General features: G+C 35.9%; 1 protein-coding gene and 1 non-coding gene across 6 annotated transcripts; one reads left to right on the forward strand and one right to left on the reverse strand.

Annotated features, from left to right (window-relative positions):
• Nucleotides 1-12,040: 12,040 nt before the first annotated feature.
• PTBP2 (polypyrimidine tract binding protein 2) lies at nt 12,041-94,502 on the forward strand. Of its 5 annotated transcripts, none has more exons than XM_060090167.1 (14): nt 12,041-12,406; nt 14,083-14,113; nt 33,692-33,767; nt 52,791-52,963; nt 53,920-54,063; nt 60,007-60,171; nt 60,263-60,373; nt 68,405-68,600; nt 82,828-82,982; nt 84,446-84,479; nt 84,898-84,990; nt 92,199-92,415; nt 92,521-92,598; nt 92,769-94,502. In XM_060090167.1, exons 1-14 carry the CDS (start codon nt 12,399-12,401, stop codon nt 92,899-92,901), a joined length of 1,614 nt encoding a protein of 537 aa, XP_059946150.1. In that variant the 5' UTR covers nt 12,041-12,398; the 3' UTR covers nt 92,902-94,502. The 5 variants fall into 5 exon arrangements, with proteins under 5 accessions (XP_059946150.1, XP_059946146.1, XP_059946147.1 ...); XM_060090163.1 differs by having other exon boundaries at nt 12,324-12,406; nt 92,772-94,502; XM_060090164.1 differs by having other exon boundaries at nt 12,324-12,406; nt 82,843-82,982.
• LOC132484735 (U6 spliceosomal RNA) lies at nt 58,865-58,966 on the reverse strand. Its single transcript, XR_009531291.1, has one exon. It is a non-coding gene; the product is annotated as a U6 spliceosomal RNA (small nuclear RNA).
• Nucleotides 94,503-144,179: the final 49,677 nt, after the last annotated feature.

Here is a 144,179-nt window from a genome sequence, read left to right on the forward strand (position 1 = left end):
CAGTTATGTTAAATAACTTAATTTTCATCAAGGCAGGAGGTTGGGTTCTGATCATTCTCCATTGAGTGCAGACTGGGTGACTCTCTCTTCAGATGTTATCTTGTCTGAGTTATCTGCCTGCAGGATTCCTTAGGGAGCTGTTGGGAGTAGAGAGCTAATCATTCTTTAACTACTTAATTCTTCATTCTTCTTTTTATCAACAGGTTAGATAAGGCATGGTGTGCATCAGGAGAGCATAAGTCAGGAGTTAGTTTCAATTGCTTAGTGATCTCATTCCTATAATTAGGTTCTTTTAAGGTCAGAGAGGAATAGAAATGGGCAAACAGGAAAGGGGCAAAGGAGCTGCTTTCAATATCAGTGGGAAAATATCCAATTGGCCGATTATAGAAGCTTCAAATCAAAGACAGTTTCCAGGCTATACCAAGTGTCATGAAAGACCTACTGACATAAATATCTTGAAGCTTTATGTATTTCAGTATTAAAGAGAAACAATGAATTCATTATATTGGCTTTTCCACCCTCTTCTGAGATATCAAGAGTCTCAAGCGGGCAACAGTTTTATGAAACAGTCTTGTAACTTCCAAAAAGTTAAAATTGTAAAAGTCTACCCTGAGTTTCTGCCCAAACATTTTGTAGGACCCTCATGTCCTCTGCTGCTTAAAACCTTCCAGCAGTTTCCTGTTGCATTGCCTTTGGGATAAAGGTTCAAACTCCTTAGCTTGGCATATACAGACATTTCAGTAACAGGTTCCCTATTTACTCTCTATTCCTTACAACAAAATCTTCAACACCATTGTTACCTCTCTGTGTACAGGTTCCAAGCACTTCATGTTCTCTCCTGAGGCCCTGTTTTGCACGTGCTGTTTCCTCTATCTGTAATGCCCTTCCCTGTCTCATCTATTGGCAACCTGAGGATCAAAGCTTCAACCACTCAGAGACCCTGATCACCAACCTCTCCAACTCACATTTCCCCCAAAAATGTGTAGGGGGCCTCCTTTATGTTTCTCATTATACTAGAGCTGCACTGAATTTTATTTTATTTTTTTGCACTGAATTTTAATAATTGATTTTCCCATCTCTTCCCTCTACCAGAAGTCAAATTATTTGAGGTTGAGGACAGTTTGGTTGTGTTGTTTCTTTGCTTGCTTTCATTCTTATGGCTTCAATACCTCACACAGAGATTGAGACATGGTAAATTTTTGATAAGTTATATGTTAAATAACTTAATTTTCAAAAATTTTGAACAGCCACAATCAACATATTTCCATATATTTACATATGGGGTATTATACCTGCAGTTGCATACTGTTTTATCTTCTTTAAGTCTCTGCTTAAACCTTACTTTATCAGAATGGCCTTCCCTAACCTCCCTTTTGAAATATATCACTCAATTCTCATTTATTACCCTCTTTGTACCCTGTCTTGCTATTTTTCTATATAGCAGTTATCATCTCCTGACATGTATATGTATGTATACATGTGTATGCATACATGTATATATGTGTATGTGTATATATATGTATATATATATATATATATATATATATATATTTTTTTTACTGTCACTTCCTCTGGAATGTAAGTTCCTTGAGAGTAGTCTCTGTTTTGTTCTCTACTCTATTCCCAGTCCCTAAAACAGTGTCTGAAACATAGAAAGTGTAAATTCATTCATTTAACAAATATTTATTGTTAATAAGATTAATATTTTATAGAGCCAGGTACTGTCCTAAATGCTTGGGATATATTGATGAGCAAAGTAAGAGCTTCCCCTTGTGAGTGTCCAGGGTGAGAGACTGTTGAGGGAGGAAGAAAGACAATAAAAAATAAACATAATACATAAGGAAATCGTTTACTATATTGGAAGATGTTATGAAAAATGAAAGTAGGGTGAAAAGGATCAGGTGTGCTTAGGGGACAATTTACAATAGTAAATAGGATGGTCAAACAAATATTTATGAATAAATAAATATGTGTTGTGTGAATACATACTTGTTTAACGAATGAATGAATATCTCTTATTCCATGTGGTCAGCTATTTTATTTATATTTAAACTTGCATTAGTTAAATAACTTTGGCTCACCACCAGCAACATGAATGGTAACTTCTAGAATCGAAACTTATTTTTGTTTGAGCTGGATAGTTCACCTCATGCAAACATGAACTGAAAACTCTATATTCTTAAATAAAGTAACCTGATTAGAATCTTTGAGTTGGATCATAGAATCTGTACACCTCTAGTTATGTCATTTCGCAACATTTCTTTTAGTGAAAAGAAGTTAAGTGATACCCAGTTTAGGCAACTGACACAAGAGCCAGCTCTCCTGAACTACAGATCCAGTATTCTTTCCATTATCTCAGCCTGGTTCAAATCCAAATGTTCATTCTGGATCGAACTACTAGCCTGTAAAAATGCAACACACTTTATATCGGTAGGTAAAGTCAAATTGTTTTTCTGTATTTCAGTCTTCTAAACTATGAAACAGGATAAGGAAGAAAAGATTTGCCTTCTGTTGTGCAGGCAGATCACTAGAAATAATAATGTTCCTAAGTAAACTTTCTTCTAACTTCCCACTTTAGCTCATTTGTCTTATATATCTAATCACTTATTCATATATTCAAACATTTTTATTGAGTGTCAATTCTGGTCCAGGCACTGTGCTAAGCACGTACAATAGAGAGATGATTACAATTTGATTTAACAAAATCTATTCATTAATTCATTCCATAATGATTTATTGACTATTTGCTTTGTGCCAGGTATTGTTCTAAGTGTTGGGAGAGAAGCGAAGGACAAAAAAAATGCAAATTTATTACCCTCATATAGTTTGCATTTTGAGAGATGAGACAAATAATAACCAATTAAACATTTAGATATACAATATAATGTTACACTGTTAATTCCTAAGAAGAAAAAAAGAAGTAAGAAAGGGAATAGAGTGATGGGAGAGAGTTGCTATTTTGTCTTTCTGAGGGAGGGGGTCACTTCTGAGCAAGATTTGAAGGGAGAAAACCATGCAAAGGTGCAAGAGAAGAATGTTCAAAGCAGTGAGCCCAGCCTGAGGTTGATGTGCTTGGCAGTGTAGTCTAGATACAGCAAGGTGGCCTGTATCAGTGGTGTGTTGGAGACACTTGTACACACTCTCAACAGCCAACTCTGCTCACCTCTTCCCAAATCCATGTTTAGTCATGCTTGTAGCTTGAAATCAGCCATGGAGGAAGAATTTAAGTCATGCAAATCAACAAACATGACCAGTGAGAGCTTTTCTCCCAGTTGTGAAACATTTGCCAGTATTCTCCCTCTGTTCCCATGCACTGAGGCAGGGGAGAATAGTAGTGGTGAGATCATCTCAGGGGGCAGATCTGACATCTATGAGACTGGTTCACATGGTGGAGACCTGGCAAAAAAGTTATGCTTGTTTTCTTATGTAGCCCTACAATTTCCCCCAACCTCAGCCCCTGAGGTGGAGGGAGTATCCTTTGTAGTTACTGCTCCTTGTAATTGGCAGGCGGTGTCAATGAAAATACCCTTTGTCCCACCCTTGCCCTTAGGTGCACTTATGTGCCTGCCTGCTTTTAAAAAATGTTTAGTCTTTAACACCTATTTTATCATTTTCACAGTACCACCAACAACTAAATCTGAAAGAATAAAAAAGCTAAGTTGAGGACAGGAACAGAAAATGCTATTGATAATACCACCCAAAGTAAGTAGGACATAAGAATGGCTTAAAGGTTCCCAAATTGAAATACATAATACATTTGTAAAGTTCCAAAATACTCATTCTAGAACTGTTATCACATTTTTAAGAACTTTATGTCAAGCACTAATATGATGGTGATAAAGGTAAAGCAACTAATGCATTGCAAAAAATGTCATACAACTTTTTTTTTGACAGTGTATGTTGTTCTAATTAATGTGTAGAAAGAATATTATCTTTACCCTTTATATATAAATGGTAGATTTCCTTTATTACCCCAGAACCTATAAATGCAGATAAACAGTGGTTAAAAGAAAAATAAATGTTTATTGGGTGTAAGTAACAGAAAGAACTTGACTAGCTTATTAGCTTAAGGAGGGAGAGAGAGAGGGAAGGAGAGAGGCTCAAGAGTAGGAAAACCACTGGGCCTTAGGAATGACTGGAATAGAAACTGGAAAGCCTGATAGCCAGGCAGTATAGACTCTCATTAAGTTTTGCTCTCTTTTTGCATCAGCTTCATTCTTTTACTCCCTCTACAGACCAGTTATCTCCGCTCATTAGCTCATATGGTAGAATATGGTTGTCCATTACTTCTGGGTTCAGATGTTACCTTTCTAATCACATAAGAAGACCAGCTGAGAGTCTTTTCTCCTATCTCTAAATTTCTAGATGGAAGGATCCAATTGATACAGTTTGCTAAGCTGCCCATTCCTGGTCTAATCAGCTATGGCCAAAGGGACTGGGCTCTCACAATACAAATATGGCACATCAGAATACTTCAGACCTGATTCTAGAGTAGAAAAGAACTCAAAAAATCACTGAATTCAATCCACTGCCAAATGCAGTGATCTCTTCTGTCTGCTCTCTGACTGATGGCTATATTCAGCCTCTGCTGAAACACTCATAATAACAGAGAGCTGACTAAAGCATGAGGCAGCTCATTCATGGGTGAGGCAATTTTATTGTTAGAAGGTCCATTCTTACATTGAGCTGAAATCTCTGTAACTTCAATCCATTATACTTTGTGGAACAATAAATAATATGCCTAATTCCTCTTTTTACTTGAAAGCCCTTTATTTATTAGAAGATAACTCACATGTTCTTCACTGGTTTTCCCCAGTGTAAACATCTCCAACTCCTTCAAACGTTCTTTCTCTGGTAAGAATCCCCCATCCTTCACTATTTTAATAATTAGTTTGCTTTCAGTTGTCTAAAAAAGATATTTTTACTCCAAAGCATAAAGCAGTAAAGGAACCACCTTTGCTCACATCACTGGCAAGTCCAAAGTCAGTCTTCAGCAAGTGGGTGGTCCAGCAGCTCAGTTACACATTCATCCCTGAACAAACGATTAGGGAGCACCCACTATGTGCCAGACATTTGTACTAGGCATTCGAGGTATGTCAGGACCCAAACAAACTGCCATTCTAGAGCTTATATTCCAATGGAGAGAGACAGATGGTAAACAATAAATGTTAAAATATATATATATATAGAAGGTTAGAACGTGGTAAGTGTTTTTAATAAAAAAAAAAAAGTAGAACAAGGAGAGGGGGTTGAGATTGGGGGTGGGGTAGCAGGTCGCTGTATCAGGGTAACTTTCACTGAGATTTCAATAAAGACTTAAAGATGAAGACTTTATTGGGGGTGTACATAGGAAGTGGGAAAGGGGATATTGGAGGGAAGAGCCGAGAAACAGCTAAAGAGAAGACCCTAAGGCGAGACAGTGCCTGGAATATTCTAGGAACATCAAAGGCCAGTATGTCGGCAAGAAATGAATATAAAAAAAGAGAGCTATCTCAGATGAGGACAGAGAGAGGGCAGGGGACCAGATCATGTAGGATTTATAAACCTTTGTAAGGACCTTGCCTTTTACTCAAAATGAAATCAAGCTCCATTTCAGGTTTCTGAGCAGAGGTGTGACATGGTTTTGCTTACATTTTAAAGGAATCTCCCTGGCTCCTATTAAAAATAGATTGTTGGGAGGCAAGAGTTTCCTTCTGTCTTTCTGTAGGCTTTATGTTTAGGTAGGCTTCTGTTGTGATTTTAGTGTGGTTTCCAGCAATGATCAGAACTACATGCTTCCATGTTTGTGTCCATCAAGAGAGAGATGATGATTACTACCATTATCAAATGATGGTAAATTTCATGCTGACAGACCACCCTTGAACCAACCCCTGGTTTCAAGGGAGTGCCATGCTCTGATTGGCCTTAGGTCTGGATTACCTGAAATTATCACTATGGAAGGGGGGGGGGAAGATTACTTTGGTTGGTTTACCCCTGACCAAATTGCATGGCTACCCGACAAGAGAATAGAGCTGCTAACGATATTGCTCTCCACAATTATCCTGGTATAACTGCTATTTTTTTTAGCATATTCTAACTAAATATAATCTGTGGGGAAAATTTGAGTAGGACACAATGGAACTATTATATGGTTAATTGAATACTTTTATTTCATTAACAAATCCTAATACTGTAACTGCTTTGGGTCAATGCTTCATGATTTCTTTATAAGGTGTATCATCAAACCCTGTATCCCTTAATATGTAGAGCATTTTGCAGCTGATCTTTAAAAACCTAAATAGGAGACTTTACATTTATATTCCTGCTGCATTCCTTTCAGTATCATTTTGAATGCTGATTCTATCTTCCTAATATAAGTTATCTGTCATTTGCAAATTTGGTAAAAATACTTCATCATAAATATTAAATAAGGACAAAATCATATTCATTTCCCCTTTCTTAAAAAGATACTTTATTTCTCTAGTAGAAAATGGGTATGGGGGTGAGGGAATTATAGACTGAAGTGACGATGCTCCAACAGAAATATCTATTTGCAAAATAATTAAGAAAATTAACCAAACCTGAATGATTTTCAGCTCTCATTTCTCAGTTTTTCATTCCCGGTGTTAAGGAGCAAATGTATTCAAATTACTTTGAATACTCTAGAAATATTAAAATATATTTTGAAAATGCTGATGGGTTCCATTTTTTATTTGGTTTCTTTCTGTGTGAAGTTATCAAAGAAGAATTTAGTTTGGAAGAGTTACTTATTCCAAGAATGAGCTTAAAAGCTGTATTTTTATTTGCAGAACACTTGTCAGTTATCATTTGTGTGGTTATTTGCATAAAGTCAAATAAATTATAATGTGGATTTTATAATACATTTATAGCATTTCATAATTTATGATATTATAAAGCAAAATGATGTTTGTTTCTTTTGTATTTAGCATATTTTTCATCTTTTACTTTTCTCTTTACTTTTCTCCATTCATTATCCTAGTTTAGTTCTTTATGCATGATCATTCTAAAAACTGCTGATCCACTCAAACTATTGTGTTCTCTTCCAAGAATAATCTTTATTAAATGCACAGTATAGGAAGGACAGCCAGCTATGCTGAACTTTTTTCAGTGAACAAGTAGATAAGCAGTCGCTTTTGCAGAATACAAAAGAGCAATATTTGTGCTAAAACAGTCCTTTGTTTGCTGCCATCTAATCCTTTCTTTTTTAATGTAAAATTTATTTTTACCAAAGTAACACATGCACAAAGCTTAAAAAATAAATAGTTCTGGAAGATTTATCATGAAATAAACAAACCCAAACTACACTCTTCTGTCTCACCCTTTTCTTTTCCCTAAGTATTATATTCCAGAAACAACAACTTCAAGCTCTTTTTCCTGATTTTCCTGGTATTTACCTCCATGCTTCTGATTAATATGTTCATCTGCCATTTTCCCACCTATCAATTCTAGACATTATCTATTGGCTTCCTACTTAGGAATAGGAGAATTTGTATTCCCATCACACAGACATATGCACACATTCCTGCTTTTTTTTCCATCCTCCCATGAAATTGTTTCACATCTTAATTTTATTAATATTCAGTGCTTACATTTTTATGAAGATGCAACTATTTTTATAACTGATCCACAGAGTGTACATGGTTATATCTCCTTAAAACTTTATTTATCTTGAAGTTAATTTTTTTAAAGTTTCCATGTATCTTTTATTATTTTTTTCCCTTAAGTTTGCCAACAGTACTATAAAACTCTGCTCAATATATTCAGACATTTTTGGTCTATAAGTTCCATGTTTTTCCTTGGAGACATGTTTCCTGGAGCCCTCTGGTCTCATATTGCATTGGAACCCAAAGACTGATATATGGCTGTATAGCTGTTGGCCTAGGCCTTAATTCATTGATATCTAATTTACTTCTCTTATATGTTTGATCTCCGGTTTCCTGGGTACCACATCTTCTTTACTGATGTATTCCTTCATTGGGACAAATATCTTCCAGAAGATTTCAAAGAAAAAGTACATAGGGAACAAACTTTTCTACATTTAGAGTATCTAGAAGTATCTTTATTCTATTTTTGCACATTGATAATTTGGAAAGGAATCCTTCTTCTCAGTACTCAGGAAGATTTGTGCAAGGTTTGCCTAAGGTGGAGGGGGGAGGTGGGCATTGACAGGTGAAAAAGAGAATCTTAGTACAGTTTTACTTTGGATGTCTCTTATTATAAGTGAGGCTGAACATTTTTGTTTTTACTTTTCTATAATGTTTGTTCATATTTTATTCATATGTTTTACCCATTATTTAAAATTTGGTTGTTGGCCTTTGACTTTTTTATTTTTTGGAACTCCTTGTATATTAAAGAAATCAGTGCTTTTTTATGATAAGAATTGGTAATATTTTCCTGCAAGGACTCAAGGACCTGGAGGGTAATTTGATAGCATCTTTTAAAATAAAAAATGCATTCTACCCAGAAATTTAATTTATAGTATCTATCCAGCAGATATATTCACACATGTGAAAAATGACTTAGAAACAGGGATATTCATCAAAGATTTGTTTGTAAATAGCAAGATTGGAGGCAACCTAAGTGTCCATCAATAAGATCTAGTTAAATAAATCATGACTCTTATTTGGTGGAATATTTTACAGCTATATATAAAGAATAAGATATTTCTAAGGGCAGATAAGGGCAGATCTCTAAGATATATTTTTAAGTTAAAAAAATAAGTTACAGGACAGTGTGTACTGTGGTTACTACTTTGTACTAAAAACTATGTATGTATGTAACCAATTTATGCATTAGAATATATGTGGAAGAATATACAGTAAATTGGTCCTCAGTAGCTGGAGAGCAGGAGTTAAAAATATGTGCTGCTTCTTTTTGAAACAGCTTTATTGATATACAAGTTACATACTATGAAAATCATCAGTATTAAGTGTATAATTCAATGAATTTATCATATTTAGCATATTTACAACTATCACCACAATTTAGTTTTAGAACATTTCCATTAGCCTAAAAAGAAAATTATGTCTATTTAGTTATTCCCCATCCCCACTCCCAGCCCTAGGCAACCACTTATCTACTTTCTGTCTCTCTATGTTTGCCATTTCCAGGCATATTATATATGCTTTTATACTTTTTGAGTTTATATTTTCCATTGTGAATTTATACCTATTATTCAAAAATATATACCCCTCAGAATTATCTAATTGATCCTATGATTATTTCCTCTTCTCATAAGAAGAAAATGCAGCATAAAAAAGTTAAAGGAAGTCTTTAGTAATATAAACAGACAAGAAGTGAGGCTAGGAATAAAATCAGAACATTATGAAAACGATCCTATCTCCTATTTTTATTGCATCAGTATTAGAGCTCATTTTGGCTTAGCATACACTGAAATTTAGGTTTAATCATTGTTCACATAAGTGTAAATCTCTGTAAAAGGTCAAAACATTTACCACTCAGAAGGGAAAGAACAAATCATTATACTGAAAAACGATATGGGTATGAAAATAATGCTGTACAGGCACTTCACTTTTTATTGCCTTATTTTGTTAGAAAGCCATAAACACTAATATAATCTTGTCATATATTACAAAGGTTGACCATCTGCTAATGTTGAGATTAATAATCTACCCCATGGTTAACTCATAAAATCATACAAATTTAGATTTGGATGAGGTTTTAGAAATTTATCTATGACATTTTCCCAGATTTATTCCACTAGATACCAGCCAATCTAATTATGTTAGTGGTGACATGTTTAACCTTTGTGAAAGTCTCTGTATAGATTTATTTATATGAATATTGTTGCAGTTAAAAAATCCAAGTGCCAAATTTGTGACCTGTTCCTTCTCAACTGAATAATAATAATAACAAAAATAATAAGGTTGATGATAGCAGCCTTTATTGAGTATTTACGGTAACCCATCACTGAGCTAGAGAAGTGCTTTATGTACATTATGGCTTTTAGGTTTCACAGTCACCTAGGATGAAGGCCCTATTTTTAATCCGATTTTCATTTTCAGGAAAGGAAATCCCATTATTTTCAGTAAATGAAATTTATTCCTGGAGGTTAATGAACATGTCTAGTGTCACACAGCTACTAAATGAAAAGAGCTCAAATTTGAACCCAGTCTTTAATCAGCATGCTTTTGTGATATACATTGTTGCATTAGCCTCACTCCTGACTCCATGTTGTATTTTGTCCTTTTGTTTTATTTCTTATTTCACTTTTTATATTTCACTTTTTGTGTCTTGACTTGTAAAGAACCTTAAATCTTTTCTAGAAAGTGGTGGGGTTTAAATAAGCAAGCATATTGACTATTGTTTGTTTGTAGTCTTGTGCTTTATTAAGAGAAAAAAAAAGAAAAAATATGTTTTTGTGAGTATTATATTTTCTTTTGCCTCCTAAGGCCAGGTTTCCCCCCATGGAACAGTTTGTTTTTGCCAGGATAAAGCAAGAGCTAATCAATCAACAATGATTGAGTCAATGTGGGGAATACAAAGAATTATGCTAGAGTTCCTGCCCTTTGGGAGCTTACATATTTAATTGTTGAGTGAAAATACATGTACAAAACCACAAACATGTGAAAAGTGATTATTAATGGCACTGATAATGGGCCCTTTATGTATCATAAGTCAATGATTAAGGCAAAGAAGGCATTGTAGGGAATAGGTGTTTTTGGTTTTTTTAAGGAATCCCAATCCCTGAACCAAATCAAGAATTTTTAACATTTGAGTGCTTTGAATAGTTCTGTTTGGACAAGATGCTCTATAAGGTTTGCCCAAGTTAAAAATAATATAATTTTATGAATCATACAGAAAGTACCATTTAGTACAGTGAAATTCCAAATAGTAAAAGGATAAGAGGTTTGTATGCAGGAGATACAGGAAAGCCCATAATAGGCATTGAGAGTAACTGGAGAGACAAGGGATATTTGTGTGTGTGTGTGTGTGTGTGTGTGTGTGTGTGTGTGTGTGTGTTGTGGTTGGGGGGGAAGGGTGGAGGAAAGAGAAAATTGCTGGCAAAGCAGTTACCCGCTGAAAAAATTTTTCCAAAATGGATGCCTTTTCAAACGTTGTAGAGCCTCTGATAAAAACATTTTAAAGGAAATTTCCAATATGCTATTAAAAATAAAACGGAGACCGTGAGAGATACTGTATAGAAAAGGGGGGCCTCCCTGGTGGCGCAAGTGGTTGGGAGTCCGCCTGCCGATGCAGGGGATACGGGTTCGTGCCCCGGTCTGGGAGGATCCCATGTGCCGCGGAGCGGCTGGGCCCGTGAGCCATGGCCGCTGAGCCTGCGCGTCCGGAGCCTGCGCGTCCGGAGCCTGTGCTCCGCAACGGGGGAGGCCACAACAGTGAGGGGCCCGCATACCGCAAAAAAAAAAAAAAAAGAAAAAAAAAAAAAAGAAAAGGGAGTCAATTTGAGTAGACTTTCTTAATGCTTCTTCCATCTCTAATCAGTGGTGAAGATGGAACTACCACTCCCATCCCCACTTGCTCTTTCAAGCCCCCAAATGGTAGATCCTACCCTTGGTACCAGTTTTTGTACCAACTCTTTAATTTATCGCTCAACCTGTGTTCTTTTCCATCCAGGTATTGTGAATATTTCCTACGGGTCCCCACTAATCATCAACTGAGTGAGGTGAGAATCACATCCTTCTTCACTTGAACTTCAAGTGTCTGGAAGCAAAAGAGTATGTTTCAATCTGATGATGTCTACTTGCTTTGGAAATACTGTTTTTACTAAGCAGTGGTCTTGGTTAATGGGGTAAAGTGTTTTTTTTTTTTTTTTTTAAAAGAGGATGGATTGGTCTGCAAATAAAAGATGGCATAGAAAAAAAAAAAGCTATAAAACAGTTTTTCCTTGGCCCCCCTAGGTCGAGGGGAGCCAACTTGCAGCCTGATTTGGAGGGAAAAGTGGAGGCTGCCTGGGGGCAGTCCTGCGGTCCAGTGACCACGCTCCCGAGGTCCAAGGCAGTGGGTGTGGAAGATTGGGCGGTGTCGCACCCACAGCGCCCTAGGAGGGCAACAGGGACTTCGGAGAGGAACGTACAAAAGAAACGGAGCACGCCACGCTGCACGGCAGCAGGCCCCGGCCCACGGCGCTGAGGGCGGAGGACGGAGGGCGGAGGGCCTCATGCGCGCGGCAGCACGTAGGAGGCGACGGCGGCGGCGCCCACTCCCCCTCGTCCCCGCGCCCCGTCGCTCGCCGCCCGCAGCCGGGCGCCGGCGCGATCGGCTCTTTCCGCCGCCGCCGCTGCCGCGCGCTGCCCCGTGCGCTCCGGCACCTTCGGCAATTTCCGTCGGGACCTGGCCGCCATTTTCTCTCCGCTTGTGTGTCTCGCCGGCTGCGTGGCTCGGTTCTTGTGAGCGAAGCTTTGTCCGGTTCGGCAATGGACGGGTAGGTAACGAGGCCGGCGAGGAGGTGTGCGAGAGGGGAGTGGGGCCCGCCTTCGGCCCGGTCCGGGGTCGGGCCGAAACCCCCCGGCGGTCCCTCCCCAGGGCTGGGCTGCAGTTACCCAACCCCCGCCCCATCGCACACACCCCTCCTTGGGCTTCCCCCTGGCGGGCTCTGGTCGAGAAAACGGGAAGAAAGCGGGCTCGTGGACACGGCAGGCGTTGGGGAGACGGCGGGGCGACGACCCCGGAGAGGCAGCGGGCCCCGGCGGGGCAGCGGGGGATGGGCTCTGGGGGTCCCAGGACGTCTCGCCCGGCCCTGCCCCCTCTAGGAGCCATTTCGATCCGTAACCTGGGACCCGGACCGCGGGCGAGCGGCGCGGCTGGGAGCGGGTATAGCGGCCGGAGAGCGAGGCCTGCGTGGGAGGCTCCCCGCGGAGAGGAGAGAGGCCCCCCCACCTAGGCCCCCCCAAGCCGTCCCAAGCCTCCCCGGTTTCGCCCGGCCCGCCCCGGCTGGGGGAGATGCCGGTGGCGGGAGCTCCCGGGAAGGCTGAGTGGGAGCCGCGGGGGAAGGGGGGGCGGGGAGGCGTGCGGTGGCGGGAGGAAGGGGGAGGGCAGATGTCACACTCCTTTGTTTTCACTGGAGTCCGCTAGTGGGGGCGGGAGGCTGAAAAAACGCCTTTCTGTGTGGCCTAAGATCGTTCCAAGCTTGGCAGAAGGGCCCGGCAATTAAATCATCTCAAAAACGAAGTGTTTGTGGTCGACATCAGTCACATGGGCAAAGGCCAAGAGCCATGGCAGAAACAAGAGTAGATAGTCAACACAGGGCCATCTTTTCAGCTACTTTGACCAGTTTCTGGAAAAACAGAAACAACTCCAAAAAGCCAGAGCCGTGCTGCATCTTTGAGGCTGGCGATAGAGTGCTAAGTGAGGTGAGGCAAGGGCTTCGGGAAATGATACGGACCAGGGTCTCCCTGGTACTTAACGCTCCACATCTGAAAAGACTCTCTAATAATTTAACTCATTGTTAGAAAGGAGGCACCCTTTAGGGCGAAAATATAGCCGTATTCATCCCGTTTGGGGGCATAGGAAAACAGTATCACTTAAAAAGTACGTTTATTGGAATCACTGACAGTATTTGAAGGGTCAGAAGTAAAATGTGAGTTTATTTTAAGCATATGGAGTTCGATATTTTGTGAAGAAACTAAGTGCAGGTCACATAAAAGTTAACAGATTAACAAAATTTGAATCTTCCTAGAGTTTCTCTGGAGATTATTTTCCAGATGAAACAAATCCAGAGAAGTTCACTCTTTCCCCCAGATCAATATGGAAATAGATGGCAAAATTTGCCCTGGAATTCATGTTTCCTGTTTCTATCAACATTACTAAAGAGTTAAGTTTTAAATTACTAATCAAAGGGTAAAGGGGTATTATAGGCTTTGGGGTTTTGTTCAGTTTGCTATTTGAAGTGTTAAAAAATACCAAAAGTGTGGTGAGTTTCATCACACCTTTGAAAGTCATTTCTAGAAAGCCAGGTTGATTATGTGCTACTGACCATCTTTGTTTTCTGTCTGCATTGTGAGTGGAAAATTCATGAATGATGAACTCCCCTAAAAAGTTTCAGTCAAACAATGACCATTTGAAGAACAAGAGGTTGAAACTTGTTTTTTTTCATTACAGAATTGTCACTGAAGTTGCAGTTGGCGTGAAGGTAGGAAAAAAGTTTAAAACTAATGAAAACTGGATTCCTCAGTCAACTGAGTATATTACATCATTAGTGGAAACTTTCTGTTGGCTTTTGAAAACTATAATACAGCTTATAAAATTCAAGTGTAAAGTGTTTTGTTCAATTTTTAAAGTTGGTTTATATAAATAGTTTTAATCTAAGTAGACAGCAACCATAATTTTTTTTAGAAAGGCAGTCTTTGAGAATAACATTTTAAAATAGTTATGAATGGTGTTCAAGGAATTAAAAAAGCTTTCAGACATGGCTTCTTGTGAATAGAAAATAACCCAATTTTCTGAGAGGAAATGATGATTTTAAATGGACAGATAAGTGATTTGACCTAAATCATATAATTTTAGTAATCTAAGATTTTTTTCGCTCTGCTTTTGTCTTACGAAGATTAAAATATTTTGCCAATAATAGGCCTCATTAGAAATCAGTAACTTTGATCTTTAAAGAGAAAAGAAACTTATTTAGGCAGTTAGCTTCAAATTTGAGTCAGAAGTTACAAAGCTGGTTTGTGTGTCTGTTAAAGAAAGATAGGCCTTATGGTAGAGATTGTTTGGAATCTTTCCTCACTCACTATGGCCAGGAAAACTACTCATACTTTAAACCTTACTTCTAGTGCTTAGGCCTTTCATTTCCTTGAATCCTTGCATATTTTAACATTGTGATGTATTATAAATTTTTGTTTGTAAGCCTTTCTGCCCTGTTAGGGCATGGTTCTTGTCTTAAATCTTCAATTTTCCAAGCCTGACAACACCTTCTAAGCCTAGTACTAAGATACTTGTTGGATGCAATGACATTTCCCCCCTTCAAGTGTGAGTGGTCTTGAGAGGCTGTGTGCTTAGTCCAGTTATGCTGACTGTTCCAAATAATTTTTGGAATTCTTAAAATTTCATCCATAACAGTGTGATATTATTCAGAACTCTTTTGGAGATATTTTGTGTTTTGCTTATTTTCTGTCCTCTGTATCTAGTAAACTAAGTACTTGTCCATGCTTTAATATTTAGGATTGTCAAGTTCATATTATGTAGATCGGGGGAGAAATGATGAGCTCTTTGTGGGAAGGTGTATTTATTTTTATTTGGCAATGCTGTTTTCTAAGTTGAGAGTGCAAGATGTAGATATTATAGTTACCTTCCAAACAGCCTCTGGAAGTGAACTTTTTAAAAGAATAAATGATTCAAGTCTGAGTTGTCAACTGTTATTGGATGAGGAGAAAAGGAACTCACAGGACCCTGAACAAGCAGAGAGAAATGAGGATGGCTGGAAGAGGATGTACAGATTTGGTTTATTGGCAGTTTTCTATATTAGTAGTTTGAAGAGAAAACATTAGGAAATGATATAAAAGTAATTGCTAGCCAATTTTTTTGTCCAATGTTAAATATAAAAGTTTTGATAACTAAAGTTATGTTTTAAATAATTTTCTAGGATAATGGTTAAGAATTTTTGCTTTGGCGTCAGACTTAGGTACAAGTAATTAAGCTTTTATGAAATTTAAAAAAATAATGTGCATGGTTAAAAAAAAATTTAAAGTGAAAAGTATTTCTCCCTGATATCCAGTCCTGTTTCTTAGGTGTAGATAATTATGTTAACATTTTTTTGGTGCATTTTTTCCTGAAATTATTAGTTTATGTATTAGCACACATATAAACATCCTTGTTTAACGACACACATGGATTCATGCCTTGTGTACTGGTCCATATCTTGTCTTTGATCTCTCCCATCTGCCTTTCCCCAGGCAACCACTGATCTGCTTTCTGTCACTATAGATGAGTTTGCAATTTTTAGAATTTTAAACAAATAGTTATACAGTATGTACCTTCTTTTTGCCTGGATTATTCCACTCAGCATAATTATTTTGGGATTTCACCCATGTTGTGTATCAATAGTTCATTTCTTTTTATTGCTTTGTAGTATTGCACTGTATGGATATACAGCAATTTGTTTATCCACTCAACTCTTGATGGACATTTGGATTGTTTCCAGTTTTGGGCTATAATAAGTAAAGCTTCTGTGAACATTCCTGTGCAGGTCTTTCTGTGAATGTAAGCTTTCATTTCTCTTGGGGAAATACCTATGATTGGAATGGCTAGATCATATGGTTAGGCATATGTTTAACTTTTTAAGAAACTGCAAACTATTTTCTAAAGTGGTTATACTATTTTACATTGCCACCAGCAGGGTATGAGATTTTCAGTCCATCTACATCCTCTCCAGTGCCTGTTGTCTGTTTTTTTTGATTATAGAGATTCTAGTGGATGTGAAGTCGTAATCTCTTTTTGGTTTTCATTTGCATTTCTCTAATGTCTTTGGTGCTGAACATCTTTTCATGGGCTTTTTTCAAGCTGTGTATCATCTTTGGTACAGGGTCTTTTTAAATCTCTTGTCCACTTTTTAAATTGATTTATTTCTTTGAGTTTTGAAAAGTCTACATTTCTGGTTACAAGTTCTTTATCAGATATATGGTGTAAAATATTTTCTGCCACTTGTGTTTTCATTCTCTCCACAGTGTTTTGAAGAGCAGTAGTGCAGCAGTTTTTAATTCTGATGAACTTCAGTTTACCAGGTGTTCGTTCTGTGGTGGTTTTTTTTTTTTTGGTTTGGTGTGGCTCATGCTTTTGGTCATATCTAAGCCATCTTCATGTAACCCAAGGTCACGATGATTTTCTTCTCTGTTTTCTAATAGAAGTTTTGTAGTTTTCAGTTTTGCATTTAAGTCTTCTTGAGTTAGCTTTTTTTAATATGGTGCAATGTATGAATCAAGGTTTTTTGGGTTTCGATATGGACATTCACTTTTTCTAGCAACACTCATTGAAAAGACTTTTTTTTTCATTGAACTGGCTTTGCACCTGTGTCAAAAATCAATTATGTATGTACGTATGATTCTATTTCTGTACTGTATTCTCGTCCATTGACCCATTTTTATGTACCTAGTAGCCAAAAACGTAGTCTTAATTACTGTAGTTTTATATTAAATCTTGAAATCAAGTAGAACTTTGTTCTTTTTCAAAGTTGTTTGAAAAACAACTGGGTCCTTCACATTTTCCTATGAGTCAGTTTCTACAAAAAGGCCTGCTGGGATTTAATTGAAATTAACTTGAATCAGTAGAGCAATTTGGGGAAAATTAACATCTTAATGTTGAGTTTTCTCATCCATGAACACAATTTATCTTTCCATTTACTTAGGTCTTTCATTTCTTTCAGCATTGTTTTAGTTTTCACTGTATAGATTTTGTATTTTTTTGGTCAGATTTATCCTTATTTTGTGTTTTTTGGTGCTATATTAAGTAATTAAAAAAATCAAATGTGTATTTGTTATTAATATATAGAAATACAGATTATTTATGCTCATTGCTCTTGTATTCAGCACCTTTGCCAAACTCATTTATTAGATCAAACAGCTATTTGGTAGATGCCGTCAGATTTTTTATATACACTGTTCATCATATTTTTTGTCTGGATGCCTTTTGTTTTTCTTGCCTATGGCATCTAGTACAATATTTAAATGATGAGAGCAGGCCTTCTTACTTTTTTCCTGATATTAGGGTAAATACCTTAAATGATATATTTTTTTCTTAAAAGTTTGGTACAGTTCACTAGTGAAGCTGTGTGGGCCTGGTGTTTTCTTTGTGGGAAGGTTTTAAACCACATTCAATTTATTGAATAGATATAGGACTATTCACATTTATTCTGGAGTGAGCTTTGGTAATTTTGTTTTCATAGAATTAGTCTGTTTCATCAAAGTTGCTGAACTTATTTGCATAGGGTTGTTGTATTATATTTTTAGTATCTGTAGAATCTATAGTGATGTTGCCTCTCTCGTTCCTGGTATTGATAATTAGTGTCTTCTCTTTTCCCTATCAGTCTGGCTAAAGATTTATTGATTTTATTAATGTAAAACAGAAAGCAGCTTTTTGTTGCATTGAGTTTTCTCTTTCCCATTTTATTGATTTCTTCTGTTTTAATGTTTTTCTGCTTTGTATTTAGTTTGCTCTCTTCTTACTTAACATTGAAGTTGATGTAGTTGACATATCTTTTCTAATACTGAGAGGTTTAATGCCATGTATTTTCATACAAGTGTTGCTTTCATGGCATCCCTCAAATTTTGACATTTATACTTCTTTTCATTCAGTTCAAAATACATTCCAATATGCTTTTTTATTTCTTTGACCCATGGGTTATTGAGAAGTATTTATTTGATTTCCAAGTATTTGGAATTTTCCATGTATTTTTCTGTTATTTATTTCTAATTTAATTCCATTGTGCTTAGAGAACATATTTTGTAAGACTTGAATCTTTGTAATTATTTTATTGTTTTATGGTTCAAATATATATCCTGTTTTAAGTGCATATGATAGGGATGTGCATTATGTTATTGTTGGGTGATGTGTTCTGTACATGTCAATTAGGTCTTTTTTTTTTTTTTTTTTTTTTTTTGTGGTACGAGGACCTCTCACTGTTGTGGCCTCTCCCATTGCAGAGCAGAGGCTCCGGACGCGCCGGCTCAGCGGCCATGGCTCACGGGCCTAGTTGCTCCGTGGCATGTGGGATCTTCCCGGACCGGGGCACGAACCCGTATCCCCTGCATCGGCAGGCGGATTCTCAACCACTGCGCCACCAGGGAAGCCCTAGGTCATGTTTATTGGTAGTGTTGCTCAAGTGATCTACCTTTCCTGATTTTTTATTGTTCGGTCACTTACTGAGAAAACGATATTGAAATCTCCTATATTGTGCATTCGTTTGTTTTTCCTTGAAGTTCTACCAGTTTTTGCTTTATGTTTTTGAAGTTATAATTAGTACATAAACATTCAGGATTACTATGTCCTCTTGATTCATTGACCCCTTTATTATTATGCAGTGACCTTTTTTATCCCCAGTAATCTACTTTGCTTTAAAATTTAAAATTTTAAAAAGTTTCTTTGCTTTCTTTTTTTTTTAAATTTCTTCGCTTTACTTTTTCTGATATTAATACAGCCATCTTGGCTTTCTTTTGAATACAGTTTACATGGTATATCTTTTTCCGTTATTTTACTTTCAGACTATTTATATCCTTAGATTTTAAAGTGTATTTCCTGTAGACAGCATAAAATAGAGACTTGATTTTTAAAACCTATCTTACACCCTCTTCTTTTGGTTGTTGAGACCCTTCACATTCAATATTGTTATATTAATATGGTTAGTTTTAAAAGTACCACTTTGTTGTTTGTTTTCCATTTGTCCCTTATGTTCTTCCCTTTTTTTTTCCTGCTTTCTTTTGGATTGAGTAATTTTTTTAAATTCCATTTTAATCTCTTTAGCTGATTAGCTTATAGCTGTTTTGTTATGTTGATAGCTGTTTTAGGATTTATGGCATACATCTTTAATTTATCACAGTCTTAACTCAAGTAGTATTTATGCTACTTTACATATACTATGTGAATATTAGAATACTTCTCCCCCTTTGGCCTGTGTACTATTATTATAACATTTTACTTCTATGTGTTATAAATTCTATACAGCATTCTTTTCATTTGTTTAAACAGCCATTTATCTTTTTTAAAAGATTTAAACAACAAGAAAAATAATCTACTTTACCCTTAACATAGTTATGCACATGCATTGGATACTCAGGGAGGATTCTCTGCAGATTTCCAGAGTTCTCTCCGTGCAACTGTCTTTGGAACTCTGCCATACAAACTCTAGTTGCTTTGGTCTCCTTGGATTCTTGCCTCTTCCTTAACTCTCAGGGAGTTTTCCAAGTTCGACCTGCTTTCCTTATCTGAGCTGTGCCTTGACCTGGACTTTTTCTCAAGTGAGTAAGCTGGGACGATGATGGCCTTACCCCATGGTGGTTTTCTGACTCTCGGGGATCATTGTTCATCATTGTCTGATGTCCAGTGGTCTTGAAGAACATTATTCTATATATTATGTGTGATTTTCTTTTTCTTTTATTTTTTTTTCTCAGTTGGGCAAACGGGCCCATGTTATACCTTCTTGGCCAAAAGTATAAGTTCACTTTTTAAAAAAAAAAATTACGTAATATCTCTGCAGTAATAGGTTTATCTTATTCTTTGTTCTGTGGATGCACCACAGTGTAGTTGCTTGACATACCACAATTTAGATCCACATTGATGAACATTTTGGTTTGCAGTTAAAAACTTTGCAGTTAAAAACTGAGCATACTAAAAATAGAAGTAAAAATGCAGTGTCAAAGAAATTTACAATTAAAAATTTGTTAAAACCACAATGCCACAAGTTTCCTTACTCATTTGTTTTCTACAGTTGTGTATGGGAGTGCCTGTTTTTCTACACCCTTACCAATCCTGGGTTTTAATTAAAATTTAGAATACTAGCTAGTTTCACGGTAAAAAAAAAAAGTTCTTTAATTTGTATTTTGAAATGGGTGAGATTTTTTAAATTTGACTTTCTGTGAACTGCCTCTTTGTATATGTGATCTATTTCAATGATTATCTTGTTTGTTACAACACTGTATAAAAAGAAAATTGATTCATATGCATCATAGGTACTTTTTCTTACAGTTTATTACTTTTTTACCTCATACAGTTTTAGGCATCTAGGTGTGTTTGAATTATGAAGTAGTATCATTTAATTTTTTTGTCTCTGATACTTAAACATTTTTAATTTGTTTCTTTAAAATTGAGATTATAAGTTCTGAATATTAAAAGTGATTATGCATAAAAAGTATTTTCCGTGAATTAGGTCCTTTGTTAATGTTAACCAGCTTATACTATATAAAGAATATCCAATTTTTATAGCTTTACGGTATGTTGAAATCTCATTTTTCATTATCCTTATAAATGTGCTGTAGACTTACTCAGTTCTCAATGATTTTAGACTCCTTTCTATTTGGTCAAGTCAGTGAGGCTGTAAAACAAGAAAGGAAATTTGTGAATTGTTAATATGAAGTTTGTTGCATTTGTTTAAAATGTTTTTTTATGTTCTTTGTAATTTGTTTCAAAGGCTTCATTTCTGTACTCTTAACCATTTTGCCTTTGAAATTGTTGCAGAATAATGGGCCCAAGTACTTAGCTTTTTTCAAGTTAAATTTCACTAGAATTTTGAAAGCATTGGTTGTAAATTGCTGAATGCACAGTTTTAAGTTGTGATATGACTATTTTATTCATCATCATTGGCTTTTCTAGACAATTACAGTAAAATAATGCTAAAGAAAACTTTTTTTGTAATAGTTGAACATAACTGATTTATAGCAGGTAGGTTAAGAAAAACTGTTGTTTGGGTTTTTAGATTTTGAGTTTTCTTAAAACATTACATAATGCTTGCTAGGGTATTTGTATTAGAATTTCAAGTTAGTGTGTCTGCTGAATGTCAGCACTGTGTTAAAGACTGGTGATTCAAAGACATTAAGAATAGAATATATGTGTCTTGAGGGCAGAGACCTTTTTTGTTTTATTGTTTCTGTGTCATCAGTAGTGCCTGTTAAATAGTACATACTCAGTATGTATTTAATGACTATTGAAGGGTCTCTGGCTTCAACATGCTCATAATCTCATGAGCCACTTATCAGTAAAAAGGTAAATATCAATTTTATTGCACAACATTCTTCCTTTTTGCTGGAGATCCAAAACAGCTGTATCTTCTAGAACCTCATCTAGTTGAAGAAATAAATATACAAGGTTTAAGCAAATGCCCTATGGCTACGTTAGGGAAGATTGGTTGGTAGAATCAGAGTAGATTTCATGAAATCAGCGGATTGTGACCTGTGTATTGTAAATGTTTGGGAGCAGAAGTGAGCAGTATATTCTGAGGGGAAGACATAGCCAAAGTTTTGTCAGTAGGCTGGCACAAATTCATAGCCATTGAACAATTTAGCTGAATGATATGGATTTTACAACGAAGGATTTGTGTAATATATGGGAGGGAGAGAAAAAATAGAATGGCCGATAGGTTGGAGAAAATTTCAAGTATTTCATGTGGTAGGCAGTATTCCATATATCTGTAAGCTTCCATACATGAAAGTAGCTCATTATTCTGCTATCTTTAGAATGTGGAGACTGAGCTGCAAAATAGTTGGCTTTGGTACTGTATGGAGCACCATGAATTAGAATAAGTCGTTAACTATTCTAATCTCTTACTTGGTCCATTTGTGTTTCTGAACTGTAATAGTTTTCTTAATTTAGTTTCAGACATACTTCATTAAGGGCTGAGGTGGTTAGGTAATATTTTTACTTTAAAAGTAATAAAATACAACAGTTATGAAAGGTATGTGTTTTTGAGCAATGATTGGTCTTATAACTGTTGTGGTGAATTTTAAACATTAAAAAAAAGACACAGTAGTATCATGAAGCATTATTTATATGTCACTCAGTCCCAACAGTCATCAACGAACAACCCATTGCTAAAACTTAGGAGATCCACACTCTACTTTTCTCCTCCTGTATTATTTTGAGAAAAATTCCAGGTTATTTGTTACATCTATAAATGTTTTGGTGTGTCTCTTTAAAAGATAGGGTCAGTCCTCCCTCTCTTTCTGTTTTAAAGAAATACAATCACAGTACTGTTAGTGCACCCCCCCAAAAAAAAATAGCAACAGTTGCTTAATGTTCTTAAGTGCCAGACTTGTGTTAAGATTTCTGTTTGTCTCATGAAAGTCATAATACTTTTACAGAGTTCATTTTTCGTGGTGGGGAGGGATCAGGATCAAATAAGATCAACACATTCAATAAATTGACATGCCTTTTAAATTTCTTTCAATTTATGAATTCTTCTTTTATCACTGTGAGGTTTCTCATAATTACATTTTATTTTTGAAGAAAACTGGTTGTTGGTCTTAATAGAATTGTCCATAGTCTGCATATACTGATTGTATTCTGATGTTATAATTATTATGTTGTCCATATATGTCAGTTGGTAGATGGATCTACAGACCATCAGGTTCTCTTTCTGTTTTTAGTAATATTTTATAAGTGGTGATACATTTTTCCATTAGAAGATATATGATGTCTGATTTTTTTTTGCATATGTCTGTGTGATGTTTTTTCCAAGAACATTTTTTGTAATAACTTTTTCTTCAATTTGTTTATGCTTAGCATAGTTTGCTCAATAGACATCTGTTTGTCAGTATTCTTAAAGGATGTGTACAAAGAAATATCTTGAAAGTCCAATTAAATTTTCTATAATAGAAATATATTAAAATTGAACATAAATTGGCATTACTGATGGTGGACAATAAATTTTTTTCAATGAAGGGCTTGTCAAATTAAAAGCACGTGATTTAGAATTAACAGACTAGAGTTGGCCTCTAACATTGAACAAGGTAACCTCTGAGTTTCAGTTTTACAACTTTTAAGATGGGTTTAACAGGACCTACCTCAGAAATTATGTTGAAGATTGAATAATATGTAAAAGATTTAGCACAGAATGGCCGTAAGTGCTCAAATGATGGTGATGCTTGGTATTGTAGTTCTTTAATTTGTAAATCCTATTTAGAAGGAGCACTTTATTAGAAGTCAACTTTGAAGTTTTTATTTTTTGTTACTGATTTCTAGGAGTTTTTATATATTGTGGGTACTAAAGCTTTGTTAGTTATATATGGTACAGATAAATTCCTTTTTGTCTGGCTTGGTTTTTTTGCATTGTTGAATAGAGTAGGAAATTTTAACATTAAATTTACGTTTTAGTTTTAAGAAATCTTTCTTAAACTCAAGGTTTTATACTATATAGTCTTCTGGATTTTATTTTGCAAATTTTTAAATTTTGATATTCACATTTAGGGCCTCAGTTTACCTGTAATTTAATTTTTGTGTAGTGTGTTGTAAATGGCTAACAAATCTGGTACAAACTCAGTTGAATGGTTCATGTTTTCCTACTGATCTGCAGTGTTAGTTGTCAGGTTTCCATATATGTGTGAAACTTTCCCTGGGCTATCTCTTCTGTTTCATTGTCTATTACTGTCTTACTACCCAAATGTCTTAATTTAATGTGGCATCACAATAAGTGGGAATCTTGGAGAGTGAATTTTGCAACTTCAAAATTGTATTGGCATTTTCTTCACTGTATATATATTTTTAAGATCAGTTGGCTAAGTTCCATGAAGACTTTTCAGGTTTTGATTATAGTTGTACTAAATTTATAAGTTAATTGGAGAGTATTGTATTTGTATTTTCAAAAAAATAAGATGGCAGAGCTGGAGAGAACAGTGATATTTCTTTGAAGAATTTTTCCCTTACTTCCCATACTATTTTGTTTAATTATAAAAGACATGCTTAATGCAGAAACTTAATGCTTCAGGCAAAAAGGAAAATAAATTAATTCACTGATAATTTTACCAAAGGTAATCAGCATTGTATGTACTTCCCATCATTTTCCCTACATGTTAGAAGGATTTTTAAAAGCTTATCTGTAGGCATGAGGAAAGAGAGATGCTTCTTTGCCAGTTTGATTTTTTCCAAAGTTATTGATTTATTCAGTACTTTTCTATTTCTCAGAATTTTATAGTATTTTTAAATTCTCCCTTTTTAAATTTTTATTAACAGTGCACATTCATATTTTATCCTTTTTCCTTTTTTTTTTCCTATCAGAGACCTTATTTTACTGGTCTTTCCAAAGTACCAGCTTTTGTTAATTTTTTTTGTTTGTTTCGTAATTTCTGTTTTTGTTTTTTTCTGCCCACACTAGATCTATTTTACTGTATTATTATTTTTTGTCCACTTTAAATTACATTTAAATTACATCCCGAACATGTTTATTTTCTTGTTTAAAAATGCATTCAAGGTGAAGAAAGATCAGTTGATAGTTTGGGCAGTAAGCTTTGACTTTTAGAGTTCCCTTTTTTCTTTTCTTTTCTTTTCTTTTTTAAGATTGAAGTGTAATTGATGTAGAAACATTGTGTTATTTTCAGGTGCACAACATGAATTGATGTATGTATATATTGTGAAATGATTACCAGAATAAGTTTAGTTAACATCCATCACCACATATAGCTAAATTATTTTCCTTGTGATGGGAATTTCTAAGATTTATTCTCTACAGTATATATATACAGTATTGTTAACTATATCAACATGCAGTACATTATATCGTCAGGAGTCATTTATGTCGTAACTCCGAGTTTGTACCTTTTGACCACCACCTTCACTAATTCCTGCCCCCCCGCTCCGTCCCCCACTAAAAGGCCTGGCTGTGCTTCTGGATACCACTGTTCTCTGTATCTGTGAGTTCAGTGTTTTGGGTTTTTGTTTGTTTTTTTAAGAATCTACATATAAATGAGATCATATGGTGTTTGTCTTTCTCTGACTTGTTTCACTTAGCCTAATGACCTCATTTGCATGTTGTTGCAAATGGTAGGATTTTCTTCTGTTTATAGCTGAATATTTCATTGTATAGAATAACCACATTTTCTTGCGTTGATGGAGACCTAGGTTGTTTTCATGTCTTGACTGTTGTAAATAGTGCTACAATGAATACAGGGTGCAGATATCTTTTATAGATAGTGATTTTATTTCTTTCGGGTAAATACTTAGGTGGTATTGTTGGATCATACAGTTGTACTTTTTAAAAGTTTTTGAGGAACCTGTTTTCCTTAGTGGGTACACCAATTTACATTCCCATCATCAGTGCACAAGTCTTCCTTTTTCTCCATATCCTCGACAGTGTTATCTTTTTGGTAATATCCATTCTAACAGGTGTGAGGTGATATCTCATTGTGGTTTTGATTGGCATTTCCCTGATTAGTGATGTTGAGCACCTTTTCATGTTCCTGTTCGTCCTTTGTGTGTCTTTGGAAGAATGTCTATTTGTGTCTTCTGCTCATTCTTTAATCATACTGTTCATTTTTTCTGAGTAGTATGAGTTCTTTATTTTTGACACTAACTTTCTATATATGATTTGTAAATATTTTCTCCCATTCAGTAGGTTGCCTTTTCATCTTGTTGATGGGTTCCTTCACTCTACAGAAGCTAAAAGTTTGATATAGTCCAAATTTATTTTTGCTTTTGTTGTCTTTGCTTTTGGTGTCAAAGCCAAAAAGTCATTGCTAAGACTGATGCCAAGGGGCTTAGTTATACTAAATCCTTAGTTTGATAAGGATTGCATTGAATCTGTAGATTGTTTTGGGTAGTGTGGACATTTTAACAGTATTCTTCCAGTCCATGAGCGTGGAATATCTTTCCATTTATTTGTGTCTTCTTCAATGTGTTTCGTCAACGTCTTACATCTTTTTCACTTTTTTAAGCTTTGTGAAAGCTTCAAGGTATACAAAAGTAGGGTGAATGGTATAATAATATACTTCCTTTGCCTTCCTGTGGGAGAATATTAAAGCAAATCTCCGTGATTATTTTATATCATTCCTAAATACTTCAATGTGTATTTCTAATAGATATAATCTCTTAAAGATGACATTTATATCATCATACCTAATAAAATTTTAAATAAGTTTTTCCTTTTTTATTGAAGTGTATTTGACATACAATATTATGTTTGTTTCAGGTGTATAACATAATGATTCAAAATTTACATACATTACAGATTGATCACCATAACCATCTGTCACTGTAAAAAATTATTATAATATTAATTATATTCCCCAAGCTGTACATTACATCCCAGTAACTTATTTATTTTATAACTGGAAGTTTGTATCACTTAATCCCCTTCACTTAATTTGCCCAATCCCACCCCATCACTAAAATAATTCCTTAATATCATCTAATGTCTAACAGTAGTCAAAGTTTCCCAGTCACTTTAAAGAAGTCTTTTATATTTTCTTTTTGAATCAGGGATCAAGGAAAGTCAACATGTTGATTTGGTTCTTTTAAGTCTATTTATAAGTCAGTTTTCCTTCTCCCTCCCTCTTTCTTGATTTTCTTTGTTAGAGAAACTGGGTCATCTATTCTGTACAGTTTTCAGAAAATTATAATTTTGCTGATTATACCTCCATGTTGTCATTTTGTGTGTTTCTCGTGTCTTGTATTTCCTGTGTACTTGTACTTAGATGAGACTTGATCAGATTCAGGTTTAATTTTTAGCAAGAATATTTTATAAATGTACTCTGTAATTTCTAATGTATCACACCAGGAGGAACATGTCTAGTACCTCTTTGTGATGTTTTATCAGTAGGTTCAGTACTGACATTTATCAGTAGGTTCAGGTGTCCTCAGTTTGATGCATCCAGTGTAGAGTGCTCTATCATCCTTTCACCTAGTGGGCTTTAGTAGCTGATAATTGAGTAATTTCATTGGGTATTGCAAAAATGGTGATTTTTTTTTCTCCTGCATATATTTTAAAATATTTTTCTGTTGGAAGAACTTTTTTCATCAAATATTTGGTCATACTGAAACACCCTTATTAAAAGAAAAGCAGGGTAGATTTTCAGTTAAAAAATTTTTCCTCATGAGCTGGTAACTCCAGTAACTCCAGTGTAATGTGAGTTCTTTAGCGTTGATGTTAGGTCGTTGTGAAGGCAAGGATTTTTACGTTTATTCCAGTCTTATTGCAATGATCATTCCTTTAAAAATGTTTAAATTTTCTCATCTTGGGCCAGCAGCAGCTCATAATACCGGTAATTTTGATACTTACCTAAAGTATCATTTCTTCCTCCAAAACTTCAATTAGCCATTTCTTTAAAAAGAATGGTCCTTTGGTGAGACCTGGTCCTTAGAGACCACAGTAATGTGGGTGCAAAGGTGCCAATTGCTTTTAGGTTGTTATTGTTTCAAGATTTTTTCAATTCACAAAGCTAACATTTTTTTTGAGACAAATATATTTGAACTCATTTATTTCCAGTTTGTATGTAATTTTACAATTTTTCCTCTTCCAGTTTTTTGTTTGCATCTCTGTATGTTGTAAACTCTTGCTAGTGTTAACATAATTGCATATATGCTAGTTTCTTTAAAAAGCAACATCAGTGTTAACATTAACATTGTAATACAGTTTTAAGATGTTTGCAGTTATTTTTGTCCTTACATGTATTTTGCAAAGAATGTATAGTAAAATCACAGAATTTTTAAATCTATTGAGATAATTCTGTGTGCGGTTCTACCACCAAGCTAATAGTTAGGTTTATTTGTTACATTTTGGTTTTCATTTTTAGGGAGTTTTTTTCATGTTGAATAAATTTTCCCAAGTCAAAACTGCAAAACAAGCTACATTCATAGATGTCTAGTCTTTCACTCTGTCCACTCTGCTTTGCTTCTGTCCCCTTATAGGTATCTATTTTCACTAGTTTTTGGTTTATTCTTTTATTTGATGGAAGTAAATATGAATTTCTTTTTACGTGCTCGCTCCCACCACCTTAGGGAAAAGGTAGCACAGAATACACAGGATTTAATATTTTACCTTTTTTACTTAATGAGAAATACACTCTGGAAATCACTCCATGGGTATATATGGAAAATCTTCTCATTTCTTTATACCACTGTATAGAAAGTGTGCAAGTGCCTCAGTTCCCCCTAGCCATAGTATAGTATATTGTCAAATGCTTGGGGTTTTGCCAGTCTGAGAGGTGAAATGGCATCTAAGTCTAGTATTAATTTGAATTTGTTTTTACTGTGAGCAAGATGAAACAACTTTTCTGTTTAAGGATAATTTCCATTTCGTATGTGCTGAAAACTAATCTTATCTCTTGCCTGTTTTTTTATGAGTAACTGGTCTTTCTTTCTAAATTTTCATAGGAATCTGTATTTGAAGTTTTGATTCTATTTTTGGCTCAGGTTTTTAGGAACAGTTTCAAAATTTTATCTGAATAAACTACAACAATTAGATTTTGTTCTATTTTTCTTTTTTCTTTTATTTTCATTAAAATATGTTTATTGTGTTTGACCAGATATTATGATCTGTATGATATCTTCTCTATGGAACTTATTGAGGTATTCATTACGTAGTATGTGATCCACTTTTGTGACTTACATACTCATGTATAAACATAAAAATGTTTTCTTCTGAAAAATTTTAAAGTCTTATCTGTTGTGTTTGTCTCTTAATTCATCAGAAAAGAATTTAATTTATTGTACGAGGTGGGGATCCAATTTTATTTTTCTTCTGTCTTTTTTACTCTTATAGAGATAGCCAGTTAAAATATGCAGTGTCATTTTTTTTCACATTACAGATATGTATATTTTAGGGTAAAGGCTAAGCCACTTTAACAAAATGGAAATGCAGAACATAGTGGTGTAAATAACCTAGAAGTTGATTTTTCATAAGTGAAAGTCCTGCAGTTGTAAGAACATGGTATCAGTATGCTCCATGAGGTTATTCACTGGGCTAAGTTTTTTTCATCTGTTTTTTTTCATGACTTAATAATATATATAATGATGGTTTTTTTGTTTTCCTTGCCTAATTCTCACCCAAAGTTTGTCTATTCTGTTGTCTTGTTTTCAAAAAATCAAATTTCGGTTTTATTGATCCTCTTTGGTATGTCATTAATGTATTTTATATTTTTATTGGTTGTATGAGTTTGTGCTTTCACAGCTTTTAGCAGGTAGGTAGCACTCAGTCCACCTCCTTTGTAGCACCTTTGTGTTCGTGTAGGCCAGAAATACATGAGTGAGAACCTTCCTTTCTCTCTGAGAATCTGATTTTCCTCAGGAACTTGATATTCACATCCTTGTCCCATGTCTTTCTGTCATGGTTCTCTCTTCTCGAGAGGAGAAAGTTGTTGGGCTAGTCTCAGTCCTGAAACCTGTCAGAGCCCAAGGACTGTGATAAGATGTATCTCTGTTTTTCAGATGAGTAAGTTAAGGTTTAGAACAGGTAAGTAATTTACCAGTGACATAGTAGGTGGAAGCTGAACTACAGAATCCTTTTTCTTAAATGCCACATGGCGTAATTGTCATAGAAACAAAGAAAACTAGGTTAATTCATCACATCAGTCGACTAAAGAAGAAAAATCATATGATCATATCATTAGATGAGGAAAAAACATTTGACAGAATTCAGCACCCATTCATGATAAAAATTCTCACTAAACTAGAACAGAGGGGAACTTCCTCAATTTGACAAAGAACATCTACCAAAAAACCCTACAGCTAACATCATATTAATGGTGAGAAACTCCACACTTTTTCATGAAGATCAAGTACAAGGCAAGGATATCCCTTCTTACCACTTCTTTTCAACATCCTCCTGGAATTCCTTGCTGATGCAGTAAGGCAAGAAAAGGAAATTAAAGGTATACAGATTGAGAAGGAAGGTATAAAACTTGTTTGCAGATGACATGATAGTCTATGTACAACATCCAAAAGAATTGACAAAAAATTTCATGGAACTGATAAGTAGTTATTGCAGGATTGCAGGATACAAGGTTAATATAATAAGAAGAAAGTAAATTGCTTTCCTGTATACCAGTGGTGAGCAAGTGCAATTTGAAATTAAAAACAAAATACAGTTTACATTAGCACCCCCAAATTTGAAAATCTTAGGTATAAACCTAACAAAATACATATAAAATCTACATGAGGAAAACTACAAAACTTTGATAAATGAAACCAAAGAACCAAATAAATGTGGATAGATATTCCACGTTCATGGATAGGAAGACTCAGTACTGTCAAGATGTCAGTTCTTCTGAAATTGTTATATAGATTTAGTGCAATCCCATTCAAAATTCCAGAAAGTAGTTATATGGATGTCAGCAAACTGATTCTGAAATTTATATGGAGAAGGAAAAGACCCAGAAAGCCAACACAGTATTGAAGGAGAATAACAAAGTTGGAGGACTGATGCTACTCAACTTCCAAGATTTAGTATGAAGCTACAGTGATCATGAAAGTGTGGTTTTTGTGAAAGAACAGACAGGTTGATCAGTGAAACAGAATGGAGAGCCCAGAATAGAGGCCCCCCCCCATAAATATAGTCAACTTATTTTTGACAAAGGAGCAAAGGTAGTCTCTCCAACAAGTGCTACTGGAACAGCTGAACATACATGTACAGAATGAATTGAGACACAGATGTTAGTTACACTCTTCACAAAAATTAACTCAAAATGAATCATAGACCTAAATATAAAATGCAGAACTATAAAACTCTTAGACGATAAGGTAAGAGAAGATCTAGATAAGTTGGGTATAAAGATGTCTTTTTAGGTACCACACCAAAGACATAATCCATGAAAAAAAAATAATTGATAAGCTGGACTTTTGCAAAAGATACACGTGATAAAGGGCTGTTATCCAAAATATACAAAAAACTTTTAAACTCAGCAATAAGAAAACAACCCGATTAGGAAATAGACCAAAGAACTTAACAGACATCTTACCAAAGAAGATATACAGATGGCAAATAAGCATATGAAAAGATGCCTCACATCATGTCATTAAGGAAATGCAAACTGAAATAACAATGAGATACTGCTACACTGTCAGAATAGCTAAAGTCTGGACACTGGAAACCGTAAATGCTGGCAAGGATGTGGAGTGTCAGGAATTCTCATACATTCCTGGTGGGAATGCAAAATTATATAGCCACTTTGGAAAACAGTTTGGCTCTTCTTACAAAACTGACCATACTTGTACCGTACGATCCAGCAACTCCTTGGTATTTATCCAAATGAGTTGAAAACTTACGTATACACAGAAACCTGCACGTGGATCTTAATAGCAGCTTTATTCATAATAGCCAAAACATGGAAGCAACCAAGATGTCCTTCAGTAGGTGAATGGATTAATAAACTGTGGTATGTCCCAACAATGGGGTAATTATCAGCAGTAAAACAAAATGAGTTATCAAGCCATGAAAAGGCATGAGGGGGTACGTGGTACCATAAATGCAAATTACTAAATGAAAGAAGCCAACTGAGAATGCTACATACTATGTGATTCCAACTATATTCTGAAAAAGGCAAAACTGAGGAGACAACAAAAAGATCAGGGGTTGGGAGGAGTTTGGATGAATAGGCAGAGCACAGAGGATTTTAAGGTAGTGAAGATACTGTGTATGATGTTATAATGATGGATATGTCATTACACATTTGTCCAAACCCTTAGGTACAGTATTAAACCCTTAGCTAAACTGACCTTTGGGTCAAAATAGGTTCATCCTTGGTGATAAATGTACCAGTCTGGTGGAGGATGTTGATAATGGGGGAGGCTATGCATCTTTGGTGGCAGGGGGTATATGGGAAATCTGTTTTTTCTTCTCAATTTTATTTTAAACCTAAAAGTGTTCTAAAAATTTTAAAAAAATACTAGGAAACTTTTTGTTGTTGATAGTGAACCAATAATGGATGTCAGCAGTTCTTAAACTTCAGCATGCATCAGAAGCATCTGAAAGGCTTGTTAAAACTCAGGTTGTTGGATCCTTTCTCCATTGTTCTGTTCAGTACGTTTAGGATGGATCTGAGAACATATGTTGCTAAGGAAATTTCCAGGTCTAATGCTGCTCTAGGGACCACACTTTAAGGATCTCTAAAGTATCTAATTCTGTATATCATATCATGTCCTTATAAAACAATGCCATGCTGAATCTTCCATACTTTGATTAAAAAGTTAAATATGTAAATATGGTATTAACGTGATGATACTATGTTTTTATTTTTCTCATGCTTGTATTTCTGTGAATGTGATGCTAGCAAGTAGAAAACTTTTAAAAAAGGGGATGACATATAAATATTTTTTCATTGCTGTGATACTTATAATACAGCTTATTAAAGTATGAGTTTAACACAAATTAACATAAATTTTATGGTTAATTTGGATTGTTTTGGACTTTCTAAAATGCTTTGGTAAATTATCTCCTTTGTACATTTTTTCCACTTTGGTGGTTGCATTCAACTTTGTCCTGATTGTTTGTCTAAATCAGCTAGTGTTGAATATTAAGTACCCATGTATGTAAGTATACACATACTTAAAATACGCAAAATAGTTGATTTAGCTATTTTAAATATTAGTCTGCTCACACATACTTTTGTATGTACACACATTTTTAAAATAGTTGAAACAACATTGGTTGGTTTGAACAACTGTGCAGTTCTGAGAACATACGATTTATAAGGTTTTCTTTAAAGGATTTAAAGACATGATTCAATCTCTTTATATTGGTAGAAGGAAATTTCTCATTCCATAGATTTTTGCCTTTGTTTACAGTGTTCTAGCCATTGGAATATATACCTAATTGTTTAATTTTAATGATTGTGAAAATGAATTGTCCAGCTCCTGTAAATGACTTGTCCAACTCAGCAGTGTGAAGTTCTCATTTTCTAAAGACCTGAGTTATCTGGATGAGTAAAGGGCTATGAGGCTGAAGGATTCACAGTGTCTGTGAGAAAGTCCAGCTGCTGTGGCATTAGTTTGTTTATTTAAAAAAATGATGTAGTTCTCCAAGGCTTCTGATTATGAAACCTAATCAGTTTTCCTATTTATTGTCTGTTGGACTTGGGTGAATGGAAGGAAGGAAACACTGTTGGCTTTGTGGAAAAGGAAGAGATGGATAGGAGAGTGGAGTTAACTTTTTATTTTAGGGATTAAATTTTTTATTCCCAGTAGTGTAACACCTGACATTTGTTTTTCAGTGACACTGTTTGAAAAGTTACCAGATAAGTGACAGACTTTCAGATTAATATTTTTAAATGTAAAGGGGTCTTATGCTAATTTGTTTCTGTTTTAACAGAGAGGATCTGACGAACTACTCTCAGGCAGTGTTCTCAGTAGTCCAAACTCTAACATGAGCAGCATGGTGGTTACAGGTAAGTGTTAACTCTCTTAACAGTCTCATTATTTGCCATTTTGCAGAGCAGAATGTTAAAAGTTTAGTGTGTTTTACCAGAATAGCCTTTATTTTTAAATACTCTGTGTTGAAACAGTTTAGAGAAATTTTACTGTAGTATGTATGTGTCAAGTGAAAAAACCTGAAGTGAGTGATTTGTGGGCAAGTAACTAAATCTGATTGCTTTTTTTTTTTAAATCACAAAAATGTAACCCTTTCTTCTTTCATGTTAAAAGTTCCCTCACTCTCACTCCTTTTGTACTTTTGTGCTTAGCTTCTATTGTGTCATAAAATATTTTTAAGTATTTCTTCTCTATCCCACAAATCCTAAAGCCCAAACTGTTAAAAAAAAAAAAATACCATAAGATTCAGTTGCATAGCTGTTTTTTTTATGTGCTTTAAATCTTTTTTCTGTGTGGTAACAGTATTTTTAACTCTTTGGATTGGTTTCCTTTATTTATTTACTTGGAAATATAAAATGATTTATTTAATCTTCATAGTTAGGGTGTTTAAGCTTTATATGTTTGAAACATTACTGTTGGTTGGTTGTAATGTCTGTCTATATAGACTAATTTTTAGAGCTTAGTTTTATGGCCAGTGGACCAAATTTGAATCTGATGATGACTGAATTAGTTTGCCTTATAACCCTACATTTTATGTTATTACCTAAAGCCAAAGTTTATTTTTTCTAAACCCTTTTCTGAATTACTTGTTTGAGGAATCATATTGGGCAATATAAAGATTGTAAAAGGATGGAAGCATTTTGATTTCCTTCAGGTAGCCATGCTTGTGTATATGTACACCTTAGTGCACATGTACACATCCCTGACAATTAAGTAAAAATTATAATGAAGTATTTTCAAATATAGTTATAATGATGTTAAGATGAATTTTTCTGCACATTATCATTACTGAGTTTTCCATGTCATGATTACAAAGCAAAATCACTAGGCCATGATTTTGATAGTCAAGGTACCATGTACAAATAATTGAACAGCCATGATTTTGATAGTCAAGGTACCATGTACAAATAATTGAACAAACAGGCTCAAATGTCTGTATCTCTGCTTTGCCAGTTTCATGTTTTTTGAAATAGTGCATTTAATGATTGATAATGGAAATGTTTTCTAAATTAATATGTAGGGCTATGACAGAGTACTGGTAGCAGCCTTTCCTTCTTTCCATCTTTCCCCCAAATCAAAAACTACAAAACTGAATAAAATATATGGGACAACTGTTGTCTGGAATTGATGAGTAAATAGTACAAGATAATGAAACCTGAGATAAGGGAAACATATGAAGTGAGTCTCATGAATACTTTGGCTTTTCTGCTTTGGGGTACCCTACTGTTGTAGCACATGGAGGTGGAGCCGAAGTAAAGCATGGAGGTCTCACTGTTCTGAAGAGACTAAGATTGGAATTCAAAGCAGCTGAGACATTTGGGATTTATGTAGAAGGATCCTGAAAAAGGAACTTGTCCAGGGCTTTGGGCATAGGTTGGAGGGCAGAATTTGGTGTGGGGATTCTTACTTAATTCAGAATTTTGAATAATGGCTGGGCTGCGTATGTGTAGGTGGAGACTCTCCTGGTCTATCAGAAATGACCAACTGTGGGTCAGAGCTAGAATGGTGATTCTGTAGGTTGTGCAGTGCTCTGAGACATTGGAGTTCTGGGTAATTAGAATATATATGTCTTGCAGATTACTTCAGACATTCTGTTTAGACTGCAAAAAGCTCAGGCCTTAAAAGAAAGAATCATACACTGTAGTAAGTGACAGCCATAAGACTAAGTTAAGAAACTCTGATAGTCCAGCCTGACAACACATGAAGGATTCACCAGTAATTGAATTGCCTGCCTAAATAAAACAATATAGAAATGCTCTAATTGAAAAATACAAAATTTGGAATGAAAAATTCACTGGTAGAGAGTAACAGCAGTTTGAAGATAACTGAAGAAAGGCTAATGAACTTGAATGCAGATTGATAGAAATTACTCAGTTTTCCAGAGAGAGTAAAAGTATATCTTTGGGGAGATCAAGCAGTCTAACATACATGTAATTGCAGTTTCAGAGAGGGAGTAAAGAGAATGGTGCCAAATACTTATGTAATTGAAGCAGTAATAGTTGAAAACTTCTAAAATTTGAAGAAAACTGTCAGGATAAGTAAAAAGAAACATACCAAGGCACACAATAATCAAAATATTGAAAACTAATAATAAAGAGAAAATCTTCTAAGCAAGCAAGAAAAAGATATCTCACAGAAGACTAACACCTTGCATTAAAAGAAAAAAACAAGTTCTTTAGGCTGAATGGAATAGCACTAGACAAAAACTTGGATCTGCAGGAAATAACAAGGAGTACCAGGAATGGTAAATAAATGTGTGAAAATTTTAAAAAGCTATCTCTTTTACTCCCTTAAACTTCTTTGAAAGACTGTTTAGGTATACAGAAAATCTTTGAATTACGTGGTTCATTCTGTACATAGATGTTTATATGACAGTGATTAGCACAAAGTGAAGATAAATGGAATTTTACGGTTTAAGGCTTTTATATTTTACATGAAGTGATAGAGTATTAACTCTTAAATAAGAATGTTCTAGTAACTTAAGGTTGCATATTGAAACAATGTCTTTAAAAAGGTACGAAGACTTATATTCAAAAGCAAATAGAAAGTTGGAGGGCTGACTCCTGCTTTTAAAAGTTATTGTAAACCTTACAGTTATCAAAACAAAGTTGTATTAGCATAAAGAAAGATAAATAGATCAATGGAACAGAATAGAGAGTCCGGAAATAAAGCCACACAGTTATGGACAACTGGTTTTTGACAAAGGCACAAAGGCAATTCGGTGGAGGAAAAAATGTAGATTTTTCAGCAAAGGATTCTGTAACAATAGGCTATCCATATGCTGCCAACAACAGCAGCAACAAGCTATAGATACTTGGATCTATACTTCATACAAAAATGAGCTCCAAATGGACTTTGATGTAAATGTAGAACCTAAAAATTATAAAACTTCTAGAAGAAAGCATAGTAGAAAATCTTTGTGACCTTGGGTTATGCAGAGATTTCTTTAATGTGACTTCAAAAACACAATCTATGAAAGAACAAATGGGACTTAAATTAGTTTTAAATACTTAAATGTAAGTTTAAGACATTGTAAAGACATTGTTAAGAGAATGAAAAGATAAGCCATAGAGCAGCAGATCTTTACAAAGATGTCTGATATATATACATATATATATATATATAGCTGATAAAGGATTTTTATCCAGAATATACACAAATTCAGACTACATATATAAACTCTAAAACTCAACGATAAGGCAGCAAACAACCCAATTTGATAAATTGGCAAAAGTAATTGAATTGGTCAGAAAAAAAGATATACAGATGGCAAATAAGCACATGAAAAAGATGTTCAGCATCATTTGTCGTTAGAGAAATGCAAAGTGAGATAACATTACACATTTCTGCAACAGCTAAAATTTAAAAGACTGATCATACTAAGTGTTGGAAAGGATGTGGGGGAACTGTAACACTCATATACTGTTGATGGGAAAGTAAAATTGTAGAACTACTTTGGAAAACAATTTGGCAGTTTCTTAAAAAGTTAAACATTTACTGTATGATCCAGCTATTTGTTTCCTAGGTGCTTACCCAAGGAAAATGAAGGCATATACTCATTAAAACACTCATATGAATGTTCATATTAGCTTTATTCATAATATCTAAAATCCAGAACAACCCAAGTGTCCATCAGCAGATGAATATATAAAAAGATAGCTCTTTTGGTATTGAATTCCATTGCATACAGTGAAATACTACTTGGCCATATAGAGTGACCTATGTTACATGCAGCAGCAGGGATAAATCTCTTAAATAATTATGCTCTGTGAAAGACGGGGAAAAAAGTAGTATGTCCGGTATGAGTCTTATTTATATAAAACTCTAGGAGATGCATATTAAAGCAAATTGGTGGTTGCTTGGAATTTAGAGGTGGGTAGAGCAAGGGAGAGGGTTGTAAAGAGCATAAGGAAATTTGGGGGTGATGGATATGTATATTCCCTTATGCTGAAGGTTTCACAGATGTAAATATATGTCAAAACTTGTCAGATTGTAACTTCACATAGGCACCTTATTTTATGTGAATTGTACCTCAAAAAGACTATTCAAAAAGAAAAGCCCATAGAGGAATTAAAATGGAATTAAACTATCAAATATAACAAGAGAAGAACAACAAAACACTGGACAGTTAGAAAATAAAGAGCTAGATGTTAAACCCAGTCATAACGTAAATGTAAATTGGTTAAACTAACATAGTTTAGTGCAGTAACCACTAGTTTCGTGAGACTGTGGAGCATGTGGAATGTGACTACTCCTAACTGAGATGTAAATGGGTTTGTGTGTTGTTCAAAGACGTAGTACCAAAAAAACCCACAAAATAATCTCATTTTTAAAAATACTGACTTATATGTTGATATGGTAATATTTCAGATATATTGGGTTAAAATATATTATTAAAATTAATTTATTTGCAAGTATATGCCAGTAATATGGACAACCTGGAAGAAATGGACAAATTCTTAGAAAAGCACAACCTTCTGAGACTGAACCAGGAAGAAATAGAAAATATAAACAGACTAGTCATAAGCACTGAAATTGAAACTGATTTAAAATCTTCCAACACACAAAAGTCCAGGACCAGATGGCTTCACAGGTGAATTCTATCAAACATTTACAGAGAGCTAACACCCATCCTTCTCAAACTCTTCCTAAAAATTGCAGAGGAAAGAATACTCCCAAACTTATTCTGTGAGGCCACCATCACCCTGATAACCAAAACCAGACAAAGATACTACAAAAAAAGATTACAGACCAATGTAACTGATGAACATAGATGCAAAAATCCTCAACAAAATACTAGCAAATAGAATCCAACACCATGATCAAGTGGGATTTATGCCAGGGATGCAGGGATTCTTCAGTATGTGCAGATCAATGTGATACACCATATTAGCAAATTGAAGAATGAAAACCATAGGATCATCTCAATAGATGCAGAAAAAGCTTTTGACAAAATTCAACACCATTTATGGTAAAAACTCTCCAGAAAGTGGGCATAGAGGGAACCTAATATAATAAAGGTCATATATGACAAACCCACAGCAAATATCATTCTCAATGGTGAGAAACGGAAAGCGTTTCCTCTAAGATCAGGAACAAGACAAGGATGTCCACTCTCGCCAGTATTATTCAACATAGTTTTGGAAATCTTAGCCACAACAATCAAAGAAGAAAAAGAAAAGGAATCCAAATTGGAAAAGAAGAAGTTAAACTGTCACTGTATGCAGATGACTTGATACTATATGTAGGGAATCCTAAAGATGCCACCGGAAAACTAGTAGAGCTAATCAATGAATTTGGTAAAGTTGCAGGATACAAAATTAAAGCAGAGAAATCTCTTGCATTCCTATGCACTAACAAAGAAAGATCAGAAAGAGAAATGAAACAATTCCATTCACGATTGTAACAAAAAGAATAAAATACCTAGGAATAAACCTATCTAAGGAGATAAAAGACCTGTACTGAGAAAACTATAAGACACCGATGAAAGAAATCAAAGATGACAAACAGATGGAGAGATATACAATGTTCTTGGATTAGAAGAAGCAATATTGTGAAAATGACTTACTACCCAAAGCAATCTACAGATTCAGTGCAATCCCTATCAAATTACCAATGGCATTTTTTTTTTTTTTTTTTTTTTTTTTTGCGGTATGCGGGCCTCTCACTGCCGTGGCCTCTCCCGTTGCGGAGCACAGGCTCCGGACGCGCAGGCCCAGTGGCCATGGCTCACGGGCCCAGCCGCTCCGCGGCACATGGGATCCTCCCAGACCGGGGCACGAACCCGTATCCCCTGCATCGGCAGGCGGACTCCCAACCACTTGCGCCACCAGGGAGGCCCCAATGGCATTTTTTACAGAGCTAGAACAAAAAATCTTAAAATTTATATGGAGACACAGAAGACCCTGAATAGCCAAAGGAGTCTTGAGGGAGAAAAAGGGAGCTGGAGGAATCAGACTCGCTGACTTCAGACTAGACTACAAAGCTACAGTAATCAAGACAATATGGTACTGGCACAAAAACCGAAATATAGATCAATGGAACAGGATAGAAAGCCCAGAGATAAACCCACGCACCTCTGGTCAACTAATCTATGACAAAGGAGGCAAGGATATACAGTGGAGAAAAGACAGCCTCTTCAATACGTGGTGCTGGGAAAACTGGACAGCTACATGTAAAAGAATGAAATTAGAACACTCCCTAACACCATACACAAAAATAAACTCAAAATGGATTGGAGACCTAAATGTAAGGCCGGGCACTATAAAACTCTTAGAGGAAAACGTAGGAACAACACTCTGACATAAATCAAAGCAAGATCTTCTTTGATCCACCTCCTAGAGTAATGGAAATAAAAACCAGAATAAACAAATTGGACCTAATGAAACTTAAAAGCTTTTGCAAAGCAAAGGAAACTACAAACAAGACGAAAAGACAACCCTCAGAATGGGAGAAGATATTTGCAAATGAATCAGTGGACAAAGGATTAATCTCCAAAATATGTAAACAGCTTAGACAGCTCAATATTAGAAAAACAACCCAATCAAAAAATGGGCAGAAGACCTAAATAGACATTTCTCCAAAGAAGACACACAGATGGCCAAGAAGCACATGAAAAGCTGCTCAACATCACTAATTATTAGAGAAATGCAAATCAAAGCTACAGTGAGGTATCACCTCACACCAGTTAGAATGGGCATCATCAGAAAATCTACAAACAACAAATGCTGGAGAGAGGGTGTGGAGAAAAGGGAACCCTCTTGCATGGTTGGTGGGAATGTAGATTGATACAGACACTGTGGAGAACAGTATGGAGGTTCCTTAAAAAACTAAAAACAGAATTACCATATGACCCAGCAATCCCACTTCTGGGCATATATCCAGAGAAACCATAATTCAGAAAGACACATGCACTGCAGTGTTGACTGCAGCACTGTTTTACAATAGCCAGGTCATGGAAGCAACCTAAATGCCCATCAACCGACAAATGGATAAAGAAGATGTGGTACATATATACAATGGAATATTACTCAGCCATAAAAAGGAACAAAATTGGGTCATTCGTAGAGACGTGGGTGGATCTAGAGACGGTCATATAATAAATTTCAAATGATTGAAGTTCATATAGTACCTGATTGTAGTGGGATTTACAGAAATCTAGGAAATTACCAAATATTTAGAACTTTATACAATTCTGAAAAGCACATGAATCACAGAAGATTCATGTAAGTAAGTCAGAAAGTGAAAAACAGATATCATATATTAATGCATTTGCAGGGCAGAAATAGAGACACAGATGTAGAGAACAAATGTATGGACAACAAGGGTTCGAACGTGGTGGATTGGTGCTGGTGGGATGAATTGGGAGATTGGGATTGACATGTATACACTAATATGTATAAAATGGATAACTAATAAGAACCTGCTGAAATTCAAAAATTCAAAAAAAAAATTAAGTTCACTCCCTTTTACTTTTTGATGTGGTTACTAGAATACTTAAAATTTATGTGGGTTGTAGTATGTTTCTTTTGGACATACGTAGTCTTAAGAAGTCCAATTAAAAGGCAAAGAATATCATACTGGATTATCATACTGGATTAAAAAAGTAAGACCTAACTACGGTGTCTACTGCTGTAGTCAGGTTGAAGTACAGAGACACAAGTTGAAAGTAAAAGGGATGGAAAATAATATTTCATGCAAACAGTAAGCACAAGAAAGTTGATGTGATTGTATTAACATCAGATGAAGTAGAATTCAAGACATGGAGTATTACCGGGTATAAAAAGGCATATTGCTTAGGGTCGAAAGAGTCAATATATTGGAAAATATAACATTCCTTTATTTGTATATTAGTAATAACAGTTTCAAAGTACATTTTAAAAAATGACAAAATTAAAAGAGAAGCAGAGAAATGTACAATTTTAAATTTACAATTGGCTATTTTAACATTCCTCATAGTAATCAGTAGGACGAATTGATCTTAAAAAAACAATACGTAGAGGATTTGAACAATGCTGTCAGCTTGGCTTAACTCACATTGACAAGACATCCAATAACTGCAGAATAGCCTTTTAAATGTACATAGGATATTCAACATGATGTTAAAATAACTTACAATAAATTTCAAATGATTGAAGTTCATATAGTACCTGATTGTAGTGGGATTTACAGAAATCTAGGAAATTACCAAATATTTAGAAATTTATACAATTCTGAAAAGCACATGAAACACAGAAGATATAAAGGGCATATTTTTGACTGAATGAAAATACATCATATTTTAATCATACATCAAATGAAAATACATCTATATTTTCTTGGAATATAGAAGAAAATATAGAAATATTTTCCCCACAAGAAGTGCATGGGGGGAAAATAGTTCTATATCTATATTAGTACTTATCTACCTACATTGGAAAATATCTGTAGTAGAAAAAAAGAAAGGTTTAAAATTTCTGTCAAGAAAGAAAAAGAAAACATAAATTACCAGAATCAGGAACGAAAGTGGAGATATCACTACAGATCCTACACAGTGTAATAGGACAGGAAGACAGTATCACAAGCATCAGTAATGCTGATAAATTCAGCAACTTAGGTGAAGTAGACACTCTTTTATAAATCTAGTGAACCAAAACTGATATAATAGATTACCTCTATATTATAATATTATAGGTATAGGTTACCTTTATCTCTACTATCAAAATTGAATTTTTAATAATAAAAAACATCTTTTCACAGAGATTACTCAGGCACAGGTGATTTCACTCGTAGGTGGTTTTCACTTGTTGGTGGTTTTACTCAGGCATGGGTGGTTTCACTGTTGAATTTTATGAAACTTCAAAGTAAGAAGTAATAGCCATCTTTTAACCTTTTTTAGAAAAAGAGAAGGGGGATACTCCCTAATTCACTTTATGAAGCTACCAAAACCAAAATCTAACAAAGATAATATAAGAAATCAGGATTTCACACTAACATAAATGCAGACATTCTTAACAAGATATTAGCAAATCACTTTCAGCAGTATGTAAAAGGTAATTCATGATGACTAATTGAGGCTTACCTCTTGATTGTAAGGTTTAGCAGTCGGAAAGGAATTCAGTGTAATTTATCACAATAGAATAACGGAGGAAAAAAATCATCATGTTAATAGAAGCAGAAAAGGCATTTGACAAAAATACAGCATCCATTCATGATAAAAAGTTCTCAGAAAACTAATAAGAAAGGGGAACTTCTACAGGGTAGACAAGGGGCATCTACTAAGAGCCTACAATAAATTTCATTCATAATGGTGAAATATTGAATGTTTTCTTTTTTTGCACTTTAAATTCAATTTTATTGAGGTATAATTTCCATACAATAAACTGCATCCATTTAAAGTGTACAGTCAGATAAGTATTGAAAGATGTGTACACCCATGAAATCACTGACAGTCAAAATATATATCCATCACACACACTAGATTCCTCATAGCCCTTTGTAGCCATCCCTTCCTGTTTTATCCCCTTCCCAGGCAATCACTGATCTGCTTTTTGTCACTATTAATTAGTTTGAATTCTCTAGAATTTTGTATAAACAGAATCATGTACTATGTACTCTTCTGTGTTGTACTGCTTTCACTTCCTTTCCTCTTCATTGCTGAGTAGTGTTTGCATTTTGTTTATTCATTCAGCCATTGATGGACATTTAAGTCATTTCCCTTTGGGGACTATTATGAGTAAAACTGTTAGGAGCAATCATGTTCAAGTGTTTACGTGAACATCCACTGTTACTCCTCTTGAGTAAATGCTGAGGAGTGGAACGCCTGTTTTCTATGGTAGGTGTATGTTTAATTCTTATGTACATTTAATGCCAAACAGTTTTCAAAAGTGCTTATACCATTTTACATTCCCACCAGCAGTATATGAAAGTTCCAGTTGCTCAACATCCTCACCTTGGTATTGTCTTTTTAATTTTATCTCTTCTAATGGGTGTGTAAGTAGTTTCTCAAGGTTTTCATTTTCGTTTTTATGACTAATGAGGTTGAGGAACTTTGCTCTTTTTTTACTAACTGATTAATCTAGAGCTTTTGTGTTTCCAGGTAAATTTAAGTAATTACTTAATCAATTTCTTTAAAACAACAGTAACAACAACAAAACCTGCAGGGGTGAATGTTTTCTTCTTAAAATGAGGAATGAAGTAAGGATGTCTGTTTCCACAATTTTTCTAGCTTTTGCTTCCATTAAGGCGAGTAAAATAAATAAAAAGCATAAAGATCAGAAGGGAAGAAGTAAAACTGTATTATTCACAGTCAACATGATTTTTAAAATAGAAAACCCAAAGGAATCTAAATGATTTTAGAATGGTTTACAGGATACAATTCACCATACAAAGATAATTTTTTTCTGATATTATTAGCAAAGTTTTGGAAAATGAAATTTTTAAAAATCCGTTTATAGAAACATCAGAAAGACAAAATATCAAAGAATAAATTTAACAAAAAATGTGCCTGATAACTACATCAATAACTGCAGGGCATGGCAAAGAGAAATTAAAGACCTAAATAAATAGATACACCATGTTCATGAGTAGAAGGCTCAGTATGTTAAAGATGTCATTTTTCCTCTAATTGGGATGAAATTTATAAATCAGTCAAGCTGAACAGGCATTTACATTGAAAGTGGTGAATTGATCTAAACTTTATATGGACATAAAAAAGGACCTAGAATAACTAAAGCCATTTGAAAAAGAAAAGAAAGAGTTGGAATACTATTTGATTTCAAGAGTTAAGTAATCACAGCAGTTTAGTATTAGCATGATTAGTGTCACAGAACAGTATTTATAAATAAACTCCTACATTTAAGGTTAGTTGATTATTTACAAAGGTCCCTTGGTCATTTAATGGTGAAAGGGAAGCATTTTTTTTCTTTTTTTTTTCTTTTGCGGTATGCGGGCCTCTCACTGTTGTGGCCTCTCCCGTTGCAGAGCACAGGCTCCGGACGCGCAGGCTTAGCAGCCATGGCTCACGGGCCCAGCCGCTCTGCGGCATGTGGGATCTTCCCAGACTGGGACACGAACCTGTGTCCCCTGCATCGGCAGGCGGACTCTCAACCACTGTGCCACCAGGGAAGCCCCAGGAAGTATTTTTAGCAAGTGGTGCTAGAACAGTTGGATATACATATGAAAACAAACAAAAAAAAATTAGAAACTCAAACCTTACTTCATGCCGTACAGAAAAAGATGAATTACATACCTAAACCTAAAATCTAAATATGCAAAGCTTTTAAGAAAAAAGAAAATCCTAGAATGTATCCTCAACCTTGGGGTAAATGAAGATTTCTTAGAAAAGGTACAAAAATACACTAACCATAAAGGAATGCTTTACAAACTGGAGTCCATCTAAATGAAAACCTTCTCATCAAATGACATTATTAAGACAATGAAAAGGCAAGGCACAGGCTGAGAGAAAATATTAATATTCATTCAGATATCAATACATGTCTGACATATATAAATACTTACATCCAGAGTATGTAAAGAATTCTTCCCTGGTGGCACAGTGGTTGAGAGTCCGCCTGCCGATGCAGGGGACACGGGTTCGTGCCCTGGTCCGGGAAGAACCCACATACCGCAGAGCGGCTGGGCCCGTGAGCCATGGCCGCTGAGCCTGCGCGTCCGGAGCCTGTGCTCTGCAACGGGAGAGGCCACAACAGTGAGAGGCCCACGTACCGCAAAAAAAAAAAAATCTTCCACGTCAAATACAAAGAGACTAATTTTTTAAATGGACAGAAGAAGGTACATGAATGGCTAATAAGCATATGAAAAGATTTATTAGTCATAAGGAAATCACAATTTATAACTAATATGAGATACCACTTCAGACCAACTAGAATCTAGGCTAAAATTAAACAAATCGGTAATGCCAAATGTTGATGAGGATGTGGAGCAGCTGAAAATATATGCCATTGCTGGTGAGAGTGTAAAATAGTTTGGAACACAGTTTGGCAGTTTCTTATAAAGTTAAACATAAACACGTCCTATGACCCAGTACTTCTATTTCTAGTTGTGCAGGTGTGTGTATAAAAATCTATTTATAATGGTCCCAAACTTGAAACAATCTAAATGTCTATCAACAGGAAAATGGATCAAGAAGTTAGTCATACAGTGGATTACTACTCATTAAGAGCAAAAGAATTACTATTAATACATGTAGCAACACGAGTGAATATTAAGTAACGTTATATGAAGCAAGAGAAGCCAGACGCAAAAGAGTATATACTATGTGATTGCCTTTCTGTAAAGAGCAGATAATTAATTTTCAGTATAGAAACCAAAATAATCGTTGCTTGTGGATGCTGGGGATTAATAAGTATTAGGACATTTTCTGGGGTGATGGACATGTTCTTTGTCAATGAACAAAGCTGTAAAATAAATAACAAAATGTATTTGAAATAGTAGGTACTTGTGGAAACCCATCAACTACTTGTAGAGTTCTGTCTGTCTGCAATGTAAAATGTGAGAAGGGGAATGACTAAAAAAGTCCTGGTGGGCAGGGGTCTGAATATAGGATTTGATTTGTTGTACTAAGGAGATTGGACTTCATGATATTTACACTTAGGATTTTTGTTCCATTTGCATTTTTTAGGGGGCAGAGGGGTGTTACTACTGTACATAGGACAGTTTAAAACTTTACAATAATCTGCTTTAGACACCGAGGTCCTGAATTTTAGAGTCTCAGAAGTAGAATATGGAGAGAATGATATATGAAGAAATTAGACAATTTCTTAGTTATTTGGAAGTAGACTTTGGTAGGAGTATTAAGAGTTTCGGCCTAGAATCACTGGGTTGATGGATAGTAGTTCCATTAACAAAGGGAGCAAAGTAGAGAAAGTGAGTTGTTTTTGTTGAAAAGAAAACAATCTGTTACTGTTTTCCTTTTTTTAAAAAATATGTTTAGGAATGATAATGTACTTTGTGACTAAAGAATGAATCAAGTGTTTTTGTAGTGATGGAGTAAAATTTCTTAAAGCCTGTTTCAACATAAGTTTATATAGATTCAATTATTTTACCTTTTTGAACAAAGGAAACATGTGAGTTTTGAAATTTTTCTGTGTTTTTCCTAACATACAAAGATGAGAGTCTGTATTTCAAACAGACCCCAATTTGAATAATAAGACCTTTAAAAACCAGTGACTGTACTTACCTGGAAAAATATGCAGTTGTCATCCAGATGTCTCAAAAAGGGACTTTTACAGACAGTATTACAAGGACATTTTTATCATTATCAGATACAAAACAGAATTTCATTCTTACATTCCAGCTTTTCCCAAAATGTTTCTTATAATTAACTTCACTAGAATTCTGTTTCCAACAGCATCTATCTCAACAGCCTTTCACTGTCCAGACTTTATTTCTCTACACGTATATTTGTGTCAAAGAAAAAAAGAATTTTAGAAGTCAGAAAAGTTAATGTTATTAGAAACTTAGTCTTGGGGAAATAATCTTATTCAAAATTATTTTGTAATAAACTAGTTCCTTCTTTAGAAGCATAACATTTCAAAGACACAGCTCTAACTAGTATTGGAATTGGATTTCATTGGAAGGAATTTTTAACTCTTTGGAAGTGGGGAGGAGGCTTGACAATTGTAAGATATGTCTCTCTTGAGTCCATTTTTTTATAGGTATGGAAATGGAATACCTCTTTAAGTTAGGTATACATGTTTCTGCTAGTGCTACTGCTTTTCTTTAATATTAGTATTTATTATTGCTGAAAGTATGACTTTTTCTCTTATGTGAAAGAACTGAAATCATTTTATAGATTCTGTTACATGTTATTCAGAATTCTCTGAGATTTCCAATTAACTTTTATATACAGACATTTTTGATATGTTATTTCATTTTTTGGTAATACTTTGAGACTATTCCAACACATTGTTTCAGTTTGAATGTTTATGAGGGTCCTAACAGCATGTCCTCTTGCATAGAGGTGTAGAGGTAATGTGAGCCTTCCTCTAATTTAGTGTAGCCTTCCATATTTTTCCAGCTCATGCATAAGTTACTTTTGGCAACTAGGCTATGCAGCTACTCAGAAATGCAGAGTTACAGGCAGCTTTTACAGTAAACCTAGTCAGATTTTTTTTGTGTGCGGTGTCTATTGGAGTTAACTAAAGCTAGTAGAATAACAGAAATATTCTCTACCTGTATATACCTACGTTTCTGGTTTAACTGTTCTTTGAAATTTCTGTTTTCCCATATAGAATGCAAAGAGTGTGAGCATTCATTTTTCTTAGCTCAGATTAACTTTATTTTATTTTTTTGTTTTTCTAAAGCCAGCAGCTTGTATAACACTGTGCTTTGCCCTGAAGTCTAACTAAAACTTCTTGAGAGTAAAACTGCTTTGCCTCTCAGTTATATTTCGATAAAGGAAGTTACAAGTGCTTTTTATAAATGCTTGAGTCTGGAAGAATTGGAGAATGAGAATGTACTTATATTTTGTTAAAATAGTTTTCACTGGACAGATGAAGTAAAAAGTTTTGAGATGTTGCACTTCAAGTTGGTATATACAGTTGAAAATATAGAACTAGAAATATTGGTGAATGAGTGGGACTAAAATAATAGACTTATAAAATAGAAGTTGGTTTTTTTCTTTTTTTTTTGGTATGCAGGCCTCTCTGTTGTGGCCTCTCCCGTTGCGGAGCACAGGCTCCAAATACGCAGGCTCAGCGGCCATGGCTCACGGGCCCAGCCGCTCCGTGGCATGTGGGATCTTCCCGGTCCGGGGCACGAACCCATGTCCCCTGCATCGGCAGGCGGACTCTCAACCACTGCGCCACCAGGGAAGCCCTAGAAGTTGGTTTTTGAAACCCCTTACTGGAGTGTCTATATGAGCAAGTAAAGATGGGAGCGACTTGAGACCAGAACAGGTTGGGGCAGTCCAACCATTTGGGGAAGTAAATGAGTTAGCAGAGGGGTCAAAGCAGGTATCAAATGAGTCAGGGAAGTAAGGAAGCTAGAAGTAAGTTATTAAGGATGCTGTGAGAACAGAGAGATTTGGTGAGGTTGAGAGGGCTCACAGCTCTTCCGCCACAGGTGGATTTAACAAATTACCCAGGATCTTGGTGAGACCCTTTTGTGTGAAAACTACAGGTAAAAGCCGGTAGAAGACAAAAGTCAGTCAAAGAGAAAAGAGATGGACTGGGACTGTTCAAAAGTGAAGATGTTCACTTTAGAACTGAGGTAGAAAACTTTTAAGTTTGTATTGGAATGTTCAATTAGAAACAGTTTCTGTGTCTTGTTTTGAATTTGTGAGTAGAAGAGCTTCCTCCATAAGCCCTTAAGGCTTTTTTAAGAAGGCATATATGGAAGATAGTATAAATATTTCTACAATTTATATGCAGCTTACATGCATGAGTAAAAGCATTACTGCATCTGTTGTTGAAAAAGTCTTTAAAATTCTTTAGTTTTACATACCTAAACCAAAGTTTCTGTCTGGAATTACCTGGGAAGTGTAAGGGAAAGGGATTGTGGAAAGAAGTCCAAATTATAGTACTTTGTCTTCTGAAGAATCATAGATCTGTAACCCAGAGAGACCCCATCTTCCTTACTTCTCTAATAGGGTCATAAATGGCCTACGTGTTTCATAAGTTGAGGCCACACTTTGTTTGATTTATTTATTTTTTGGCTGCGTTGGGTCTTCATTGCTGCATGCAGGCTTTCTCTAGTTGTGGCAAGCAGGGGGCTATTCTTTGTTGCAGTACACAGGCTTCTTATTGGACTGCTTCTCTTATTGCAGAGCCTGGGCTCTAGGTACGCACACTTCAGTAGCTGTGGCATGCGGGCTCAATAGTTGTGGCTCGCGAGCAGTAACGTGCAGGTTCAGTAGCTGTGGCGCAAGGCTTAGCTGCTCCGCGGCATGTGGGGTCTCCCGGACCAGGGCTCGAACCCATGTCCCCTGCATTGGCAGGCGGATTCTAAACCACTGTGCCACCAGGGAAGCCCCAAGGCCACACATTCAGTGCCCTTTCTCTTTTCCAGGGTTGGGGTACTTTTATATATGAAAGTCAGCTTAGTTGTATTTAAAGAAATCATCATTTCTCAATTTTACATTTCATAGTATCATTATTTAAAATTGAGACTTTCATAATATTTAGCACTAAAATATGAAGATTTAATAGCCACCCTTTCTGAACCTATTAACTGAGAGGAGTATCAAGTATTGTAAAGACAGAGCGTAAATGTTGTTAGTTACATGGCATTTGGGAGAAAAGAACAGATCTTCTCTAGGCTATTATATATTACCTGAAGTTTGTCTTTAGGGTCCTCCTGTAGTAGTGGGTTGAGACTACGGACTATGGAGTCATACTCCTGAGTTTTAATCCTTTTCCTGCCATTTCCTGTCTTTACCACTTAGTAACTCTGACCTTGGGCAGCTTAAGTAAGTACCTCTCATTTATAAATGGGATTGATGGGTTATAATAGCAGTCTTAAGAGTTGTAAAGTGCCTGGCATGTAGGTTACTTTCAGTGAATGTTAAATATCAATGCAAAAGAAAAGTACCTTCTTTTCTATAAATATTAAAAAAGCAAACAAGTTATTTATCTTCTTCTTTAACTGTGAAAACTGTCCCATCTACCTTTTTACTCAGTTGTTTTACTCACCATCCACTGTCAAGAAATCATCCAACACAAATTCAAAACAATAAACTCTTCTATTCTTTTAATAATAGGTTTAGGCAGGTTTTTGCCTTTTGGGAGTCATATTCTAAGAATCATTTGAAAAGGGAAGCATTTTTTTCTTCCTATATGTGTAGTGACGGGTAGTATCTTTATTGTGATTTTTTTTTCTTGCCTTTTTCCCTAAAGGAAAAACAGAAGTTTGCTGTTTGAGTTTTCTGATATCATAACCTATAACTCATGGGACTATAGGTTGGACTGTGAAGTATTCATTCTTGTTATTCAAACAAATGAATGAAGAAGAACACAGTCTATCAGATTGCTTTGCCAAGAAAAGGCCTTAGAAGAATATGCATTTGTGTGTCAATTATATGTTTTAAGGTATATGTGTATTTTTTGATTCCCTGCTTTAACTTACAGTATCATTTGACAGACCCAATGATGATTTTGTTAAAATAAGGTGCCGCAAAATAGGAAATTCAGCCTGTTTCTGGTAGGTTCAGGTGCCTGTGCACATACATGTTTTCCTTACTTATGAAAGGAACTGTGGAGAGCTTTTTGTAGTTCTTCTTATTTTTGGAATGATGAAGAGCTAACCAGCAGGATTTTTCTGGTAATATATTCAGAAGCCATAGCTTACTACTCTTCTGTACAAAGTCAACTTAAGGGAATTTTTAAATGCATTGGCTGTTCATTCATGTATATAAACTTGAGTGAAACTGTTAAACTATGACTTAATTGACACTTTAAGTTATACTTATCAGGTGAATTCACATATTATCTCTGATCATCCAGTAAAATCACTACCACATCACCCTCTTCCAGTCCTCTGCTAAGTCACTTTTAATCACATTACTGTGCTTTTCTCTCTCCATAGCACTCAATCACTATAAGAAATAATCTGGTTCATGTACTGGGTAGTCCATCTCTACCACTAGACTACAGGAGAGCATCAGGGATCTTACTGCTTACTGTTCACTGCTGTACCCCCAGAACCTAAAAAAGTGCCAGACATATTCTTGATACTCAGTAACTGTTTAAAGAATTAATGTTTGAATAAATTTTGAAGGCACTTAGAAGATCCCGATGGTCTTTTTATAGATAGTATTGAATGTTTTCTGGGGGTGTACTGTAAAGTACTAAAAATTGTATCAAAATGGAGTATACATGCATATTTCTCACTGTGTAAGGATTCTTCAGGTTAGTTAGATTCTCAGAAATATCCTTGAGTTCTTAGAATTTTAAGAACCACCAAAACATCACCTATTTTATTGCATCTTTAGTAAGTTTGGTTTTTTGTTTTTTGGGTTTTTTGTGTGTTTTGGTAAAGCTTTGGAATAAAAGCAGGCAACTAATTTGTTGTTTAAAATATATCACTTTAAAGCTCAGAGTAACAGAATAAGATAATCAAGCCCATGAGTGATTTATAGTAGATTTTGATACTGACAAAATATTTAGGTAGAGGAATGTGACCCATAGTGTGGATTGACTGCATAATAATTTTTACAGCATTGCCTTCTTTGACTCCATTTTTTAGCACATTTTTCAAATAGAACAATTTAGAATTTCTCAGGTAAAATTATAATCTAATTTTTGCTAAGTCAAAATTTTCACTTTTTTGTAGTTTCCTTAGTCTTAGACTAAGTTTTAGACTCCTTATTTGTCTCTAATAAGACAATTGAGTTGTAAGATAATTGCGTTCTATAGCCATTGACCATTTCTTTATGAAATTGCATTTTAATGTTTTTGATTATCACTTGCTACTCTTTACATATGCTATCCAGAAATATATTTACCCAATAGTAATCTTTTTTTTTTTTTTTTTTGCGGTACACAGGCCTCTCACTGTTGTGGCCTCTCCCGTTGCGGAGCACAGGCTCCGGACGCACAGGCTCAGCGGCCATGGCTCACGGGCCCAGCCGCTCCACGGCATGTGGGATCTTCCCGGACCGGGGCATGAACCCGTGTCCCCTGCATCAGCAGGCAGACTCTCAACCACTGTGCCACCAGGGAAGCCCCCCAATAGTAATCTTAATTGATGTTTTCATTTAGTAGTAATTGGTGGATATGATTTTCTCTGTTACTTTGCAAACCTGTTTTTTGAATTTTTAGGAAGTATCCCAAGTATGCTCAGCTCTGTTTTTAAGTTCTTTATTAAAGTCTGTTTTGTGATATTTTTATGCAAATAAGGAAAATCAATATACTAAAGACTGTTTCTTTAATGTCTTTCAGCCAATGGTAATGATAGTAAAAAATTTAAAGGAGAAGATAAAATGGATGGTGCTCCTTCTCGTGTACTTCATATTCGAAAATTACCTGGTGAAGTGACAGAAACTGAAGTTATTGCTTTAGGCTTACCTTTTGGTAAGGTGACCAACATCCTTATGCTGAAAGGAAAAAATCAGGTATATTTCTTTCAGGACTTATAAAATGTTAAGCCCCAACTATCCAGCAGGTGTGAATTAGCTGTCGCCTGATGAAAGGATAGTATGTAGTAGGTTACTTTTCTTAAAGAACATGATAGAAGTCTTACTCTGACTTTTCCTTGTAGCTGTGTTTGGGAAACTAATGCTAGAGAGCTAAAATGAATAAGTCACTGTAGTTTTCAAATTTTGCCTTTCAGATTCCCTTTAGGACTCTAATTGAACTATTGGTCAATGAGATTGTGGGAAATACAGATGAAATACTTCTTTTATTGTGGCTTTGCTCTTGGTAATATCGGAAATCAGTAAGGACACTAGCAGCATCTTATCCTTTAAGCTTATCCCAGGGAAATATTTATCTGATAGCATTAGGAAAAGGTAGTCATTAGTCCCAGATATTCTATATTGAATAGTTATACCTGTAGCAGTAGGGTCCAGGTATATTAAAAATCAAATTTTGTTTTAAAGTTTCTAATGATACCATTTAGAAAAACTTAGAGAAATTTAATGTTCTCTTAAATATAGTTAATATCACTAATAATATGACATTTAATTTTTTTCTTTGTTAAACTGTAAATGCTTTAAAAATGACTTGGTGTTCTCTTATGTTTTCTAGGTTAGGAGTGGTAACATTCTGGTGCTGGAAAACGTTTAGATTTTATTTTCTCTAGCCTTTGTTGAAGTGGGTACATTTGTAGTGTATGGAAAATCAGAGGTGGAAGTACTTTGTATTCTAAGAGCTTCTAAGTTTAGCTTTAATTGTATATCTAAACTTCAGTAAGGGATTTCTAATTCTACCTACTAGAGCATCTAAATGTAACTTGAAAGGTTATATTCTAGTTACTGATTTTTCTAATGAACCAAATAGATTACACAGATATTGAAGTATATTTGAATTTGATTCATAATATTAAGATTTTTGCTATTTAAATTTTCAGGCATTTTTGGAACTAGCAACAGAGGAAGCAGCTATTACTATGGTTAATTACTATTCTGCTGTGACACCTCACCTTCGTAACCAACCGATTTATATTCAGTACTCCAATCACAAAGAACTAAAAACAGATAATACATTGAACCAAGTGAGTATGTGTAGGTACATAAATAAAATGGCCTAGAACGTATTAAGAATCTCATAAACATATTAGCAGAAAAAATTTTTTTTAACCATTCAGAAGATTTTTCTATGAGCACTTTCTTGTTTTTTGTTTCTGGGTTTTTTGTGGCATTTTCTTGTAGCATGTGAAGTATTAACCATTATGTTAATTTACAGAAAGTATGTGTGGTCTGTTATTTTCATATTTTAAATTAATACTGGATAAATTAGTTAAATAACATTTTTTCAGTGCTTTTAAGGTTCTGGTCAAAGTGTTCTTTTTCTTTGTGCAAATTAAAGTTTTTGTATAGAAACTGTCTGAGGTAGGACTTAAGCGTAAACTGTTTATGCAACTCTTCGGCTTAGACTTCAGTGTACGAAGTTCAGTCCCTTTGGTTATTTGACTTTTTATAGGTCTTAATTTCTTATGGAAAGACTCCTATTGAGGATGTGTTAATGGTTTTCCTGGGGGAAAAATGTAAGAATTGAGAATATATGTTGAGAATATGTGTTGATCTTTTAAAAATGTGATGTAGAAGATATTAATTATCTAAAATTATTTTTTTAGAAAAAGTGTAAGAATGGTTTTAGATCTAAATACATAGGATTGTAATAAAAACTGGTCTAAAAACTTCAGCGCTTCAAATGTAGTTTTTAGCTAATTTATCTGTTTTAGTAAAATCTAAACTGTGGCTCTTGTCTTATCAAAAATTAAATGGAAAATAATTCCTCATAGATTTTAACCTTTGTAAAAATAATTTAAGATCATTTTGATAGTTCATGAAAAATAAGCTTGTAAACTTCTCAGAATTTATCATGAGGAAATATACCAAAAGAAAATATCTATTCTCTATTCTTTTTACTTAGAGTTTAAAATGGCATTTAATATCCCAATTTTATTTTACATGTTAGTATTTTCAGCAATTAGTGAATGCATTCTCATTTAAAAAGATTCAAATGAAAATGATGTGGAAAGAATAAAGATAAGGCATCTATAGATAGATATATATATGTAGGGGAGGGGGATTTGTAATTTCAAATAGGATAACCAGTGGAAGCCCAACCAACAAGTGACATTTGAGTAACAAACTTCAAAGTGATTAGAGAATAAGGCACTTACTGCAGTCTTGGTTATGTTCCAGACATAGGGAGCAGTCAGTGCAATGTTCCTTATGTTGGAAAAATAATTTTTGACAGCCATATTTTTGATTTTCAAAACTTCTTCTTTGATACCCTTTTTACCTTGCAATTGGTCATTCTTTACAGTTACTAATTAATGGTATTTTAAAATACTTGACTGTATCTTTTATTACTTTCTTTAGTATTAGCTGTTATGTTTATCTTGTTCTCTCTATTCTTCTCTTCCTCCCACCCACCGTCATTGTCTGTTTATATTTCAGAATGGACAATTAGGTTTTATTGGACTTGCATGCTTTCCTCTAGAGTAAGGTAATGAGGACTTGGATACTAACCTGGGATCCCCCCAAATGCCAGAGGTCTTTATTCTTGGCCTTCAAAGCTCCTTTTAGAGTTTCTGTTCTTTTAAGGGAGTGTTTAGTTGTTGTTGCTTTTGTTTTTATTGTTTAATTATAAGTTGGTTGATGGTGCGGAGGAAGAGGATGTTTGTTAGCCATACTTTCTGTTAACCCTTTTATTTTCACATTCTCCTTCCTCCTGTGTACCTACCAATTTCTAATTTGATTCCTATGGCTGCTACCAGTGCAAACCCTTTTTTGCTATGTGTTCACTGTGTCTTCTGTCCATGCATTTTCTGAGTTCTGGGAATTTGATAAAATTATTCTAAGCTAGTGATAACCTTCTTTCTTCAGTATCGGCATTTATTCCATTTTGTACTTATTTATAGTCATTTTAATAGTGTTTTATAATAGAAGAGAGGCAAATGAATGTGTGTCAATCATGAATTCTTCCAGTACCTTTCATCAAATCAGTAAGTCCTGTGAATTCACTCTTTTCAATATCTTCCCAGTTTTCTTCTTTCTTGCTACTTCATTTGCTCAGACACAGTCATCTCTTGGATATATTACCTACTAGCTTTCTTTTGCTATCTTTTTTTTTTTTTTTTGCGGTACGCGGGCCTCTCACTGTTGTGGCCTCTCCCGTTGCGGAGCACAGGCTCCGGACGCGCAGGCTCAGCGGCCATGGCTCATGGGCCTAGCCGCTCCGTGGCATGTGGGATCTTCCCGGACCAGGGCACGAACCCCTGTCCCCTGCATCGGCAGGCGGACTCTCAGCCACTGTGCCACCACAAGCCCTTACTATCTTTCTTAATTTTTGTCTTCAATTCGTTCTCCCTAGTACAGCCACGCGTGTGTGTGTGTATGAGTGTATCTCTTTCTAAAATGACAAATCTGACTAAGTTACTCACCTGCAGCAAATCCTTTTCATGCTCAGGGTAGAGGCCCTTTCTGAGATGAGTACTGTTTCTGTCTTATGGCTACTCCCACCCTGTTTTCCTGTGCTTCTATCCCAGTAGTAATTGTAGTGCCTGTAACCTGGCATGCTTTCTCTTATTTTGTCTTTGGAGGCCATTGTGTTTCTGTGCTGTCACTTTTATCTGGAATATTGTGGCCTGCCTGCCTTTGCACCACCTTTCCACCCCTCACTTCACATGGCCACTTGTTAGACATCTTCAGGTTTCCCATTAGTTAGTTTCCTTGAAAGCCATCCTCTGATCCACAGAGTGGATTAGGTTTGGATTAAGAACCCTTAATACAAATGAAAATCACAGTGAGATACTGCCATGTATACCATACTGGATAAAATTAAGACTGGTAATACCAAGTATTGGAGCAATGTAGAGAAGCCTGAACTTCCATTAATAAGTGATGAGAATGTAAATTGGTAGAATTATTTTTAAAACCTTGAAAGGTCTACTAAAGCTGAGTATATACATATTCTTTGACTTAGTAATTTTTACTAGTCACATATCTGAGAAAATACATACATATGTGCATGAAAAGATATGTATAAGAAAGTTCATGGCACACTGTATGTAATAGCCCAGAGCTGGAAATGATCCACATGTTCAGCAGCTGTAGAATGTGTTGTGGTATATTTATTTGTTGCAATACTGACTGGCAAAAAGAATGAACAAGCTACTGGTGCCTCTAGAACTTGGATGAACATCATAAAAATTATGTTTATTAGAAGAAGCCAGAACAAAGTAGAACACATACTATATGGTTCCATTTATATAACTGGGTGAAAGCATGTGTGTGGCTTCTGGAGTGTTGGTAATGTTCTATTTTTTTACCTAGATAGTCCATTTACAGATACGTTCTATTTGTGAAATTTTATTGATCTGTATATACTTATGATTTGTGTCCTTTTATGTGTATATGATTGTTTCAATATGAAGTTTAATTAAAATCTAGGTTGGCAAGCCAACTCTGCTCCATGAAATTTGTTTTAAAACGTATGAAGAGGCTTCCCTGGTGGCACAGTGGTTAAGAATCCGCCTGCCAATACAGGAGACACGGATTCGAGCCCTGGTCCAGGAAGATCCCACATGCCTCAGAGCAACTAAGCCCGTGCACCACAACTACTGAGCCTGCCCTCTAGAGCCTGCAAACCACAACTACTGAGCCCACATGTCACAACTACTGAAACCCACGTGCTTAGAGCCCATGCTCTGCAACAAGAGAAGCCACTGCAATGAGAAGCCCGTGCACCACAACGAAGAGTAGCCCCTACTCGCCACAACTAGAGAAAGCCCACGCACAGCAACGAAGACGCAATGCAGCCAAAAATAAATAAATAAATAAGTCAGTTTATTTATTTAAAAAAAATGGGGGAGGGAGATGCAAGAGGGAGGAGATATGGTGACATATGTATATGTATAGCTGATTCACTTTGTTATAAAGTAGAAACTAACACACTATTGTAAAGCAATTATACGCCAATGAAGATGTTAAAAAAGCTACACATAAATGAGACAAAAAAATGTATGAAGTTACTTGTTAATGATAATAGAGAACGTAATTGTTAAGGTAAAAAAGGAAGATGGAGAACATTGAATAGTATTGGAAGGAAAAGTATACAGTAGATAAGTACTTAACATGTTTGTATAGAGTACATATATACATATATGCTTGTGTATGTAGGGAAAGCAGACAGGGTGACTGGGTTGCAGAGGAAACTTAACTTTTTATACTGTTTGGATAGTACACCATGATCATGTGATTCCTATTTTAAGAAGACGTTCCATTATTTAAAATAGCAGATGTTAGAGTTCTAAGTTGTGATATTTCCATGCTTATTATAATAAATGTATATAAAGACGTTCACTAATTAAGAAAGTGAACAGTGAGCTACTTGCAATGAGCTACTTAAGATACTTTATTTAAGTATAAATTGGGTTAAATATGTTCAGATGTTTAAATTAACAAACATTGTTCTAGAAATCTTTTTATCCTTCTTTTTTTATAACTATATTCTTTATAGTAGTGTAAATGTGCCCATTGTATTAAATATTTGTTGTATGTTTCAAAATGTTGGATTTGAATTAACAAGTCACTTTAACATAAATGTATAGGTCATATTTTATTTAATTAGCATTTAGATGATGAAGTTTGAGTAGATAAACGTGTGATCTCTTTGAGTACCAAGCTATATGATTTCCTGGTTATATAATATTTCAGTGAAATGACCATCCTCCCACCTTTTTTGAGATACAATTCACATATACATTGTGTGGGTTTTAAGGTGATTTGATATATTTATATTTCGCAAAATGATTACCACCACCACATTAGTTAATAGGTCCAGAAAAAATGTGACACTTCATGATTTTGGGGTCATATTTGCATAGGGCCATGCTAATCTCTGTGTTGTTCCAATTTTAGTATATGTGCTGCTGAAGGGAACACTGATCATTCCTTATTATCATAAGTGTTCTCATTCTTTTGTATCCACCTTCCTTTTCATTCATCACTGTGCTCTATATTCCTGTTCATCTGCCAATACAACTTTTTCAAACTATAAAGCAGTGTAGAGGTATTTGTCATTATTATATCTAACAGTTATTTGCCTTTATATAGGTTTTCTGACCCCAGATAAGGTAGAAAGAAATTATTTCTTATCAGTGAATCTGTCAGTAATAATAGGAAAGGCATAATAGTAATAAAGGCAGTCTTTTTGGAACATTTAACATATGATTTAGTTGACAGATTTCCCAAAAATACTGTATTTTTTCAGTTCCGTATATATATTTTTTCACATTTTAAAATCTCAGAAATCAAGGTGTGTCTTATAATAGTTGATCTGTCATGGTTCAGTTATCAATATCTTACTAGTCCTCCGTAAAATTAGATACCATAACGTGTGGAAAATATTCTTCATATTTTATTTTGAAGTATTCCTGAAAATTTTATGGCTTTATAGTATGGTATACATCAATTTCTGTTCTAAAAATTTTGGTTTCAGAAGTTATGCTAGTATGAAAAAAAGACTTAATTTGTATCTAAATATTCTTCTTTTAGGATTTATTGGAAATAATAAGGTTTATGGGAGTTCTTTTGGATAATCTATTAATCCCCTTGTTAAGGTTTACTGTGTGCTTTTTTATGGAATGAATAATGTTAAAGTTTCATTGTTCTCTAAAAGTTTCTGTTTAAAACATTTTCTGAATCTGTCAGACTACATCTTGTTGTTTTGAGAATAAATTACACTGACTGTCTTCTTGTTCCACATTGGTTCCAAATCCTAGATAATTGTTTTGAAGTAAATACTAGTATAATACTTGAATTATAATCCCTGGCTCATGGCAGGTGCTCAAAAGTATTTATTGAGTATTAAATTTTATTTAATCTATATGTGTTCTAGAAAAGAATTTAATATTGTAACGTGTAGCAAAGTATAGGTGAAAATACCAGGAATGTTTCTAAAGTGCTTATCTTTCATTTTTTAGCGTGCTCAAGCAGTTCTTCAAGCAGTGACAGCTGTCCAGACAGCAAATACTCCTCTTAGTGGCACCACAGTTAGTGAGAGTGCAGTGACTCCAGCCCAGAGTCCAGTGCTTAGAATAATTATTGACAATATGTATTACCCTGTAACACTTGATGTTCTTCACCAAGTAAGTTTAGTTTAATTTGCATGTTTATCTATAAAATTGAGAAATAATAATACAGTAGATAAAATTTGTTTTGATTTTAATGTTTTAACAGATATTTTCTAAGTTTGGTGCTGTATTGAAGATAATCACATTTACAAAAAATAACCAGTTTCAAGCTCTTCTCCAGTATGGCGATCCAGTAAATGCTCAGCAAGCAAAACTAGTAAGTCTAGCTTTTTTTGAGATAGCGATAATTTTCAGTGGCAGATATGTATATATATATACACACATATATATGTGTTGCTAATGTTATTAATACTGACATAACTTAGCGATACCATATAGCACTTTAGATGGCATTTTAATGACATTATTGTCATTAAGATAATATAATATTAGAAAAGCTTAGTATTTATGATAAAAAAGAAATGTTTATTTTTAACATTAGTCATATTTGTAGTTATATGTAATATAGGCTTATATTTTGCATTTTTGTTTGATTTAGGTCCAGCAGTTTTGTGCTTTTGAGGATATAGCAGGATTGTATTGTGCATGCATACCTGTATAAGATTTTACATTTTCCAGTGGGAGTTTCAAAGTAATTAATTTAGCTATAAGGTAGTTTGGCTGAAATACATCAGTAGACATGTGACCCAATGCTATGATAGGCTCTCAGTCTATTTCCAGTATTCTTTTAAAGTATTTTTTTTAAAGATAGGTTTTTTGAATAAGTTCTTAGTCTCCCTTTTATTCACATTACTTACCTTTTGTTGTTGTTGTTGTTGTTATATATGGAGGGTAAGAAACTGTTCAAAGCAGTAAAATCTACCCCTGTCATAGCTACCACTGAAAACTGCATACCACATCTTTGTTTCTAAAGGCCTAATCTTCTGTTTGTGTATCTTATTTAAATCTACCTTTGTCTGTCTCTTTAACTTCTTGTGCTGTAGTATCTCATTTTTATTCCATTATTAAAACATTAAATATTTATTATTAAACCATTAAATCAACTGTCTCTACTTATATTTGTCTTACCTTTTTTCTCCCTGTCACACTTTTACTTTCAGACTAATTATGGTCTATTCAATACTTCCTCCAGATCAAGATAGCTTGTATGGAACCAGGCTATTTTTAATTATTGTTTCATTGCATTCCATCCTTAGAATCTCATTTGCAGAGCAAAAATAGCTTCAGGTAGCAGAAAGGCTTTACTAGTAATACTAGCATAATTGAAATGGTTTACCCAGTGCTGTTATCTCATTTTTTTTCTGACTACTCTGTTATAAACAGAACAGGAATATTTCCTGAGTTACAAGGGGATGCTAAGATTTAAAGAGGTAAATTACTTATAATGTACACTATCTGTAAAGTTGACATTTATTTAGTCTGCTTTTCTCCAGTATGTTGCTACTCACTGGTTCCCAATTGCATGATCTAATCATATTATGTTTCTCTTTTCAGCAATTAGAGTTCTTCTTTAAAAAAATAATTGTGGGCTTCCCTGGTGGCGCAGTGGTTGAGAGTCCGCCTGCCGATGCAGGGTACGTGGGTTCGTGCCCTGGTCTGGGAAGATCCCACATGCCGCGGAGCGTCTGGGCCCGTGAGCCATGGCCGCTAAGCCTGTGCGTCCGGAGCCTGTGCTCCGCAACGGGAGAGGCCACAACAGTGAGAGGCCCGCGTACCGCAAAAAAAAAAAAAAAAAAAAAAAAATTGTCTTTCCTAACATGCCCCAGCCCTCCAACTTCGGAGATATTTTATATTTAAAGAGTTACTGAAATCATTGTGATATGAGGTTTGATCAATAGCAGACAATCTAAAAGCCATGTTCTCGATGGCACTTTTCACAACTTCAAACAAATTTAAATATAGTGCACATTTTTCTTAATATGGAATATTTTCTTTGTCATTCCCTTCCGATCCAGAGGAAGAGTATTTGGTAAAAGACCAGTGAAATGGAATTTGATTCAGAATTATACTGCATTTGGGCTGTACAATTCAGTGGGCAAAGTAGTTTATATATATCTTTCAGTATTTGATAGGTTTTCTTTTTTTGTTGTTTTCTTTTTTTGCGGTACGTGGGCCTCTCACTGTTGTGGCCTCTGCCATTGCGGAGCACAGGTTCCAGACATGCAGGCTCAGCGGCCATGGCTCACGGGCCCAGCCGCTCCGCAGCAGGTGGGATCCTCCCGGACCGGGGCACAAACCCGTGTCCCCTGCATCGGCAGGTGGACTCTCAACCACTGTGCCACCAGGGAAGCCCTAAACATATTCTTTTGATGACTCCAGTCATTTTTCTTCATGCCTTTATCTGGACTGTGGACTGTACCTAGAGAATATCACATAATCTAACCAGTACTAATTTAAATTCTTCAGCATCAACTACAAATAGGCTCTGCTTGCAAAATCTTACCACATTTCTTTGGTCTGTTCTCCCATTTTCCACAATGGCTATATCAGATAGAAGTTTCTCTTTCCACCAAGTCTCTCTTCACTTTCTTACGACCTTGCCTGCTGCTTCTCAGAAAAAATAGAAACTATCAGATGGAAACTCCATCAGTATTTCTCACAAAATCTACTTATACCCACACATATCTGTCTCTTCTAAATAAAAGGCATAGATATTTCTAAGACCAGTAAACACCAGATACCATCCTCTTCTGCCTCTTAAGAGCCTTTGCATTTTCATCCCCTCTTTCTCTTGTATTTTCCTCTTTGTTACTTCTCACCAGTGTTTCAAGTGTGCTTAAGTGTTCTCTCATTTTTTAAATGAATTTACCCTTAATTCTGTATTCCATATATCTGTCCATCTAACACCTTGTCTCTCTTCCCTTTCTTCATTTATAACTAGAATTCTTAAATAAGCTCTCTTTATTTGCTGTTTATACTTATTATCCTCTTCTTATTTCTCTACTTAGAGTAATTTGGTTTCAGCCCCTATTTATCCATATTTTTCTCCCTCGTGTCACCAGTGATCACTAGAGTAGCTAAATCTCAACAGAATTATTCAGTCCTTACCTTAACTAACCTTAGGTAACATTTGACATTGAACCTTTCTTTCCCTTTCTTGAAATCCTCTTTTCTCCTGGTCTCTGACACTTCTCAACTAGATATATCCCACCTCTCTGTCCCTTCCTTGTTATATCCCTCCCCTTCCACCACGGGGACCTCAGCTGTTACACACAGCTCAATTACACCTTTGTGATTCTGACTACTCACATCACTTTTTCTAGCTCAGACCTCTTCTAAGAGACCCAGATTAGGAACCCGTGGACCATGGGGCATCTTCAAACTTAGTGTGTTCAATTAACTCCTGTCACCACCACCCCCCACCACCAAAAATACGAAAGCCTGTATTTTCTATGTCAATAAAGGTCAAGGTACTATGAATCTAAGAAACAAGCCAAAAGACATTGAATCTTCCTTTATTCCTCTTCCTTTCAGCTTATCACTAAATAGTACTCATTCTAGACCCTAAATTTCTGTTGAATCTATCTTTTGTCTCCAACTCTCTTGCCATCACCATAGTCTAAGCTAGTGTCATTCAAAGTGCTAGTCTCTGATGTTACAAGGAGCTTGTGCCAAAATACAAATCGGCATACTTTTTGCTATAGTTTTAGTGTCATTGTTGATAATAAATTTGGACACAAACTTCTCTTCATGCAGAGTGACTTGGGTTGCTAGTCCATGAACCACAGTTTGAGTAGCACTGATCTAAGCCATCATCTCTTAAATCTGTGCTTCATTGGCCTGACAAAACTCACCACTTTGAGTTTTAAGAATGATCTCAAAGTCATATTTCTTCCTTTCTCAGTGCCCTTCGGTGACTGATTTTTGTCCTTAATATAAAATCCTCCTTCCTTAACGTAGCTTATAAAACTAAATCTTGCCTCTCCAGTCTCATCTTCTACCTCTTTAACCATATTGGACTTCTTTAAATGCTTGCTTAAAGGCTTACAACTTGCTGTTCTGTTTGCTAAAACTGTTCTCTCCATCTCTTTATGCCCAACTCCTACCTCTCTTTCAAGTATCAGTTTAGAAGTCTCTTCTCAGAGAGGTCTTTCATATCCTTTCAACTAGATTGGATCCCTTCCTTTCTTAGTTCTCACCACTGCACATCAAACTTATAATTACTTGTTAAGTGTCTGTATTATCTGTTGGACTATAAGTTACACATGAGTGGGTATCATGTCTACTTTGTTCCCTGCTACATTTTTAGAACCTAGCATGGTGTATGGTGTATTACAGGTATTAGGGCTTTTTCAACCCATGTCACAACTTTCCCAGCCTCTGGAGTGCTGTATATCCTTCCGACCTTTCAACCATCCATGTACATCTCAGTGTATTATAAAATGAGTTGGTTCTAAACTTTGTAATTCAGTTGCTATATTTTTATGCTTGTTAAAACAGTAGAGATCATGTAAAATTTATAGGTAAGGAATAAGAATTTGGGAAGAGAATCTCAAGCCTGCTTCTCCACTTCTGTAGTGATTGTTGTTCAAATGAATGAGAGAATGACAAAATATTGCTTACACCCTGGGAATTCATTTAGCAGGCATAGTGTACCTTTAGGTTTGGGGGAAGAGAATTATAGTATTCTTTAAAGTATAGTCCAGAGCCCATTCTTATCAGACTGTGGTCCAGATACATTCTTGTCATATAGATTGCTTATACAAAATGGGACTCTTAGGGCCATTCTGAACTAACAGTTCTAATCTTTGGGGTTGGGAGCCCACTACTCTGTTTTGTTTTGAATGCCCTGGGAATCACTGCCAGGCAGCTTGAGTGACAGAGCCAACCAAACTTTCCATATATTAGTTATGATCTTTGGCAATTATTTTCATTTAATTGGAATTCTTTCCCCCTAGCATTTTGCTTTATAAGAGAAGAGCAACTCGGAAAAAAACATATTAATAATGGAGTTTTATTAGTGAGGGTTGGAGGGGAAAAATGTAACCATCTCCTGAATTTGTCCTGAGGTTGGCTTTAAAAACCTCTAAAGTCAACAGAAAAGGTAATGTATATTGAGGGTTGACATTTAGGGTGGTAATCACAAGTCATTTTAACAATCATAATTGTCAAGTAAAAAGTAAATTGTTTTAAATAATCTTCACATTTATTAAAGAAAATGCCCTAATGCCTTTTTCAAAAATGTTGTTTATTGGCAAGCAGTGTATTGGGCAAAGATATCACTTAACTGTGGCTTTCTAGTTCAGTTTCTGTATTTTTGAGAAATAGAAGTAATCTCCTTTTCACCTGGACTTTTAAAAATTATTTGTTGTATACAACCCTGAAATTATAACACACATGGTAGAAAATAGCTGTTTTTGTTTTTATGTTATTAGAGACAGCTTTTCAGGTGTGTTATCTATTTCTATTAGGAATGTGTACAGTTGACACTGGACAGTGACACTGTGTCTTTTGGAAATCCTTTAATATGGTCACTCTTTTAATATGCAAGTGGATTATTTCTCATTAATGATTCCTTCCAGGAGAGTGTATTTCATTAGTTTCATTGGTGGCTTTTCCTGTTTTTAATCCATATGCAATGTTTTATTGTGTTGTTAACTATACATTCTGTATTTAACATCTTTACTGAGTTTATCATGTTTTTGCCGTAAATCTTATACTTAGTATGAAAATACTTTTTCCTGATTGTTTTTGTGTACTCCAAACCTTCCCTTTGCATGGACACATTTGAGAGGCCTTTCTGCAAATTAACTTGAGCTTTTACTGTCAGAAATTTTTTGCTCTAGCAAGATCACTGCAATCCTGATTGCTGAACACAGACTGACTTGTGTGCTGCCATTATTTCCTGGAATTTTACAAACACACGAGCTGGAAGTGAGCTTGCATATATAGTTTACTCATTTGTAGTCATCTTACCTCAGCCAGCTATTCAAAGTGTCTTGATTTCTGTTCTCATGTATCCTCAGCTCTTGTTCCTCTCGTATGTTGCTAACAGGTGATTTTAATTTACATATTGTTTCCTGATTTCTCTAGCTTTTGTATCTTAGGTATACTTGTGTATCTTCCATCTACATAAAGATTTTTTTTTTTAATTAAAGGAAGAATGTCAAAGGCTTCTAGAGGGCTTTCTAGCAGTTTGTATATTCAGGGTAGATATTTGGCAGTCAACCTCATTGAAAGAACTCAGCCCCAAAGAAACTCTGCTTATTGTGAAGTTAGTGATTTTGTGTCAGTACATTAATTACTTTTTGCATTAATTTAGATAATATGACCCAAAGCCAGGTCTTTTCTTACAAGATATCAGATTTTTTTGTATGATGTTACTGAAATAGTCACCTAAGAGTGAATTTTGCTACTCATCTTTTGACGTTCATATACTGGGGAGAGATACAGATTCTGTTACTTGGCTCAGCATTTCCCCTATAGGAATGAGTAAATGAAGACCTGTTTTCAATGCTTTGTCTTTACAGCAGAGTATTGAATTAATACTTATATTATTCTGGCTGAGAGAACTGATACTTGGCTTTCATTCTCATATGATGATAGGTACATTGCCTAATTCAAATATAATTCAAATCCTGATGTGTATGTGGTCCCTTTAAGTGAGTTTTCATCAGTAATTATTGAAATTGGTGAACTTGGGTTGAATTGTGTTTTTAGGTTAGTTTTTAGCTTGGTAAATATATTCACATAAATCTTAACTTTTTTTGAATTTTATTTTATTTTTTTATACGGCAGGTTCTTATTATCTGTTTTATACATATTAGTGTATACATGTCAATCCCAATGTCCCAATCCATCCCACCACCACCACCCCCCTCAACACTTTCCCCCTTGGATAAATCTTAATTTTGTATATTAAAGGAACGGGTTTTCTCCTTTTAGAGTGGGAATATTTTAATTATAAGCTTTATATACATAAGGAGCTATAGAGGTTTACTTTTTCCATAACAGGGCACTCTTGATTATATTTAAGTCTGTTTCAGTTACTTTCCTTCTTCAACAATGTGACAATTAAAATAGTCATACTGAGGTAATACAAAAATTCTCTTTCAAACATCAAATGTGAAAAATATGTTGGTCTACTATAAATAAAGTTCTGGTTTTACACACTTAATAGATCTTGGTCTGCGTAGATATCAGGCTTGATCTATTTATGTATTGTTATCAGAATAATTGTTTTCATTTTTGAGGTGAATTATAGAGCTAAACATGTTCTTCATTTCTGGACTGTTATTTTATACAGTAAATGTTTATTCTTTTAATGAAAAATTAACAGCGTGTTCCCCTATTCTCTAGTTCGTTCCAGGTTTCTATCCAACTGGAGTAGCATTGGTGATTATATAGGAACAGAAAAAAACATAATAATCATAACAGCAGCACAGTCCTTTATAATTCATATATTTTACATATGTGTAAAATATACATATGTGCTTTTACATATGTGATCTTTTATCTAATCCTCATAATAACCCTGCAAGGAAACATGGCAGCCATTGTCATATCTGTTTTCCAGGTTCAGAAAGATTCTGAGATTCAGAAAGGTTATGTAACTTGTTCAAGATGACCTTTCAACTCTAGAGCTTGTACTCCTTCTATTCCAGAACTTTCCTGGGATGACGTTGAATTTGCTTATTCAGCAAGTTATTCTGATTCAGGTTGAACAACCTAAGTTAAGGAAGATGATAGTGGGTTTGCCAAAATGTTTGTTGGGGTTTTCCTTAAGATGTTATGGAAAACCCAAATGAACTTATTGGCCAACCCAAGAGTTTTTGCTCATTTCATGGTAGTTGCTGTTATGCATCATAGTGATATTTATTTGTCTTGAGGCACCTCATTTAATGTGGCATCAAACAGAAGTCACCTTATACCTATAACAATTTTTATAAGTGTTACCATACAGCAAAAGATATGTGTATAATAAAATTAACTTTAAAGTATTGTGCAGACTATTATGGTACTACTTTGGCAGGACTGACTATATTTGTGACCCTTGTTAATTTTTTTTAATTAAAATATTTGCAGATTTTAAAAATTAAAAGTATTAGCACATATGTTTAACTGGTTGCCTTTTAGATTTAGGTAACACTTTTCAATTTAAAGAAGATAGTATTTGTGGAAACCAATATATGTACAGCTGGGATAGTAGAGAACAGGGTATGGAATCTGATCCCTTTCCTGGTGGCTTTTATGTGCAGTTTTTAATTGTTGAGTTTTATTGTCAAGGTCATACTTTTTCTGATTTTTATTTCTTAATATTGCTGATATATTTTGTTCACTTTTACAGGCCCTAGATGGTCAGAATATTTATAATGCTTGCTGTACCCTAAGGATTGATTTTTCCAAACTTGTGAATTTGAATGTAAAATACAACAATGATAAAAGTAGGGATTATACTCGACCTGATCTTCCATCTGGGGATGGACAACCTGCATTGGACCCAGCTATTGCTGCAGCATTTGCCAAGGAGACATCTCTCTTAGGTATGATTTTTATTGTCTATACCACTTTTCTCCCATTTTGCCAAATGGGAAAGTGCCTGTTAAACTCCAGTAAGTATAATAAATCTCCTATTTGGAATTTAAGAAACTATGTTAGGTTTCTCCCCGCATCAGGTAAGAAAGCCTATGTATGCTGTTGGAAGAAAGCCCTAAGTTCATAAGTATAATGAAAATTATATCAGTTATATTCTTTTTCACCACTCTCATCTTCTCTCCCAGAATAGAAGAGGAAAAGCTCTAATGAAGAAATACTGTTGAGTTCTTAATAAAATATTTACACTTTAAATTGAAATCATGCTGTCTAGGGGCCCTTGTGCATATTCTTTAGGGCCAATCTAATTGTTTCAATTTAGCACTGCACAGACAATGAAAAGTTAACAGAAGCAACATATAATGGGAGTAGGTGTATAGATTTTTTCAAAGCATATTATACTCTCTCTTTTAAACAATTTTAACTAGAAAGGATTTTATATAAAATTTATTTTGGTATTTATCAGTATTTGCATTTTGTCTTAATCATTGTATTTCACCTCATTCTGCAATGGATTTGACCCACCTAATCAAAAACAAAACAAAACAAAACAAATTTGCAACTAATAGTTGACAGAGTCAAGATGAAGAAAAAATAAAGGAAAATGTTATTTTGTAAGTAAAATAAGTGATTTATAATTTAAGATGAAATTTTACAGTTTTATTTGATGTATTCAGGAAATTCTTGGTTTCTGAAGTTTGTAAGATTATCTTTAAATGAGTTGTTTCTATACATATGGAACCCAAGATTGATGAGTCACAAACTAGTTCTTACAGTTTATGTTTATCAATTAAAAAAGAAAAAGCATTATAATGAAGTAATTTTTGGAAATAGATATTTACTTACTTTGGATATATAGCATGTGTTATCCATTTATAAATATGTAATATAAGTGATACATCTGTGAAATGAGACACACTAATGCACAAGAGAAGCATTTGATATGTGAAATTAATTCTGGTAATTTTAGACAAAACTGACCCTTTATTCTAATTGTCTAATACATCTAGCACAAGTCATAGCAGTTTATCATGACCATAATAGATTCTTTAGGTTGTTAACATTCATTCTTAAGAGAATCTCTATCACTGTATGGGGCTAATTTAAGGCTTTATTCCCTCAACTTGGCTTGTAAGTAGATAATATTGACTATTTCATGGCGTACCATTTTTTAAAGTTAAGAGTGAGACAATAATGAGTGATACATGGCCTTTGCTTGTAATTGTTACTGTGAATTCTTAAATTTTTTTAACTGATAGAAATTATTTTATAGAAAAGACAAAAATCAACATTTACTGAATAGCTTCTATGTCATAGGCATTCTGCAAGTCACTTAGCAGATACATTATTTAATCCTTAAAATAACCAAAGTAGAAGATGACAACGAGATTTTTTATAGTAGTTTGTAAGAAGTTTAAAATATTACATGCAACTCATTAAAGAAACAAGGGTGAAATACCAAGAAACTTCAGCTAGCGTCAAACATATGACCGTAGTAATCACTTTCTTGGACCCTAAGAGCTATTTGTGTTTGCTCATTTGGATGTAGTTATATGAGTTTGTATGTGTTTTTGATTCTGGGTGGAGTCATGGTTAGAAGGAATTCATCGTTTTCCTTGTAATCTCATGGCTTTGATGGAATTTTTTTAAAGTAATTATAAGTCTTTCTCATAAAGGATTATAAAGTTACACCATAACTAACTTCTGTCTTATTCAGTGCTTTTATCATTTTTCAAGTGTTCTACATTTTTGCATTAAAAGAATATGAGTAAAGTTGCTCAGTTCTTAGTAAGTAAATTTGGTGTCTTCTTCCAGCTCTGTCTTGAATATTTTAATATAACATGCTGGTATACCTCGTTTCATTGTGCTTCACAGATACTGTTTTGTTTTTGTTTTTTAAAAACACATTGAAGGTTTGTGGCAACCCTGCATTGTCATATGATGGTTAGCATTTTGTAGCAATAAAGTATTTTGTAATTAAGGTATATACATTTTTTTTTAGACATAATGATGTTTACACACTTAATAGACTACAGTATACTGTAAACATAGCTTTTATATGCACAGGAAAACCATAAAATTTGTGACTCACTTTATTGCAATACTTGCTTTATTGTGGTGGTCTGGAACCAAAGCTGCAATATCTCCAAGGTATGTGTGTATTTTTGTTTCTGTGCTCTGCCTGATAAGAAGAAGGAAAATATTTTGTGGTGAAATGTGAATTCACCTTCCTTTACTAAATGACTTCATCGTTTACCTGTTTTAATGGTTTTACATCTTATAACTGGAGTTTTTTATTTTAAATGTCTGCAAATAGTTTTTGAAAGTGGGTGAGTTATAAGTTTAAAAAAATAATGGAATTTATAATTTTATGAGATAACTTATATTTTGATTTTTTTTTATTTTCTATGTAAATACATATTTTGTACAAAATTAAAATCACACTATTTGCAGTTTTGTGTTTTATTTGAATTATTCTACTGAGAATTTTTTTGAAAAATGATAATTATAATAGCTTCATAACGTTCTAGTGGATATATAATACTTTTGGAAGTATGTTGGACATTTAGTCTACTTTCATACTTTTCATTAGTATAAATGGCGCTGTGACAAACACCTGTACATAACTTTTTTGTCTCTTATTTACTTAGACTAGATTCCTACAACTAGAATCATTGGGTCAAAGAAAATGTTAAAGCCTTCTGAATCTTGTTACAAATTTCTTTCTAGAATGGTGATATTAATTTAAACTAACATGAATGGTATATGAGGCTGGCTATTGTACTGTTTCCTCTACCAGCTTATTATAATTGTCATATTTTATGAACTAGTTTATAATTTTTCAATGCTTATTAGGTACTTACAAGTCTCTGAATTGGTTGTCTGGATTCTTTCTATTAGGATGTACAAAATGTAAAATGTATATTAAGGATATTATTTTCATATTTGGTATGAACTAAGCATTTAACTTTATACTTATATTTTAGACTGGCTAGTTACGGAAAAATATTTTAAAATAATTCATCACAATCCAAACGTTTCCATTTACAGGACATTAACTTTTTTTTACCCCCCAGACCTTTGGTGGGTACTGTTATCTTTATGAGGAACCACTTACTGTTTTTCTTTTTTTTTTTTTTTTTTTTTTTTTTTTTTTGTGGTACGCGGGCCTCTCACTGTTGTGGCCTCTCCCGTTGTGGAGCACAGGCTCAGTGGCCATGGCTCACGGGCCCAGCCGCTCTGCGGCATGTGGGATCTTCCCAGACCGGGGCACGAACCCGTGTCCCCTGCATCAGAAGGCGGACTCTCAACCACTGCGCCACCAGGGAAGCCCACAGTTTTGCTTTTTAAAGTAGTCATCAAACACTCTTAATAGTGACATACACTGTTGTGTTAGTGAGGTCATGCCTTCTGGAATGGTGACTAAATTTTTTTCTCTGTTTATTTGCTTCTAGTGATATTTAGTAAATCAGGTGACTTCAGATTACAACAAACTAATATTGATAGGATCCATTTCCTGCTTGAGTCTTCCTCAAACAGTACTTGTGCAAAATGAAATAATTGCTCGGTATCCTTTTATTTCAAAGATTCTGTAAGAACACAGATACTAGGTGATAATTCTTTTCTGCTAAATATTTAGGGGATTCACTTTACTTTGTATGATTTTTATATTATATCTAAGCACTTGACTAAATTTAATTAATTTGGAATCAGTATTTTAAATTTTAATTGGTTTATTTTACACAGTAATTTTTTAAGACTAGCATTCTTGGCTTCCTTTTTTTAGTGCTAGGGACCACAGTGTCTCCAAAAATGTAATTTATTCAAGAATGGAGACTGAGGGCTTTTTAATTAGATAGAAATCTGACATTTAAATACATAATCACAAACTTGGCAGACTATTAGTTATTCACATATTCTACATCAGAGAACAAGGTGATCAAAAATCCTTGAGATTATAAATTGAGATGTCATTATAATGATCATTTTATCATGTTTAAGAAGTGTAGTTGATTTATTAAGGGGTGGTCACTTTTAGAAAAACTGCTAGAAGTAATTAATTTTTCATGATCATGTTGTCTACATTTTAAAAATTAATGCAGATAATACGTACAAAGAATACTTTAGAGCCTTCTGTGTATTTTGAGTTAATAAGTAGCAGCCGTTCTCATCATACTGTTTTAACAGAAAAGCAAAGCAAACTTTGAATAGGATATCTTTTGAGGTGAAAATAATTCATAACTGAGAACACATATAACAACCATTTATTCATAAGGGTAAATATGTAGTTCTTATAGATCAGTGTTTCTCAGTCTTTTCTGCACATCAAAATCACCAGGTCTTACCCTAGACTGAGAATCCCTAATGATTAGTGGGTTTCTAATTTTTTAAGATTCCAGGATTCCAAGATGTAGTGGGAGTTGAGAATTACTGCTATAGAGGATAGTTTGTAATTTTTTAGGTGCTTTGTTTTAGTTTTTTAGCAAAGTTATTAGTGTTCTCATAAAAACATACTTTATACCTATTGAGCCAGTATTCTAATACTTTTCTTTATTCATGCCATATAAATCTGTCTTGATATCGGTACAATTCCACTGATAACTGTTTAGCTGTTAAATTGAATTCGGTTTTATTTTCTGTGTGTTTATGATGCATAAAATTAACAAACTTGTTTTTAAAATATTTTTTGAAACTTACTTTAAACTTAATATTTTAAAATTTATTTTTAAATGACTTCTGAAAGCTTTTGTTTTTGTTACTTTTGAATGGGTTATTTACATGTTTTTTTTTAAGATTTTATTATCAAAGACTTCAGTTAAAATATCCATTATCTCAATTCACTAGTTCCCACACTTGTTTTATCTGTTCATTTTTTCTGTTGTATTTTGAGGCAAATCCTTAACATCATGTCATCTCAAACATTACCATAATTTCTCTAAAATAATGACATTTTCTTACCAAGCATACCTGATCAAAATTGATTAAAACCTGATTATCATACCTATCAAAATTGATGATTTCTTAATGTTGTTGAATACCCAGTCAATCTTGCATTTCCCCAGTTGTCTCAAAAAGTTTTTTTTTTTTTTTTTTTTTTTTTTTTTTGCGGTATGCGGGCCTCTCACTGTCGTGGCCTCTCCCATTGCGGAGCACAGGCTCCGGACGCGCAGGCTCAGCGGCCATGGCCCACGGGCCCAGCCACTCCGCGGCATGTGGGATCCTCCCGGACCGGGGCACGAACCCGTGTCCCCTGCATCGGCAGGCGGACTCTCAACCACTGCGCCACCAGGGAAGCCCTCAAAAAGTGTTTTTTAAGCATTGATTTGTTCAGAATAGGATCTTCTCAAGGGCCACACATGGCATTTGGTAGTTATGTCTCCTGAATGTCTATTACTCTGTTAAAGTCCTCTCCCTCCGCCCCAACCCTCAGTTACATTGACTTATTGTGGAAACCTAGTTATATTCTTTTAGAAAATGCCCAATCTGGATTGGTCTGGCTATTTATTTCCTTATACTGTCATCTTTTTTTTTTTTAAGATCACGTGTTCTTGTGTATTCATATTTATTCATTTTTAGAAAATATTTATTTGACTGTGTCGAGTCTTAGTTGCAGCCTGCGGGTTCTAACCAGGGACCAGGGATCGAACCCAGGTCCCCTGCATTGGGAGCACGGAGTCTTAACCACTTTCTGTCTTTAAAGGAAGTTGCAAGAGCTGGGGTAGAATTGTTCATTTTAAAATTTGGATAACATTTTTACTTGTGAATCATGAATTAACTTGAAGCAATAAGCTTTAAAGAATTTATTTAACTCCAAGTACATTTTATATAATATATGAATTAATATGTTTTAAATCTGGAAATTTTTTTGTCTTCTCAGCAAAGGAAATAGTTGGTGGTAATTGCATACTTCATACTTTGGAGGTATAACGGGCCATAAACATTAGGAGAATTACATTATTACATCAGTTCGTATTTAGTTATTTACCAGCCTTCTCAAATGGGATAAGCTTATAACTGTAGGACTAAAATGTTACTCATAGGCTGCTTTTTAACTATCCAGGGTACACATTTTCATTCTCAGTTCTTAATGGTTGATTTTATGGTCCTAAACTGATTTGTTATGGTCATCCATTCTGTTGTTCTCAGCTATAGCTTTAAGAAATTTCTTTTATTAATCCTATGTTTACCTCCTCCTTTTCCATGATACCCTGTCACATATTTGAAAACCTTATATTTATCCTGGTGTTCATATTTTTAAAGCTAAACAGCTAAACAACAGAAGTTGATTCAGTGGTAATCAACTTCAGCCTTCGGTTGTAGAAGACAGATTTAAATTAAATCATACTGTAGATTTAATCTTGAAAAGTTTTTAAGAGTTGACAGTTATGTTTGTGGTATGGCTAAAACAAAGCAGAGCCTTCTAAAGTATATTACTGCTACCTCTGCAATTAGTAGAAGAAAAACTATGCATTTGTGACCATAGTATAAAATGTGCCTCTATCTGAAGGAGGTAAAAGTTATGCAGGAACTTTTCAGTCTCTAAAGATGCACCAAGAAAGCAGTAGATACAGGACATTTTAATTTTTTTTTTTTTCTGAGTTCTTCCTAACTTCATATTTCTCTTCCTTTTAATTTCTATATTTTTTTCTTTTTCCTATTAATCTTGATTTTAATTTAAAAATGGTATTCTGTCTCTGAATATACCTCTCCTTTTTGCCCCACTTTCTGAATTTTTCTTACCCTCCTTCTTAAGTAATTGCTGTGAGCTTTTCACATTCCTAGAAGCATTCTACCTCACCTCAGTGGCATCCTGCTTTATTCATTAATTGCATTTTTCAGCAGTCATTTTAGCACTGTGCTGGGTACTGTAGGGGCTCAGAAAAATTACAAGGTTTCTGTGCTTGTAATCTTGTTTATACTCTGGTGGAGGCAGCATACGCCTGAATATCTCTAATGTGAGGCAAACTGAAATATATAATAGAGTTTAATGTAGTATTAGAGCATAATGAAGTGAGTAATTTATCATCCAAAGGAGAAAGTGGAAGGGCTTTATGGGCCAAAGCCATTTGATTTGGATAAGAATAAAGGATTTAAAAAACACAGCATGAGAAATGTGGTGAAGAATATATCATGCATGTTTAGGAAGTGACAAGTATTCAGTTGTGAATGAGGCATAGGGTAATTGGGAAAACATGAAAGGCAATGATGTCAGAAAGAACTAGTTTGAGAGAAGATCTTAGAACTGATGCCATCCCAAGGAGTATACTGGAGACTATTAGTCTAAGTAAGGTAAAATTGTGAATCTAAACTAGGGACAGAAATGAGAATGGAAAGAAAGAAACATGGGAAAAATTAAATGTAAAACGAATAGGGGGCTTCCCTTGTGGCGCAGTGGTTGAGAGTCTGCCTGCCGATGCAGGGGACACAGGTTCGTGCCCTGGTCCGGGAAGATCCCACATGCTGCGGAGCAGCTGGGCCCGGGATTCATGGCCGCTGAACCTGCACATCCGGAGCCTGTGCTCCGCAACGGGAGAGGCCACAACAGTGAGAGGCCCGCATACCGCAAAAAAAAAAAAGTAATAGGACTTGGCACCTTACGATATGATGACTCATGAAGAATTAAACTTGTGGAGGAAATTCATCCTAGGACTTAGGCAAGAGTTCTGTGGGGTTGAGAATTTGAAAGGCCAGAGGAGTGTTATTTAAAACTTTGGTTTAGAGAGATCAGATTTGTAGTTGCTAGACACAGGGCTTGGGGGTGGGGAGAAATTGGATAAAGGTGGTCAACAGGTACAAACTTCCAGTTATAAGATAAATAAGTACTAGGGATGTAATGTAACATGATACATATAACGAACACTGCTCTATGTTATATATGGAAGTTGTTAGGAGAGTAAATCCTAAGAGTTCTCATCACAAGGAGAAAAATTTTTTTTCCTATTTCTTTAATGTGGTATCTGTATGAGATGATGGATGTTCACTAAACTTATTGTGATAATCATCTCATGGTGTATGTAAGTCAAATCATGCTGTACGCCTTAAATTTATACAGTGCTATATGTCCATTATATCAGTAAAACTGAAAGAAAAATAAACTTTTGTTTAAGATTCTCAGGTATAAGAGAGCAAGAGGGCTAAAGACTTGAAATTGAAACTTTAAGCACTACACATTTATGTTGTGGGAAAGTAAAGAAGTAAGGGATTGAGGGATGAAATATAGGGTTAAAATTAGAAGTGCCTATTCAGTTTAGTAGTTAGCATAAAGTTTATCTTATTCGTAAGAATGGGTATAAATCAAATTATAATGGATTAGGAACGTAAATTTGATAAGAAAGTACTTACTACTCTTTGAATAAGTGCTTTAGGAAGGAAGGAGAAATGGGATGGTAGTTGAGGAGCAAATCAGGGCCCAAGAGGAAATGTTTACGGTGAAAGAGTATGCATAATCATTAAGAGTATGTGATCCAAATCCAGACATCCTCAGTTCAAAAGCTGGCTCAGCTTCACTGTCTCAGCTTTCAGTCATGGATATAATGATAGTAATCCCCATGTTCTAAGGCTAGTGTGAGGATTAAATGTGTTAATACAGAGAACTTTTCACAGTGTCTGGCATAGAATGAATGCTAATTTCATATTAGCTAGTATTTGTTTTGAAGGCTAGCTTAAGTCCTAGAATTGATTGTAGTAGATTGGATCAAGAATATAGTGGAAATGTTGGGGCCTACGAAATATAGAGATACTTTTCAGGACCATTGTGAGAACTGGAAGGAATTCTTATCAAGCTTACATAGAGATTTAGGGGCAGAGCTGGAGCCAGAACTGAAGTCATCAGCTTTTGATAGTCCATATTCTTTCTTCTCACCATTTGTATCTTTATGAAGAAAGGGGAACAGATGAAGAAAGAAGGGAGGACTTTTGAAGTTGATTGAAAATTTTGAGGGAATTCTGATCTCAGTCTTACAAGATACTTGCTGAACATAACAAGGTTGAGAATAGGGTACAGGACTTAAGTGTAGTGGATTTTTAGGGAATTCTTGAAAATAGAATAGGAAATGCAGCTAACATCAAATAACAAAATGTTTGTGGAATCAGTTTGGGGTTGTAGGGTGTGTGTGTGTGTGTTTTCACTCTTAATATTTTACAAACCTAGATGAAAGCATATCCAAAATATAAGATTTGGTTTATCCAAGTCTGGCATTGTAGAGCATTAATGGATTAGGAACAAGCAAGCCAAAATGCTCTAGACATAGTATAGTCTAGCCAAGGGAGAACAGAAAGGGAAGTGGTTATCATATAGGCTAAAAATGGGTTGGTTCAGTGGCTGGTATGGGAGTAGGAGGATCTATCAGATGGAAGAATGAAGTCAGGAAAGGGGATGTAATGTTAGAAATGAATGGCAAAAAAAAAAAAATCAAAGATGTAGCAAAGGAAGTTGGTAAGACAGACTGATACAGTAAAAATCATCAAAGTAGAACTTTTTAAGAAATAGTGAGACCAGTGTGTCAGACAGATCACAGGATGAGGACAAGAGCTGAGATAGAAGGAAGAAATAAAGCCAGGTGCCAAAGTCTTAATGTAATGAGAGAAAATGTCCCAGTGACCTGATGGCTGTTTTGATGAGAAATGATTGCATGGTCCGACCTCAAAGACATTCTAATTGGTGACGGCAGAACAGCAGTCTGAAAGTAACATTGGGTGGTGGGATAGTGGGATGAATAATGCACCCTTTACTTTCCTTTGGGGAAGGGTTTAGAGAGGTAAAAATGACTTTTTGTGAGGGTTATAAGATAAGTTTCATTAGGACCAAGCAAGCTTTTAATTAAAAATTTTCTCTAAGGAACACATTGAATAAAATGCAATTGTTAATGATAGAAAAGAAAAATGGGTTCTAGAGGGTAAAATAGAAATTGAAGGGAAGGTTGGTGGAAGAGGAAGAATGAATTATTTGAGGAAAAAATAGCAGCTGTCATTCTTGTCAAAGGTAAAATTTTTATTTTCAAGTCAGGAAATAAAATATTGTAAAAACTGCCCCCCTCACCCAGGACCCTATACTACGTGAATTATTACAGGCCTCAAAGTCCCACCACCAATCCTCTGTTCAGTCGTATGTGAGAATAACGACCACCAGATGTCTTGAAGAGGGAAAAGAAGTGTAACACCAAAACCGGGGGAAAGAACTCTAAGACCAAAAGATATGATGTAATTGACTTTGGATAGATGTTTCAGAATAGGAAATGAAAGGATAAAACAAATTCTGCATCTCTAAAAAGCATGGATAAAACTGTCGTAGTCGAGAGGAGCCTAAGGAGGTATGACTAAATCTAATAATGGCATCCTGAAACAAAGAAAGGACACTAGATGCAAATTAAGGAAATCTGAATACTTCATGGACCTTAATTAATAATAACATATTAATAGTGGCTGATTAGTTGCAACATATATCATACTATTGTATGATAGTACAATATATGTATAATATATATGATATATAACTATATCATGCTATAGTAAGATATTAATAATGGGGGGAAAGGGGTGCCCAGGTTATAAGAACTGTGGAGAATTTTTAATTTTTCTGTAAATCTAAAACTGTTCTAAAGTAAAAGTTTATTAAAAATTATAGGTAAAATTTGCAAATGATTTAAGATAAGCTATCAAGAACAGTTTAATTCTTCAATTGTAATGGACAAGGTTAGGGATGTCTGTGTGCCTCAGCAAAATATGACCTGAGGGATAGAGGGATAGATAGGTACATAATTTGTAATCACTTCATCCCTGTGGACTTTGAATCTCTATCAGAGAGATAGGTACATGGCAGTGTGGCCATCAGTCTCAGGGAGGAAGGGGTAGTAATGTGTCAGAACTAATACAAGAAATTTATTAAATTGCTGAGTCACTCAAAATGCTGGGTGGCCCAGCTGATGAAGATCATTTCACATAGAAGGGATCCCTGTGACACCTTCCTTTTCATGTGGCAGTTTATGAAGCTCTTTGACGTTATTTGATTCTTACAACAATACTGAAAATAAAACAGACGTTTTTATCCCCCATCTCAATGTGCATAAATAGTGTTTTTTACAGCATACCTGCTGCCTTGAAGATGTAAATCATTAAAGTTATTTCTACAGCTAAAAGTAATCCATTAGAGCCAATGTGCATAACGTGTTTTATATGTTTTTTTACAAAGGGAAGATAGTAAATGTATTTTTTCTCACAACTAGGAGTTAACATTAATATGAAAAATACAGTGCAGACTTCCTTTTCAGAATTCATTATTATGGCATAAATAGTACGTCGTGAAATACTTTGTAGGTTTTTATATTTTTGTGTAGCAGACAACACTGAGAGTAAACCTAAAAAAAAATTACCTTATTTACAAAATAAATTTTTAGAGAAGAGTATACTGAAGGAAATTGTGGAAACTATCCTTAGAGGCTTTAAAAGTCCAATAAAAACCTCAAGACTATTCTAGTGATTTGGAACTGTGAAAGATGACTGAAATAGTTTTTCTAAGTTACCAGACTAGGAGAAGAAATAGTGGAAGAGAAATACATGCTAGTGGCGCTAAGGACAGTGACTGCCCTCATCTCTTGAAGTACTTTTGCATCATGCTCTGGGCTGCCTAAAATGAAGAAAGATCATTTGGCAAGAGGATAGATCATCTGACTTAGTAGCAAGTGACCCAGAATGGTGAGAATAAATGGAGAAGTAGGGAGATTATGAAGTAGCATTTGGATAGTAGCAAGAACAGTGGGGACCTCATAGCTTACATTCCGCATTTTGCTGAGCTTTCCATTATCTCCTTACTAGAAGGAGATAAATTGTATCTACTTGGAGCCACAAAATTTCATGAATATTTTCACGAGAAAATTAACAGTCTTATTTTTACTAAAGTGTAATGTTTATTAAAACATAGCATTCTTTTTTTTTAAGTCTTTCACACTTCAAAAAGGGCTTTAGCCTAGTCTCTTAATTCTTAATTACCATTTTTAATTAATTTTAATTATTTTAATTCTCAGTGTTTATTTTTCCATGATGTCTTGATGTTTTAAATAATATTGTGCTACCAAGGTGTCTCCATTACAAATCCCAGACTTAAAGTTTCTTTGAATAAATTTTTCATCATCTTTGAATATTTTGGTGAAGTATTATGATTGTTTAAATTGTATATTGGCATGGCAGAGATGTATTTTAGAAGAAACCATTTTCTGAAAAAATGAAGTGTTTAGACTGATATATCAAATGTATTGATGTTTTTATATGTGTTTCATGAATTAGTAATTTTTCTTGAAATATCAACAGAGAAAGACAAATGATAAGTAACTTAGAACTATAAGTTTTGGAATCTAACTACATGTCTAATAAAAGTATGCAAGATCAAAATGACTGTGAGTACCTACCTAGGAATTAGGAATGTATCTTACATTGGCAGCATTTTAAGATATCCATTGAATGTTAAATGGAAACAACCTATCAAATGTAATGAGAGCTCTGGTATTTAACATTGAGAAGTTAGTAATACCATAGAATAGTTAAAGTGGTGGATCCTAAAAGGCACTAAAATCTATTATGCATGAGTAATTATTAGACATGAGAAGTTTCTGTTTTAAAATTAGATCCTTATTTCTGGATTTACTTTAAAAATAAAATTGGTGAGTAGATACAACATGATTTGCCATGAGTTAATAATTGGTAAACAATTGTGGTGGATACATGGGGCTCATTATTTTAGTCTCTCTACTTTTGTATATGTTGGAAATTTTCCAAAACAAAAGGTAAAATCTAAAAAATAAAAGTGGAGAAATAAGAAAAAAAGATGGGGGGAGGGAATCCCCAAAAATGGTATGTGGAGTGGTGGCGGGGGACTGTAAAATAAACTCATACAGAGCAAGAGTGTAAATGAGAAACACCATTCTACTGATGGGAGGGTTACTCAGAAAAGGTAAAAGGAGATTGGGAGGGAAAAATTTTATAAGTCAAAAACTAAAGAAGTTAAAAATTGTCAGTCTTCAAGAGCCCTTCACCCTGCCAATGAAAGGTCATAGTTTCTGTAAAGTAAAAAGATAAACAAACTTGGCTAAAAGAGTAACATCTGAAACCAGAGGTAACAGCACATCCTTATGACATGTACAAGAAAGCTGGAAAGAGAAAAGAAGAAATAAAACATGAACTTATGGGACAGCAGTACTAAGGGCCAGTTCTACCCAGGTATGTCATGAATTAACTTCATGTAGGTTGAATGTTTGTCGCCTTTATCATGAGAAGGAAAAAAAAGAACATATAACTCATTTCTTTAGTGAACTAATATTTATTGAGAAATAAGCTGGTATATAAGAATTTAAGGGATGAAAGGAATCCAAGTTTATTGATAATTGAAATGTGGGTAAAAGATGCTGAGACAAAGGGAATTCCGTGGAATAAATGAAGAATCCTGAAGATGACAGAACAACAGTAAGACTGGAAAGTAGAACAGTAGAAATAAGAAGGAAATGTTAAAACTGGTAGGTAAAGGATAGGAAAATACTGAAAGAGAAAGCCTGTGTGATATAGAGACTTTTTCTCATTCTTTTTACGGAGGAAGTGTTGTAATTGAGAAACTTGTGTTATACCTACTTGAGTGTGGAATTAAGGAAAGCAGATTTTGGTAAGATTTTCTTTAGGTCACTTGAATGAATTAAATAATGATGTTCAGGGTGATTTTGTCTCTAAAAGTAAAGGACTTAATATGTTTTGTAAGCTGTAATTGTCTAATTTCAAGCACGTTTATAAAGTAGGTAGCACTTGTATAAAAAAGTGAGTTACTGTTATGTTGAAGATGATTTTTTTTTAGATTTGGCTCCTCACTATGAACCATGGAAGTGAATTTTTCAAGTCTCTGACTTGGAAGTATATTCTTTATGCTGTGTTTGCTTTTCCATAGGAAATGGAATGTTGTATATTTAATTTTTTTTAACATAATACAGGTATGTACCTTAGTTCTAATATTTAATGATTTCATTGAAACCAATTAATTTTATCTACTACTTATCAGCAACTAATTTTTCTAAATATTATAAAAATTAACTTTCAGGAACCATTTGGAACGGTCAGCCCTAAGCCGTGCAGCCATCGTGCTTAAATTGGTTTTTGTAAACGACTTGTGTGTGTTTCGTAAAATATGCTTTATTTTAAAATTAGGGCTTCCTGTTGCAGCTGTTCCAGGAGCTCTGAGTCCTTTGGCTATTCCAAACGCTGCTGCAGCAGCTGCTGCAGCTGCTGCTGGCCGAGTGGGAATGCCTGGAGTCTCAGCTGGTGGCAATACAGTCCTGTTGGTTAGCAATTTAAATGAAGAGGTTAGTAAAATAATTTTCTGGTGTTTATTTTTTCACTCCATTTCATTTGTGAAAGTTTTTCATGTTTATTTCATTTTGCACTTGCCTTTCTTTTTATGTACATTCATTAGTCAAAGTATTTTCCGTTGTGTTTCTACTTCCGAATAAAATCTATGTACTTGTTTAGGTAATACTTTATTTCCGTAGACAGTCATATCTCTTTTAATATATATATATATATATTTTTTAACCTAACTACCTATTTTTCCTAAGAAAAATATGGTGAAGTACTGTAGTTTGGCTTTTTATCTTTTTGTTGTTCTCAAAAGGCAAATGTGATCTAATTTGCAGATGTAACTGTAAAACAATTTTGCTCTTTGCCTTTTCTAATAATTTGCTTGTTCATTTCATGCTTATGTGTCATTGCATTTTTTTAAATCTTATTTTATGTGAACTACTCTAATACATTTTTCTTTGAAGGTTCTTCCAAAGATCTTGACGAGGCACTCTTCAAGTCTTTCTTAGTAATTTTTTCTTTGCAGTTATTAGTCATTGTCTTCTAAAAATATTTTTCAACTTTACCCCTCCCTGAACCCCTCCCACCCCGTTAAATAAAGTTTATTGCTGAGTTATTTTCTTTAGTTGTACATTTTATGTCTGGTGTATTTTATTTTGATTGCTATGGAAGCTGGTATGAAATGTGGGAAGCTCAGTGTATCAGTTTATGATGTCTAATTTGAATATTTCATTTTTAATTGGCCTCTGTTAATACGAACATTAAGCTATTTTATCATTTAGTACTATTGTCATCCACAGTTCTGCATGCTAAAATGTTTGAATTAGAGTGCCTTTGTTTTTCTCAAGAATTTTGCCTGCATTTCATAACCAGCCATGCTTATGCAGTTAAAGTTCAAAGTTTAAAATTCCTGTGCATGCTTTCCTTCCCTATGTTGAGATGAAATGCTGTAATTTACTCTTTGATATAGATGTACTTTACCCATATTTGTCTTGGATGACTACATTTTACTCAGTTTTTCTTGTACAGTACATAAACCAACCATTTTCTGACCAAATCCTGCATTTCCTATGTACTGACCTATATTTTATTTTTTTTTTTGTTCCCCAATTCCTTATTTTTTTCTTCTGCATTGCTGTTTCCCTTCCCCATTTCATCCTTTTCCCTGTGTGTTCACCTTCCCTTTCCTTGTCTTTTCCCAAATACCCATTCCCTTCCCTGTCTTATCCTTTATTTTCCTTGTCCTTGTCTTCATCCCCTGTCTCCATTCCCTATGTTCATGCTTCTGTGCTTGAACAAATGTTCCTCGGACCAACTTGCCCCAATTAACCGCCTTGAACCATGATCCATGACCACCTCACCATTCTGCGGGAACCACCCTTCGTTATGGATGATCTGTTCATCTCCGCTCTTCCTCGACTCTTCTCTCTTCTTGTCTTACGCTGCTTGCTCTTCTCTCCTTCTAAAGATGGTTACGCCCCAAAGTCTGTTTACCCTCTTCGGTATGTTATTGTTAGCACTATACTTTTATTATTGATTTGATTTTTGTTTCACCTTAATTCTTATTTGTAGCTAGCACTTTGGCTTAAAGTTGAATAGTAAATCTTTTGCTATTTTTCTTTGCTATTTAAAACTCTCCATAGACACAAAATTTGTTTTAATGCATGCTGATTTATTTTGCATGGTCTTTAATTTAATATCATTCACATAGCTTTGAGGGTTTATCAGAGATGATTCTTTTCAAAATTCACTGTTCAAAATCTTGATCTTCTTTATTCATTTGTGAGAATGATGAGTTTGAATGAGTGATCATGTTGATGTCTGAATGTTTCATTAATATGTCAGAAAGATAATCTTTAGCTGACTTGCATGTAAAATTAATTCCATTTTTGGATTACCTCTCTGTGGCTCCAAAAAAAGGTGTTTATGGAGATGTGCAGCGTGTGAAGATTTTGTACAACAAGAAAGACAGTGCTCTAATACAGATGGCTGATGGAAACCAATCACAACTGGGTAAGATTAAATTATATGTTATCTATACATCTTCAAATCTGATTTCAAATATATAATCTAAACCTGTGAATAAAAGCAAACTCATATTAGAAGCCATTTATTAATAGCCAGGGTTCAAAATGTCATGTTAATTTTCATATTTTAACATGAATAGTTGTACATGATGAACATATTTGTATTTTTCTGCTGTCCTCTTCCCATTTCTTGTGTGGAGTCTAAGGAAGAAATGTTTTGGCTTCAAAATTACAATAACAATTTCACATAAGAATTATGACATACATATTAAAGATCCTTAGTGTTTTTCATTCCTGGATACTCCTTATAATCGAAGTTAACAGTTCATATAGTCCACGGAATCCTGATTAACGCTGTGTTATTTTAATTCTTCTAAAGTCATTTGCAAGTGTTTAACTAAACTTAGTAAAGGAAAGAGTCACATGGGAAATGTATTTTAGAGGTACCAGGTTCTTACAAAATGAAAAACCTACACCCCAAATACCCCACTGTTAATCCTTTTTGAAATCTTAAAATGTACTTCAGACAAGTTACACTTATACTATTAGATAAATAATTGATGACTTAATTAACATCTCGTTTGACTTCATGCACAAAGCCAAATCACATAAATCTAGAATGTAGCTGCATATTCATGGTGTGATTGACTCTAAAGTCAATATGTTCTTAGCTTATAATTCTGTTAGTTGAGATTTGAGGATGATGGTACTTTAGATTGGTGTACTCACATTATTAATTTTGAAATTTGCCATTTTTGGTATAAAAACTAGTGTATTTTTGCTATTAAACTATATGCTTAGTTTGTGAGACTCACAAACTAAGAACATGATGAACTAGACCTTTTAGCCTTTGGAGTTAGAAGTAAGTTTGAAATTCAGTGTTTCTTACCAGCTATTATCCATCTTTAGTGGAAGTTATATAAAAATGCTGATTATGTCATAGATGCTCATTAAATCTTTTCTTCTTCCTCTGCTTGTGTACACTTCTGTACCCTGGTGGGTGTAGTCATTGCCATTGTTTTTATAAACTTTGTAAGTAGCATTTTTCAGTTTTTGTTTCATAGTTGACAAAGCATTCTTAAATGTTTGATTTTTTTCCTCATTGTGTGAGCTGTGGGTGGCATTACCCTCATGTAAATAAAGGATACACAATCATTACGGTTGAGAAGTACCTGAGGTAGAATTTAACCAAATTTTTCATGCTATTTTTGGTTTTGTTTTATGTAAGGACTATTTAGATAAGTGATACTTTAATTTTTGCTATACTTGTATTAGTCTGCTTGGGCTGTTAATACCACAGACTGAGTGGCTAAAACAACAGAAATTTATCTTCTTATAGTTCTGGAGGCCAGTAGTTAGGTGCCAATAGATTTGGTTTCTGGTGAGGACTTTCTTCCTGGCTTTCAGACAGCTCCATTCTCCATATGTCCTCACATGGCCTTTCCTCTGAGCCTTTTCTCAGCCTCTGAGGCTCTGATTTCTCTTCCTGTACTTATAAAGATACCAGTCTTACTGGATTGGGGCCTCACCCATGTGACCTCTTTTAACCTAAATTACCTCCTTAAAGGCCCTGCTTCCAGGTAGTCACATTGAGGGATTAAAGCTTCCATATATCACTTTTGGGAGAATACAGTTCAGTGCCTAACAGTACTTACATTTATAAATCTTTTACCCCTAATTTTTATAAGATTTTTTTACTAAAGCTTTGACTTACTAATAGCATGATTTATAGGTTTCAAACTCTATATAGTGGCAAATAATTTATTATTTCTCATTGCCGCCAGGTTAGATTTTACTTTCTTGAAGTATATGTCCATAAAAATACATACTTGCACCTTTAGTGCCTTTATAGCACACACACAAACACACAAATCCTATACAAAACTAGGGTGTGCTATTGAAAAAAAAGTGAAATTTTTTAAAATGTAGTATGCTTTTTTTATGGGCTCTGTTCTCATTCTTTTTGGTTTTCATGGAACTCTGTTTGGAAATACTCATTGTTTTATAATATAGGCAGATGTTTTTATGCTCAGGAAGTAGTATGAGAGAAATAAACAGCAAGATATAGTCAGTAGTATACAGGTGTGAATGGGATTGTTGCAAATCTTAGAGGCCATGTTAAATCATTTTAGACTAGAGTTTTAAAATTTGCAAACATTAAGATGTTTCAATTTCTATCATAACCTATTTAATTGATACTGGAATTTTCTTAAGTTGGATATTTTAGGAATAATATAATTTGTAAATTATGTTTTGAAGTAGTGTACTGATCTTCAATGATTAAAGTGAATGAATTCTAAGGAAATGTCAGAGTAGTTCCTTGTTAAAATAATTATCTTGTTTCTCCAATTCATATTTTCAAGAACTACTTACAAGGAAGCCTCAACTGTTTTTATTTAATATGTAGTTGCCATCTCAAAAGTAAACTTACTTCTTCTTTAACTACTAAATTATATCTAGCGAAGTGTGCTGTAAAGGGAGTAGGAATCATGTAACTCTGGTGTTGTGATATTTGAGCAATTTTTAAGTATGTGTATATATTGGCTTTCACTTCTTCATTACTGTGAGTAATGGAGAACTCCAAGTCGCACTTTGAGGTATTGCTGGTCTCATAGAAGGGAGCTCTCAATAGACCTTCCCCCCAAAAAAAACAGTCAAAAGAAAGGAGGGAGAAATAGCAAATGATATGGAAAAAATGGGGGAAAATAGAAATTTGAAAGTAGTGATAGAATCAAGTCCGGATGTATCAATAATAACAACAGATGTAAAGGAGTAAATTCATCAATTAAAGGACAGATTTGATTTTTTTAAAGCCACCTATTTGTTCTTTACAAGAGATGTGAGGTGCAAAGATGTAGAAAGATTGAAAGTAAAGGAATATAAAAAGGATAATTGACAGGTAATAAGCAAAAGAAACTTATGTACCTATATTCATTTAAGATAAAGATTATTGATAAAAGATTTATTAGTTCACCAAGAAGATGACAACAGTTTTATGTGTATGTGTGCCTAATGAAATAGCTTCAAAATGTATAAATTATAAATGGATAGAACTGCAGGGAGAATTGAGCAAATTCACCACGATAATGGAGGTTTTTATACACCTTGCTGAATTATGTCAGGCAGACCCCCCCCCAAAAAAAAATCAGCAAGACGCAAAAGATACAGCACAATTACATTAACAGAATTAAACATGTATAGAATTAGGCATCTAATAGTTATACATCCAACACACTCTTTTTAAGTACACAGGGAACGCTTACAGAAATTGATCACAAACTAAACTATAAATCAAGCTTCAGTAAATTTCAGAGAGTATCATACAGACCAAATTCTCTGACTACTGCACAATTAATTTAAAGAGTTAATAACAGAAAGATACATTTTAAATCTCCAGGTATCTGGAAATTGAAAAATAATTCCAATATCTCATGTCTCAAAGAAGTTATTTTAATGGGAATTTTAAAATATGTAAAACTAAATGATAATAGAAGTACTATACGTATTAGTATGTGTGGTACAGTGAAAGTGATGTTTTACAGAATGTTTTAACTGTTAAGAATAATGGTATAGGGACTTCCCTGCTGGCGCAGTGTTTAAGAATCCGCCTTCCTGGGCTTCCCTGGTGGCGCAGTGGTTAAGAATCTGCCTGCCAATTCAGGAGACACAGGTTCAAGCCCTGGTCCGGGAAGATCCCACGTGCCGAGGAGCAACTAAGCCCGTTTGCCCTAGAGCCCTGCTCTGCAACAAGAGAAGCCACCGCAATGAGAAGCCCGCGCACTGCAGCGAAGATACTGCCCCTGCTCGCACCAACTAGAGAAAGCCCACATGCAGCAACGAAGACCCAATGCAGCCAAAAATAAATAAATTTATAAGAAAAAAGAATCCTGCCAATGCAGGGGACACGGGTTTGAGCCCTGGTCTGGGAAGATCCCACAGGGGAACAACTAAGCCCATGCGCCACAACTATTGAGCCTGCGCTCTAGAGCCTGTGAGCCACAACTACTGAGCCCACGTGCCAAAACTACTGAAGCCTGCACGCCTAGAGTCCATGCTCTGCAACAAGCCACTGCAATGAGAAGCCTGCGCACTGCAACAAAGAGTAGCCGCCTGCTCGCCACAACTTGAGAAAGCCCGCACACGGCAACGAAGACCCAACACAGCCAATAAGTAAATAAATAAAATTTAGGAAAAAAAAGAATAATGGCATAAACCCAAGGAAAAGAGATAATAAAGACAAGACTAGAAATCTAGAAATCAATGGTATAGAAAACAGTTGAGAGAAAAAAAATAAAGCTAAAAGTTGGGTCCTTTGACAAGACTAATAAACAAGTGGATGTCAAGATTCATTTTTTTTAAATGGGAGAGGCAACACAATATTTTTAATTATAAAGGGGATAATTATTGATATAGTTCCAGTTCCACATTATGTAAACTCCTGTACGTATCTTTTTTTTTTAACCATCTTTTAACTTCTCATTATTCATTACTATCTTCAGAGATAAAGGGAGAGGTAGAAAATAGTACTCAACCAAAAATGACGTTTCCACTATGCAGTATTGACTTTTTTCTTCTTGATCATTGATTGCTTTGCTCATTGATGCCATATTTCTTGGAACAGATTTCAAGATATTAGAGTCCTGTTATTTAAACTTGATTCATTTAAAATTATTCTAATCATTTCCTTCTTTGTTTAATCAATATATATACCTCCATTTTTGATGAGCTTTTTATTTTTTAATACCCTTAAAAGCCCCGGTATTCTAATTACCCCTCTCCTTAACCCCCATCCACTTTAAATTTACTCACATCCTTTTATCAGCAATCAGCTGACTAGAATCTCCCTTATTACCTGGTTACTTTCTGAGTTAGCTGTTTGGTTATTTTGCTTTATTTTTAACCCCATTTCTCTATCATCCATCTCCTCTTTGTGCAGTTACTATGCCTAGGACCTCTTGTTGTTTTGTTATTTGTGCCCTTCAGCATCTCAAAGCTCAACTGTTCGTGCAGTATTTTTATAACTTCTCAAAGCTGCACTAAAACACCTTTTCTTAGGACCACCTTAGTCTACTTCTTTATGCCACTTTATTCCCAAAACTCATTCCTTATAACACATTTTGTATGAGGTAATAGCACTTTATCATAAGCAAAGTTCTGTTCACTTAAAACAATTAATAGAACCTTAAAAATATTTTATAATTTAAGTAAGCTTTATTATAAAAGTTTACATACCATCACTACGGATAATTGAGTTGATTTTATAAGTATATGCGAAATACAGTGTAAGGAAGTTAAGGCCTGACAGCTTATTTTTTTTTATTAGCCTCAGTTGAAAATCTAAGAAAAAACTATTACAGATGTATAACACTGCAGTAAATCAGGAAGAGTAAACTTTTTTTCCTTCCAGTTTTCAGATATAATTGACATACAGCACTGTGTAAGTTTAAAAGGTCCAGCATTAATGATTTGATTTGTATACATCATGAATTGATTATCACAGTAAATTTAGTGAACATCCATCATCTCATATAGTTGTAAAATTAAAGAAATAGAAAATTTTTTTGTGTTATGAGAACTCCTAGGGTTTACTCTCTTAACAACTTTCATGTATAACATACAGCAGTGTTAAAATTACATTTATCATGTTGTACGCTACATCCTTAGTATTTATCTTATAACTAGAATAGTAAACTTATTTTTACAAATTAGGGAAGTGTAAATGAAAAAGATTTTTTGGAATGGTACCTTATACTTTTATAGCATTTTCCTTTTCAGACCTGTTTTATATTTAACTGGTTTATTCTATACAAGTAAGTATGACAAGATGCATGGATTTAACAAATTCTGGGTATCTCCTGTGTCAGACTGTGTACTGTAGTATACTAATCAAATTAAAACATTTGAGAGTAGGGATTTTATTCTCAATTCCCTGCTCTTCCATATTGCCTTTACCTCTCTGTTTAATACTCTAATACTTTGATTTGAGTAGTCAAATAGACCTTCAGTTTAGCTAAACTATATGACTTATGACATGGTTTTCTTCAGTTGTGACTAGTGAATAAAACATAAAACGTGTAACTGTTCTCTAATCTCAGACCAGTTCTTTTAGTTGAAAAGTAACCCAACTGCTGCCTCAAGAAGTAGCTATGTGATGTTCTGTGTTTAGGCACTGTGCTGTGTGCTGTGGGGAGAGACACTGGTTCCTGCTTTCATGTATCTTACAGTCTGAAGGAGGATATAAATAATTAAAATGTAATGAATTTATAAAAATAAAGGGTACTGCATGGGGGAATATCTAGTGAGGTTCTGAACCTTTTCTAGAGGATGAAGAAAAGGCCCTCTTGAGGAAGTAACATTAAAGGATAAATAGATTAGGAGGGATAGTGAAGGAGATAGGAAATTGTTATAAATAGAAGAGCATGCACACGGGGCTAAAGGTAAAAAAAACTAGTGTTTAAGAAAATACGTTTTGTACACCTGGAACATTAAGTACAAGGAGTACAGTACTAAGATACTGTGGGTTCCGTGAGGAGGGCTAGGATGGTTCTTGTCTTACCACTTGATTCTCAGCATTAACAAAGTGGTTAGTATTGTATATCATCAATAAATGTTTATTCAGGGAGGCTTGATAGAGATGTTAGGGTCAGACTGAGAAAGGCATAAGCCATGTTAAAGAATAAGTTTAGACATTATGCCTAAGGGTTTTAAGCAGGTAGTGACATAGATTTGTATAGAATGGATTGGAGAAAAGTAGAGAAAAATCCAACAAGACAAATTAGGAGACTGATTGAGTTATCCAGATAAAAAAAATAATGGCAGTGAAAAGTGTAGAAATAGAAGATGAATTTGAGAGTAATTAAGAGGATGGGTATGGTAGGACTTGGCAATTAGGATATGGATCAGCAGGGAGAAAATGTTACAGATGAGTACTGAGTTTCTTGGGCATTTAGCAGGACTGTCAAGGAAGAGAGAGACTCACATTTTGGATTTTCATTCTATGAAAGAAGCTGGCTTTTTTGCCTCAATGCCTTGTCTAGTGCAAATGAACTTGTTTTGTCACCAGTGGCTGTTGTAAATTCATGGTTTATTTTAAAATCATAACAGAATTCAGATATTTCAAGTTTTCTAAAATGAGAATTATTTTTGCTTTGAACCTTGATATTGTTTTTTAATAGGCATTCTTCCCCTTTATAGCCATGAATCATCTTAATGGACAGAAGATGTATGGAAAAATTATTCGTGTTACTCTGTCTAAACATCAGACTGTACAACTACCTCGAGAGGGACTTGATGATCAAGGGCTAACAAAAGATTTTGGTAATTCCCCACTGCATCGTTTCAAGAAACCTGGATCCAAAAATTTTCAGAACATTTTTCCTCCTTCTGCAACCCTTCACCTATCTAATATCCCGTAAGTATTAAAGCTGGAGTAGTTTATTAAGGATATACATTTTAGGAATAAAATATAAACATTTTTCATTAATTGTTTTTCTTTTTTTCCATCTAATTTTCCCAGCCCTTCAGTAGCAGAAGAGGATCTGCGAACACTGTTTGCTAACACTGGGGGCACTGTGAAAGCATTTAAGTTTTTTCAGTAAGCAAGCTTTCTTGTCTTTACATTAGTGACTTGATAGAAGTAAAAGTTTTCTTCAAGTAGTTGTTCTTTTTGTTTCTAGACATCCTTGATTCTGGAATGGGCAAAAGTTAAGTATTTAAGCCCTTCCTAATTTTTATGAAGTATCTAATTTCATAATTTTGTTTCAGAAGAGATCACAAAATGGCTCTTCTTCAGATGGCAACAGTGGAAGAAGCTATTCAGGCCTTGATTGATCTTCATAATTATAACCTTGGTGAAAACCATCATCTGAGAGTGTCTTTCTCCAAGTCAACAATTTAAAAAAGGGGAGATGAAGATTGGCGGTGAATCACATTGTTTGGTGTCAACACCTATTGACTGTTCAGAAAAGTGGGGACCAGAGTTTGATTTTTTTTGTTGTTTTCTTTTTTTTTTTCTTTTTTCTCATGCTGTTATCATTCCTTGGTTATAAAATGAAATGGCATATGTAAAGGCAGAGTTATTAACTGCTCTTTCATCTGTTCTGTAGAGAAGCCATTTTTATTGTCTGTTTAAAATTTTAATTTTACTTTCCTTTTTCAACTTAGTTGACATACGTGCCTTAAAAAGGAAAACTAGTGTTGCTATTGTGCATTTACTAGAAGAAAGGAATTGGTTGTCTAGGGCACATTGTTAAATGGGAATTAACAATATGTTTAGGCAGGGGTGTGTAAAAAGGTTAAGTTTTTGTTTCTCCTGCTTGGAACTTATTTTGAATTATTGGCTTGTCACATTTCTTTCTATTTAATCAGATAAGATACATGATACTGAAAGAATAAAGCAGCATTTTTTTAGTTTTTACTACCTTAGGCTTTATTGCTTTAAAAAAAAACATTGGCCTTTTGTATCTCACAATTCTGGTCTAGATTCAGTTATGAATGTAGGCATTAGTTAAAATTAACAAGATGCAGAGTATTAATTTCTTAAGACAAAGTGATTTCTGTAAGTTTGAGCCCTATGTGGAAAGCATTGTGGAATCTTAACCTTTTTGTACACACTCTTGTGGGACGTATCATATAAATGTCAGCACTAAGTAACGTCTTGTTTGTGGCTGAATATTTTTCGTAGATGTTTTTGAAGTTGACATGATTTATGTGCATTTAAATATATATTGCCATCCTTAGTTTGTAATTAAGATTTGGAATACGGTTGTGGATTTCTGAGCATGTGCACACTGGTCTAGCTAGTTCAGGAACTGGTGCATGTATTTTTCAAAGATAAAAGAAAGTGTACTGCGAAAATTTGCAGGAAGGTTAATTTCGTGGCAGTTTTCTAAAACTGACAACCAGGTGGGACCAAAGTTTATGTGCCTTTAGTCTTAATTTACCTTGCATTGTAATATTCAGTTTTAATAAATCTTCAAAATATTTTGTATTTAGGAATAGATCTGACTTTGACTTTAATAAAAACATGGCTCAGAATCTACAGGTCAAATTAATTTGAACAGTTCTTGTCAATCTGAATTGTTGATTCTGTTTAAATGACCAATACTTTTTCAAATTGATGTACTTAGTTTCAAGGTTCATAGATTCTGTTATCTATGTAGACAGAATGGTCATGTATATTTTCTATTAGTTGAGTTTTTACATCTTTAGAAATGTAAAATTCAGTATAGTTTGAAAGCGGCACAATTAAAAATTAATTTTCTAACAAAGTTGGGAGGTTTGATGGTTGTTTAATTTCCTTTTGTGTGTACTCTGCTTACCTCTGTAGCATGCTCAATAAACACTTCTGTAGCTCTGTATTCACCTTTTCTGTCTCTCTCTGCTGCCTTTTCTCTCTCTTCTTCTTTGTTTTTCACTCCACTGTGCTTCTGAATTCATGTTTATTCTCTGCCAGGGTGGGAAAGGAATAATAATATTACAATTCTATGGCTTTATACCATAAATAAATCTAGATGCTGTGAAAATATACCAGCTGGTTTTTTTTTAATTTGAAAGATGGTGACTGCTTTTCAGGAGGACACATATTAAACATTTCCCACCCTGTTATAATCTCCTGCTTTAAAGACATAACTTTTATTGTATCTTGTTAATTCTTTCTATCTCTTTTGTTGTTGTTGTTTTTCCAGTAGATTTATGCACTAATAGATCTTTTGGATTTGCCATGCTCTCTTGCTGCAGTTTCATCTTTCATCTTTTGTGTCTGCTAAAGATTTCCTACCTTGTGAGTTTTAACAAAGGGTACTTGATGTTACTGGGAAGAAACAGTATCATACCATCTGCTTTTGCCTTGGGTGGGAAGGAAGATACACATTCAGGTATTTAAAAGTTTAAGGGTAATTTGTGATGTTAAGATTTTCACTTTTTAAAGGGTTTCGATTAGGGTGTTTGTAGTACTCAATATTTTTTGGGGGGGGTCACCTTTTTTTTAAACAGGCATTTTGGTGTCTGATAACTTTGCAGTTACACATGTTCCTTAAGTTTGTTCTGTTATAAAATAACAGTTATGCAAAACTCATACATTAGGGAAGTCAAAAACAAATGAAGGAGTATGCAATTCATTTAAGTGTGCTATATTAATACAATAATACAGTCACTTCCAAGAAGGAAAGAGTATAGTAAATAATTGTTTACATTTGGGTCGACATGGGGGGTGATTTGGAAGCTAAGTTATCTCAATTTTTTTTTTCTTAAAATAGCATTGTAGTGCAGAAGAACTCTAGCAACAGCACATGAGCCTAAAAAGTCTGTAAAAAACCCATAACATGAATGAATAGTAATCGAACAGTTTTCTTTAAGTGAAGTTTTTCTCAGTATTGGGTGGTAGTTGAAATATCTGAAAGTAGGTGCTATATCTGTTTTTCAGGTAGTTCCTTTGGCTGGGATTGGCTTGGAAGAAGAAACAGAAGTTCTGAAATGTCTGTGGGAACTGGGGTTGCTCCGATTACTGAGCTAAGGAGTTCCCAGTATTTCTGATGGGGGAGTGACCAGAAACCCAAGTTTTTCCTGCCTAGGGAGTGGCATATTCCTCAGTCTTAGAGTGCACTCCAGTGCAACCTTCCTTCCAAAGCACAAGTCAGTGACGTGAGAATTTTGACATTTTGGAGTGCTTTAATTTTCATACATTATTTTAACCCAGTCCTCAGCATACAGTAAATTGTTTAATTAGGTGAAAATAATAGCTTTGTCATCATCATTATTATTACCACCATATGCCTCAGTCTTATCTCTCAAGTGAACTAGCTAACTGTGAAGTGTTAAGATGCAGCTGCTTGTTAATAGAGGTCTTACCTTGAATATTAAGAAAGATAACTTGATTATTTTTTCCTACAACTGAGAGAGAAACTGATTTTTTGACATTAAGATTTATTTTGGAAAATGGGTTTCAAAATACCTACTTAAGGAATGGATTCATAAAGTTTACATTTAATGTTAGAAATCTAATTTAACATTTGAAAGCAGCTAAGAACACCCTGGCTTAACCAGGAATGATAAGGAATCGTTATATTTAGTTACATTAGGGATATATTAACACTTTTGAGGCATTTAAAGTTCAAAATACAAGGTTAGTATAATCAGATTGTGGTAATTGGTTTGTTATTTCTATTTTTGGATCAACATATAGTTAGCAGAAAAAGACAAGTTACTTTTCTAAGCCTCAGTATCCCTTGTGTGTATGGGAAATGTAGGCAGTACTGCTCTTCCCACCTCACAGGGTACTGTGAAACTCAGTAGGAATGCAGACATGCTATGCAATTGATAAATGCTATGTAGGAGGAAAAGTTGCAATGTTAGTTTCCTGTCTGCCAGATCTTAGTTATTATCTACAGTAAACAATACCCCAATGTCTCTTTGCTACAGAGGATTTTTTTTTTAATTTTTAAGTGTTAACATCTGCTAAAGCAAAAAGATGTAGAATGCAAGTCTATAATGCATCCCAAAGCCAAATGAAAGGAGAATCTGGATTTAGCCTTGTATTTTCTGTTTGAACTATTTGATAGCCTAGTAACACACATACATATTTAATTATGGACTCCATTTAAAAATGAGATTTTTCTGTGTACATACCTTTAAAGGTTGCTGTGAAACTGAGAGGTAATTTTAACAAAGTCTGGAGAATATGAAAAAAGACATTCTCATGAGTAGCTTGGGACTTCAAACAAGATTTCCTCACTGCCTTAATATTTTTAAATAGAGCAAGAATCTGAAAATGTTCTTTCATTCAGAAGGAAAGGGTATGGAACTGTTTAGTGAAATTGAACATACATAGGTTTCTGTTTTGGCTAAATATTTGTTTCAAGAAAATCTGTTGGTAAGAATTCAGTAGAAAATCTCAATTTTAAGCCACAGTATTAGGATATGTGTACCAATTATCAAAACCCTTAATTTTGGAGTTATTCTTTATTCTCCTAAGTATACTTATCCTATCCTTTTTTGTTTTAGATTTTGCAAATAAAGTATTAAAGTTAAGTGTCAGATTGCCCACATTAAGGATAAAATGAAGTGTTCAGATATGCAGAAAAATACAAAGAATATAAACAGCTATGCACTTACCACCTAATACCTAATATTACCACCTAATACTTTCCATACTTTGTGTAATTTTAATATATGACTTAAAAGAAATAAAACATTACAGATTGAACTGACATCCTTTATGTACTCTCCCTGATCTTAGCCCCTGTATATCCCTTCTCCACAGGTAATCGTTACATTGAATTTAGTATGTTTTAAATTCAGTGGTGGTTTTTCGAAGAGAATTTGTTCTGTATTCTGTAGTCTAAGTTTCTTTTTGTACCTAAAAAAATACTGCAAATATTTATGATGTTTATTAAATGGTATGATATTTTGTTCAACACACTTTAAAATTTTGTTAAGATTAGGATGTCTGGACATTAATAATCCCCTTATCAAATCTCATTACATTTAACCAGTTTTGAGGTTATTAAATCAATTCCTTTTCAATAAATACCGTATGAGTTGTTTGAGTCTCAAGTTCTTCCTAAGGCAAAGATGTAAAAAGTAAACAAGGAGCTATCATTAGTATTTTTAAAGCTGAAATTATGTGTGAGATCCTCAAATACAAAGATACCCTTTCCAGCTTCACATTATAGCCACCCTTCGTGTAACTTAATGCCTCCCTCCCATTTCAGTGGACAGAAAGAGTATTCCCCTTAATTGGTGTTAGTGCTTAGAAAATAACAAACCTCCCTCATTCCGCTTCAGTTACCAACTTAACGATCTTTCTTGTTCCTCCCATATTATCACCTCCCAGACGTATTTCATCATCAGGTTTTCCGGAATGTTTTCCTTACAGTGTTTTATTCCTGGTCATAGTCACTATTCTGCAACAATATCTGGGCTAGCTTAGCTTGTCAGCATTACAGTTTGTTCAGATCATAGAGCCTTGCTACTCAAAACTCAGTCCCCAGACCAACAGCAATTATCACCTGGGAGCTTATTAGAAACTCAGAGTATCTAACCCTGCCTCTGACCTGCTGAACTACATTTTGACAAGATTGGTAGGTGTGACCCACTTGGACACTCAAGTTCTATGCTAGTAGAATTTTTTCAGTTCAGTGAAAATCAGCTTAAAAGTTTTTTCTTATTTTTTTGCTGAGTGTGAACATTGTTACATTTTCTTGGTAATTTCAAGTTATTCGAGAGATGTATTGTTAACACTAAGAGCTGAAAAGGACCATATGTATATAGTTTTAACCTCATTTTAAACTGTTCTAGATAGGTCAAATGAACAGTTTAGCAACATATTTGAAGTGACTTACCTGTAATTAGATTACAGGTACCTGGGTTTCCAGTTCAGTCCTGCAATGTGTTAAACTAAAGGAAGTAGAGACCTGCTGTTATTCATAAATTAAAATTAATTTAATGTACAAGATAATAGGTAAATAGCTAATAACAGAAATCAATACGATTTTTTATTTAGTAATAGACATCGAGTTTAGCCTGACATTTTATTTAGTAATAGACATCAAGTTTAGGACTTGCACGTGAATTGATTTTGTTAAATGACTGGAAATTAACACTCTTAAGCCCTGTATCTGTTACATCATACTTTATAATAAAATGACCCTTGGGTCATTTTGGTAAATAGCTTTCCTGTTCACTGAATGCTGCTTCAATTCCTTTCCCAACTCCAATTGGATAGCACAGTTCTAAAGTTGCAGTACCTAAACTTTACTAGTGATGCTGCTGATAACTCTCTGAGTTAGAGCTGTGATAAAAATATGGATTTAGCTGTGCCGTACTATGCCTTCAGTGACTTTATTACCCATATCCTTAGCATAGTTTTTCATGTTCTTGTGGCTAGCAGTTTTCTCTACTGTCCTGTCTTGCTGAGTATTTCCTGTTTACCACTCCCATTGCTGTCTCTAAACCTTGTTGCTGCTTTAGCTATCACTTTTATATTGTTTTTCTCTTCACTTTTCATCCATCTTCTCTTTGCAGTTAATTTCTTGCTCCTGAGACTTACATTTTTATAACCACAACCAACCAGTTAGATGAATCCTTTCAACTGGTTAATGAACTGACAAATGATGGTGCAAATTGTAATATTCAGATGTTTTTCTGTTTTTGTCTGGTTCAGCTTAAAATCCTCCCTTTTTAAAAATTTTTTGTCTTAATTTCTGGTATTGTAACAATTCCAGACGGTAGAAATCACTAAAAGTCTCCAGAAACCGGAAGTAATGTATTTATCACTAGTGTGTTCAACGCTAGTGGAGAATTAGTCAAAGAATTGTGGTTAAAAAGCTTCTTATGCTGACACTTGTAAAGTTCTAAAAGGTGGTTCCAATTCACTTAGTAATGATTCATAGAAGTTAAAGTACATATATATGTTCAAAGGAATAATTACTGCTGTTTTTTAAAGATGTAAGCAAAACAGCCCCAGGGAGACCATAGTAACATTGCAGTAGTCGTCTCTTCCCTGAGTTTGGAATTTTATAATGTATATTATAAATTATAAATATTTTTTGTTCTGGAAAAAGTAGAGGCATTGACCTTATTCTGCTACCCAGTAGTGATGAGACCTTTCAAAGCCTTAATTGTCTCATCTGTAAAATAGAGATAATACCTGCCTCATGTGTTCACTCTGAGGATTATGTGAAATACAGATTCATTCCATTGGTAGTTTTTTCTCTTGCTTGGGGAAAATTCTTGGCATTCCGTTTATGGAAGTTTTTTCCCCCTAAGTGTTAATTTATACGTTTTCAAAAGACGTTTGTTGGAATTTGCTGTTTGCATTGTAGGGAATTAAAGATAAATGGAACCACAGTACACTCAAGTCTTTTTTTTTTTGAACTTTGAAAATGCACATTTTTTCCAACATATTTGATATATTAAGGAAGAATTTCAGTGTTACATGCATTTCGCATTTAATGTGCGATTTCATCATGGGAAACATGGAAAGCAGAAAACTGCACCCAGCTAATCCAGGCTGTTTAGAAATACACTGGGTGCACACACGTATACACCTCAGACATCTGTCAGCTACCTACCTCAGCTCTTCACGTGTTAGGGGGCACACTTACCCACATCTGGTGTTAACAACTTTCTGTCCAATTTCATGCAATCCTTCAACACTTCACGATGACTCACAAGCTACAACACCCACTTCCACAAGCAAGCTTTCAATCTTTTAAAATAAGGTGTCATTTATAGTATTTATATATTTCTTAACCATTTAACATGCAAAAGTGTGCTGCCATTTTTTTTATTGTTTCTGTTTTTGTGTGATGAAGTTTTTGAGTGTTGTATCCCATAAGCCCTGTGGTTTTTATTGTGTGATTTTGCATAACGTGGCAGTTTCTGGAAATGCTTATGCTTTGTTAGAGTTGTCTACTCTCAAGGAGCTTCTAGGCCAATTCATATTATGACAGAAGGTATATAGCAAATTGTGATGCTGGGCATGAGAAAACAGGGTTTGAGGTTGGGCATCACCATTTATAGATCATGGTAGCTTGAACAAACCATGTTAGTCTGAGCCCATTTTCTCGTCTATGGCCTTTCCATCTTCTTGTCTGTGCTATTACAGGAATCATGCTTAAAAAGATAATGCCCAATATGTTTCTTTTCTAGTTTTTATCATAATCTCTTGAGCATTAGTTTGTAATCTGGGCATGGTATTTATTCCTTTCCTGAGATGATAATAGTATTAATTTCAGCCAGTCATGAATACTAAAAATATTGCACTCTATGTAATCGTAGTATATTTATTGCTAAATTAATGTATAGATTAATAGCATAGGCAACAAAAATTGGCAAATATTAAAATATTTTCAAAATAAAAATTAGTTTCGAACAAAATAATGCAAGCGCTTCATATCAACTGCTGTAGAAATACAGTTTGGGAATGTCTGTAGTGATAGAAAAAAGAATCACCTTTTGAACCATTTTTAAGGTGAGATTATTTTAACAATTTTCTGAACGAATGGAGGTAATTTTCGACCTCAAAGCCCATGGCTCTTTTCTCTCTACACCACAATAACAAAATGATATAAATTATTTGTGGTTTTTTCCCTTTCCATTTTTGTTTTGTTAGATAATAATTGAATTTATTTATAAAAATTACAGGAGAGCACATGAAGAGGTAGATTTCGGTTTTAAGACTGTCAGTATAAAACATCCAGTATTATGCTTTCAAATGAACAACCAACTCCTCAAACTGGATTTCTACGAACTAGAAACATAAACCATACTTACTCGCTAACATCTTCATTCTGCAAATACTACTACATGCTAACTAGAAGCTGCAAATCAGCATACAGTTCCTTCTTATCAAGGGGCTTTCAGTCTGGTGTGAAATAATAGCAGTTGTATAGTTTGGTAAGCTTTATGCAGAAACTACTGGGCGCTATTGTAGTATACTCAACCTTTACCCGTTAGGAAAGGATTTTTGGAGGTACAGTTGAACCTCGAACAACGTGGGGGTTAGGGCTTAGAACTTTATAGTCCTCCCTTTGTACCCTTGGTTCTGCATCTGGGGGTTCAACTGAGGATCCTGTAGTACTGCAGTACGTATGTATTTACTGAAAAAAAAATCCATATTTAGGTGGACTCGTGTAGTTCAAACCTGTGTTGTTCAAGGGTCAACTGTAGTTACAGTTGAGAGCTAGATTGGAGGGATGAAGAAGGGAAGTGTTGAAGACAGAACAGTTTGTTTAAAAAAAAAAAATAGTACTGAGTCAAGATTATGGCACCCTGGAGAAACTAAAAGTTTAACATGGCTAGGTCATCAATTATGAGACAAGGAAGCAGTAGAGAAACGTGTTTGGGTATGAAAAGGTCAAATTATGGGTCACTCTAAAACATTTGGACTCTATTCTAAGATCCGTGTTTTTAAACAATTATTGGTAAAATGGATTTAAGAGAAGGGTCAGGGTTGGAGTGACAAAACTGATAAATTTACCCTGCTCATTAAAATATCCCTTTTAAATATAGAGGGTTTTTTTTTTCCTAATTCCAAAAAAATCACAAGTATTAAGTCTGTTTAAATCTGTCCTTATAAGGACCTCAAATAAAACTTGATACTAAATTCTCCTAAATAATATAAAATTAAGACTTCCAAAAGTATCTCGTTGAGTGCCATTAAAAGGAAGATCCTTACTCTAATGCTGCATCATCCTCTGACGATTTAAACACCATGACCATACCTTTCTAATTATATGATAAGGATTAAAGAAATCCATGAAACAAACATGATGCATGGTTTTGACATTGTCTTTTTTTGTGGTAATTGAAAAATATTTTCCCATTAAAACAAACATGGACATACCAGAAGAATGCAAAACAAAGCATGTAAGTGACAACAGAAGATTTAAAATGATATTGCAAAGCCATTTTAGCCACTGTATTTTTAGGACCATTTTAGGCTGTGATTCAAATTCCCATAGGAATATTGCCTCAACTGTCTAAGCTGTTCATGCTGCCATTTTGGCTTGAGAATTCTAGAATCCCTATTCTTAAGTAATATAGAAATTTAAAATCTGAAATATCAGTTTTGTTGAGTCAAGACAATGTAGTTGAGCAAAGACCCCTTTAAAAAAAAAAGTTTCAAGTCCCACAGTAAGCTTAACTATTACTTGCTAATAAGTAGTATGTTAACCATGATTTGTCTTTCAGCTAATTGAAGCAAAATTATACGTGCAATATATTCTTGCGTTTACCCCCACACTCAAAACCAGTTTGACTGAAAATTCAACATATTTTTCTTCACCATCTGTGCCTCTAAATTTACTATCTACCTTAGCTTATCATTTTGTATACAAAAGTCATATGTGTTTGAGTTTAATGAGAATTACTTGGAATCAAGTAGACAAGTAAGATATCTTTGGGAATATTGTGCATTATATTAGATAAAACTGCCAAAAATATTTCTGTTAGCATTTGCTTTCTTTCTGATCACTGAATCACTATACCTAACCTAGAGCTCTAGAAGTTCCTTACCAATATATTGTCTCCCTCAAGTATATTTTCTTTCTGTGTCTCTCTTCTTTATTCATCATTCTTAACTGCGATGATGTATGGAGTTGATAATTTAGGTCAGATCCCACTTTATAAACTCCAAAACTGTCAAATTTTTTGACACATTAAATGAATTGTTATTAAACATGTAATTTAGTTTTAATTAGTTTAATAGTGTTTGACCTAAGGAAATCAGAGAACTCTCATTCATTCTGTATTTAATATATTTACTGCATAAGTATCATACCATCTTGGTCTAACTTATGGAGTAATAAATGCAAAATAATTGGCAAAATTTATCCAAATTTTGTTTTCATTTGTCACCTATTTTTGCTAAATTCTAAATGTGAACATGATATACACAGGTGCTAGTATACTAGTACACGAGAGTTTGTTTCTTCAAGAGTAGTTAGAATGTTGTCTTCTGTTAGGGTAGGAGAGCTTAAGTATGTGGGTCTTTGTAGATTTGTTGAAGCAAGTGATAGGAGACAATTCAGATGATAAGACACAGAAAGCAGCAAAGTCATATAACATTTAACAGGATTTCTGAAAGCGCAAACATGGTTAAGTGTGTCCTTTTCCTCTTTTGTATTTATACTCAACAATGAACACTTGTATAGAGATCTGTAGTCACAGTGTACCCTTTTCTTTCCCCGTCTTCCTTCAGGGGGAAAAAAGTATTATGTGTTCTCTAAGAACCTAAATTTATACTTTTACATGCTATCATAAAGACATGATCAAAATCAATCATGGACCTAATCTAGCTTTGTTAGATTTGTAGTGCCAGAAGGAGACATACTTTTTTAATTTGTCTATACAACCAACACTAAAAGCAAACTATCCGCATGGTAAACCTTCAGTCAAAGGAAGATGAAGAAAAGATCTTTTTTGAATCTAATTCTTCTTGGTCCTGGTTGCTTATCTATATACTTTTTATCCCTGACACAATTTTACATTACATAACATTTCTTCTGTCCTTTGGATGTAAATCTTGTGCATTTTTATCATAAGACCTTTACTTTTTAGTGCATTTTTTGCACTAGAGAGCCAGAACTTTCTCTTTGCTGTCTTCTATCTTTCTCCTATGATGATCATGAAAACATCTGTTTTCCTTTTTCAGATAATGGGGGCGGGGGGGAGGGTTTGATAAAACTTCAGGAAATGACACACATGTTGGAGCAGTGGCAACAGGAAACACAAATCTCATGTGCTGTAGGTCTGGATTTGCAGTTGTGGTCCTGTAGTAGGTAAGAGATAGAATTTAAAGAGTATTTGATAGTAATACTTATAATGCTGAACCCTGTATATATTTGTACATTTAATTCCTATGGCAACACTGTAAGGCAAATATATATTATTTCCATATTAGAGGAAATGAGGCTCAGTAGATGTTACTACCAAAGTCACAGTAAACAACAAAGACTGAGCCCATGCTTTTTGTTTTGTTTTTTTAACATCTTTATTGGAGTATAACTGCTTTACAATGGTGTGTTACTTTCTACTGTATAACAAAGTGAATCAGCTATACGTATACATATATTGCCATATCCCCTCCCTCTTGCATCTCCCTCCCACCCTCTAGGTGGTCACAAAACACCAAGCTGATGATCTCCCTGTGCTATGCGGCTGCTTCCCACTAGCTAGCCATTTTACATTTGGTAGTGTATATATGTCCATGCGACACTCTCACTTCGTCCCAGCTTACCCTTCCCCCTCCCCATGTCCTCAAGTCCATTCCCTACTTCTGTGTCTTTATTCCTGTCCTGCCCCTAGGTTCCTCAGAACCTTTTTTTTTTAGATTCCATATATATGTGTTAGCATATGGTATTTTTCTCTTTCTGACTTATTTCACTCTCTATGATAGACTATAGGTCCATCCATACCTCACTACAAATAACTCCATTTCTTTTTATGGCTGAGTAATATTCCATTGTATATATGCACCACACCTTCTTTATCCATTCATCTGTTGATGGACACCTAGGTTGCTTCCATGTCCTGGCTATTGTAAATAGTGCTGCAATGAACACTGTGGTACATGACTCTTTGAATTATAGTTTTCTCAGGGTATATGCCCAGTAGTGGGATTGCGGGGTCATATGGTAGTTGTATTTTTAGCTTTTTAAGGAACCTCCATACTATTCTCCATAGTGGCTGTATCAATTTACATTCCCACCAACCATGCAAGAGGATTCCCTTTTCTCCACACCCTCTCCAGCATTTACTGTTTGTAGATTTTTTTTTTTTTTTTTTTTTTTTGCGGTATGCAGGCCTCTCACTATGTGGCCTCTCCCCTTGCGGAGCACAGGCTCCGGACGCGCAGGCTCAGCCGCCATGGCTCATGGGCCCAGCCACTCCGCGGTATAAGGGATCTTCCCAGACCGGGGCATGAACCCGTGTCCCCTGCATCGACAGGCGGACTCTCAACCACTGCGCCACCAGGGAAGCCCTGTTTGTAGATTTTTTGATGATGGCCATTCTGACTGGTGTGAGGTGATATCTCATTGTAGTTTTGATTTGCATTTCTCTGATGATTAGTGATGTTGAGCATCCTTTCATGTGATTGTTGGCAATCTGTATATCTTCTTTGGAGAAATGTCTATTTAGGTCTTCTGCCCATTTTTGGATTGGGTTGTTTTTGATATTGAGCTGCTTGTATATTTTGGAGATTAATCCTTTGTCAGTTGCTTCATTTGCAAATATTTTCTCCCATTCTGAGGGTTGTATTTTCATCTTATTTATGGTTACCTTTGCTGTGCAAAAGCTTTTAAGTTTCATTAGGTCCCATTTATTTATTTTTGTTTTTATTTCCATTTCTCTAGGAGGTGGATCAAAAAGGATCTTGCTGTGATTTATGTCATAGAGTGTTCTTCCTATGTTTTCCTCTAAGAGTTTGATAGTGTCTGGCCTTACATTAATCCATTTTGAGTTTATTTTTGTGTCTCGTGTTAGGGAGTGTTCTAATTTCATTCTTATACATGTACCTGTCCAGTTTTCCCAGCACCACTTATTGAAGAGGCTGTCTTTTCTCCATTGTATATTCTTGCCTCCTTTATCAAAGATAAGGTGACCATATGTGTGTAGGTTTATCTCTGGGCTTTCTATCCTGTTCCATTGATCTATATTTCTGTTTTTGTGCCAGTACCATACAGCCTTGATTACTGTAGCTTTGTAGTATAGTCTGAAGTCTGGGAGCCTGATTCCTCCAGCTCCGTTTTTCTGTCTCAAGATTGCTGTGGCTGTTCAGGGTCTTTTGTGTTTCCATACAAATTGTGAAATTTTTTGTTCTAGTTCTGTGGAAAATGCCATTGGTAGTTTGACAGGGGTTGCATTGAATCTGTAGATTGCTTTGGGTAGTATACTCATTTTCACAATGTTGATTCTTCCAATCCAAGAACATGGTATATATCTCCATCTGTTGGTATCATCTTTAATTTCTTTCATCAGTGTCTTATAGTTTTCCGCATACAGGTCTTTTGTCTCCTTAAGTAGGTTTATTCCTAGGTATTTTATTCTTTTTGTTGCAATGGTAAATGGGAGTATTTCCTTAATTTCTCTTTCAGATTTTTCATCATTAGTGTACAGGAATGCAAGAGATTTCTCTGCATTAGTTTTGTATCCTGCTACTTTACCAAATTAATTGATTAGCTCTAGTAGTTTTCTGGTAGCATCTTTATGATTCTCTGTGTATAGTATTATGTCATCTGCAAACAGTGAGAGTTTTCATTATTTTCTGATTTGTATTCATTTTATTTCTTTTTCTACTCTGACTGCTGTGGCTAAAACTTCCAAAACTATGTTGAATAATAGTGATGAGAGTGGGCAACCTTGTCTTGTTACTGATCTTAGTGGAAATGGTTTGTTTTTCACCATTGAGAACCATGTTGGTTGTGGGTTTGTCATCTACAGCCTTTATTATGTTGAGGTAAGTTCCCTCTATGCCTACCTTCTGGAGTGTTTTCATGATAAATCATTGTTGAATTTTGTCGAAAGCTCTTTCTGCGTCTACTGAGATTATCATATGGTTTTTATCCTTCAATTTGTTACTATGGTGTATCATATTGATTGATTTGAGAATATTGAAGAATCCTTGCATTCCTGGGATAAACCCCACTTGATCATGGTGTATGATCCTTTTAATGTGCTGTTGGATTCTGTTTCCTAGTATTTTGTTGAGGATTTTTGCATCTATGTTCATCAATAATGTTGGCCTGTATTTTCCTTTTTTTGTGACATCTTTGTCTGGTTTTGGTATCAGGGTGATGGTGGCCTTGTAGAATGAGTTTGGGAGTGTTCCTCCCTCTGCTATATTTTGGAAGAGTTTGAGAAGGTTAGGTGTTAGCTCTTCTCTAAATGTTTGATAGAATTCTCCTGTGAAGCCATCTGGTCCTGGACTTTTGTTTGTTGGAAGATTTTTAATCAGTTTCAATTTCAGTGCTTATGACTGGTCTGTTTATATTTTCTGTTTCTTCCTGGTTCAGTCTCAGAAGGTTGTGCTTTTCTAAGAATTTGTCCATTTCTTCCAGGTTGTCCATTTTATTGGCATATAGTTGCTTGTAGTAATCTCTCATGATCCTTTGTATTTCTGCAGTGTCAGTTGTTACTTCTCCATTTTCATTTCTAATTCTGTTGACTTGAGTCTTTTCCCTTTATTTCTTGATGAGTCTGGCTAATGGTTTATCAATTTTTTTATCTTCTCAAAGAACGAGCTCTTAGTTTTATTGGTCTTTGCTATTGTTTCCTTCATTTCTTTTCCATTTATTTCTGATTTGATTTTTATGATTTCTTTCCTTCTGCTAACTTTGGGGGTGTTTTGTTCTTCTTTCTCTAATTGCTTTCAGTTTAAGGTTAGGTTGTTTATTTGAGATTTTTCTTGTTTCTTGAGGTAGGATTATATTGCTATAAACTTCCCTCTTAGAACCGCTTTTGCTGCATCCCATAGGCTTTGGGTCCTCATGTTTTCATTGTCATTTGTATCTAGGTATCTTTTGATTTCCTCTTTGCTTTCTTCAGTGATCTCCTGGTTATTTAGTAACATATTGTTTAGCCTCCAGGTGTTTGTATTTTTTGCAGTCTTTTTTCTTGTAATTGATATCTAGTCTCATGGCATTGTTGTTGGAAAAGATACTTGATATGATTTCAATTTTCTTAAATTTACCAAGGCTTGATTTGTGACCCAAGATATGATCTATCCTGGAGAATGTTTCATGAGCACTTGAGAAGAAAGTGTATTCTGTTGTTTTTGGATGGAATGTCCTATAAATATCAATTAAGTCCATCTTGTTTAACGTGTCATTTAAAGCTTGTGTTTCCTTATTTTTTTCCATTTTGGTTGATCTGTCCATGGTGAAAGTGGGGTGTTAAAGTCCCCTACTATGATTATGTTACTGTTGATTTCGCCTTTTATGGCTGTTAGCATTTGCCTTATGTATTGAGGTGCTCCTATGTTGGGTGCATAAATATTTACAATTGTTATATCTTCTTCTTGGATTGATCCCTTGATCATTATGTAATGTCCTTCTTTGTGTCTTGTAATAGTGTTTATTTTAAAGTCTATTTTGTCTGATATGAGAATTGCTACTCCAGCTTTTTGATTTCCATTTGCATGGAATATCTTTTTCCATCCCCTCACTTTCAGTCTGTATGTGTCCCTAGGTGAAGTGGGTCTCTTGTAGACAGCACATATACAGGTGTTGTGTTTGTATCCATTCAGCCAGTCTGTGTCTTTTGGTTGGAGTATTTAATCCATTTACATTTAAGGTAATTATCAATATGTATGTTCCTATTACCATTTTCTTAATTGTTCGGGGTTTGTTATTGTGGTCTTTTCCTTCTCTGGTGTTTCCTCCCTAGAGAAGTTCCTTTAGCATTTGTTGTAGAGCTGGTTTGGTGGTGCTGAATTCTCTTAGCTTTTGCTTGTCTGTAAAGCTTTTGACTTCTCTTTCGAATCTGAATGAGATCCTTGCTGGGTAGAATAATCTTGGTTGTAGGTTCTTCCCTTTCATCACTTTAATTATAATGTTCCACTCCCTTCTGGCTTGTAGAGTTTCTGCTGAGAGATCAGCTGTTCACCTTATGGGGATTCCCTTGTATGTTATTTTTTTTTTGTATGGTGTTTTTCCCTTGATGCTTTTAATATGTTTTCTTTGTATTTAATTTTTGATAGTTTGATTAATATGTATCTTGGCATGTTTCTCCTTGGATTTATCCTCTATGGGACTCTATGTGCTTCCTGGACTTGATTGACTATTTCCTTTCCCATATTAGGGAAGTTTTCAACTATAATCTCTTCAAATATTTCCTCAGTCCCTTTCTTTTCCTCTTCTGGGACCCCTATAATTCGAATGTTGGTACGTTTAATGTTGTCCCAGAGGTCTCTGAGACTGTCCTCAATTCTTTTCATTCCTTTTTCTTTTTTTTCTGCTCTGCAGTAGTTATCTCCACTATTTTATCTTCCAGGTCACTATCCATTCTGCCTCAGTTATTCTGCTATTGATTCCTTCTAGAGAATTTTTCATTTCATTTATTGTGTTGTTCATCACTGTTTGTTTGCTGTTTAGTTCTTCTAGGTCCTTGTTAAACGTTTCTTGTATTTTCTCCATTCTGTTTCCAAGATTTTGGATCAACTTTCCTGTCATTACTCTGAATTCTTTTTCAGGTAGACTGCCTATTTCCTCTTCATTTGTTTGGTCTGGTGGGTTTTTACCTTGCTCCTTCATCTGCTGTGTGTTTCTCTGTCTTCTCATTTCCTTAACTTACTGTGTTTTGGGTGTCCTTTTCACAGGCTGCAGGTTCATAGTTCCCGTTGTTCTCGGTGTCTGTCCCCAGTGGGTAAGGTTGTTTCAGTGGGTTGTGTAGGCTTCCTGGTGGAGGGGACTGGTACCTGTGTTCTGGTGGATGAGGCTGGATTTTATCTTTCTGGTGGGCAGAACCGTGCCTGGTGGTGTGTTTTGGGGTGTCTGTGAACTTAGTATGATTTTAGGCAGCCTCTCTGCTAATGGATGGGGTTTTGTTCCTATCTTGCTAGTTGTTTGGCATGTGGTGTCCAACACTGGAGCTTGCTGGTCATTGAGTGGAGCTGGGTCTTAGCATTGAGATGGAGATCTCTGGGAGAGCTCTTGCCAATTGATATTACATGCGTCCGGGAGGTCTCTGGTGGTCCAATGTCCTGAACTCGGCTCTCCCACCTCAGAGGCTCAGGCCTGACACCTGGCCAGAGCACCAAGACCCTGTCAGCCACACGGCTCAGAAGAAAAGGGAGAAAAAAAAAGAAAGAAAAATAAAGAAAAATAAAGTTATTAAAATAAAAAATAAAAAAATATTAAAATTAAAAAATAAAGACAATGAAACCAGTAAACAAATCCACTAATGATAACAAGTGCTAAAAGCTATACTAAGATAAACATAAGAATCAGAAACTAGCCTGTTGCATACAGCGAACCCCAAGTCTACAGTTGCTCCCAAAATCCACAGCCTCAATTTTGGGATGATTCATTGTCTATTCAGGTATTCCACAGATGCAGGGTTTATCAGATTGATTGTGGAGATTTAATCCACTGCTCCTGAGGCCGCTGGGAGAGACTCCCCTTTCTCTTCTTTATTCGCACAGCTTCTAGAGTTCAGCTTTGGTTTTGGCTCCGCCTCTGCATGTAGGTCGCCCTCTGGCGTCTGTTCTTTGCTCAGACAGGAGGGGGTTAAAGGAGAGGCTGATTCGGGGGCTCTGGCTCACTCAGGCGGTGGGGAGGGAGGGGTACGGAATGCAGGGTGAGCCTGTGGAAACAGAGGCCGAGGTGACATTGCAACAGCCTGAGGTGCACCGTGTGTTCTTCTAGGAATGTTGTCCCTGGATCACGGGACCCCGGCAGTGACGAGCTGTACAGGCTCCTGTGAGGGGAGGTGTGGACAGTGACTTGTGCTTGCAGACAGGATTCTTGGTGGCTGCAGTAGCAGCCGCAACTCACGCCCGACTGTAAAGCTCGTTTAGGCAGTATTCTGAATCTCTTCTCCTCATGCACCCGGAAACAATGGCCTCTTGCCTCTTTGGCAGGTCCAGACTTTTTCCCGGATTCCCTCCCGGCTAGCTGTGGTGCACTAGCCCCCTTCAGGCTGTCTTCACGCAGCCAACCCCAGTCCTCTCCCTGGCATACGACCTCCGAAGCCTGAGCCTCAGCTCCCAGCACCCCCAACCCCGTCCCAGCGGGTGAGCAGACAAGCCTCTCGGGCTGGTGAATGCTGGTCCGCACCGATCCTCTGTGTGGGAATCTCTCCACTTTGCCCTCCACACCCCTGTTGCTGTGCTCTCCTCCGTGGCTCTGAAGCTTCCCCCCTCCGCCACCCGCAGTCTACACCCACGAAGGGGCTTCCTAGTGTGTGGAAACCTTTCCTCCTTCACAGCTCCCTCCCACAGGTGCAGGTTCTGTCCCTATTCTTTTGTCTCTGTTTTGTTTTTTTTTTTTCTTTTTTCTTTGGCCCTACCCAGGTACGTGGGGAGTTTCTTGCCTTTTGGGAAGTCTGAGGTCTTCTGCCAGCTTTCAGTAGGTGTTCTGTAGGAGTTGTTCCACATGTAGATGTTTTTATTGTTTGTTTGTTTGTTTTTGCGGTACGCGGGCCTCTCACTGCTGTGGCCTCTCCCGTTGCGGAGCACAGGCTCTGGACGCGCAGGCTCAGCGGCCATGGCTCACGGGCCCAGCCGCTCCACAGCATGTGGGACCCTCCCAAACCGGGGCACAAACCCGCGCCCCCTGCATCGGCAGGCGGACCCTCAACCACTGCACCACCAGGAAAGCCCTGTAGATGTATTTTTGATGTATTTGTGGGGAGGAAGGTGATGTCCAGGTCTTACTCCTCTGCCATCTTGCAGGTCCTCTGAGCCCATGTTTTAAACACCAATCCTTCCACTATCATCTCAGCCTACAGACCTTTAGTGATAACATTTTATCATACACCTCCATAAATGTGCATAATTTGCTTTTGATACATTTATTCTTTATCCTGTCTTACTGCCTTCCCCAGGCTCTAGGGTTTAGAGCCAAGTGATGGGACAAATAAACACAAAACTAGGCTCACTTTCTGGTGGGAGTGTGTTATCAGAGACCAGGTGATGGTATTCTTTGCTCTTGAGTCTTTAAGTTGGGCATTTCTGTTTTTATTGACATCAATGTACTGAGATCTCAATCCACTCTGAGTTTCTCAACATACTGGCCTCCATTTCCACCAAGGACCTATTCTTGCCCTGGCTTCAACATCAACAGATCAGACCTCTGATCTCCCAGCATGTCAGCCTATACTTACTAACTAGCTCCATTCAACTTCCAACACTTCCCTGGGCTTCAGCACATTAAAAATAACTAATAATTAAGAATTGCTATGTGCAAGCTCTACACGAAGTGTTTTATATAATTTCCAAAGTCGTAGAGTCTATAAGTGGTAAAGCTGGAAATCTAACTTAGGAAGTCTCTCTAGAATCTGGACTCAACTGTTGCACCCATGCTTTTTGTAACATTTGAGTCGACTAAATACACTCCTTGATTACTGCCCAAAATGTAATTCCTCAAGTCCTTTATTGTTTGCCATATACTCATCCTCATAATTTTCTGTGCTTCCTCTTTCTGAACAAACTTCCCACTGCTACTCTTTCTCCTTGACCTTTTCACAGTGGAACCCTCACTCATCACTCCATGGTGAACAAAGCCCTTAGAGTGTTCACATAATGCCTTTCCCACTTCCTTAACTAAACCCTGATTCTTCTCATTTTACATATATCCCATGGGATTAGAAGGTAGGGCAAGCGTTTTTCTCTCAACTACTGCTTCTCTCCATCTACTTTCAAGTAAACATTCCTACTCCAGTGATACTTTGGCGTCTGACCATACCTTCCTTCGCCCAGTTTCATCTCTACAACATAGCAACCTCCTGTTCACTCCTTCACATTCACTGAAGACTTTTGCACCTGGCTTTTTGTCTTATCATCCAAGCAATGACAAATGTTTTGACTGATTTCCTACCCATTATGACTTATGGAATATATTCTCCTTAGAGTTTCTGCTCTTCTAAACTCCAGCGATCCATACCTTCACAACACTTCAGTCATCCCTTCCCATGTCAATGTATGCTCTTTGTATCTTCCAGAACTGTTTACCCCTGAAAATCTGAACTTCAACAAATGTTATGGGGATTTTTGTCTTTTTTCTTCTGCTGTATCCCCAATTCCTAAAACAGTATTTGGCACATAGTAAGTGCTTAATAAAGACCTATTTGATCCACAAATTACAACTTTCAATGTTTCAATCTCAGTATATCTGGTTTTTGAAAACAGAGAGCCTATGTTCCTTGATTCTTCCCAGTTCTTCTACCTAGTCTGGAGCTAAGAATTATCATCTGAACCACTCTCACTAAAATCTTCATTTCCCTTATATCTGTCATTTATGCCACACCTGACCAACAAATCTCAACCCAGATCACTATCAAGATCTATGTTCTTTGCTTGAATTGCTAAGTACAGTTGAACAAAATCTTACATCCTTGCAAATTAGCTCAACTCTGAGTACTTCGCACCATCTTAAAATTATTTTAAGGATCAAAGTCAATTCCCTTTTTATATTTCCCTTAGCCTATATATATATACATATTTCCAACTTTATCACTAGCAAATACTTAGGGATCAATGTACATAACATTACTTTTTGTACATGTTTGTCCTTCTGCCTATAATGTTCTTACTTCTCTCTTTCCTAGCCTGCCATTTTGTACTTATTCTTAAGAGTGAATTGTGTTACTGGAATCCTTCCCTGATTTCTCAGCCTAGACTTGGTAAATTCTCTCCCCTAACAAACTGTTTATCTGAATCACTGCACTTGCCAAATCCATTCAATTCAAGAAAAAATTGCAAAAATGACTCACAGTCTAGCAAAGAAAACATAAAACAACCATATTGCCATGGTTATAATAGAGATGTATATAAAATTGTGCTATGAGAGCACATGGGAAGGATAAACTAATGCCACAGAGGAAGTGACATTTGACTAGAGTACTAAAGGCTAAGTAAGCACTTGCCAGAAAGAGAAATGGATAAGGAAGGTATCTTAATGAAATAAAAGATATGTGCAGAGGCACAGAGTAATGGAAAGACATTATTTTCAGCTCATATGAATAGTTCAATATTGATGGAATATAGTATGGGAAGTGGGCGTGCCGAGAGATAAGACTAGAAAAGTTGGTAAGTCTTGTCTATCATGCTGAGGATTTTAGTCTTCCCTATAGATAGAAGTTGTGAATACTTAAATAAGGGCTCTATGTGATCATATTTGTATTAGATAACTGGTAGAAATGATGAGGATGGATTGCAGGAAGAGACCCTGGAGAAATTGAGATTAGTTGGGGAAATTCTTGGAACAGAGCAAGCCAAAGATAATACTGGCAATGGAAAGGGAGAAAATTTGAGGACTATTTCAGAGATGGGCTGGGAAACTAATTAAATGAGAGGATGTGAAGGAAAAGGAAGATTTGATGACCAGAGTGTTATGCTATTATTATTTTTTTTAAGGTAGAAAAAGAAGTAGCTCTTGTAGTGTAGTTTTAGAGCAACAGTTTAAAGGACTGTTGGAACATTCAATTAGACTGTAAAAGAGGTGGGAGTGGAGATAATGGCCAGGGAGTCTTTGGGCCATACCATATAGATAATAGTTTAAGCAATAGGAGTGGGTAAGGTCATCTATAGAGAGTGGGTAGAGATTTTTATTTTTATCTATTTCCTATTCTATCAGTCCTCTCTGCCCAAGTAGACTGTGTGCTCATTGAGGGCTAGGATTGATTCAAATTTTATATGCTTCTAAGAGCCCAGCACAAGAAAGTGATACTTTCAACAGGAATGAGTATTTGCTAAAGGAATTTTTTTCCCTCTTTGCTTTCTTATCTTCAAAGCACTTTTCCTTCTTTGCTTATGCACTCTCTGTTCAATTCAGCACAGAGAGTAATTTGGAAAGTAATTTCTGGTGAGGTGTATAATATAATGAAATATCACCATAGGGAAAAATTTGAATGTTCTGTGGAACTTGCCATATAACTCCAGACACAGTTTCACCTTAGAGGCTTTTTAAGAACATAGAAAAGTTATTATTTTTTTTGGAAAGTAATGTTAATGATATATTGTTACTTCTATTGTTCTCCTTTGAAGTTTAAAAATATGCTAATCTGAAAGGCTACAACATACAGATAGGCCTATGTACTGTATGGTTTTCACAAAATACATGAAAAAGAGCTTAGAATACCAGTGCTTATTCTGTAATGATATAAGTTACTTTTAGATACACTATCACAGAATATTTACACAATTCTAGATCTACATATACACTCTATGTAGATAGGCTGAATCTATATTTGTTGATACTTGATAAAATTTTATTCCATTAAATTTGGCATTTTTTTTCTTTATATTTTCATCTACTTGGCTTAGTGGGGGTTTTTTCCTCTCCTCCTTTACTCCCTCCTGCCCCCTCCCCTTCCTTGTTCCATTAGATTCTCAGAGTTAAATAAGCAATTTTCTAAGATGTCCTTGTCAGGCAACATTATGGAAATTATTTGAATATCATTGCTAAGCCAGGTGAGCCATTTAAAAATGTAAATAATTTGCAATACCATGAATCTAGCTGATGAAGAGCAACCTTAATGCTGATTGATTTATTAGAATCTTTTCCTGATTGGTAATTGCTTCAAAATCTCTTTTCTATGGTTCAGTTTATCATTTTTTTGCCAGTTCTTAATATAAATCTGTATAACTATCAAGTCTGTAATAAGCACTTCATATCATTACTCTATACTTTTCAAGCCAGTAATAGAGGGCAGTAACTGTATATTTCTTATAGCTATTGACTACTTAGAGTTTTAGTTGATATTATTAATGATCTGATTTATAAAATATTTGAAAGCTTTGCATTGGTCCAACTCAACACTATTTTGTTCCCTAGGGTGCTGTATTTTCAAATATATATTATGGCACCAAAACAAGATTTTCAGGTTTTTATCCATTCTTTAAAAGTATTTTAAAGGAAAAGATATAGTCATGACATTGAGTCATTTCGAACTCGAGCTTTGTTTAAAATTCACAATCGTGATTGTAATTTCAAGAAACACTGTCTTAAAGTCATCTCATTGCTATAATGAAGCTGCTAGAAATTTCATTTATTCTCACGTTAAATCTCAGGAAAGCTATTTTATCATAGGAAATAAGTCAGTGCTAAAATACTGCTTTGACTCTGAGGTTCAAATTTACTCATATATCTCTTGAGGAATGCCTATCAGTCAATCACAGAAGTTTTATTGCCTATTATATTTATTTTTTAATATAAATTTCAATTTAGCATTCTCTGAGGGTAAGTACTCTGTGTATTGCTACTTTCATCACGTGTGTATCTTCATTTATTTAACTATACATACATCAGGAAGCTTACCATGCTCTACATATCACAGATTTTAGATGTGTAGTGATAGTAAAAGGATTTGAGTATAATACATATTAACTAAAAAAATCTGTGATTAGGGCTGATTTTCAGCTATCTATTTAACAGAGATAAGAGACTGTACTATGTGCTATATAAGAATCATTTCCACTTTGGAATTAACTTTACTGTGAAGTAATTTTGGCTGCTGTGATTTTCATAACAACCATGATTTACTGATGCAAATCTAATACTTGATATATCCATGAAAAAGTTAGGACATATCATTTACTAAAACAAGAGCAAATACATAACTCTTAAAACTGTTCACATGTAGCTCAAATACTTATACACTGTTTTGTTTCAAAAAATACACTTTTTTGGGAACAAAGACTCTTCATTTCTTTTAATTTCTCTAACTATAACTACTTTTTTAAAAAAAGGCATAATTATATAAACAATTTGTGTGCTTATATCTGTTACATTTAAACTATTTTATTCTTAAATGGGGGAAGCTTGAATCTAACATGTTTCAAAATTCCAGAAGATATACACCAATATATTGCAAATAATATAGTATTTCTTTTTGCATATTCATCTAAATGTTGAGTTGTTTTTGCACCTAGAGGCATGTCTAAGTTTTTTTGCTAAATTCTAAACCTTTCCTTATGAAGTACAGGTTATTTCCATTCCATTTACATTCGATCTAGCAAGAATTTTTGAAGCCTAAAAAGACTACTTGTTTGAAATAATACAATATTAGAGATTAAAATGAACATTTCATTTCTGAAGTCAATGTGGAAGAAAGGATGAACTGGAAGGATCCTACCTAGAGTAAAAATGCAGTGCATTTTTTCCCAGAGATAGTTGTATTAAACTAAGCCTTTTCTTTCAATTGATTAGATAAGATATAGTTCAAAAATGATCAATTGAACTTAAAAGTTAATAAACACTTTATAAATAAAAATAAAAATTTATTTATTTAGACACTTAATTTGTTTATACTAGTCTATTTATGCAATGTGAAGATTTTGTAGCCCCCAATTTACTACATTTATTTAGTTCAACTGTATTTTTTCATCTAGAAAATGTTTATTCTATCATGAAAAATTTTTAGATTTAAAACTGAAGCTTAATATATAAGGGAAAACAGATTCTGTCTCAGTCTATAAACATATTCACATTGCATAAAACACACACCTCTGATCTCATGTCCCCGTCTATGATTTGATCTCACTTCCCCTTCACATTCACACTTTTACAGGGGTAGTCTATACTCATTATTTCACAAGACTTAATCCACTCCAGTCAACTGCAGTCTGACTTCTACCACCAATATTCCACAGAAATTTCTCTCATCAAATCATTAATGTCCATCATTAATGACCTTCTAACAGCCAATTTACTAAGCAAATAGTTTCCACATGTCACAGCATTTAATTTGCTAACATCCTATCAAGTGTATATTCTTATCCCAGTTTTGCAGATGAAGAAATCCACTTCCCATAATTCTTCAAGTTTCAAAAGTTAGCCTGATAGGATCAGCTGGAGTCACATACCAATTGATGAGATCATCACTACAAAATTTCTCTGACTAGGCAAGTTGGGGTTGTGTGCCTACCTTTGAACCAATCATGGTAGCCAGGGGAATTGGATGCTTTGATTGGCTAAGATTGAATCACTTGCTTCATCTCTGGAGTCCTTGAGCACATAAACTAAGAATAGGGAAAAGGTGCTTTCCTAAAGGAAATTCTACCACCTTTATGTTTATGTCTCATGGTTTTTGAATTTCTATGAATTCTATGAATTTCTAAAAATTCTATGAATTTTTTTTTCTACCAAAAAGGTATTTTCTGCTTTTTTTTTAAATAGTAGCAGAATCTCTGTAAAAATAATATTCCTAATTCCAAAAACATATGAAACTTATACTATGTCTTAGGCATGGCATTAGATCCTAGGAGTACAGTATACAAATAAGACATACATAGCCCTTTCTATAAAAGAGCTTATAACATATAACTGTTTTCATTAGTATTTTATGCTCATGTACCTCTTAAAACAATCTTGAAAATGTGTGTACCCCTTGGTATACCTTAAACTGACATGGAAAACTTTTGTTATAAATTTGAATAATAAATTTAAATAAATGATTGGATTTCCAGAATATTATAAATGTTTTTTAAGAATAAAACCATGTGTTTCTTTAAAATAATACTAATAGTATTTAAAACCCATAATAATTTGATACCCACCATCTTCCATCTAAAAACTTTTTTTTAAAATTTTTTTGGCCACACCGCACGGCATGTGTGATCTTAGTTCCCCAACCAGGGACTGAACCCATGTTCCCTACATTGGAAGCACGGAGTATTAACCACTGGACTGCCAGGGAAGTCCCTAAAATCTATTTGTAACAGCTTTTCTTTGACATTTAAAAATTTAAAATTTTCCTTTTACTCCCTCACTTTGAGTTTTTATTCTTTTTTCCAAATATTTCTGTCCTTTTTACTGATTATCCTTACATCATCATATGCAACCAAAATATTTACAAAAATGAAAATATCAACTGTATTCATTTTTTATTGTTGTGTAAAAATTACCACAAGATTAGCAGCTTAAAACAACCTATATTAATTATCTCAGTTTCTGTGAACCAAGAATCCAGGCCTGGCCTAGCTGGGTTCTCTGCTTAAGTTCTCACAAGGATGTAACTGAGGTTGAGACAGGTTCTCATCTGAAGGCTCAGCAAAGGAAGAATCTGCTTCCAAGCTCATTCAGATCGTTGGCAGAATTTATTTCCTTGCAGCTTTATGACTAAAGTGTCTAGCTTTCTGCTGGTTGTGGGCTGGAGTCCTCTGGAATGTCCTAGAGGCTGCCTATGGCTTCTAGAGGCCTTTTGTACTTCCTTGCCATGTGGGTTTCCTCAATATGCCTGCTTACTGTATCATGTTAGCAAAGAGAATCTTTCTCTGTCTTCTAAGGAGGAGTGAGTAGTCATGGAAGTGACATGCCACCACATTTGCCATAATCTGTTAGTTTAAAGTAGTCCCAAGTGGTGCCCACACTCAAAGGACAGGGCACCAAGAGGAACACAACCATTGGGGTTCACCTTAGGGTCTGTCTGCCACATCTACATTTCACTACTTCTACCAATAACCCTCTTTGCTTTGCTTCCTTGAGACCTTCCCCACTTCTATGAAAACAACTGGAAGACAGAAGAAACAAATATCTGGATTCAGGATATCCCAATATGGACAAAAATTCCACACTTCTAACACAAGCTTATCCCAAGTAGAATATATAATGATAGGAAAATAGAAGAATTTTTATGGACCTATGGCATCTTGATTAACTATTGAAAGGTATGTCTCCCCTTTTTTTGGCAACAGATTTTCAAACCTCCAGCAATAAATCATAGTAATATTTAATGTGTGGGAGAGGTATGCATTACTTGGTAAAGGGAAGAAGGTCTTTTATGAACCCAGGCAGGTCCTTAGGCAAAAGAGTACTATGGAAGCTGAGGGCAGAAACTGATTTCCTTAAGGCCATTCATGCTCCTTACCCTCTGGAAAGTCTTTGCACACCAGGAGTGTCTATAACCTGCCTTGAAAGATCTTATATTCATGTAATCCTAATAAAACTGATGCCTTTGTTAATCCCTTTATTTTCTGAGTCCCACATACACAAAAGAGAGTACCCCACCCACTAAATTAAAGTTCTAAAATTATTTTCTATAGAAATTTCCACTAGGACCTTCAATATACTAATCTATTTCGATATTCTATTCTCTGAACATCCATAAATAGGAAAAAAAACTGTGCTATTCTAACAGGGCTATCCATTTCTATAAAATTTCTCCAGTCTTTTTGTGTTTGAGGACCTTTCATTGTGTCAAAAAAACAATCATGATTTCATGAAAACTCCTACTCTTAGTACCTTTTGATTGAGAGAGTACATAGTAGTAGAAAACTATGACTTTAAATGGATCTGCTACTTTTAAACCACATGTAACTAAAAATATTTCAGTATACCTCACAATGCTTGTATAATTTCATACCTATACACCTATACAAACACACCTATACAATGTTTGTATAATTTCAAAGTTTGCATACCTTTTATAATAACCACCAGGACTCTGTGGGACGCAGGGTGAGAAGCACTGAATTATGGTATACCCACTTCCAAAAGGATTCAAAGCAAATGAGGCAGTGAGTGTTGGTTATTATCAGAACAGAGCACATGGTGTTTATTTTTGCCACATCTTGCCCCAGAAAGTTTTTTTTTTTTTTTTTTTTTTTTTTTTTTTTTTTTTTTTTTTGCGGTATGTGGGCCTCTCACTGTTGTGGCCTCTCCCGTTGCGGAGCACAGGCTCCGGATGCGCAGGCCCAGCGGCCATGGCTCACGGGCCCAGCCGCTCCGCGGCATATGGGATCCTCCCAGACCGGGGCACGAACCCGTATCCCCTGCATTGGCAGGCGGACTCTCAACCACTGCGCCACCAGGGAGGCCCACCCCAGAAAGTTTTAAAGGCAGAGTATAAAGATATATTACATGACAGATAGCATAAGGAAAAGTGAAGGAAAATAAAATCAAAGATGAGGACAAAGTAGAAGTAGGATTAAAAGCCACTTTGTCCATTTTATGTGTCACTATCTCACTTCTCATACGTAAATTCTCACACAGAAAAATGCAAGCCCCATGTCTATCTCCTTTAGGATTTGGATTTATTCCTTAATCTAAAATTGTATTCTTTTTCTTTTCTAATTGTCCTATTGATTGAGTCAAGTTAACTTTTCCTTTGCCTTTGCTGTCATCATCCCCTGAAATCCATCTCCTTTCTTACCTCTTTCTAAAGTTCCCCTTTCCAGCTTTCTCTTCTTACAGTGTCCCCCACTGTCCAAAGCAGCTTCTGTAACATTCATTTGGGAAAATATTACCCAATTTAATATTGGGGTTTTTTGTTTGCTTGTTTGTTTTGGCCACACAGCTTGGCACGCGGGATTTTAGTTCCTCGACCAGGGATTGAACCCATGCGCCCTGCAGTGGAAGTCTTAACCACTGGACCACCAGGGAAGTTCCTTTTTTTTTTTTTTTTTCATCCCAGACCTTTGACCCATTTTGATGTGTCTCTGTCTCCTATTCTGAGATACTTTTGTGCAGGGGCATAGATAAGGAAGCACACCGGAAATAATAAGACACTATATAAATGCAAGATAGTTTCTTTACCCCCAGACAGGGACCCAATCATTTTTAGAGAAGAAACTACTAGAAATCCATTTCTAAATAGGAGCCACTCTCTGTGATATGTAACGTTAAACTCATGCGATATCTTCAGCCACATGTATAATGTAACTTTGGTTATACCTGTTTGAGAACCGTGGCAAGACTCCCTCTGTCATGGTTTAATTCACAATCATTTTTTTCAGGCTAAACCACACTCTGCTGATTTTACTGAACTGTTAATTCATCACTATCCAGTTTCCAATCATGAAGAAAATGGTCAGAGTGTCTAGGTGATATCATTTTAGAGTTTCTACCTGCCTCTTTTCTTCTGATACCACCTCCAGAAAGAGTCAAATTTCTCTTCTGGTCTGTAGTCCACACCTAAATTCTTTCTTCAGTTTGAATGGCAGGAAACGTACCAGTTGGCCCCAACCTGAGTTAGTGAAAGGCCTCCACGTCATGGTTCACAGAGCTTTCAACCCAGGTGAAGCAAGACTTCCTGGGGACCCCACTGTCACAGTGTACTCCCCCAGTTACTCCACTGATGGGCTACCTGAGCCTTCTTTCCTTTCCTTCCCTGTCTCCCCAGGAACCATGTTATAATAAAAAGCTAATGATAGCTTGAAACATTAGCTGATATTTCCTCCTGGAATATCCTATTATGTTTTTACTTTCTCCCAGCTGGACCAATAACACATCATTTCCTCAAGAAGAATAGGTAAGAGAATCAAATTCTTGGCATTTCTTCAAGCTGAGGTATAAAAATAAGATAATAGATTTGGAAGAAAAAGTCATTTGTCAAAGCCGGCTTTTTCTTGTCCTCAAGACTTTATCTTGGGAGAAAGAAATGATTAAAGGAAAAATAAAAAGCTTAGAATGTTGGAAGGGCTGAATAGAAGTCATATATCCTGCCCCCCCAAAAGTGGGCTGAGACTTGAGGGGAACTGATTAAACTTTGATAAATTCGTGAATCCAAGAGTAGGAAAGGTCTATATTTTATTCTCTAGGGAAGCTGAGGGCAGGGTCAGCAAACTCTGACTGTCCCATGTGCCAGCTGCCTGTTTTTATAAATACAAACCCATGCATTTATGTACTGCCTATGGCTGCTTTGATGTTACAATGGCAAAGCTGAATCATTGCAACAGAGACCTTATGGCTTGCATAGCCAAAAATATTTACTGCTTTGTCCTTCACAGAAAATGTTTGCCAACACTTGGCCTAGGGCATTGGCAAATTCCAGTTCCCCGGGTAGAAGTGTGGAGTGTTGTCTGGGAGTAGAATGAATGGCTAGCACGCTTAGGCGGATAGGCTTAAAACAAACAACCAGCGTGGCACATAAAAGTCAAATGCATCTGACACTTTCCCATGCACTCAAAGTGGCAAAGAGATGGATAAAAGGCTGAGACAGTCCTAGTGAGTTTTTTGCAACTTTTGTGTGGTATGGAAGCAGCAGAATGGTGACTATACAGAAATAACCAAGAATGCCATCAGGGCTTGGAGGAGCCAGCACAGACAAGAACAAAGAAATGACCCGTTAGCATCCTTCAGGACCCAGTAGCCAAGGACCCTAAGGGATGACTGATGTAACACATGTCAGTCTGAACTGTGAACCTGCACTACAGACCAGGTGCCAATGCATAATCTCCTTCAACAAACTTCAGGAACCAGAGGATGGAGACCCTACATCCATTCTTTTGTTCATTCATCCATGCCACAAATTCTCACAGAGTACCTATTCATTTTCTATTATTGATCCAGGCCTGGATCAAATAAACAACAATGTTGATTCTCCCAAAAATATCACCAAACAACCTGTTAATAAAGCAAAGGTAAATTTATTAGAACTTGCTGAGGTAAGGGAGGACACCACCTTGACAGAGTTTTAACACATTATTGACCAGGGGATTTTTGCAGAAACTAATGCCTGTGGCCATAATACGTCTCTGGTCAAAAATGTGTTAAGAGTGTCTCAGAGAGAAGCCGAAAGTAAAATGTTATAGGACTTTGGGGTCTGAACTCAAGTAGTTTAAGGAGGGTCTTTCAAATGAATTTGGACATAGAGAGACTGTGACATAATCTGTCAGGACTGGCCAACACAGACAAGTGAGAGTCTTGAAATGAGTCTTGTTAAGTAAACCATGGTTGATGAGCAAAGTGTTTGTCCAGGTGAGCAGGTCATTGTCTTTGATAAATTGTTCTGAGGGAATTTCCTGAAGTAAGCAGTGAAGTTATTTATTGGCTTACAACCATGCCTTTTCCGGGCAAAGGTTTTCTGTAACAAACAACTAAGTCAGGGTGACATAAGTGGTCTACACTCATGGAAGTCATATAGCCACAGGTGGTCTCCATTCTCAAGCAAGTCCTCATGGGGCTTCCATTCTGGCTGGGGAAGACAGACAATAAACAAATTCTATATAAATCAAACGTGACAAGTGCAATAGAGAAAATAATAAAGCCGAACAAGGTAGAGAGAGATTGGAATAGGGCTGTGAGTGCTATTCTGTAGAATGTGATCAGGAGAGGCGTCCTTAATAAGGGCTCATTCGAGCAGTTCCTGCAGTGTGTGTGAGAGAGAGTCACAAAGGCTGGGATGGGGATGGCTTGAGAGCATCTCTCCCACTTTCAAAAGAGGGGCTCAATAATTAGTTCAGCAAGAGAAAAATACAGTTGCATTTCTTCCTCACCTGAGTTGACAGACTGAGATTTATACCTCTTCTACCATAAAAAAAAGCCAATCTGACATTTCTGTCTTTCCTTCCCTTCCTACTTGGGATTCGCTGTCTTGCCTCAACTGTTGATCTCTGTTCTGGGTATATCGTACCTGCCTCAGGTCTCCTGCTGGAAAAGCAGCTCTGGGCTTGCAGACCCTGTGTTTCTCCTTCACATTTCACCATGCCTGACTCTCCTGCTTCACTTCCTGAACTTCCTGCAGGTTTTCTACACAGGAAACACTCCTCTCTCCCAGGGCACAAGTAGCCTCCTTGCCTGTGCAGACCAGTGGGCAGGGCAGTTGAAGCCAGGGCACTCTGGAGACAAGAGGAGACCGAGGCACAGACTGGTGAAAGAATTTCCCAGCATACAACATTAGGGCTGCGGTAAGCAGCTGAGCTCTCCTGACACCTAGCTCCCGTCCCTCCCAAGCTGTGTGTGGTATGTGCAACCTCGCTCTGAGAGCTGTTTACTATGGCTTTTACCTTGTCAGGGATACCTCAGATTCTCAGGTCTGGACTTTTTATTTAAAATAATTACAACTTACATCCATGTGGTTCTTTGTAGTTTGCAATGAAGGTCTTCAATCATTTGCGCTTTACACAGGCCCAAGGTAGTCTAGAGGATGATGACGATGGTGATGATCAGAGCAGCTAACCTTTAATGGACCGCTAACTATGGGTCCCTGTCAGTTCTAAGTGATTGATATCTGCTATCATTTCATCCACACAGAATCCCCTGTGATGATCACATTCCTGCTTTACTGGTTAGGAAACACAGAGAGAAGTTCAGTAACTCATCCCAGGTATGTTAGCTGTACGGGAATTCAGCCCAGAAGATCTGAAGCCTGCACATTCCCCACTCTGCTGTAAGCCTCTATAGGGTCCCTGTTTCACGGGTTTGGAAACAGAGGCTCCACCTCAGTGGTGGAGCTAGAAATATAATTCCTATTTTAGTGGGCTTTCCACCTCCTACAACCTCCCTTTTAAAACCTAGCACTTTTGGGCTAAATTCAAAATGGAAGCCCTCAGGAAGCTGCTTTGTTTAACCTGGAAGAGAGGATGAAAATGGACTTAGGATGAAGGTAATTTTTCACTATTAAAGACAGTGTAGGAAGTTCCAGACTTCACTCTCCACCCCCTTTCATCTTCCCACAGCTTTTGGTCATGGGCCCCTGCTCACGTAAACTCCTGCATCATATGAGCTCTGAGTAAGGGCCAGCATCCCCTGAAGATGGACCAGTCTCCGTGCAGTCCCGCTGACACATTAAAAACTCTCTTCTCATAGGCTGACGTGAATGATAATGTTTCCCCTTGAGGACTGCTTGCTCTGTGACACTCAAAACCCTTACTTCTGCAGTTTCTCTTTACCTGACTTATAGACAGTTTGAATCTAGAAGTTTAAGCCAAAAAGCTGGGATATGAATAGATTTAATGGATTCATCTGGGCATTTGCTGTGGTTTGAAATAAACAGCTTCTCGGTGAACAACTTTATTTTTAGAGTTATCTATCTTATCCTCTTGAATATCCTGTGGCTCATCATGGCCTATGGGCGCTTATCCTTAATATGCGGCTTCCTGAGCAGCTAAAACGGAGTGAATGCAAAGGACATAGAAACATTTCCTTGTGTGATTCCACGTCCTCTCTCTGCTGAGCCCTCTCACTCAGAGGAGGAAATGCTACCTTTGCCCATTTTCATCTTCAAAGAATTTTTCTGGATAGTTGGTGATTACTCTTTATAACCCCCTTTAGAAGTGTTTGACTTCTCTCTGTAGTATGGGTGAAGAAACTCAGGTGGAAAAGTCAGGAGCTTGAGACATTTCCCAAAAGCTGGAGAGGTTTGATGAGGGCTGAGATTAAGATGCTGCCAGATCTTTGCCTCAAGTTCCCTGCTCACAGCTCTCCCTCTCCATGAAAAATACATGCCACTTAAATATTTACATTTTGCTAACAGTAGCAGAAATAATGCCAACAAATGTTAATTAAGCAGCCATGAGATGATTAAAACACTGGTCTGGGCCTCTCCAGTGAGAGTAAATCTATTAACATTTCCTTATTGACTCTCAGAAGCCTCCCTGTGATCTGTCTCCATGAGCTGAAACAAAACAAAATTTCTGATCAAAGGGATTTGTCCCAGGGGGGATCAACTTTGCATTAAGGAAGTACTCATCCCCTGGCTGGTGGAGAGTGTGTGCTTATCTGATGGCAGCCAGACATGGCAGTATGACTATGAGAAAAGGATTTGTAGTTAAGAAGAATAACCGTCTGGGGGCCAGGTGCCAACTAGGGCCTGCCTGTGCCTGCTTCTACTGTTTCTCCAAAAAGGGCCATCTTTGCTCGCTGCTTCCACAGCTGAGGTCTCTATAGCTGCTGGCAGTCTTGTGTACCTTAACTGTAGCCTCAAGATGCCAGTTGAGTGTGAGAGTGTGTGTGTATGTGTGTGAACAGGGGTGGAGGGGGTCAGCTTTGCCTTCCCCCCTCATCTAGTTCTTTCTCTGTCAAGTTAGGAACTAGCTGCATCACCTCCGGTAAGTACAGAGAGGCATTTCCTGAGCAGCAGCAAACTTTTTCAGGTTCCTATGGATGCGTACACTTTTAGGAATGGAAGCACCTTTAGAGAACAACATCTAACCTAATTTTGCAGAGTTGTCTAACCTTAGCCACAAGCTTTGTGCACCCTTAGAAGAAAAAACGACTGACCAAACAAGGATTTCTTCTGTCCCTAATACAGAGTGCTATGGATTATGAGGTCCTTCTCTGCACTAATTCTGAGCCTAATTTATTCATGTGTGAATAAGAATCAAGAAAGCACATACTTACTGAACCATGTCATGAATAGCTGACTTTATCTGGGAAAAAGATACCCTTCTTCCCCTCAGCGCTCTGAGCCAGAAATCCTCAGTAGCCTATGATATCCTCGACCCTCCTGGACAAGGTCAGGGAGAAATTGGAATCAGAATCTGAATAACTAGGACAATCTCCCTTGACATTTCACACTCACATTCACCTCTATAAAATACACCAGTTCAACATTTATTGAGAATCTCTTCTGTACCAGGAACTGTGCTAAGTACCATGGCTTTTAGAGACAGGAAGGGAAGTTACAATGTATAGTCTAAACCTTTAGGTTGCTTCTGGCCTAGAAGAAGAAATGCGTATTGAAAGAAAACATGATGACATAAATCCTTGACTTGTTCTGTACAACTTTCTGTCTCAAAATGTTAAGAAAGCAAAGAGAGGAACCAGTGCTTTGGGTCTACCTGTGAGAGACATACAGGGAAGAATCATTAAACTCACATTTTCCTTTCCTCTCAAGGAAAATTATCTTTAGCAGAAAATACTACATGAGACATATGTAAGAGGGAATTAAGACCTGAGAGAAGGGAAAGCTGAGGTGTCCTGGTGTGGAGCGACTTCATCTCAGATTACTCTCTGAACTTAAGGGTACAACCCTCAAATGCTCCTTAGTGATTTTTGAGGAAATAGGGAGTCCTGGAGAGGCACCCCAAACTGAAGCAATAGTCTTGCTTTTCAAAAAAAAGGTCAGGGGAGAAGGGTTAACTCTTTCAAACTATTGTACAAGCAGAATGAGTGTAATGGCAATGGAGGGCAATGTTCTAGACTGAATTCCCTTTTTAAAACATGCTTACAAATACTTAGAAGAGGAAGCACAATTAACAGGAACCAAGCTTGTTAATGAAGAGTGAATCATGCCAAACTCACCCCCACTTCTCTTTTTGATACAGCCACAGCACTGATGCATCAGGAAAATGCAGTAGACATCATGTATCCAATTTATTTGGGAACAACATATGTGACTTTAGAACCACGATTCCAAAGAGTTTACAAGAACATTAAAAATTCTCAGAACAGAGCCCATTAGAGCCCATCCTTCAGGTGTAATTAAATTCCCATGTATTTGCAGTGTCCTAGGGAGGCTATTAGAGAGAGCCTGGCGGGTACTTTAGTTATTTATTCACTTTATCTCATACTGTACTCTCTTTCAACTCTTCAACCTTTCCATTAATCTGTTAGCCTGTCTTCGAATTCTGTTTGCTTTAAGTTGCTATTCTCAGACCCTGGAACTGATTAAGGAAAATATCTATGCAATTCATCAAAGCCAGAGGAAAAGCCAAGTGGTCTTTGAAGTTTTAAGCATAATGCCACCTGTCTCTACATTTATTAACTAGGTCAGGAAGTGGACGTGGCCCCTGAGGGTCTCCGTTTGACCTTGATAGGGGTCTGGCTGCCTTGAGAAAAACAACCTGGACTGAGCATAGATTGTTTTTGATTTGGGTGACACTAGATCAATGGCTTCCCAATTTTTTCCGTGTCTCATATTAGAGGTGGCTTTTACAAGTGCACTGCACTCTCATGGTTATCCCCAGATTATAGGGTCTGGCAAGGATCAGACTGGGTGCAGTTTACATGCATTCTTGGCAGCCTAGTTCTAAGTCCACCTTTTTCTTTTTTACTCAAGAGAACACATTGAGTTGTGAGGGAAATTCATGTTTTTACAGTGGCATAATTTTTTTTAATTTTTTAAAATTTATTTACTTTGGCTGCGTTGGGTCTTCGTTGCTGAGCGCGGGATTTCTCTAGTTGCCGCGAGTGGAGGCTACTCTTTCATTGTGGTGCACGCGCTTCTTCATTGCAGTGGCTTCTCTTTGTTGTGGAGCACGGGCTCTAGGCTCACGGGCTTCAGTAGTTGTGGCACACGGGCTTAGTTGCTCCGCGGCATGTGGGATCTTCGCGGACCAGGGCTCGAACCCGTGTCTCCTGCATTGGCCACTGCGCCACCAGGGAAGCCCTACAGGGGTATAATCTTGATTCTTGTCTAATGTTTATGAAAAACCCAATTGTCCCTATATCTTGGTATTTATTAAAGGTGACAAATTACAACAGCTTGTAACTGCATCACACAAGTGAGTTGTGACTCTAGGACTAAGAACTGGATTAGAGACAGTGATACAGCCAACAGGTTAAAACGTCAACAGAAATGATTTATTATGTGGGGGAAAATACAGTTCCTGAAGACCTTTGTGCTTCTAATAATTGACATGTTCCCAGCAGACTGGTGAAAAATGTTAAGTCTTTGTCTTCCATGTTTCAGCTAATTGTTTTTGAGATTTAAACAAACAACAAAACCCTTCATCTATGGACTTATCCTACTTTAAGTACCCAATACCTTTGCTCCATTTTCCTTCCTTCTATCAAAATCTACACTCATCAAAAGGTCAGACATTATTCATTAACACCGTAATATAAATTTCAATGTTGTTTGTTTTTCCAGTAAAGGAATATGGCTTGCATTTTCTGCCTTATTTCAACTGTAGAATTAAAACTGCTTCTATTCAACGGTTGTCATTTTAAGTACCTGCCTTAAAATCAGAGAGTTTGCGGCTTCAGTCTGGAGTTACCCCTTTTTGAAATCGTAGAAAATAGGCAGCTACCAAGAAAGGCAACACTGATTCCCAGCCTCCTCTGCCAGGCGTTTTCAGAGTTTGCTGGCCTCTGTCGGTCATTCCTCTCCACTCTGCAGCAATCTCTTAATCAGGTCCATTTCACTGAAATTTTTAAATTGCCCCTCTTTATAGGAAGAACAGTTTGATTCAGCCCACTTTCACAGACTAACTCTTTCAGATAAGAGTATTATAAATTGGATAATAAAACTAAATCTCAAAGAGAAGGAAAATCAAGGCTTTATATCAACTATAACCCATACAGAGACCTAGGATCCCTCCTCAGCAATTCTTTTGTAATTCTACCTACACTGTCTCTGAATTAGTTAAGTACATGTGGTAAGCAGCTAATCAGGGTTTTGTTTCTTAATTAAAAATTAGGGCACGGTACTGGGAAAAATCTCCCATTGACTAATCCAAGTGCTTAGGCCCTCAAATTCAGCTTAAGTAAACCATATTCTGATTAGGTATTTGCTACATTTCAATTTCTTTAATTTGAAAAGTCAAATTGGGGATAATAATCATCATTTAAAATAAAAGAGTCTAAAAACTACCACAGACATTTGTGAAGATGATAAACACAGCATGGAATTTTACTCTCTTCTGGTGTGTTACTGGTATATTACTTCTGGTGTGTTACTCTCAAGCCCACAGGCTCGAGTTACAATCCAGCTAACATAAATATCAGGATTGTTTTACTGGCAGTGTTTCTAATCTGGAAACTCTACTCTTTCTCTCTTTAATGTAGTTATGGGCCACCTTCTCTGTGCTTCAGCCTTGAGACTGTGGGGAACCCAGAAGATGCTGAGGCCTGGTTTCTGTTCTCATGGTGCCAGGACAAGCTTCCTAAACATAGATTTATTCATTACCTCTGTCTTAGCTCAGGATGCTAGAATAAAATACCACAGACTGGGTGGGTTAAATAGCAGTTCTGGGGGCTGGAAGTCTGAGGTCATGCAGTCTGAGGGGCCAGCCTGGTTGGTTCTGGTGAGAGCTCTCTTCCTGACCTACAGACAGCTGCCTTCTTGCCACATCCTCACCTGGCAGAGAGAGGAAGCTCTGTTCTCTTCCTATAAGGGCACTAATCCCTTCATGGGGTCCCCACCCTCATGACCTCATCTAAACCTAATTACCTCCCAAAGGCCCCACCTCTAAATACCTTCATATGAGGGCTTAGGGCTTCAAGATAAGAATTTTGGGGAGATACAAACATTCAGTCCGTAACAACCTCCTCACTTAAAAGTCCTCGGAAGTATCTCCCAGCTTGAATTAGAAACATTTTCACCACCGCTCCCTGCCTCCCCACTGCCCCCCCAACCCAGCTTTCACCCCTCACCTTACAGGCTGCCCCTCACCTATTCCAAACCACCTGCCATGTGTTTTTCTGATGAATTTTTTTCTATTATGTTCCATTGGCCTGGAATCCCTTCCTTAACTTGTTTACCTGAATAATTCCTACTCTTTTAAAATAGCAAGTGTAGCCTTTCTCCTCTCCCCCTTTTTACCCTATGACTTTTCCTTATTCAGTCAGCTGGGGCATTTATTCTCAGCAATAAGTTGTCTCAGGCACTATTTTCTCAGGTAAAGCAGAAAACAAAAGACAAAAAAGGTCCATCCTTGCCTTTTGATTTTTAAAAGCCTCAGGCCCTCAGGGGAAGAGAGGCCATAGGGTTGAGAAAATAATAAAGAATAAAAGCAGTTTTCCTCCATACAGATGAAGCCACCAGAGATGAATCCTCTACTATTTGAGGAGGAAGGAGTTGGAGCAGAAATGAGGAATGAGAAGGCATCAGGGGAGATGCACAGGAGAAGCAGATCTTGAGAGGTGTGTGTGACTAAGAGCACAGGTGGCTATATCCGCCCCCCAACCCCCAGGAAAAGATGCACAGAGAGAGAGCGGGATATCATCCAGCTCAGCAGACAGCCCTGGAGCCCCATGCAGCAGCCCCAGTCCAGGGAGCTGTGGCATCTTCGAATGATGTCATGAAAGTGCCACAGAATTTTAGCACCAGTTTCCCAAAGTATGGCAGCAGTAGCAGCAGGAAGAAAGCTGCTAGATGGATTTGCTAGATTGGAAGTGATCTTTTATTGGATGTGAGGGATGAGCTGGGTGTGACCTGCATGGACCAGCCCTTTGGATAAGATAGGAGAATGGATGTCCCTATAGCTGCAGCACCCCCAGCCTCACAACCCCTAGGCATTACAAACATTCCTAAAAGATGGCTGCTACCCCAAACTGACTGAGATGAAGATTTCACCATCTGGCAGAATGGACATGCAAGATAAAAACTAAGTTGAATGAAAAAATCAAATCAAATCAGATGTATTCCACATCAGAATTTACAGACAGAGATTCCAACCCATACAAGTCCTTAACTCAGCTTTGACATCACTCTTATGAAATGTATGATAACTCTCCTTGGGAAAGGGAGGAGCTCTTTCTTTTTAAAAACAGAAGAAAAAATTCCTTCTTTACAAGGTTATTATAAGGATTGATGACATCCCTTTTATAAAAGGCTCAGCATAGTGCCTGATTCATTGACAGCCCTCAATATTCAATGGATTATATTCTAATTTGTCTGGTTCACCTTTGTTTGCATGGTGCCTGGCACAAAAGAGACATTCATATGTGCTCAGTGAATTGCAACATGCTCTATAATCTAGTTAATAGAAAAGATTGGCACATACGAAATGTGTTTATTTATGGATTATATACCACTCTCTCTATATTTATAGAGTGGAACATAACCTATTCATGCAGTAATGGTACAGAATAGAGGAAGAGATCACTTTTGTTAATTGTCAAGCTTCCTCAAATCTGAACAGCAGGGAACAAGAAAGAAATCAGACACCATTATCTGGAATATGAGATCAATTATCTTCATCTCTTGGACCATTGCAAATTTTGGCCCTGATTCAAGCTTAGTGAATGTACAATTACTCTCAGCGCTACTCAGTCCACACATGGATCTAGACACCCATCAAAATTCTTTATCTTTACGGCATTTGGTTAAATTTGAAAATAATACCTAGAGAGGCCACTGAGAAACGCAGGGCTATATCGCAGTAGGAGATGTCAGGGGCTGTTACAAGAAGACAGGAAGCAAAAGTTTTCTTTCTACAGGAGAAGGGAAAGGGAAGACTGCAGTTCACATGAGGAGGGAGCAGCCACCCCTTCTGGCTCTGAATCCCAGGTCACCCTACCTACTGGGCATGCCACTGGGACATCAGTGCAGGATGTTGGGCTCCTTGGAAAGGTCGGTGGCTGTGACTGCTTGGTGGCATTAACGAAAGTGACACGCCCACCACTAATCAGATACCTGTAAGTGTCTATTTGCATGAGGTCAAAAATTAATCGGGGAACAGACCCACCATGAAGGTGTGAGATGACCAACGGGGTGACTCGATGCATGCTGCACATGGCTAGAAAGAGGAAATTCTGTAAATTAATTGTCAAATGAGAAGGAAATGAAATGCTCTGTCTGACCCAGCAGTCCTCCTCTTTCTTTTCTCCCCATCCTCTGCCCTCTCTTCCTTCTCTTCCTCCTCCCTCTTTTCTCACCAACCAGCCTCCTCTGCCCCAAACAGCAGCCACAGGTTAAGGAACTTTTGTCCAAGGAGGATGTAAAAACCCCAAACCTTCCATGGGAGCCAGAAGGGAGAGAAGGAAAGAAATGACTTCCATAAGAGGTGCTACACCTTGAGGAATGGAAATTAAGGGACTCTTCATGAGGCTGTAGTGAGAAGAAAGGATTGTGACCCTGTAGAGTGGTTTCCGCTGAGATCAGAACAGGGCTCTATAGACCGACTAGAGTCAGATGGAGAGGGAAACTTGTATTGGGGAAAACACCTCAACTTTATTGCGAGGCACTGACACCCAGGGAGCCATGATGTGTAGAGTCACTTCACTTGTCTTCCTGGCTGCGTTCTCTTTCTGGAGGATTTTTTTTGTAGTGTGGTGTTGTAAAGATATTGAACCAGGGTTTCTCATCCCTGACATTATTGACATTTTGAGATGTCGGCCTGTCCTGTGTATGTGTTGTAAGATGTTGAGCAGCATTGCTGGTCTCTACCTACTAGATACCATTAGCACTCTCTCAAGCTGTGACAACCAAAAATGCCTGCAGACATTGCCACACATCCCCTGGAAAGCAAAATTCCCCATGGTTGAGAACCACTGCTTCAGAGGGTAGACTGATGTTGTTAGCCCTGTGATGTCTGGAGTCTAAAATGGAGCAGAAAACTTTCTGATAGTGAACTGACACTGATTCCAGGTGTTCCAGTTTCCAGAGTAGGAGGGATTGAAATTTTATGTCACCTGTTGAGAAATTACTCGACTTCTCTGGGTATAACAGGTACATGGATAGCTTTCACTTGGGGATGCAGTTCTAGCTGAAAGAGTTCTTTAAAATGTCTAAAGAAAAAGAGTGTTTGTGGAGATGCCAGAGAGGTAGCTATTAAAGGGGGAATAAAGATAGAATTAAGAGCCATTTCATTTCTTTTGTCAAAAATTATGAAGATATTAAAATCCATACAGATTAAAATACTACAAAATACTAAAAGTACTAAAAAGTCAGAATAGCAAAAACAAAAAAATCCAATTAAAAAATGAGCTGACAAACTGAATAGTCATTTTTCCAAAGAAGATATTCAAATGGACAACAGGTACAGGAAAATGTGCTCAACGTCACTAATCATCCGGGAAATGCAAATCAAAACCACAATGAGACATCACCGTCACACCTATTAGAATGGCTATCATCAATAAAGACAAGAGATTAACAAGTGCTGATGAGGATGTAGGAAAAAAGGAACCTTTTTTCAGGTTTGTGTTACAAACCCTGTGGGATTTGGGGTAGCCACTATAGAAGACATTATGGAAGTTGCACAAAAAATTAAAAACAGAACTACAAATTCTACTTCCATGTATATATCCAAAGGAAATGAAATCACTATGTTGAAGAGATATTTGCACCCCTCATGTTCATTGCAGCATATAGCCAAGGCATGGAAACAACCTAAGCATTTATCAACAGATAAATGCATAAAGAAAATGTGGTGTACACACACACACACACACACACACACACACACACACACACACCATGGAATACTATTTAGTCATAAAAAAGAAGGAAACCGTGCCATTTGGGACAACATCAATGGACCTTGAGGGCATTATGCTGAGTGAAATAAGTCAGACAGAGAAAGACAAATACTGTATGATCTCACTTATATGTGAAATCTAAAATAAAACCCAAACCTAACTCATAGACAAAGCAATCAGATTTGTGGTTACCATTAGGTAGAAGGTAGGAGGCGGGGGAATTGGATGAAGGTGGTCAAAATGTCCAACCTTCAGTTATGCGATAAATAAGTACTGAGGATGTGATGAACAACAGAATGACTCTAGTTAACACTGCTGCATGGTATATTTGAAAGTTTCTAAGTGAGTAAATCCTAAAAGTTCTTATCATAAGAAAAAACATTTTCTTGTACCTATATGTTAGTCAAGTCATTCATTATGTTGTACCACTTAAACTTATATAGTGCTGTATGTCAATTATATCTCAATAAGCCAGAAAGGGAAAAATAAAATTAAATAAAAATAAAATGTAAAAAATACTACAAAATCCACCTTAATGACAAATAACATCAGTTGTCACCATGGCAGCGGAGAAGTAAGAATAAAGATGAATTGAATTGAAGCCTTAGCAGTATCTAATCACAGCCCATTGTCTTTAGCCCCTCGGGCCACTGACCCCAGACTAGAGCTCTGCTGCCCATTCAAGGAATTATGAATCACACATCAGCTGCTACTCTCCAAAAATACAAACAGGCGAGTCCAAACACAACTGGGGAGAAGGATTTGGTCCGGGTTTGAAATTTTAATAAACAATTTGAAATAAACCTGAGGTAAAGTGGTGACAACAGGTAAACATTTGGAAATGACATATAAGTAATATTCAGCTTCAAGTAAGTCCTATGAGGGGCTCTAAGAAAAGAAAGTACAGTTGGGTTAAAAAAACAGACGAGTAGGGTTAAAACACCCTACACACGAAATGATGGCTAAAGCAGCCTCAGCTCTTAACTAAATGCTGTTCATCCTTATAATGTCTGTATTTGAGAGGTTAAAAAAAAGTTTGGACACTGTATTCCACTTTGCCCTTTCCACCTTGGTGCTTACAATAGTCCTGATGCTTTTCTCTTTTTCCCAGTGCACTTGACTCCGGATCACACACAACTCACTGAGAGATTAGATAAGTATTGTCTGGAGAACAATGAGAGTTGGTGGATAAATTGGAATGGCTTACAAAGAGGATACAAAGGGGGTGGTTATCATCAGGGTATCACAGGATTGGGATGTAGGTCCTGTGTGTTCCATTAGGGTGTGAGCCTGTGCCCATCATTACCATCAAATCCTTTTTATAACTGACCTTGTAAAGAAGGTCAATGCGATATTGACCAAATTTGCAAACAGCACAAAGCTTTCAGGTAGGGGAGATAAAGAGGATGACATATTACAAACCCAGTAGGAAATAGATAATTCAGGGCACTGGTTGAACAAAAGTGAAATGAGGTTTAATACAGAGACATGCAAGATAATATATGCACCTGAGAGAAAATAACTCTCAGCACAGATTCAAATTATGGGGGTATTACTCAGGAAGCTGTCATGCTGAGTGAGATTTGGGGAGGATGGTGGATAACAAATTGAATAGGAGTTCACAGTGCAGTGCCACAGCAAAGAAGGGCAACGCTATTTTGAGATATGTAGACAATATAAAGTGATCTTTGAAAATACAAGTGGGGACAGATTGTTGCTTTACACCATGTGGGTAAAACCTCACCTTGAACTCCCTGGTGCCCTGACTTTCACAAAGATGGCAATGAGATGGAAGATTTAGCAAAGACAGTCATTTGAATGGTATTCAAACTGATGTAGAAGTCTCCCTAGGAAAAGCTGAATTGTCTTCCTTTGCAAACACACATTTATAAAAAAGTTTTTTTGTGGTAAGGTCCTTCCGTTATTATATTTCCTTTAGTGCCTTGTTGAGTTTCAGGAAGAGGAAAATAACTACTTAGAAAAGAAGAAACAAACAACCAAATGTATTCTTTTAGGGAGCAGAAAAACAAGGGCTGAATTTTCATATGTTCAGCAATATTTCCTGGGTATAAATTCCTGCCTGCCAAAATCTTTGACTCTAATAGGAAAAGAGATGACAAAGTTATCATACAAGGACAAATTAATCCTTATATTAGACTCATATATTAAACTAATATTAGAACAATAGAAGTTCAAAAGGACAGATATTGTTCTGGAGTCAATTAGGGAAGTTTTCAAAGTGCTCTATCTCCCATTCATATTATTGAAAGATCAGTACTAGCGGGAGCGGGCAGATGCTTGAATGGGGAGAAACTGGAGCTTGTGAAGTGGGTAAGAGGGACATGACTGGCACCTGAGCCAGCTGGTGGGGGGTGTCGGGAATGGAAAGGAACAGAAGGATAGGAGAACTTGTGTGAATGAAAAATCATTAATACTTGGGAAGATCAAGGCTTTGCAATCGGACGTACTAGATTTTAATCTAGACTGTAGAATTTAGCAGATACATAAGCATGCAGTTTATTTAATCTCTCTGAGGCTAAGATGTTTCATCAAATTATAAAAACTACTTTGCAAGATTATGATGACAGTTAGAAATATGTATATGTGAAACACTTAGATGTTAAAGTCTGTAGTAGGTCCAGGATAAAGGTTTACAGTTTTAGTAACTGATTAGTTGTTGAAGCCATAGAGGAAAAAAAATAAAAGACTGTGAGGTTTTATTCCTGGAGTGAATTTTAGTACTATTTTTCAGAAATACAGCAGACAGGAGGATAATTTATTAGCTTGGCAAGGTGCTTGGACTTTCACCCATGTTGTGTTTGAAGAGATGATAGAGCATCCAGGGTTTTGATTTTGCCAGAATTTGCCTCTTGAGGTGTTTCATGCACTACCGGATATAGTGAGGGTAGAGTCACTAAAATAGTACAGTTGTATAAAAATTCTGAATCCAGTTTTCAACACTTAGAGAAATAGCAATGTGTTAACATTTCTGCAGAACAGATTTTGAACATTTTGATGGGCCTAGGTCAAACTGAAAAAGAACTCAGGACTAAAAATTCTCAGCTCATTGGACCATATGTATTCTTTTTTTAAAACGTAAGTACCCAGTGAAAGCAATAGAAATTACTCAAGCTCAGTTTCTAACTCACATTTAATTTCACACAAATAATGGCAATGTTTTTATGCAGATCATGAGTGTGCGTAGTGGGGAAATTTCCATATGGGGGTACATGGATAAATAAATAAGCAAAATAATAAACTAAACTCCAAATAGAGGATGTAGCACATCTGTCTTAGGTTCATGGTACTTTGTATTAAGATTTACCTCATTGTTGCTTTTTATATCTATAGAACGTTTGTTATCAGTTATCATTGCATGGATAGGAACAAAATATGAATATCTGGTTAAAACAGTCACTGTATGATGCTTCTTGGCACACAATTATTCCCATTTTGTCATCATTCAAAAGACATTTTTATTTCTGCCATTCAAACAATAATCACTTCTTAAACTTAAAATGATATATTAAAAATTAAAATATAATTAGCATCATCATAGCTGATATGTACCTAATTTTACTGACAACAATTTGCTAATAAAGTAGAGAAAGGTTAATATGAATGGTGTCGATCATCTTTCCAATCACCCAGATTTATTTTTACACTTTAATATTCTAGAGCAGAGGCCACCAAACTTTTCTGTAAAGTAGCAGAGAGTAAATATTTTAGGTTTTCTGGACCAGGAGGCAAAATCTAGGATATTGCACAAGGACTTATATAAAAGAGAGAAAACAAACGTCCACAAATTTAAAAAAATAATAATTAAATATTATTCATCAATATAACAGTTAATATAATAATACATTTTAAAATAATATGGGTCTATTAATGAGAAGAATAGAATTCTTCTGGGAGGGGGATGAATTTTGCTTAATTGAGGTTGAAATCTAGTGTTCCCTCATTCTCCTACAAAGCCTTCTCTTGTTTCTCTGAAACACAGTGATCTTTTTTTCCAGGGAACGCCCCAGAATGTGTTGCCAGCACCTCTGTTTTGGTATTCAATATACTAACCTCATAGCATTGGGCTCTTTTTAAAGTGGGGAGGCAGTTTTAGACCACAGGCTCTGGGGTAAGACTCTCTGAGTGTGAATTCCAGTAGAATTGAAATGCATTCATTGTGTAACCTTTGATTACTTACTTCAGTTTGCTCATCTATAAAATGAAAAGTAGTACCTACTTCATAGGATTGTTGTAAAGATTAAATAAATTTAAAAATGCAAAGATTTAGTACCGTGCATGACATATTATAAAGTACTTGATATAAATATGATCCTTCTTTTACCTTTTTAAAAAAACTACTGAAAAATGTAAAACCATTCTTAGCTCATGAGTTGTGTAAAAACAAGCAGTGGGTTGGATTTGGGTCATGAACCATATTTTGCTAAAATTTTTTTCTTTCCCTTAAACTATCATTATCTGTGTATTAGAACCAAAATTTAAGAGTCAGAATGAACTTCAAGATGTTGTCAAAATTACTTCACTCATTGTACAGATAAAGAAACTGAGACTGATAGTCAACTGACCTACTATTACAATCTAGCTCATTAGTGACAGGTCCCAGAGTAGAACCTCCATCCCTGGGACTTCCTACAACTGCAAGTCACAAAGTGCAGCCCGAGTCGGGGGCTAAGAACAGGTGGAAGTCGACTAGAGTTAGAATTGGTGAGTTCAGACATTTAAGTCTTACTCAGTTCCAAAAAGAAGACCCAAAATGCAAGCCTCCTATCTGAATCCTGCAGTTTTGAAGACTTAGGAATTACTCCTTCAGACTACAAGAATTTAGGGAGAAGGCAAGATTTGCAATATATAACCTTTCTGCTCCAGGATCCAAACTCTCATGGGATTCGTATTAGTGTGCTAGAGCAACCATAACAAAGAACCACAGGCTAAGTGGTTTAACAGAAGAAATTTATTTCCTCACAATTTGGGAGGCTGGAAGTCTGAGATCAAATGGTGGGCAGGGTTAGTTTCTCTCATAGGCCTGTCTCTTTAGCTTGTAGATGGCTGTCTTTCTATATTTTCACATGGTCTTCCCTCTGTAAGTGTCTGGGTCTTAATCTCCTCTTCTTATAAGGACACTAATCATATTGGATTAAGATCTACCCTAATTACCTCATAAAGTGAAGCTAAAAACTAATTTACCTTTTTAAAGTCCCTGTCTTTAAATACAGTAGACTTATATTCTAAGCTACTGAGAGTTAGGACTTCAATATTGAATTTTAGGGGACACAATTCAGCCCATGACAGAATCCCAACTCTGATACTTTAGAAAGGTATCTATATAATACTGGAATATTTACACCAAGCACAGGATGGTAGATTGATAAGAAATGGAAGTAAGTAACTTTATAAAATCATCTGCTTTTCAATGTTGGTAGCAGATGGATTGTCATAACCAAGTCTCCCAAATACTCCATGGGTCTCAGTTTTCCTATCCCTAAAAAAAAACCTTGACCTGACTTACAGAGGCAAAACAGAAGTGAATAAATGTTTGTCAAGTACCTTGAGGTCCTAGAGGAAAGTAATTCCATCTGCCCAAAGCATTCGGGTTATGTATTACAGTTTCAGAATTATATTTTTAACCAAGTAATATTTCACAAGGATAATGTAATCACCTAATGATGTGCCCTTGAATGTTAGTTATAGAGACGTATTGAAATCCACCAACATGATTTATTTTTTCTGAAATATCCTTTTTCATACCATCTAATTTAGAGAGAATTGTGCCTACAGCATTCCATTCAAAGTCACCTTGCTCCTTCACAAAATCCTGTTCTGCTAGAAATATATTTAAATTAGTGCATGGTATACAGATTTTTACCTTACAGAAGTTTCTGGGAATTTCTGGCTGAAATATGGGTAGAGATAACTGTTTGTAGGAAAAGCATAAAAAAGCAAAATTTGTTTACATTGCTCTGCACTTTTCTTTTAATAAGTACCCCTTATTTTTAGTTAAACCCATTTATCTTCATTTGAAATAGGGTAGCTATTTCATAGATGAAGAAACTGACAGTCAGAGATGTTTAGTAATTTGCCCAAGGTCACAGAGTTTGTAAGAGGTGGAGTCAAAACTAATAACCAATTTTGTCTGACTCTATTCTAATACTTTTATTATAACATTGCTTTCTCTTTCAGAATCCCTTTAACCATAAAACATCCAGCAACCTGAAATATAGTTTTGATAACATACTTTCTATATCTGTTAGTCCACTTTTGTAAGTAATATAAAATTAACTCGAATTGATTTAGCTCCTTCTCAATATGGCAGCTGGATGTCTGCCAGTAGCAATGGAAACAAATTGGGCAGAAGAGAGAGATGGTATCCTTTTTAGAGTAAAGAAAAACTGTCTCTGAAGATTCTAGCAAACATTTTCTTTTGTCTTATTGGTTGGAATTAGCACACATGCTCTGAACCAATCAAAGGGATGGGATTAAACTCAAACCAATCAGGTCTAGCCTTTGACCTGAGGTTAATTCCCTAACCTACAGAGATGTTGCTCTGTGGAGAAGCTGTGAAATGAAGATTGGCGAGTAAACTGCAGTACTGCTTCCTCCCGAGGGTCAGATAACACTAGGCTTTTAATCTTTTAACATCCCCTTTTCAGTGTGTTTGAATGTACCATAACTGCAACCTGTTTGCTTCCTCAGGATCCTGTGCTTTTAAAGAAGAATGAGTTCTAATTCATTACTTGTCAGGTAGACTAAACCCTTTGCCAAAGCAACAACTTCTCAGTGAAGAGACTACTTTAGCCAAGCTAAAGCATGGGTGACACACACCAGGGCAACCTGGCTGAAAGGTAGCTGTCACTGGGAAGGTCTCTTCAAGCACACTCCCTCTGTGAAAAGTTATCCTTGTCAATTAAGAGAAAAAAGGGAGAGAGAGATACCCTCATTTTTGCTATAATACATAAAAAGTATACTTTTTTTAGTTTTAAGGCAAATATTTGCTTTTGTGGACAATACTTTAAGCAAATATTTGTGTTTTTTTTTAAGATTTTAAAAGTTTTTAACACAAATATTTGCAACTCTTTTGGGTGGTGTTTTTTTCTGTATGGTATGTTTAAAAAGATAAGAAATTGTTTGGGGTTCAGTGTAGAGGCAAAGACCTAATTTTAGTGTAAAGTGGTGCCCCCAGAGAGCCTGCACAAATAAGATGAGTCAGCAGTAGTCCTGATGGCATGTGTTCCATTCAGGTAGCTTCACTATTTAGATGTTGTTCTTAAACTAGATGCCTGAAAATGTGTCTCTGGGGCTTAATATTCTTAACCTTAAACCTAGTCATTTTATTTCTGGGAATCTAGTCTAGGGGGAAAAAATCCTTAATGTGGAAAATGCCAAGGGGGAGAAAGGGTTGGGAGACAGATGGATTGGGAGTTTGGGATTAGCAGATGCAAACTGTGATATATAAGATGGATAAACAACAATGTCTTACTATATAGCACAGGGAACTATATTCAGTATCCTGTGATAAACCATAATGGAAAAGAATATGAAAAAGAATATGCATATATATATGTATAACTGAGTCCCTTTGCTGTACAGCAGAAATTAATATAACATTGTAAATAAACTATACTTCAATAAAAATTTTAAAAATAAAAAAAAAGATAAGAAATTTGTAATACTGGATCTTTAAGACTATAAAACAGTGAATTGTATCTGTTATAGTATTTCAGATTATAGTGTTTCAGGTTATAGTATTTTATAGCTAAATGAAAAAAAATCCTTAAAATTGTTAATAAAACATATGTTTTAAAAGAACATTAGATATCTCTTAGAAGCATTACTAGCAAAATTATTTTTTATAATCATGCATCTCAGTAGTAAAATATCACTTTTCTTTTAACTACCAAACTTTGGAGAAAGATCAAATTATTTTTATAGAGTTATGATAAATAATATTTAATATATCATCAAGTACCAAATATTTACTGAGTATTTTAAAATAACTTCAGGTATATTAACTCATTTAACCCTCATTATAACTCTCTAAGTTTCTTCACTTTACAAATGAGGAAAGTGGGGCTCAGGGGAGTAACACTGATAGTAAGTAGTGGACTCAAGATCCAAACCCAGACAGTCTGGTCCAAAGCACTGCTCTTATTGACAATGTTATACCATTTTTTTCAGTATCTAGTGCCTTTCCAGAAGTATCCCAAGGACTTTCTCCACTCAACACTCTTTACCTCAATAGTTAATACTCCTGATCATATCCTCAAATTTGTCCCTTCACCTAACCTGCTTTTCCTACTTATTAATAAGAGCCAACACTTGAATGGCATTTAATGGTTTACCAAGAATTCTCACATAATATTTTAATTACAAAGTGGATTTCATTCATATTCCTATTTTGCAGAAAAGAAACTGAAGTTCAGAGAGGTAAAGTTTCTTATGTTAGGACTGACGTCACCAATGTGGTGACATAGGTTGCTCTTGACTTGGCTCCCCCTCACAAGGAGAACAACTAACCACTCTTCATGGACAAGACACCACTGAAAGAATCCTAGAACACAGGGGAGAGACTGAAGCACCACTTTAAACTACAGAGACCAAGAGAGCCTATATTAGAATAAGAGGAGTGACAACATGCTGACTGCATTGACCCTCCCCCAGGCTGGGGCAGCACCATGCCAAGAGGTCTCCCCTGAGCCTCCAGTTCCTCCAGTAAGAAAAGAGAGCCCAGGGCGGACATTCAGCTCACCCAGCATTGTGGGTCATTTGTTGAGAAGCTCCACTCCAATCTTGTCTCACAGGGATTGCAGGGTATCTGCGGGCCTCAACTACTGGGAATCTGGTTGTGACAGGAAAGGGAAGAAGGGGCTTGCAATAATCAGCACTTGGATTTTGGCAGAATGAGTTCCTACCTGCAGCATCCATGTACGGTCTCAACCAGTGGTTTTGCCCATCTGCAGAGCCAAGACAGTGGCACAGTCTGTTCAGGGAATTTGGGAGGGTACAGGTCTGCCTGATTTGGGTCCTCAAACAAAGAGCTTTGCCGGCCCCAACACTAGGTGCCCCCACACAGGTAGGGAAGCTGAGTCATATCCCAGCCCACTGCTGATTAGCTCCCAGCCCTGCCTGATCAAAATGGCTGGCCAGAACACCTGGAAGCTGCATAGCCTAACAGTGCTCATGCAGAGAG

Source organism: Mesoplodon densirostris, chromosome 2 (genome assembly GCF_025265405.1).
Source record: "Mesoplodon densirostris isolate mMesDen1 chromosome 2, mMesDen1 primary haplotype, whole genome shotgun sequence".
NCBI lineage: Eukaryota > Metazoa > Chordata > Mammalia > Artiodactyla > Ziphiidae > Mesoplodon > Mesoplodon densirostris.

Excerpts from the sequence above, each read along its gene's own strand:
- PTBP2 (XM_060090167.1), top strand. Across the intron at positions 14,114-33,691 it reads AAGTTGCAGTTGGCGTGAAG|AGAGGATCTGACGAACTACT; the intron begins GTAGGAAAAAAG and ends CTGTTTTAACAG. Across the intron at positions 92,416-92,520 it reads CTTCACCTATCTAATATCCC|CCCTTCAGTAGCAGAAGAGG; the intron begins GTAAGTATTAAA and ends TAATTTTCCCAG.